A 144,179-nucleotide genomic window follows, 5' to 3' on the forward strand; every position below is an offset into this window, starting at 1 on the left:
TCGGAGCGCTAAGAGGGTAATAGTGGAAAAAGGAATATATTCAAATATAAACTACACAGTAGCATTCTGTGAAAATACTTTCTGTTCTGTGCATTCAACTAACAGTGTTGAACCTTACTTTTGATTGAGCCATTCTGAAACACTGTTTCTGTAGAAACTGCAATTGGACATGCTAAGCGCTAAGAGGCCTACATTGGGAAAAAGAATATCTTCAAATAAAAACTACACAGATGCATTCTGTGAAACATATTTCTGATCTGTAAATTCAGTTAACAGAGATAAAACATATTTTTGATTGAGCAGTTATGAAACACTCTTTTTGTAGAAAATGCAAGTGGAGTTTCGGAGCGCTAAGAGGGTAATAGTGGAAAAAGGAATGTCTTCAAATATAAACTACACAGAATCATTCGGTGAAACTTCTTTCTGATCTGTGCATTCAGCTAACAGAGTTAAACCATACTTTTGATTGAGCAGATCTGAACACTCTTTCTGTAGAAAATGCAACTGGACATTTGGAGCTCTAAGAGCGTAGTAGTGGAAAAAGGAATATATTCAAATATAAACTACACAGAAGCATTTTGTGAAACTTCTTTCTGATCTGAGCATACAGCTAACAGAGTTAAACCATACTTTTGTTTGAGCAGTTTTGAAACACTCTGTCTGTAGAAAATGCAACTGGACATTCGTAGCGCTAAGTGGGTAATAGTGGAAAAAAGAATATGTTCAAATATAAACTACACAGAAGCATTGTATGAAACTTCTTTCTGTTCTGTGCATTCAACTAACAGAGTTGAACCTTACTTTTGATTGAGCCGTTCTGAAACACTCTTTCTGTAGAAACTGCAATTGGACATTATGAGCGTTAAGAGGCCTATATTGCTAAAAAGAATGTCTACAAATAAAAACTACACAGAAGAATTGTGTGAAACTTCTTTCTGTTCTGTTTGTTCAACTAAAAGAGTTGAACCTTAGTTTTGATTGAGCCGTTCTGAAACACTCTTTCTGTACAAAATGCAAGTGGAGATTCGGAGCGCTAAGAGGGTAATAGTGGAAAAAGGAATGTCTCCAAATATAAACTACACAGAATCATTCTGTGAAACTTCTTTCTGATCTGTGCATTCAGCTAACAGAGTTAAACCATACATTTGATTGAGCAGATCTGAACACTCTTTCTGTAGAAAATGCAACTGGACATTTGGAGCGCTAAGAGAGTAGTAGTGGAAAAAGGAATATATTCAAATATAAACTACACAGAAGCATTCTGTGAAACTTCTTTCTGATCTGAGCATTCAGCTAAGAGAGTTAAACCATACTTTTGATTGAGCAGTTTTGAAACACTCTGTCTGTAGAAAATGCAACTGGACATTCGTAGCGCCAAGTGGGTAATAGTGGAAAAAAGAATATGTTCAAATATAAACTACACAGAAGCATTGTATGAAACTTCTTTCTGTTCTGTGCATTCAACTAACAGAGTTGAACCTTACTTTTGATTGAGCCTTTCTGAAACACTCTTTCTGTAGAAACTGCAATTGGACATTCTGAGCGCTAAGAGGCCTCTATTGGGAAAAAGAATATCTTCAAATAAAAACTACACAGATGCATTCTGTGAAACTTATTTCTGATCTGTAATTTCAGTTAACAGAGATAAAACATATTTTTGATTGAGCAGTTATGAAACACTCTTTTTGTAGAAAATGCAAGTGGAGATTCGGAGCGCTAAGAGGGTATTAGTGGAAAAAGGAATGTCTTCAAATATAAACTACACAGAATCATTCGGTGAAAATTCTTTCTGATCTGTGCATTCAGCTAACAGAGTTAAACCATACTTTTGATTGAGCAGATCTGAACACTCTTTCTGTAGAAAATGCAACTGGACATTTGGAGCGCTAAGAGCGTAGTAGTGGAAAAAGGAATATATTCAAATATAAACTACACAGAAGCATTCTGTGAAACTTCTTTCTGATCTGAGCATTCAGCTAACAGAGTTAAACCATACTTTTGATTGAGCAGTTTTGAAACACTCTGTCTGTAGAAAATGCAACTGGACATTCGTAGCGCTAAGTGGGTAATAGTGGAAAAAAGAATATGTTCAAATATAAACTACACAGAAGCATTGTATGAAACTTCTTTCTGTTCTGTGCATTCAACTAACAGAGTTGAACCTTACTTTTGATTCAGCCGTTCTGAAACACTCTTTCTGTAGAAACTGCAATTGGACATTCTGAGCGCTAAGAGGCCTATATTGGGAAAAAGAATATCTACAAATAAAAACTACACAGAAGAATTGTGTGAAACTTCTTTCTGTTCTGTTTGTTCAACTAAAAGAGTTGAACTTTAGTTTTGATTGAGCCGTTCTGAAACACTCTTTCTGTAGAAAATGCAAGTGGAGATTCGGAGCGCTTAGAGGGTAATAGTGGAAAAAGGAATGTCTCCAAATATAAACTATACAGAATCATTCTGTGAAACTTCTTTCTGATCTGTGCATTCAGCTAACAGAATTAAACCATACATTTGATTGAGCAGATCTGAACACTCTTTCTGTAGAAAATGCAACTGGACATTTGGAGCGCTAAGAGAGTAGTAGTGGAAAAAGGAATATATTCAAATATAAACTACACAGAAGCATTCTGTGAAACTTCTTTCTGATCTGAGCATTCAGCTAACAGAGTTAAACCATACTTTTGATTGAGCAGTTTTGAAACACTCTGTCTGTAGAAAATGCAACTGGACATTCATAGCGCTAAGTGGGTAATAGTGGAAAAAAGAATATGTTCAAATATAAACTACACAGAAGCATTGTATGAAACTACTTTCTGTTCTGTGCATTCAACTAACAGAGTTGAACCTTACTTTTGATTGAGCCTTTCTGAAACACTCTTTCTGTAGAAACTGCAATTGGACATTCTGAGCGCTAAGAGGCCTCTATTGGGAAAAATAATATCTTCAAATAAAAACTACACAGATGCATTCTGTGAAACTTATTTCTGATCTGTAATTTCAGTTAACAGAGATAAAACATATTTTTGATTGAGCAGTTATGAAACACTCTTTTTGTAGAAAATGCAAGTGGAGATTCGGAGCGCTAAGAGGGTAATAGTGGAAAAAGGAATGTCTTCAAATATAAACTACACAGAATCATTCGGTGAAAATTCTTTCTGATCTGTGCATTCAGCTAACAGAGTTAAACCATACTTTTGATTGAGCAGATCTGAACACTCTTTCTGTAGAAAATGCAACTGGAAATTTCGAGCGCTAAGAGCGTAGTAGTGGAAAAAGGAATATATTCAAATATAAACTACACAGAAGCATTCTGTGAAACTTCTTTCTGATCTGAGCATTCAGCTAACAGAGTTAAACCACACTTTTGATTGAGCAGTTTTGAAACACTCTGTCTGTAGAAAATGCAACTGGACATTCGTAGCACTAAGTGGGTAATAGTGGAAAAAAGAATATGTTCAAATATAAACTACACAGAAGCATTGTATGAAACTTCTTTCTGTTCTGTGCATTCAACTAACAGAGTTGAACCTTACTTTTGATTGAGCCGTTCTGAAACACTCTTTCTGTAGAAACTGCAATTGGACATTCTGAGCGCTAAGAGGCCTATATTGGGAAAAAGAATATCTACAAATAAAAACTACACAGAAGAATTGTGTGAAACCTCTTTCTGTTCTGTTTGTTCAACTAAAAGAGTTGAACTTTAGTTTTGATTGAGCCGTTCTGAAACACTCTTTCTGTAGAAAATGCAAGTGGAGATTCGGAGCGCTTAGAGGGTAATAGTGGAAAAAGGAATGTCTCCAAATATAAACTATACAGAATCATTCTGTGAAACTTCTTTCTGATCTGTGCATTCAGCTAACAGAGTTAAACCATACATTTGATTGAGCAGATCTGAACACTCTTTCTGTAGAAAATGCAACTGGACATTTGGAGCGCTAAGAGAGTAGTAGTGGAAAAAGGAATATATTCAAATATAAACTACACAGAAGCATTCTGTGAAACTTCTTTCTGATCTGAGCATTCAGCTAACAGAGTTAAACCATACTTTTGATTGAGCAGTTTTGAAACACTCTGTCTGTAGAAAATGCAACTGGACATTCATAGCGCTAAGTGGGTAATAGTGGAAAAAAGAATATGTTCAAATATAAACTACACAGAAGCATTGTATGAAACTTCTTTCTGTTCTGTGCATTCAACTAACAGAGTTGAACCTTACTTTTGATTGAGCCTTTCTGAAACACTCTTTCTGTAGAAACTGCAATTGGACATTCTGAGCGCTAAGAGGCCTCTATTGGGAAAAATAATATCTTCAAATAAAAACTACACAGATGCATTCTGTGAAACTTATTTCTGATCTGTAATTTCAGTTAACAGAGATAAAACATATTTTTGATTGAGCAGTTATGAAACACTCTTTTTGTAGAAAATGCAAGTGGAGATTCGGAGCGCTAAGAGGGTAATAGTGGAAAAAGGAATGTCTTCAAATATAAACTACACAGAATCATTCGGTGAAAATTCTTTCTGATCTGTGCATTCAGCTAACAGAGTTAAACCATACTTTTGATTGAGCAGATCTGAACACTCTTTCTGTAGAAAATGCAACTGGACATTTGGAGCGCTAAGAGCGTAGTAGTGGAAAAAGGAATATATTCAAATATAAACTACACAGAAGCATTCTGTGAAACTTCTTTCTGATCTGAGCATTCAGCTAACAGAGTTAAACCATACTTTTGATTGAGCAGTTTTGAAACACTCTGTCTGTAGAAAATGCAACTGGACATTCGTAGCGCTAAGTGGGTAATAGTGGAAAAAAGAATATGTTCAAATATAAACTACACAGAAGCATTGTATGAAACTTCTTTCTGTTCTGTGCATTCAACTAACAGAGTTGAACCTTACTTTTGATTGAGCCGTTCTGAAACACTCTTTCTGTAGAAACTGCAATTGGACATTCTGAGCGCTAAGAGGCCTATATTGGGAAAAAGAATATCTACAAATAAAAACTACACAGAAGAATTGTGTGAAACTTCTTTCTGTTCTGTTTGTTCAACTAAAAGAGTTGAACTTTAGTTTTGATTGAGCCGTTCTGAAACACTCTTTCTGTAGAAAATGCAAGTGGAGATTCGGAGCGCTTAGAGGGTAATACTGGAAAAAGGAATGTCTCCAAATATAAACTATACAGAATCATTCTGTGAAACTTCTTTCTGATCTGTGCATTCAGCTAACAGAGTTAAACCATACATTTGATTGAGCAGATCTGAACACTCTTTCTGTAGAAAATGCAACTGGACATTTGGAGCGCTAAGAGAGTAGTAGTGGAAAAAGGAATATATTCAAATATAAACTACACAGAAGCATTCTGTGAAACTTCTTTCTGATCTGAGCATTCAGCTAACAGAGTTAAACCATACTTTTGATTGAGCAGTTTTGAAACACTCTGTCTGTAGAAAATGCAACTGGACATTCATAGCGCTAAGTGGATAATAGTGGAAAAAAGAATATGTTCAAATATAAACTACACAGAAGCATTGTATGAAACTTCTTTCTGTTCTGTGCATTCAACTAACAGAGTTGAACCTTACTTTTGATTGAGCCTTTCTGAAACACTCCTTCTGTAGAAACTGCAATTGGACATTCTGAGCGCTAAGAGGCCTCTATTGGGAAAAATAATATCTTCAAATAAAAACTACACAGATGCATTCTGTGAAACTTATTTCTGATCTGTAATTTCAGTTAACAGAGATAAAACATATTTTTGATTGAGCAGTTATGAAACACTCTTTTTGTAGAAAATGCAAGTGGAGATTCGGAGCGCTAAGAGGGTAATAGTGGAAAAAGGAATGTCTTCAAATATAAACTACACAGAATCATTCGGTGAAAATTCTTTCTGATCTGTGCATTCAGCTAACAGAGTTAAACCATACTTTTGATTGAGCAGATCTGAACACTCTTTCTGTAGAAAATGCAACTGGACATTTGGAGCGCTAAGAGCGTAGTAGTGGAAAAAGGAATATATTCAAATATAAACTACACAGAAGCATTCTGTGAAACTTCTTTCTGATCTGAGCATTCAGCTAACCGAGTTAAACCATACTTTTGATTGAGCAGTTTTGAAACACTCTGTCTGTAGAAAATGCAACTGGACATTCGTAGCGCTAAGTGGGTAATAGTGGAAAAAAGAATATGTTCAAATATAAACTACACAGAAGCATTGTATGAAACTTCTTTCTGTTCTGTGCATTCAACTAACAGAGTTGAACCTTACTTTTGATTGAGCCGTTCTGAAACACTCTTTCTGTAGAAACTGCAATTGGACATTCTGAGCGCTAAGAGGCCTATATTGGGAAAAAGAATATCTACAAATAAAAACTACACAGAAGAATTGTGTGAAACTTCTTTCTGTTCTGTTTGTTCAACTAAAAGAGTTGAACTTTAGTTTTGATTGAGCCGTTCTGAAACACTCTTTCTGTAGAAAATGCAAGTGGAGATTCGGAGCGCTTAGAGGGTAATAGTGGAAAAAGGAATGTCTCCAAATATAAACTATACAGAATCATTCTGTGAAACTTCTTTCTGATCTGTGCATTCAGCTAACAGAGTTAAACCATACATTTGATTGAGCAGATCTGAACACTCTTTCTGTAGAAAATGCAACTGGACATTTGGAGCGCTAAGAGAGTAGTAGTGGAAAAAGGAATATATTCAAATATAAACTACACAGAAGCATTCTGTGAAACTTCTTTCTGATCTGAGCATTCAGCTAACAGAGTTAAACCATACTTTTGATTGAGCAGTTTTGAAACACTCTGTCTGTAGAAAATGCAACTGGACATTCATAGCGCTAAGTGGGTAATAGTGGAAAAAAGAATATGTTCAAATATAAACTACACAGAAGCATTGTATGAAACTTCTTTCTGTTCTGTGCATTCAACTAACAGAGTTGAACCTTACTTTTGATTGAGCCTTTCTGAAACACTCTTTCTGTAGAAACTGCAATTGGACATTCTGAGCGCTAAGAGGCCTCTATTGGGAAAAATAATATCTTCAAATAAAAACTACACAGATGCATTCTGTGAAACTTATTTCTGATCTGTAATTTCAGTTAACAGAGATAAAACATATTTTTGATTGAGCAGTTATGAAACACTCTTTTTGTAGAAAATGCAAGTGGAGATTCGGAGCGCTAAGAGGGTAATAGTGGAAAAAGGAATGTCTTCAAATATAAACTACACAGAATCATTCGGTGAAAATTCTTTCTGATCTGTGCATTCAGCTAACAGAGTTAAACCATACTTTTGATTGAGCAGATCTGAACACTCTTTCTGTAGAAAATGCAACTGGACATTTGGAGCGCTAAGAGCGTAGTAGTGGAAAAAGGAATATATTCAAATATAAACTACACAGAAGCATTCTGTGAAACTTCTTTCTGATCTGAGCATTCAGCTAACAGAGTTAAACCATACTTTTGATTGAGCAGTTTTGAAACACTCTGTCTGTAGAAAATGCAACTGGAAATTCGTAGCGCTAAGTGGGTAATAGTGGAAAAAAGAATATGTTCAAATATAAACTACACAGAAGCATTGTATGAAACTTCTTTCTGCTCTGTGCATTCAACTAACAGAGTTGAACCTTACTTTTGATTGAGCCGTTCTGAAACACTCTTTCTGTAGAAACTGCAATTGGACATGCTGAGCGCTAAGAGGCCTATATTGGGAAAAAGAATATCTACAAATAAAAACTACACAGAAGAATTGTGTGAAACTTCTTTCTGTTCTGTTTGTTCAACTAAAAGAGTTGAACTTTAGTTTTGATTGAGCCGTTCTGAAACACTCTTTCTGTAGAAAATGCAAGTGGAGATTCGGAGCGCTTAGAGGGTAATAGTGGAAAAAGGAATGTCTCCAAATATAAACTATACAGAATCATTCTGTGAAACTTCTTTCTGATCTGTGCATTCAGCTAACAGAGTTAAACCATACATTTGATTGAGCAGATCTGAACACTCTTTCTGTAGAAAATGCAACTGGACATTTGGAGCGCTAAGAGAGTAGTAGTGGAAAAAGGAATATATTCAAATATAAACTACACAGAAGCATTCTGTGAAACTTCTTTCTGATCTGAGCATTCAGCTAACAGAGTTAAACCATACTTTTGATTGAGCAGTTTTGAAACACTCTCTCTGTAGAAAATGCAACTGGACATTCATAGCGCTAAGTGGGTAATAGTGGAAAAAAGAATATGTTCAAATATAAACTACACAGAAGCATTGTATGAAACTTCTTTCTGTTCTGTGCATTCAACTAACAGAGTTGAACCTTACTTTTGATTGAGCCTTTCTGAAACACTCTTTCTGTAGAAACTGCAATTGGACATTCTGAGCGCTAAGAGGCCTCTATTGGGAAAAATAATATCTTCAAATAAAAACTACACAGATGCATTCTGTGAAACTTATTTCTGATCTGTAATTTCAGTTAACAGAGATAAAACATATTTTTGATTGAGCAGTTATGAAACACTCTTTTTGTAGAAAATGCAAGTGGAGATTCGGAGCGCTAAGAGGGTAATAGTGGAAAAAGGAATGTCTTCAAATATAAACTACACAGAATCATTCGGTGAAAATTCTTTCTGATCTGTGCATTCAGCTAACAGAGTTAAACCATACTTTTGATTGAGCAGATCTGAACACTCTTTCTGTAGAAAATGCAACTGGACATTTGGAGCGCTAAGAGCGTAGTAGTGGAAAAAGGAATATATTCAAATATAAACTACACAGAAGCATTCTGTGAAACTTCTTTCTGATCTGAGCATTCAGCTAACAGAGTTAAACCATACTTTTGATTGAGCAGTTTTGAAACACTCTGTCTGTAGAAAATGCAACTGGACATTCGTAGCGCTAAGTGGGTAATAGTGGAAAAAAGAATATGTTCAAATATAAACTACACAGAAGCATTGTATGAAACTTCTTTCTGCTCTGTGCATTCAACTAACAGAGTTGAACCTTACTTTTGATTGAGCCGTTCTGAAACACTCTTTCTGTAGAAACTGCAATTGGACATGCTGAGCGCTAAGAGGCCTATATTGGGAAAAAGAATATCTACAAATAAAAACTACACAGAAGAATTGTGTGAAACTTCTTTCTGTTCTGTTTGTTCAACTAAAAGAGTTGAACTTTAGTTTTGATTGAGCCGTTCTGAAACACTCTTTCTGTAGAAAATGCAAGTGGAGATTCGGAGCGCTTAGAGGGTAATAGTGGAAAAAGGAATGTCTCCAAATATAAACTATACAGAATCATTCTGTGAAACTTCTTTCTGATCTGTGCATTCAGCTAACAGAGTTAAACCATACATTTGATTGAGCAGATCTGAACACTCTTTCTGTAGAAAATGCAACTGGACATTTGGAGCGCTAAGAGAGTAGTAGTGGAAAAAGGAATATATTCAAATATAAACTACACAGAAGCATTCTGTGAAACTTCTTTCTGATCTGAGCATTCAGCTAACAGAGTTAAACCATACTTTTGATTGAGCAGTTTTGAAACACTCTGTCTGTAGAAAATGCAACTGGACATTCATAGCGCTAAGTGGGTAATAGTGGAAAAAAGAATATGTTCAAATATAAACTACACAGAAGCATTGTATGAAACTTCTTTCTGTTCTGTGCATTCAACTAACAGAGTTGAACCTTACTTTTGATTGAGCCTTTCTGAAACACTCTTTCTGTAGAAACTGCAATTGGACATTCTGAGCGCTAAGAGGCCTCTATTGGGAAAAATAATATCTTCAAATAAAAACTACACAGATGCATTCTGTGAAACTTATTTCTGATCTGTAATTTCAGTTAACAGAGATAAAACATATTTTTGATTGAGCAGTTATGAAACACTCTTTTTGTAGAAAATGCAAGTGGAGATTCGGAGCGCTAAGAGGGTAATAGTGGAAAAAGGAATGTCTTCAAATATAAACTACACAGAATCATTCGGTGAAAATTCTTTCTGATCTGTGCATTCAGCTAACAGAGTTAAACCATACTTTTGATTGAGCAGATCTGAACACTCTTTCTGTAGAAAATGCAACTGGACATTTGGAGCGCTAAGAGCGTAGTAGTGGAAAAAGGAATATATTCAAATATAAACTACACAGAAGCATTCTGTGAAACTTCTTTCTGATCTGAGCATTCAGCTAACAGAGTTAAACCATACTTTTGATTGAGCAGTTTTGAAACACTCTGTCTGTAGAAAATGCAACTGGACATTCGTAGCGCTAAGTGGGTAATAGTGGAAAAAAGAATATGTTCAAATATAAACTACACAGAAGCATTGTATGAAACTTCTTTCTGTTCTGTGCATTCAACTAACAGAGTTGAACCTTACTTTTGATTGAGCCGTTCTGAAACACTCTTTCTGTAGAAACTGCAATTGGACATTCTGAGCGCTAAGAGGCCTATATTGGGAAAAAGAATATCTACAAATAAAAACTACACAGAAGAATTGTGTGAAACTACTTTCTGTTCTGTTTGTTCAACTAAAACAGTTGAACTTTAGTTTTGATTGAGCCGTTCTGAAACACTCTTTCTGTAGAAAATGCAAGTGGAGATTCGGAGCGCTTAGAGGGTAATAGTGGAAAAAGGAATGTCTCCAAATATAAACTATACAGAATCATTCTGTGAAACTTCTTTCTGATCTGTGCATTCAGCTAACAGAGTTAAACCATACATTTGATTGAGCAGATCTGAACACTCTTTCTGTAGAAAATGCAACTGGACATTTGGAGCGCTAAGAGAGTAGTAGTGGAAAAAGGAATATATTCAAATATAAACTACACAGAAGCATTCTGTGAAACTTCTTTCTGATCTGAGCATTCAGCTAACAGAGTTAAACCATACTTTTGATTGAGCAGTTTTGAAACACTCTCTCTGTAGAAAATGCAACTGGACATTCATAGCGCTAAGTGGGTAATAGTGGAAAAAAGAATATGTTCAAATATAAACTACACAGAAGCATTGTATGAAACTTCTTTCTGTTCTGTGCATTCAACTAACAGAGTTGAACCTTACTTTTGATTGAGCCTTTCTGAAACACTCTTTCTGTAGAAACTGCAATTGGACATTCTGAGCGCTAAGAGGCCTCTATTGGGAAAAAGAATATCTTCAAATAAAAACTACACAGATGCATTCTGTGAAACTTATTTCTGATCTGTAATTTCAGTTAACAGAGATAAAACATATTTTTGATTGAGCAGTTATGAAACACTCTTTTTGTAGAAAATGCAAGTGGAGATTCGGAGCGCTAAGAGGGTAATAGTGGAAAAAGGAATGTCTTCAAATATAAACTACACAGAATCATTCGGTGAAAATTCTTTCTGATCTGTGCATTCAGCTAACAGAGTTAAACCATACTTTTGATTGAGCAGATCTGAACACTCTTTCTGTAGAAAATGCAACTGGACATTTGGAGCGCTAAGAGCGTAGTAGTGGAAAAAGGAATATATTCAAATATAAACTACACAGAAGCATTCTGTGAAACTTCTTTCTGATCTGAGCATTCAGCTAACAGAGTTAAACCATACTTTTGATTGAGCAGTTTTGAAACACTCTGTCTGTAGAAAATGCAACTGGACATTCGTAGCGCTAAGTGGGTAATAGTGGAAAAAAGAATATGTTCAAATATAAACTACACAGAAGCATTGTATGAAACTTCTTTCTGTTCTGTGCATTCAACTAACAGAGTTGAACCTTACTTTTGATTGAGCCGTTCTGAAACACTCTTTCTGTAGAAACTGCAATTGGACATTCTGAGCGCTAAGAGGCCTATATTGGGAAAAAGAATATCTACAAATAAAAACTACACAGAAGAATTGTGTGAAACTTCTTTCTGTTCTGTTTGTTCAACTAAAAGAGTTGAACTTTAGTTTTGATTGAGCCGTTCTGAAACACTCTTTCTGTAGAAAATGCAAGTGGAGATTCGGAGCGCTTAGAGGGTAATAGTGGAAAAAGGAATGTCTCCAAATATAAACTATACAGAATCATTCTGTGAAACTTCTTTCTGATCTGTGCATTCAGCTAACAGAGTTAAACCATACATTTGATTGAGCAGATCTGAACACTCTTTCTGTAGAAAATGCAACTGGACATTTGGAGCGCTAAGAGAGTAGTAGTGGAAAAAGGAATATATTCAAATATAAACTACACAGAAGCATTCTGTGAAACTTCTTTCTGATCTGAGCATTCAGCTAACAGAGTTAAACCATACTTTTGATTGAGCAGTTTTGAAACACTCTGTCTGTAGAAAATGCAACTGGACATTCATAGCGCTAAGTGGGTAATAGTGGAAAAAAGAATATGTTCAAATATAAACTACACAGAAGCATTGTATGAAACTTCTTTCTGTTCTGTGCATTCAACTAACAGAGTTGAACCTTACTTTTGATTGAGCCTTTCTGAAACACTCTTTCTGTAGAAACTGCAATTGGACATTCTGAGCGCTAAGAGGCCTCTATTTGGAAAAATAATATCTTCAAATAAAAACTACACAGAAGCATTGTGTGAAACTTATTTCTGATATGTTCATTAAGCTAACAGAGTTAAACCATACTTTTGATTGCGCAGTTCTGAACGCTCTTTCTGTAGAAAATGCAAGTGGACATTCGGAGCGCTAAGAGGGTAATAGTGGAAAAAGGAATATATTCAAATATAAACTACACAGTAGCATTCTGTGAAAATTCTTTCTGTTCTGTGCATTCAACTAACAGAGTTGAACCTTACTTTTGATTGAGCCGTTCTGAAACACTCTTTCTGTAGAAACTGCAATTGGACATGCTAAGCGCTAAGAGGCCTACATTGGGAAAAAGAATATCTTCAAATAAAAACTACACAGATGCATTCTGTGAAACTTATTTCTGATCTGTAATTTCAGTTAACAGAGATAAAACATATTTTTGATTGAGCAGTTATGAAACACTCTTTTTGTAGAAAATGCAAGTGGAGATTCGGAGCGCTAAGAGGGTAATTGTGGAAAAAGGAATGTCTTCAAATATAAACTACACAGAATCATTCGGTGAAAATTCTTTCTGATCTGTGCATTCAGCTAACAGAGTTAAACCATACTTTTGATTGAGCAGATCTGAACACTCTTTCTGTAGAAAATGCAACTGGACATTTGGAGCGCTAAGAGCGTAGTAGTGGAAAAAGGAATATATTCAAATATAAACTACACAGAAGCATTCTGTGAAACTTCTTTCTGATCTGAGCATTCAGCTAACAGAGTTAAACCATACTTTTGATTGAGCAGTTTTGAAACACTCTGTCTGTAGAAAATGCAACTGGACATTCGTAGCGCTAATTGGGAATAGTGGAAAAAAGAATATGTTCAAATATAAACTACACAGAAGCATTGTATGAAACTTCTTTCTGTTCAGTGCATTCAACTAACAGAGTTGAACCTTACTTTTGATTGAGTCGTTCTGAAACACTCTTTCTGTAGAAACTGCAATTGGACATTCTGAGCGCTAAGAGGCCTATATTGGGAAAAAGAATATCTACAAATAAAAACTACACAGAAGAATTGTGTGAAACTTCTTTCTGTTCTGTTTGTTCAACTAAAAGAGTTGAACTTTAGTTTTGATTGAGCCGTTCTGAAACACTCTTTCTGTAGAAAATGCAAGTGGAGATTCGGAGCGCTAAGAGGTTAATAGTGGAAAAAGGAATGTCTCCAAATATAAACTATACAGAATCATTCTGTGAAACTTCTTTCTGATCTGTGCATTCAGCTAACAGAGTTAAACCATACTTTTGATTGAGCAGATCTGAACACTCTTTCTGTAGAAAATGCAACTGGACATTTGGAGCGCTAAGAGCGTAGTAGTGGAAAAAGGAATATATTCAAATATAAACTACACAGAAGCATTCTGTGAAACTTCTTTCTGATCTGAGCATTCAGCTAACAGAGTTAAACCATACTTTTGATTGAGCAGTTTTGAAACACTCTGTCTGTAGAAAATGCAACTGGACATTCGTAGCGCTAAGTGGGTAATAGTGGAAAAAAGAATATGTTCAAATATAAACTACACAGAAGCATTGTATGAAACTTCTTTCTGTTCTGTGCATTCAACTAACAGAGTTGAACCTTACTTTTGATTGAGCCTTTCTGAAACACTCTTTCTGTAGAAACTGCAATTGGACATTCTGAGCGCTAAGAGGCCTCTATTGGGAAAAATAATATCTTCAAATAAAAACTACACAGAAGCATTGTGTGAAACTTATTTCTGATATGTTCATTAAGCTAACAGAGTTAAACCATACTTTTGATTGCGCTGTTCTGAACACTCTTTCTGTAGAAAATGCAAGTGGACATTCGGAGCGCTAAGAGGGTAATAGTGGAAAAAGGAATATATTCAAATATAAACTACACAGTAGCATTCTGTGAAAATTCCTTCTGTTCTGTGCATTCAACTAACAGAGTTGAACCTTACTTTTGATTGAGCCGTTCTGAAACACTCTTTCTGTAGAAACTGCAATTGGACATGCTAAGCGCTAAGAGGCCTACATTGGGAAAAAGAATATCTTCAAATAAAAACTACACAGATGCATTCTGTGAAACTTATTTCTGATGTGTAATTTCAGTTAACAGAGATAAAACATATTTTTGATTGAGCAGTTATGAAACACTCTTTTTGTAGAAAATGCAAGTGGAGATTCGGAGCGCTAAGAGGGTAATAGTGGAAAAAGGAATGTCTTCAAATATAAACTACACAGAATCATTCGGTGAAACTTCTTTCTGATCTGTGCATTCAGCTAACAGAGTTAAACCATACTTTTGATTGAGCAGATCTGAACACTCTTTCTGTTGAAAATGCAACTGGACATTTGGAGCGCTAAGAGCGTAGTAGTGGAAAAAGGAATATATTCAAATATAAACTACACAGAAGCATTCTGTGAAACTTCTTTCTGATCTGAGCATTCAGCTAACAGAGTTAAACCATACTTTTGATTGAGCAGTTTTGAAACACTCTGTCTGTAGAAAATGCAACTGGACATTCGTAGCGCTAAGTGGGTAATAGTGGAAAAAAGAATATGTTCAAATATAAACTACACAGAATCATTGTATGAAACTTCTTTCTGTTCTGTGCATTCAACTAACAGAGTTGAACCTTACTTTTGATTGAGCCGTTCTGAAACACTCTTTCTGTAGAAACTGCAATTGGACATTCTGAGCGCTAAGAGGCCTATATTGGGAAAAAGAATGTCTACAAATAAAAACTACACAGAAGAATTGTGTGAAACTTCTTTCTGTTCTGTTTGTTCAAATAAAAGAGTTGAACCTTAGTTTTGATTGAGCCGTTCTGAAACACTCTTTCTGTACAAAATGCAAGTGGAGATTCGGAGCGCTAAGAGGGTAATAGTGGAAAAAGGAATGTCTCCATATATAAACTACACAAAATCATTCTGTGAAACTTCTTTCTGATCTGTGCATTCAGTTAACAGAGTTAAACCATACTTTTGATTGAGCAGATCTGAACACTCTTTCTGTAGAAAATGCAACTGGACCTTTGGAGCGCTAAGAGAGTAGTAGTGGAAAAAGGAATATATTCAAATATAAACTACACAGAAGCATTCTGTGAAACTTCTTTCTTATCTGAGCATTCAGCTAACAGAGTTAAACCATACTTTTGATTGAGCAGTTTTGAAACACTCTGTCTGTAGAAAATGCAACTGGACATTCATAGCGCTAAGTGGGTAATAGTGGAAAAAAGAATATGTTCAAATATAAACTACACAGAAGCATTGTATGAAACTTCTTTCTGTTCTGTGCATTCAACTTACAGAGTTGAACCTTACTTTTGATTGAGCCTTTCTGAAACACTCTTTCTGTAGAAACTGCAATTGGACATTCTGAGCGCTAAGAGGCCTCTATTGGGAAAAATAATATCTTCAAATAAAAACTACACAGAAGCATTGTGTGAAACTTATTTCTGATATGTTCATTAAGCTAACAGAGTTAAACCATACTTTTGATTGCGCAGTTCTGAACCCTCTTTCTGTAGAAAATGCAAGTGGACATTCGGAGCGCTAAGAGGGTAATAGTGGAAAAAGGAATATACTCAAATATAAACTACACAGTAGCATTCTGTGAAAATTCTTTCTGTTCTGTGCATTCAACTAACAGAGTTGAACCTTACTTTTGATTGAGCCGTTCTGAAACACTCTTTCTTTAGTAACTGCAATTGGACATGCTAAGCGCTAAGAGGCCTACATTGGGAAAAAGAATATCTTCAAATAAAAACTCCACAGATGCATTCTGTGAAACTTATTTCTGATCTGTAAATTCAGTTAACAGATATAAAACATATTTTTGATTGAGCAGTTATGAAACACTCTTTTTGTAGAAAATGCAAGTGGAGATTCGGAGCGCTAAGTGGATAACAGTGGAAAAAAGAATGTCTTCAAATATAAACTACACAGAATCATTCGGTGAAACTTCTTTCTGATCTGTGCATTCAGCTAACAGAGTTAAACCATACTTTTGATTGAGCAGATCTGAACACTCTTTCTGTAGAAAATGCAACTGGACATTTGGAGCGCTAAGAGCGTAGTAGTGGAAAAAGGAATATATTCAAATATAAACTACACAGAAGCATTCTGTGAAACTTCTTTCTGATCTGAGCATTCAGCTAACAGAGTTAAACCATACTTTTGATTGAGCAGTTTTGAAACACTCTGTCTGTAGAAAATGCAACTGGACATTCGTAGCGCTAAGTGGGTAATAGTGGAAAAAAGAATATGTTCAAATATAAACTACACAGAAGCATTGTATGAAACTTATTTCTGTTCTGTGCATTCAACTAACAGAGTTGAACCTTACTTTTGATTGAGCCGTTCTGAAACACTCTTTCTGTAGAAACTGCAATTGGACATTCTGAGCGCTAAGAGGCCTATATTGGGAAAAAGAATGTCTACAAATAAAAACTACACAGAAGAATTGTGTGAAACTTCTTTCTGTTCTGTTTGTTCAACTAAAAGAGTTGAACCTTAGTTTTGATTGAGCCGTTCTGAAACACTCTTTCTGTAGAAAATGCAAGTGGAGATTCGGAGCGCTAAGAGGGTAATAGTGGAAAAAGAAATGTCTTCAAATATAAACTACACAGAATCATTCTGTGAAACTTCTTTCTGATCTGTGCATTCAGCTAACAGAGTTAAACCATACTTTTGATTGAGCAGATCTGAACACTCTTTCTGTAGAAAATGCAACTGGACATTTGGAGCGCTCAGAGCGTAGTAGTGGAAAAAGGAATATATTCAAATATAAACTACACAGAAGCATTCTGTGAAACTTCTTTCTGATCTGAGCATTCAGCTAACAGAGTTAAACCATACTTTTGATTGAGCAGTTTTGAAACACTCTGTCTGTAGAAAATGCAACTGGACATTCGTAGCGCTAATTGGGTAATAGTGGAAAAAAGAATATGTTCAAATATAAACTACACAGAAGCATTGTATGAAACTTCTTTCTGTTCTGTGCATTCAACTAACAGAGTTGAACCTTACTTTTGATTGAGCCTTTCTGAAACACTCTTTCTGTAGAAACTGCAATTGGACATTCTGAGCGCTAAGAGGCCTCTATTGGGAAAAATAATATCTTCAAATAAAAACTACACAGAAGCATTGTGTGAAACTTATTTCTGATATGTTCATTAAGCTAACAGAGTTAAACCATACTTTTGATTGCGCAGTTCTGAACACTATTTCTGTAGAAAATGCAAGTGGACATTCGGAGCGCTAAGAGGGTAATAGTGGAAAAAGGAATATATTCAAATATAAACTACACAGTAGCATTCTGTGAAAATTCCTTCTGTTCTGTGCATTCAACTAACAGAGTTGAACCTTACTTTTGATTGAGCCGTTCTGAAACACTCTTTCTGTAGAAACTGCAATTGGACATGCTAAGCGCTAAGAGGCCTACATTGGGAAAAAGAATATCTTCAAATAAAAACTACACAGATGCATTCTGTGAAACTTATTTCTGATGTGTAATTTCAGTTAACAGAGATAAAACATATTTTTGATTGAGCAGTTATGAAACACTCTTTTTGTAGAAAATGCAAGTGGAGATTCGGAGCGCTAAGAGGGTAATAGTGGAAAAAGGAATGTCTTCAAATATAAACTACACAGAATCATTCGGTGAAACTTCTTTCTGATCTGTGCATTCAGCTAACAGAGTTAAACCATACTTTTGATTGAGCAGATCTGAACACTCTTTCTGTTGAAAATGCAACTGGACATTTGGAGCGCTAAGAGCGTAGTAGTGGAAAAAGGAATATATTCAAATATAAACTACACAGAAGCATTCTGTGAAACTTCTTTCTGATCAGAGCATTCAGCTAACAGAGTTAAACCATACTTTTGATTGAGCAGTTTTGAAACACTCTGTCTGTAGAAAATGCAACTGGACATTCGTAGCGCTAAGTGGGTAATAGTGGAAAAAAGAATATGTTCAAATATAAACTACACAGAAGCATTGTATGAAACTTCTTTCTGTTCTGTGCATTCAACTAACAGAGTTGAACCTTACTTTTGATTGAGCCGTTCTGAAACACTCTTTCTGTAGAAACTGCAATTGGACATTCTGAGCGCTAAGAGGCCTATATTGGGAAAAAGAATGTCTACAAATAAAAACTACACAGAAGAATTGTGTGAAACTTCTTTCTGTTCTGTTTGTTCAACTAAAAGAGTTGAACCTTAGTTTTGATTGAGCCGTTCTGAAACACTCTTTCTGTAGAAAATGCAAGTGGAGATTCGGAGCGCTAAGAGGGTAATAGTGGAAAAAGGAATGTCTCCAAATATAAACTACACAGAATCATTCTGTGAAACTTCTTTCTGATCTGTGCATTCAGTTAACAGAGTTAAACCATACTTTTGATTGAGCAGATCTGAACACTCTTTCTGTAGAAAATGCAACTGGACATTTGGAGCGCTAAGAGAGTAGTAGTGGAAAAAGGAATATATTCAAATATAAACTACACAGAAGCATTCTGTGAAACTTCTTTCTGATCTGAGCATTCAGCTAACAGAGTTAAACCATACTTTTGATTGAGCAGTTTTGAAACACTCTGTCTGTAGAAAATGCAACTGGACATTCATAGCGCTAAGTGGGTAATAGTGGAAAAAAGAATATGTTCAAATATAAACTACACAGAAGCATTGTATGAAACTTCTTTCTGTTCTGTGCATTCAACTAACAGAGTTGAACCTTACTTTTGATTGAGCCTTTCTGAAACACTCTTTCTGTAGAAACTGCAATTGGACATTCTGAGCGCTAAGAGGCCTCTATTGGGAAAAATAATATCTTCAAATAAAAACTACAGAGAAGCATTGTGTGAAACTTATTTCTGATATGTTCATTAAGCTAACAGAGTTAAACCATACTTTTGATTGCGCAGTTCTGAACACTCTTTCTGTAGAAAATGCAAGTGGACATTCGGAGCGCTAAGAGGGTAATAGTGGAAAAAGGAATATACTCAAATATAAACTACACAGTAGCATTCTGTGAAAATTCTTTCTGTTCTGTGCATTCAACTAACAGAGTTGAACCTTACTTTTGATTGAGCCGTTCTGAAACACTCTTTCTTTAGTAACTGCAATTGGACATGCTAAGCGCTAAGAGGCCTACATTGGGAAAAAGAATATCTTCAAATAAAAACTACACAGATGCATTCTGTGAAACTTATTTCTGATCTGTAAATTCAGTTAACAGATATAAAACATATTTTTGATTGAGCAGTTATGAAACACTCTTTTTGTAGAAAATGCAAGTGGAGATTCGGAGCGCTAAGAGGATAACAGTGGAAAAAGGAATGTCTTCAAATATAAACTACACAGAATCATTCGGTGAAACTTCTTTCTGATCTGTGCATTCAGCTAACAGAGTTAAACCATACTTTTGATTGAGCAGATCTGAACACTCTTTCTGTAGAAAATGCAACTGGACATTTGGAGCGCTAAGAGCGTAGTAGTGGAAAAAGGAATATATTCAAATATAAACTACACAGAAGCATTCTGTGAAACTTCTTTCTGATCTGAGCATTCAGCTAACAGAGTTAAACCATACTTTTGATTGAGCAGTTTTGAAACACTCTGTCTGTAGAAAATGCAACTGGACATTCGTAGCGCTAAGTGGATAATAGTGGAAAAAAGAATATGTTCAAATATAAACTACACAGAAACATTGTATGAAACTTATTTCTGTTCTGAGCATTCAACTAACAGAGTTGAACCTTACTTTTGATTGAGCCGTTCTGAAACACTCTTTCTGTAGAAACTGCAATTGGACATTCTGAGCGCTAAGAGGCCTATATTGGGAAAAAGAATGTCTACAAATAAAAACTACACAGAAGAATTGTGTGAAACTTCTTTCTGTTCTGTTTGTTCAACTAAAAGAGTTGAACCTTACTTTTGATTGAGCCCCTCTGAAACACTCTTTCTGTAGAAAATGCAAGTGGAGATTCGGAGCGCTAAGAGGGTAATAGTGGAAAAAGTAATGTCTTCAAATATAAACTACACAGAATCATTCTGTGAAACTTCTTTCTGATCTGTGCATTCAGCTAACAGATTTAAACCATACTTTTGATTGAGCAGATCTGAACACTCTTTCTGTAGAAAATGCAACTGGACATTTGGAGCGCTAAGAGCGTAGTAGTGGAAAAAGGAATATATTCAAATATAAACTACACAGAAGCATTCTGTGAAACTTCTTTCTGATCTGAGCATTCAGCTAACAGAGTTAAACCATACTTTTGATTGAGCAGTTTTGAAACACTCTGTCTGTAGAAAATGCAACTGGACATTCGTAGCGCTAAGTGGGTAATAGTGGAAAAAAGAATATGTTCAAATATAAACTACACAGAAGCATTGTATGAAACTTCTTTCTGTTCTGTGCATTCAACTAACAGAGTTGAACCTTACATTTGATTGAGCCTTTCTGAAACACTCTTTCTGTAGAAACTGCAATTGGACATTCTGAGCGCTAAGAGGCCTCTATTGGGAAAAATAATATCTTCAAATAAAAACTACACAGAAGCATTTTGTGAAACTTATTTCTGATATGTTCATTAAGCTAACAGAGTTAAACCATACTTTTGATTGCGCAGTTCTGAACACTCTTTCTGTAGAAAATGCAAGTGGACATTCGGAGCGCTAAGAGGGTAATAGTGGAAAAAGGAATATATTCAAATATAAACTACACAGTAGCATTCTGTGAAAATTCCTTCTGTTCTGTGCATTCACCTAACAGAGTTGAACCTTACTTTTGATTGAGCCGTTCTGAAACACTCTTTCTGTAGAAACTGCAATTGGACATGCTAAGCGCTAAGAGGCCTACATTGGGAAAAAGAATATCTTCAAATAAAAACTACACAGATACATTCTGTGAAACTTATTTCTGATGTGTAATTTCAGTTAACAGAGATAAAACATATTTTTGATTGAGCAGTTATGAAACACTCTTTTTGTAGAAAATGCAAGTGGAGATTCGGAGCGCTAAGAGGGTAATAGTGGAAAAAGGAATGTCTTCAAATATAAACTACACAGAATCATTCGGTGAAACTTCTTTCTGATCTGTGCATTCAGCTAACAGAGTTAAACCATACTTTTGATTGAGCAGGTCTGAACACTCTTTCTGTTGAAAATGCAACTGGACATTTGGAGCGCTAAGAGCGTAGTAGTGGAAAAAGGAATATATTCAAATATAAACTACACAGAAGCATTCTGTGAAACTTCTTTCTGATCTGAGCATTCAGCTAACAGAGTTAAACCATACTTTTGATTGAGCAGTTTTGAAACACTCTGTCTGTAGAAAATGCAACTGGACATTCGTAGCGCCAAGTGGGTAATAGTGGAAAAAAGAATATGTTCAAATATAAACTACACAGAAGCATTGTATGAAACTTCTTTCTGTTCTGTGCATTCAACTAACAGAGTTGAACCTTACTTTTGATTGAGCCGTTCTGAAACACTCTTTCTGTAGAAACTGCAATTGGACATTCTGAGCGCTAAGAGGCCTATATTGGGAAAAAGAATGTCTACAAATAAAAACTACACAGAAGAATTGTGTGAAACTTCTTTCTGTTCTGTTTGTTCAACTAAAAGAGTTGAACCTTAGTTTTGATTGAGCCGTTCTGAAACACTCTTTCTGTAGAAAATGCAAGTGGAGATTCGGAGCGCTAAGAGGGTAATAGTGGAAAAAGGAATGTCTCCAAATATAAACTACACAGAATCATTCTGTGAAACTTCTTTCTGATCTGTGCATTCAGTTAACAGAGTTAAACCATACTTTTGATTGAGCAGATCTGAACACTCTTTCTGTAGAAAATGCAACTGGACATTTGGAGCGCTAAGAGAGTAGTAGTGGAAAAAGGAATATATTCAAATATAAACTACACAGAAGCATTCTGTGAAACTTCTTTCTGATCTGAGCATTCAGCTAACAGAGTTAAACCATACTTTTGATTGAGCAGTTTTGAAACACTCTGTCTGTAGAAAATGCAACTGGACATTCATAGCGCTAAGTGGGTAATAGTGGAAAAAAGAATATGTTCAAATATAAACTACACAGAAGCATTGTATGAAACTTCTTTCTGTTCTGTGCATTCAACTAACAGAGTTGAACCTTACATTTGATTGAGCCTTTCTGAAACACTCTTTCTGTAGAAACTGCAATTGGACATTCTGAGCGCTAAGAGGCCTCTATTGGGAAAAATAATATCTTCAAATAAAAACTACACAGAAGCATTGTGTGAAACTTATTTCTGATATGTTCATTAAGCTAACAGAGTTAAACCATACTTTTGATTGCGCAGTTCTGAACACTCTTTCTGTAGAAAATGCAAGTGGACATTCGGAGCGCTAAGAGGGTAATAGTGGAAAAAGGAATATACTCAAATATAAACTACACAGTAGCATTCTGTGAAAATTCTTTCTGTTCTGTGCATTCAACTAACAGAGTTGAACCTTACTTTTGATTGAGCCGTTCTGAAACACTCTTTCTTTAGTAACTGCAATTGGACATGCTAAGCGCTAAGAGGCCTACATTGGGAAAAAGAATATCTTCAAATAAAAACTACACAGATGCATTCTGTGAAACTTATTTCTGATCTGTAAATTCAGTTAACAGATATAAAACATATTTTTGATTGAGCAGTTATGAAACACTCTTTTTGTAGAAAATGCAAGTGGAGATTCGGAGCGCTAAGAGTGTAACAGTGGAAAAAGGAATGTCTTCAAGTATAAACTACACAGAATCATTCGGTGAAACTTCTTTCTGATCTGTGCATTCAGCTAACAGAGTTAAACCATACTTTTGATTGAGCAGATCTGAACACTCTTTCTGTAGAAAATGCAACTGGACATTTGGAGCGCTAAGAGCGTAGTTGTGGAAAAAGGAATATATTCAAATATAAACTACACAGAAGCATTCTGTGAAACTTCTTTCTGATCTGAGCATTCAGCTAACAGAGTTAAACCATACTTTTGATTGAATAGTTTTGAAACATTCTGTCTGTAGAAAATGCAACTGGACATTCGTAGCGCTAAGTGGGTAATAGTGGAAAAAAGAATATGTTCAAATATAAACTACACAGAAGCATTGTATGAAACTTCTTTCTGTTCTGTGCATTCAACTAACAGAGTTGAACCTTACTTTTGATTGAGCCGTTCTGAAACACTCTTTCTGTAGAAACTGGAATTGGACATTCTGAGCGCTAAGAGGCCTATATTGGGAAAAAGAATGTCTACAAATAAAAACTACACAGAAGAATTGTGTGAAACTTCTTTCTGTTCTGTTTGTTCAACTAAAAGAGTTGAACCTTAGTTTTGATTGAGCCGTTCTGACACACTCTTTCTGTAGAAAATGCAAGTGGAGATTCGGAGCGCTAAGAGGGTAATAGTGGAAAAAGGAATGTCTCCAAATATAAACTACACAGAATCATTCTGTGAAACTTTTTCTGATCTGTGCATTCAGCTAACAGAGTTAAACCATACTTTTGATTGAGCAGATCTGAACACTCTTTCTGTAGAAAATGCAACTGGACATTTGGAGCGCTAAGAGAGTACTAGTGGAAAAAGTAATATATTCAAATATAAACTACACAGAAGCATTCTGTGAAACTTCTTTCTGATCTGAGCATTCAGCTAACAGAGTTAAACCATACTTTTGATTGAGCAGTTTTGAAACACTCTGTCTGTAGAAAATGCAACTGGACATTCGTAGCGCTAAGTGGGTAATAGTGGAAAAAAGAATATGTTCAAATATAAACTACACAGAAGCATTGTATGAAACTTCTTTCTGTTCTGTGCATTCAACTAACAGAGTTGAACCTTACATTTGATTGAGCCTTTCTGAAACACTCTTTCTGTAGAAACTGCAATTGGACATTCTGACCGCTAAGAGGCCTCTATTGGGAAAAATAATATCTTCAAATAAAAACTACACAGAAGAATTGTGTGAAACTTCTTTCTGTTCTGTTTGTTCAACTAAAAGAGTTGAACCTTAGTTTTGATTGAGCCGTTCTGAAACACTCTTTCTGTATTAAATGCAAGTGGAGATTCGGAGCGCTAAGAGGGTAATAGTGGAAAAAGGAATGTCTCCAAATAAAACTACACAGAATCATTCTGTGAAACTTCTTTCTGATCTGTGCATTCAGCTAACAGAGTTAAACCATACTTTTGATTGAGCAGATCTGAACACTCTTTCTGTAGAAAATGCAACTGGACATTTGGAGCGCTAAGAGAGTAGTAGTGGAAAAAGGAATATAATCATATATAAACTACACAGAAGCATTCTGTGAAACTTCTTTCTGATCTGAGCATTCAGCTAACAGAGTTAAACCATACTTTTGATTGAGCAGTTTTGAAACTCTCTGTCTGTAGAAAATGCAACTGGACATTCGTAGCGCTAAGTGGGTAATAGTGGAAAAAGAATACGTTCAAATATAAACTACACAGAAGCATTGTATGAAACTTCTTTCTGTTCTGTGCATTCAACTAACAGAGTTGAACCTTACATTTGATTGAGCCTTTCTGAAACACTCTTTCTGTAGAAACTGCAATTGGACATTCTGAGCGCTAAGAGGCCTGTAATGGGAAAAATAATATCTTCAAATAAAAACAACACAGAAGCATTGTGTGAAACTTATTTCTGATATGTTCATTAAGCTAACAGAGTTAAACCATACTTTTGATTGCGCAGTTCTGAACACTCTTTCTGTAGGAAATGCAAGTGGACATTCGGAGCGCTAAGAGGGTAATATTGGAAAAAGGAATATATTCAAATATAAACTACACAGTAGCATTCTGTGAAAATTCTTTCTGTTCTGTGCATTCAACTAACAGAGTTGAACCTTACTTTTGATTGAGCCGTTCTGAAACACTCTTTCTGTAGAAACTGCAATTGGACATGCTAAGCGCTAAGAGGCCTACATTGGGAAAAAGAATATCTTCAATTAAAAACTACACAGATGCACTCTGTGAAACTTATTTCTGATCTGTAAATTCAGTTAACAGAGATAAAACATATTTTTGATTGAGCAGTTATGAAACACTCTTTTTGTAGAAAATGCAAGTGGAGATTCGGAGCGCTAAGAGGGTAATAGTGGAAAAAGGAATGTCTTCAAATATAAACTACACAGAATCATTCGGTGAAACTTCTTTCTGATCTGTGCATTCAGCTAACAGAGTTAAACCATACTTTTGATTGAGCAGATCTGAACACTCTTTCTGTAGAAAATGCAACTGGACATTTGGAGCGCTAAGAGCGTAGTAGTGGAAAAAGGAATATATTCAAATATAAACTACACAGAAGCATTCTGTGAAACTTCTTTCTGATCTGAGCATTCAGCTAACAGAGTTAAACCATACTTTTGATTGAGCAGTTTTGAAACACTCTGTCTGTAGAAAATGCAACTGGACATTCGTAGCGCTAAGTGGGTAATAGTGGAAAAAAGAATATGTTCAAATATAAACTTCACAGAAGCATTGTATGAAACTTCTTTCTGTTCTGTGCATTCAACTAACAGAGTTGAACCTTACTTTTGATTGAGCCGTTCTGAAACACTCTTTCTGTAGAAACTGCAATTGGACATTCTGAGCGCTAAGAGGCCTATATTGGGAAAAAGAATGTCTACAAATAAAAACTACACAGAAGAATTGTGTGAAACTTCTTTCTGTTCTGTTTGTTCAACTAAAAGAGTTGAACCTTAGTTTTGATTGAGCCGTTCTGAAACACTCTTTCTGTAGAAAATGCAAGTGGATATTCGGAGCGCTAAGAGGGTAATAGTGGAAAAAGGAATGTCTCCAAATATAAACTACACAGAATCATTCTGTGAAACTTCTTTCTGATCTGTGCATTCAGCTAACAGAGTTAAACCATACTTTTGATTGAGCAGATCTGAACACTCTTTCTGTAGATAATGCAACTGGACATTTGGAGCGCTAAGAGAGTAGTAGTGGAAAAAGGAATATATTCAAATATAAACTACACAGAAGCATTCTGTGAAACTTCTTTCTGATCTGAGCATTCAGCTAACAGAGTTAAACCATACTTTTGATTGAGCAGTTTTGAAACACTCTGTCTGTAGAAAATGCAACTGGACATTCGTAGCGCTAAGTGGGTAATAGTGGAAAAAAGAATATGTTCAAATATAAACTACACAGAAGCATTGTATGAAACTTCTTTCTGTTCTGTGCATTCAACTAACAGAGTTGAACCTTACTTTTGATTGAGCCTTTCTGAAACACTCTTTCTGTAGAAACTGCAATTGGACATTCTGAGCGCTAAGAGGCCTCTATTGGGAAAAATAATATCTTCAAATAAAAACTACACAGAAGCATTGTGTGAAACTTATTTCTGATATGTTCATTAAGCTAACAGAGTTAAACCATACTTTTGATTGCGCAGTTCTGAACACTCTTTCTGTAGAAAATGCAAGTGGACATTCGGAGCGCTAAGAGGGTAATAGTGGAAAAAGGAATATATTCAAATATAAACTACACAGTAGCATTCTGTGAAAATTCTTTCTGTTCTGTGCATTCAACTAACAGAGTTGAACCTTACTTTTGATTGAGCGGTTCTGAAACACTCTTTCTGTAGAAACTGCAATTGGACATGCTAAGCGTTAAGAGGCCTACATTGGGAAAAAGAATATCTTCAAATAAAAACTACACAGATGCATTCTGTGAAACTTATTTCTGATCTGTAAATTCAGTTAACAGAGATAAAACATATTTTTGATTGAGCAGTTATGAAATACTCTTCTTGTAGAAAATGCAAGTGGAGATTCGGAGCGCTAAGAGGGTAATAGTGGAAAAAGGATTGTCTCCAAATATAAACTACACAGAATCATTCGGTGAAACTTCTTTCTGATCTGTGCATTCAGCTAACAGAGTTAAACCATACTTTTGATTGAGCAGATCTGAACACTCTTTCTGTAGAAAATGCAACTGGACATTTGGAGCGCTAAGAGCATAGTAGTGGAAAAAGGAATATATTCAAATATAAACTACACAGAAGCATTCTGTGAAACTTCTTTCTGATCTGAGCATTCAGCTAACAGAGTTAAACCATACTTTTGATTGCGCAGTTTTGAAACACTCTGTCTGTAGAAAATGCAACTGGACATTCGTAGCGCTAAGTGGGTAATAGTGGAAAAAAGAATATGTTCAAATATAAACTACACAGAAGCATTGTATGAAACTTCTTTCTGTTCTGTGCATTCAACTAACAGAGTTGAACCTTACTTTTGATTGAGCCTTTCTGAAACACTCTTTCTGTAGAAACTGCAATTGGACATTCTGAGCGCTAAGACGCCTCTATTGGGAAAAACAATATCTTCAAATAAAAACTACACAGAAGCATTGTGTGAAACATATTTCTGATATGTTCATTAAGCTAACAGAGTTAAACCATACTTTTGATTGCGCAGTTCTGAACACTCTTTCTGTAGAAAATGCAAGTGGACATTCGGAGCCCTAAGAGGGTAATAGTGGAAAAAGGAATATATTCAAATATAAACTACACAGTAGCATTCTGTGAAAATTCTTTCTGTTCTGTGCATTCAACTAACAGAGTTGAACCTTACTTTTGATTGAGCCGTTCTGAAACACTCTTTCTGTAGAAACTGCAATTGGACATGCTGAGCGCTAAGAGGCCTACATTGGGAAAAAGAATATCTTCAAATAAAAACTACACAGATGCACGCTGTGAAACTTATTTCTGATCTGTAAATTCAGTTAACAGAGATAAAACATATTTTTGATTGAGCAGTTATGAAACACTCTTTTTGTAGAAAATGCAAGTGGAGATTCGGAGCGCTAAGAGGGTAATAGTGGAAAAAGGAATGTCTTCAAATATTAACTACACAGAATCATTCGGTGAAACTTCTTTCTGATCTGTGCATTCAGCTAACAGAGTTAAACCATACTTTTGATTGAGCAGATCTGAACACTCTTTCTGTAGAAAATGCAACTGGACATTTGGAGCGCTAAGAGTGTAGTAGTGGAAAAAGGAATATATTCAAATATAAACTACACAGAAGCATTCTGTGAAACTTCTTTCTGATCTGAGCATTCAGCTAACAGAGTTAAACCATACTTTTGATTGAGCAGTTTTGAAACACTCTGTCTGTAGAAAATGCAACTGGACATTCGTAGCGCTAAGTGGGTAATAGTGGAAAAAAGAATATGTTCAAATATAAACTACACAGAAGCATTGTATGAAACTTCTTTCTGTTCTGTGCATTCAACTAACAGAGTTGAACCTTACTTTTGATTGAGCCGTTCTGAAACACTCTTTCTGTAGAAACTGCAATTGGACATTCTGAGCGCTAAGAGGCCTATATTGGGAAAAAGAATGTCTACAAATAAAAACTACACAGAAGAATTGTGTGAAACTTCTTTCTCTTCTGTTTGTTCAACTAAAAGAGTTGAACCTTAGTTTTGATTGAGCCGTTCTGAAACACTCTTTCTGTAGAAAATGCAAGTGGAGATTCGGAGCGCTAAGAGGGTAATAGTGGAAAAAGGAATGTGTCCAAATATAAACTACACAGAATCATTCTGTGAAACTTCTTTCTGATCTGTGCATTCAGCTAACAGAGTTAAACCATACTTTTGATTGAGCAGATCTGAACACTCTTTCTGTAGAAAATGCAACCGGACATTTTGAGCGCTAAGAGAGTAGTAGTGGAAAAAGGAATATATTCAAATATAAACTACACAGAAGCATTCTGTGAAACTTCTTTCTGATCTGAGCATTCAGCTAACAGAGTTAAACCATACTTTTGATTGAGCAGTTTTGAAACACTCTGTCTGTAGAAAATGCAACTGGACATTCGTAGCCCTAAGTGGGTAATAGTGGAAAAATGTATATGTTCAAATATAAACTACACAGAAGCATTGTATGAAACTTTTTCTGTTCTGTGCATTCAACTAACAGAGTTGAACCTTACTTTTGATTGAGCCGTTCTGAAACACTCTTTCTGTAGAAACTGCAATTGGACATTCTGAGCGCTAAGAGGACTATATTGGGAAAAAGAATGTCTACAAATAAAAACTACACAGAAGAATTGTGTGAAACTTCTTTCTGTTCTGTTTGTTCAACTAAAAGAGTTGAACCTTAGTTTTGATTGAGCCGTTCTGAAACACTCTTTCTGTAGAAAATGCAAGTGGAGATTCGGAGCGCTAAGAGGGTAATAGTGGAAAAAGGAATGTCTCCAAATATAAACTACACAGAATCATTCTGTGAAACTTCTTTCTGATCTGAGCATTCAGCTAACAGAGTTAAATCATACTTTTGATTGAGAAGATCTGAACACTCTTTCTGTAGAAAATGCAACTGGACATTTGGAGCGCTAAGAGAGTAGTAGTGGAAAAAGGAATATATTCAAATATAAACTACACAGAAGCATTCTGTGAAACTTCTTTCTGATCTGAGCATTCAGCTAACAGAGTTAAACCATAGTTTTGATTGAGCAGTTTTGAAACACTCTGTCTGTAGAAAATGCAACTGGACATTCGTAGCGCTAAGTGGGTAATAGTGGAAAAAAGAATATGTTCAAATATAAACTACACAGAAGCATTGTATGAAACTTCTTTCTGTTCTGTGCATTCAACTAACAGAGTTGAACCTTACTTTTGATTGAGCCGTTCTGAAACACTCTTTCTGTAGAAACTGCAATTGGACATTCTGAGCGCTAAGAGGCCTATATTGGGAAAAAGAATGTCTACAAATAAAAACTACACAGAAGAATTGTGTGAAACTTCTTTCTGTTCTGTTTGTTCAACTAAAAGAGTTGAACCTTAGTTTTGATTGAGCCGTTCTGAAACACTCTTTCTGTAGAAAATGCAATAGAGATTCGGAGCGCTAAGAGGGTAATAGTGGAAAAAGGAATATATTCATATATAAACTACACAGTAGCATTCTGTGAAAATTCTTTCTGTTCTGTGCATTCAGCTAACAGAGTTGAACCTTACTTTTGATTGAGCCGTTCTGAAACACTCTTTCTGTAGAAACTGCAATTGGACATGCTAAGCGCTAAGAGGCCTACATTGGGAAAAAGAATATCTTCAAATAAAAACTACACAGATGCATTCTGTGAAACTTATTTCTGATCTGTAAATTCAGTTAACAGAGATAAAACATATTTTTGATTGAGCAGTTATGAAACACGCTTTTTGTAGAAAATGCAAGTGGAGATTCGGAGCGCTAAGAGGGTAATAGTGGAAAAAGGAATGTCTTCAAATATAAACTACACAGAATCATTCGGTGAAACTTCTTTCTGATCTGTGCATTCAGCTAACAGAGTTAAACCATACTTTTGATTGAGCAGATCTGAACACTCTTTCTGTAGAAAATGCAACTGGACATTTGGAGCGCTAAGAGCGTAGTAGTGGAAAAAGGAATATATTCAAATATAAACTACACAGAAGCATTCTGTGAAACTTCTTTCTGATCTGAGCATTCAGCTAACAGAGTTAAACCATACTTTTGATTGAGCAGTTTTGAAACACTCTGTCTGTAGAAAATGCAACTGGACATTCGTAGCGCTAAGTGGGTAATAGTGGAAAAAAGAATATGTTCAAATATAAACTACACAGAAGCATTGTATGAAACTTCTTTCTGTTCTGTGCATTCAACTAACAGAGTTGAACCTTACTTTTGATTGAGCCTTTCTGAAACACTCTTTCTGTAGAAACTGCAATTGGACATTCTGAGCGCTAAGAGGCCTATAATGGGAAAAATAATATCTTCAAATAAAAACTACACAGAAGCATTGTGTGAAACTTATTTCTGATATGTTCATTAAGCTAACAGAGTTAAACCATACTTTTGATTGCGCAGTTCTGAACACTCTTTCTGTAGAAAATGCAAGTGGACATTCGGAGCGCTAAGAGGGTAATAGTGGAAAAAGGAATATATTCAAATATAAACTACACAGTAGCATTCTGTGAAAATTCTTTCTGTTCTGTGCATTCAACTAACAGAGTTGAACCTTGATTTGATTGAGCCGTTCTGAGACACTCTTTCTGTAGAAACTGCAATTGGACATGCTAAGCGCTAAGAGGCCTACATTGGGAAAAAGGATATCTTCAAATAAAAACTACACAGATGCATTCTGTGAAACTTATTTCTGATCTGTAAATTCAATTAACAGAGATAAAACATATTTTTGATTGAGCAGTTATGAAACACTCTTTTTGTAGAGAATGCAAGTGGAGATTCGGAGCGTTAAGAGGGTAATAGTGGAAAAAGGAATGTCTTCAAATATAAACTACACAGAATCATTCGGTGAAACTTCTTTCTGATCTGTGCATTCAGCTAACAGAGTTAAACCATACTTTTGATTGAGCAGATCTGAACACTCTTTCTGTAGAAAATGCAACTGGACATTTGGAGCGCTAAGAGCGTAGTAGTGGAAAAAGGAATATATTCAAATATAAACTACACAGAAGCATTCTGTGAAACTTCTTTCTGATCCGAGCATTCAGCTAACAGTTAAACCATACTTTTGATTGAGCAGATTTGAAACACTCTGTCTGTAGAAAATGCAACTGGACATTCGTAGCGCTAAGTGGGTAATAGTGGAAAAAAGAATATGTTCAAATATAAACTACAAAGAAGCATTGTATGAAACTTCTTTCTGTTCTGTGCATTCAACTAACAGAGTTGAACCTTATTTTTGATTGAGCCGTTCTGAAACACTCTTTCTGTAGAAACTGCAATTGGACATTCTGAGCGCTAAGAGGCCTATATTGGGAAAAAGAATGTCTACAAATAAAAACTACACAGAAGAATTGTGTGAAACTTCTTTCTGTTCTGTTTGTTCAACTAAAAGAGTTGAACCTTAGTTTTCATTGAGCCGTTCTGAAACACTATTTCTGTACAAAATGCAATGGAGATTCGGAGCGCTAAGAGGGTAATAGTGGAAAAAGGAATATATTCAAATATAAACTACACAGTAGCATTCTGTGAAAATTCTTTCTGTTCTGTGCATTCAGCTAACAGTGTTGAACCTTACTTTTGATTGAGCCGTTCTGAAACACTCTTTCTGTAGAAACTGCAATTGGACATGCTAAGCGCTAAGAGGCCTACATTGGGAAAAAGAATATCTTCAAATAAAAACTACACAGATGCACTCTGTGAAACTTATTTCTGATCTGTAAATTCAGTTAACAGAGATAAAACATATTTTTGATTGAGCAGTTATGAAACACGCTTTTTGTAGAAAATGCAAGTGGAGATTCGGAGCGCTAAGAGGGTAATAGTGGAAAAAGTAATGTCTTCAAATATAAACTACACAGAATCATTCGGTGAAACTTCTTTCTGATCTGTGCATTCAGCTAACAGAGTTAAACCATACTTTTGATTGAGCAGATCTGAACACTCTTTCTGTAGAAAATGCAACTGGACATTTGGAGCGCTAAGAGCGTAGTAGTGGAAAAAGGAATATATTCAAATATAAACTACACAGAAGCATTCTGTGAAACTTCTTTCTGATCTGAGCATTCAGCTAACAGAGTTAAACCATACTTTTGATTGAGCAGTTTTGAAACACTCTGTCTGTAGAAAATGCAACTGGACATTCGTAGCGCTAAGTGGGTAATAGTGGAAAAAAGAATATGTTCAAATATAAACTACACAGAAGCATTGTATGAAACTACTTTCTGTTCTGTGCATTCAACTAACAGAGTTGAACCTTACTTTTGATTGAGCCTTTCTGAAACACTCTTTCTGTAGAAATTGCAATTGGACATTCTGAGCGCTAAGAGGCCTATATTGGGAAAAATAATATCTTCAAATAAAAACTAAACAGAAGCATTTTGTGAAACTTATTTCTGATATGTTCATTAAGCTAACAGAGTTAAACCATACTTTTGATTGCGCAGTTCTGAACACTCTTTCTGTAGAAAATGCAAGTGGACATTCGGAGCGCTAAGAGGGTAATAGTGGAAAAAGGAATATATTCAAATATAAACTACACAGTAGCATTCTGTGAAAATTCTTTCTGTTCTGTGCATTCAACTAACAGAGTTGAACCTTACTTTTGATTGAGCCGTTCTGAAACACTCTTTCTGTAGAAACTGCAATTGGACACGCTAAGCGCTAAGAGGCCTACATTGGGAAAAAGAATATCTTCAAATAAAAACTACACAGATGCATTCTGTTAAAATTATTTCTGATCTGTAAATTCAGTTAAGAGAGATAAAACATATTTTTGATTGAGCAGTTATGAAACACTCTTTTGTAGAAAATGCAAGTGGAGATTCGGAGCGCTAAGAGGGTAATAGTGGAAAAAGGAATGTCTTCAAATATAAACTACACAGAATCATTCAGTGAAACTTCTTTCTGATCTGTGCATTCAGCTAACAGAGTTAAACCATACTTTTGATTGAGCAGATCTGAACACTCTTTCTGTTGAAAATGCAACTGGACATTTGGAGCGCTAAGAGTGTAGTAGTGGAAAAAGGAATATATTCAAATATAAACTACACAGAAGCATTCTGTGAAACTTCTTTCTGATCTGAGCATTCAGCTAACAGAGTTAAACCATACTTTTGATTGAGCAGTTTTGAAACACTCTGTCTGTAGTAAATGCAACTGGACATTCGTAGCGCTAAGTGGGTAATAGTGGAAAAAAGAATATGTTCAAATATAAACTACACAGAAGCATTGTATGAAACTTCTTTCTGTTCAGTGCATTGAACTAACAGAGTTGAACCTTACTTTTGATTGAGCCGTTCTGAAACACTCTTTCTGTAGAAACTGCAATTGGACATTCTGAGTGCTAAGAGGCCTATATTGGGAAAAAGAATGTCTACAAATAAAAACTACACAGAAGAATTGTGTGAAACTTCTTTCTGTTCTGTTTGTTCAACTAAAAGAGTTGAACCTTAGTTTTGATTGAGCCGTTCTGAAACACTCTTTCTGTAGAAAATGCAATGGAGATTCGGAGCGCTAAGAGGGTAATAGTGGAAAAAGGAATATATTCAAATATAAACTACACAGTAGCATTCCGTGAAAATTCTTTCTGTTCTGTGTATTCAACTAACAGAGTTGAACCTTACTTTTGATTGAGCCGTTCTGAAACACTCTTTCTGTAGAAACTGCAATTGGACATGCTAAGCGCTAAGAGGCCTACATTGGGAAAAAGAATATCTTCAAATAAAAACTACACAGATGCATTCTGTGAAACTTATTTCTGATCTGTAAATTCAGTTAACAGAGATAAAACATATTTTTGATTGAGCAGTTATGAAACACGCATTTGTAGAAAATGCAAGTGGAGATTCGGAGCGCTAAGAGGGTAATAGTGGAAAAAGGAATGTCTTCAAATATAAACTACACAGAATCATTCGGTGAAACTTCTTTCTGATCTGTGCATTCAGCTAACAGAGTTAAACCATACTTTTGATTGAGCAGATCTGAACACTCTTTCTGTAGAAAATGCAACTGGACATTTGGAGCGCTAAGAGCGTAGTAGTGGAAAAAGGAATATATTCAAATATAAACTACACAGAAGCATTCTGTGAAACTTCTTTCTGATCTGAGCATTCAGCTAACAGAGTTAAACCATACTTTTGATTGAGCAGTTTTGAAACACTCTGTCTGTAGAAAATGCAACTGGACATTCGTAGCGCTAAGTGGGTAATAGTGGAAAAAAGAATATGTTCAAATATAAACTACACAGAAGCATTGTATGAAACTTCTTTCTGTTCTGTGCATTCAACTAACAGAGTTGAACCTTACTTTTGATTGAGCCTTTCTGAAACACTCTTTCTGTAGAAACTGCAATTGGACATTCTGAGCGCTAAGAGGCCTATAATGGGAAAAATAATATCTTCAAATAAAAACTACACAGAAGCATTGTGTGAAACTTATTTCTGATATGTTCATTAAGCTAACAGAGTTAAACCATACTTTTGATTGCGCAGTTCTGAACACTCTTTCTGTAGAAAATGCAAGTGGACATTCGGAGCGCTAAGAGGGTAATAGTGGAAAAAGGAATATATTCAAATATAAACTACACAGTAGCATTCTGTGAAAATTCTTTCTGTTCTGTGCATTCAACTAACAGAGTTGAACCTTGATTTGATTGAGCCGTTCTGAGACACTCTTTCTGTAGAAACTGCAATTGGACATGCTAAGCGCTAAGAGGCCTACATTGGGAAAAAGGATATCTTCAAATAAAAACTACACAGATGCATTCTGTGAAACTTATTTCTGATCTGTAAATTCAATTAACAGAGATAAAACATATTTTTGATTGAGCAGTTATGAAACACTCTTTTTGTAGAGAATGCAAGTGGAGATTCGGAGCGTTAAGAGGGTAATAGTGGAAAAAGGAATGTCTTCAAATATAAACTACACAGAATCATTCGGTGAAACTTCTTTCTGATCTGTGCATTCAGCTAACAGAGTTAAACCATACTTTTGATTGAGCAGATCTGAACACTCTTTCTGTAGAAAATGCAACTGGACATTTGGAGCGCTAAGAGCGTAGTAGTGGAAAAAGGAATATATTCAAATATAAACTACACAGAAGCATTCTGTGAAACTTCTTTCTGATCTGAGCATTCAGCTAACAGTTAAACCATACTTTTGATTGAGCAGATTTGAAACACTCTGTCTGTAGAAAATGCAACTGGACATTCGTAGCGCTAAGTGGGTAATAGTGGAAAAAAGAATATGTTCAAATATAAACTACAAAGAAGCATTGTATGAAACTTCTTTCTGTTCTGTGCATTCAACTAACAGAGTTGAACCTTATTTTTGATTGAGCCGTTCTGAAACACTCTTTCTGTAGAAACTGCAATTGGACATTCTGAGCGCTAAGAGGCCTATATTGGGAAAAAGAATGTCTACAAATAAAAACTACACAGAAGAATTGTGTGAAACTTCTTTCTGTTCTGTTTGTTCAACTAAAAGAGTTGAACCTTAGTTTTCATTGAGCCGTTCTGAAACACTATTTCTGTACAAAATGCAATGGAGATTCGGAGCGCTAAGAGGGTAATAGTGGAAAAAGGAATATATTCAAATATAAACTACACAGTAGCATTCTGTGAAAATTCTTTCTGTTCTGTGCATTCAGCTAACAGTGTTGAACCTTACTTTTGATTGAGCCGTTCTGAAACACTCTTTCTGTAGAAACTGCAATTGGACATGCTAAGCGCTAAGAGGCCTACATTGGGAAAAAGAATATCTTCAAATAAAAACTACACAGATGCACTCTGTGAAACTTATTTCTGATCTGTAAATTCAGTTAACAGAGATAAAACATATTTTTGATTGAGCAGTTATGAAACACGCTTTTTGTAGAAAATGCAAGTGGAGATTCGGAGCGCTAAGAGGGTAATAGTGGAAAAAGTAATGTCTTCAAATATAAACTACACAGAATCATTCGGTGAAACTTCTTTCTGATCTGTGCATTCAGCTAACAGAGTTAAACCATACTTTTGATTGAGCAGATCTGAACACTCTTTCTGTAGAAAATGCAACTGGACATTTGGAGCGCTAAGAGCGTAGTAGTGGAAAAAGGAATATATTCAAATATAAACTACACAGAAGCATTCTGTGAAACTTCTTTCTGATCTGAGCATTCAGCTAACAGAGTTAAACCATACTTTTGATTGAGCAGTTTTGAAACACTCTGTCTGTAGAAAATGCAACTGGACATTCGTAGCGCTAAGTGGGTAATAGTGGAAAAAAGAATATGTTCAAATATAAACTACACAGAAGCATTGTATGAAACTACTTTCTGTTCTGTGCATTCAACTAACAGAGTTGAACCTTACTTTTGATTGAGCCTTTCTGAAACACTCTTTCTGTAGAAATTGCAATTGGACATTCTGAGCGCTAAGAGGCCTATATTGGGAAAAATAATATCTTCAAATAAAAACTAAACAGAAGCATTTTGTGAAACTTATTTCTGATATGTTCATTAAGCTAACAGAGTTAAACCATACTTTTGATTGCGCAGTTCTGAACACTCTTTCTGTAGAAAATGCAAGTGGACATTCGGAGCGCTAAGAGGGTAATAGTGGAAAAAGGAATATATTCAAATATAAACTACACAGTAGCATTCTGTGAAAATTCTTTCTGTTCTGTGCATTCAACTAACAGAGTTGAACCTTACTTTTGATTGAGCCGTTCTGAAACACTCTTTCTGTAGAAACTGCAATTGGACACGCTAAGCGCTAAGAGGCCTACATTGGGAAAAAGAATATCTTCAAATAAAAACTACACAGATGCATTCTGTTAAAATTATTTCTGATCTGTAAATTCAGTTAAGAGAGATAAAACATATTTTTGATTGAGCAGTTATGAAACACTCTTTTGTAGAAAATGCAAGTGGAGATTCGGAGCGCTAAGAGGGTAATAGTGGAAAAAGGAATGTCTTCAAATATAAACTACACAGAATCATTCAGTGAAACTTCTTTCTGATCTGTGCATTCAGCTAACAGAGTTAAACCATACTTTTGATTGAGCAGATCTGAACACTCTTTCTGTTGAAAATGCAACTGGACATTTGGAGCGCTAAGAGTGTAGTAGTGGAAAAAGGAATATATTCAAATATAAACTACACAGAAGAATTCTGTGAAACTTCTTTCTGATCTGAGCATTCAGCTAACAGAGTTAAACCATACTTTTGATTGAGCAGTTTTGAAACACTCTGTCTGTAGTAAATGCAACTGGACATTCGTAGCGCTAAGTGGGTAATAGTGGAAAAAAGAATATGTTCAAATATAAACTACACAGAAGCATTGTATGAAACTTCTTTCTGTTCAGTGCATTGAACTAACAGAGTTGAACCTTACTTTTGATTGAGCCGTTCTGAAACACTCTTTCTGTAGAAACTGCAATTGGACATTCTGAGTGCTAAGAGGCCTATATTGGGAAAAAGAATGTCTACAAATAAAAACTACACAGAAGAATTGTGTGAAACTTCTTTCTGTTCTGTTTGTTCAACTAAAAGAGTTGAACCTTAGTTTTGATTGAGCCGTTCTGAAACACTCTTTCTGTAGAAAATGCAATGGAGATTCGGAGCGCTAAGAGGGTAATAGTGGAAAAAGGAATATATTCAAATATAAACTACACAGTAGCATTCCGTGAAAATTCTTTCTGTTCTGTGTATTCAACTAACAGAGTTGAACCTTACTTTTGATTGAGCCGTTCTGAAACACTCTTTCTGTAGAAACTGCAATTGGACATGCTAAGCGCTAAGAGGCCTACATTGGGAAAAAGAATATCTTCAAATAAAAACTACACAGATGCATTCTGTGAAACTTATTTCTGATCTGTAAATTCAGTTAACAGAGATAAAACATATTTTTGATTGAGCAGTTATGAAACACGCATTTGTAGAAAATGCAAGTGGAGATTCCGAGCGCTAAGAGGGTAATAGTGGAAAAAGGAATGTCTTCAAATATAAACTACACAGAATCATTCGGTGAAACTTCTTTCTGATCTGTGCATTCAGCTAACAGAGTTAAACCATACTTTTGATTGAGCAGATCTGAACACTCTTTCTGTAGAAAATGCAACTGGACATTTGGAGCGCTAAGAGCGTAGTAGTGGAAAAAGGAATATATTCAAATATAAACTACACAGAAGCATTCTGTGAAACTTCTTTCTGATCTGAGCATTCAGCTAACAGAGTTAAACCATACTTTTGATTGAGCAGTTTTGAAACACTCTGTCTGTAGAAAATGCAACTGGACATTCGTAGCGCTAGGTGGGTAATAGTGGAAAAAAGAATATGTTCAAATATAAACTACACAGAAGCATTGTATGAAACTTCTTTCTGTTCTGTGCATTCAACTAACAGAGTTGAAACTTACTTTTGATTGAGCCTTTCTGAAACACTCTTTCTGTAGAAACTGCAATTGGACATTCTGAGCGCTAAGAGGCCTATAATGGGAAAAATAATATCTTCAAATAAAAACTACACAGAAGCATTGTGTGAAACTTATTTCTGATATGTTCATTAAGCTAACAGAGTTAAACCATACTTTTGATTGCGCAGTTCTGAACACTCTTTCTGTAGAAAATTCAAGTGGACATTCGGAACGCTAAGAGGGTAATAGTGGAAAAAGGAATATATTCAAATATAAACTACACAGTATCATTCTGTGAAAATTCTTTCTGTTCTGTGCATTCAACTAACAGAGTTGAACCTTACTTTTGATTGAGCCGTTCTGAAACACTCTTTCTGTAGAAACTGCAATTGGACATGCTAAGCGCTAAGAGGCCTACATTGGGAAAAAGAATATCTTCAAATAAAAACTACACAGATGCATTCTGTGAAACTTATTTCTGATCTGTAAATTCAGTTAACAGAGATAAAACATATTTTTGATTGAGCAGTTATGAAACACTCTTTTTGTAGAAAATGCAAGTGGAGATTCGGAGCGCTAAGAGGGTAATAGTGGAAAAAGGAATGTCTTCAAATATAAACTACACAGAATCATTTGGTGAAACTTCTTTCTGATCTGTGCATTCAGCTAACAGAGTTAAACCATACTTTTGATTGAGCAGATCTGAACACTCTTTCTGTAGAAAATGCAACTGGACATTTGGAGCGCTAAGAGCGTAGTAGTGGAAAAAGGAATATATTCAAATATAAACTACACAGAAGCATTCTGTGAAACTTCTTTCTGATCTGAGCATTCAGCTAACAGAGTTAAACCATACTTTTGATTGAGCAGTTTGAAACACTCTGTCTGTAGAAAATGCAACTGGACATTCGTAGCGCTAAGTGGGTAATAGTGGAAAAAAGAATATGTTCAAATATAAACTACACAGAAGCATTGTATGAAACTTCTTTCTGTTCTGTGCATTCAACTAACAGAGTTGAACCTTACTTTTGATTGAGCCGTTCTGAAACACTCTTTCTGTAGAAACTGCAATTGGACATTCTGAGCGCTAAGAGGCCTATATTGGGAAAAAGAATGTCTACAAATAAAAACTACACAGAAGAATTGTGTGAAACTTCTTTCTGTTCTGTTTGTTCAACTAAAAGAGTTGAACCTTAGTTTTCATTGAGCCGTTCTGAAACACTCTTTCTGTAGAAAATGCAATAGAGATTCGGAGCGCTAAGAGGGTAATAGTGGAAAAAGGAATATATTCATATATAAACTACACAGTAGCATTCTGTGAAAATTCTTTCTGTTCTGTGCATTCAGCTAACAGAGTTGAACCTTACTTTTGATTGAGCCGTTCTGAAACACTCTTTCTGTAGAAACTGCAATTGGACATTCTGAGCGCTAAGAGGCCTATATTGGGAAAAAGAATGTCTACAAATAAAAACTACACAGAAGAATTGTGTGAAACTTCTTTCTGTTCTGTTTGTTCAACTAAAAGAGTTGAACCTTAGTTTTCATTGAGCCGTTCTGAAACACTATTTCTGTACAAAATGCAATGGAGATTCGGAGCGCTAAGAGGGTAATAGTGGAAAAAGGAATGTCTTCAAATATAAACTACACAGAATCATTTGGTGAAACTTCTTTCTGATCTGTGCATTCAGCTAACAGAGTTAAACCATACTTTTGATTGAGCAGATCTGAACACTCTTTCTGTAGAAAATGCAACTGGACATTTGGAGCGCTAAGAGCGTAGTAGTGGAAAAAGGAATATATTCAAATATAAACTACACAGAAGCATTCTGTGAAACTTCTTTCTGATCTGAGCATTCAGCTAACAGAGTTAAACCATACTTTTGATTGAGCAGTTTTGAAACACTCTGTCTGTAGAAAATGCAACTGGACATTCGTAGCGCTAAGTGGGTAATAGTGGAAAAAAGAATATGTTCAAATATAAACTACACAGAAGCATTGTATGAAACTTCTTTCTGTTCTGTGCATTCAACTAACAGAGTTGAACCTTACTTTTGATTGAGCCGTTCTGAAACACTCTTTCTGTAGAAACTGCAATTGGACATTCTGAGCGCTAAGAGGCCTATATTGGGAAAAAGAATGTCTACAAATAAAAACTACACAGAAGAATTGTGTGAAACTTCTTTCTGTTCTGTTTGTTCAACTAAAAGAGTTGAACCTTAGTTTTGATTGAGCCGTTCTGAAACACTCTTTCTGTAGAAAATGCAATAGAGATTCGGAGCGCTAAGAGGGTAATAGTGGAAAAAGGAATATATTCAAATATAAACTACACAGTAGCATTCTGTGAAAATTCTTTCTGTTCTGTGCATTCAGCTAACAGAGTTGAACCTTACTTTTGATTGAGCCGTTCTGAAACACTCTTTCTGTAGAAACTGCAATTGGACATGCTAAGCGCTAAGAGGCCTACATTGGGAAAAAGAATATCTTCAAATAAAAACTACACAGATGCATTCTGTGAAACTTATTTCTGATCTGTAAATTCAGTTAACAGAGATAAAACATATTTTTGATTGAGCAGTTATGAAACACGCTTTTTGTAGAAAATGCAAGTGGAGATTCGGAGCGCTTAGAGGGTAATAGTGGAAAAAGGAATGTCTTCAAATATAAACTACACAGAATCATTCGGTGAAACTTCTTTCTGATCTGTGCATTCAGCTAACAGAGTTAAACCATACTTTTGATAGAGCAGATCTGAACACTCTTTCTGTAGAAAATGCAACTGGACATTTGGAGCGCTAAGAGCGTAGTAGTGGAAAAAGGAATATATTCAAATATAAACTACACAGAAGCATTCTGTGAAACTTCTTTCTGATCTGAGCATTCAGCTAACAGAGTTAAACCATACTTTTGATTGAGCAGTTTTGAAACACTCTGTCTGTAGAAAATGCAACTGGACATTCGTAGCGCTAAGTGGGTAATAGTGGAAAAAAGAATATGTTCAAATATAAACTACACAGAAGCATTGTATGAAACTTCTTTCTGTTCTGTGCATTCAACTAACAGAGTTGAACCTTACTTTTGATTGAGCCTTTCTGAAACACTCTTTCTGTAGAAACTGCAATTGGACATTCTGAGCGCTAAGAGGCCTATAATGGGAAAAATAATATCTTCAAATAAAAACTACACAGAAGCATTGTGTGAAACTTATTTCTGATATGTTCATTAAGCTAACAGAGTTAAACCATACTTTTGATTGCGCAGTTCTGAACACTCTTTCTGTAGAAAATGCAAGTGGACATTCGGAGCGCTAAGAGGGTAATAGTGGAAAAAGGAATATATTCAAATATAAACTACACAGTAGCATTCTGTGAAAATTCTTTCTGTTCTGTGCATTCAACTAACAGAGTTGAACCTTGCTTTTGATTGAGCCGTTCTGAAACACTCTTTCTGTAGAAAGTGCAATTGGACATGCTAAGCGCTAAGAGGCCTACATTGGGAAAAGTATATCTTCAAATAAAAACTACACAGATGCATTCTGTGAAACTTATTTCTGATCTGTAAATTCAGTTAACAGAGATAAAACATATTTTTGATTGAGCAGTTATGAAACACTCTTTTTGTAGAAAATGCAAGTGGAGATTCGGAGCACTAAGATGGTAATAGTGGAAAAAGGAATGTCTTCAAATATAAACTACACAGAATCATTCGGTGAAACTTCTTTCTGATCTGTGCATTCAGCTAACAGAGTTAAACCATACTTTTGATTGAGCAGATCTGAACACTCTTTCTGTAGAAAATGCAACTGGACATTTGGAGCGCTAAGAGCGTAGTAGTGGAAAAAGGAATATATTCAAATATAAACTACACAGAAGCATTCTGTGAAACTTCTTTCTGATCTGAGCATTCAGCTAACAGTTAAACCATACTTTTGATTGAGCAGATTTGAAACACTCTGTCTGTAGAAAATGCAACTGGACATTCGTAGCGCTAAGTGGGTAATAGTGGAAAAAAGAATATGTTCAAATATAAACTACAAAGAAGCATTGTATGAAACTTCTTTCTGTTCTGTGCATTCAACTAACAGAGTTGAACCTTATTTTTGATTGAGCCGTTCTGAAACACTCTTTCTGTAGAAACTGCAATTGGACATTCTGAGCGCTAAGAGGCCTATATTGGGAAAAAGAATGTCTACAAATAAAAACTACACAGAAGAATTGTGTGAAACTTCTTTCTGTTCTGTTTGTTCAACTAAAAGAGTTGAAACTTAGTTTTCATTGAGCCGTTCTGAAACACTCTTTCTGTAGAAAATGCAATGGAGATTCGGAGCGCTAAGAGGGTAATAGTGGAAAAAGGAATATATTCAAATATAAACTACACAGTAGCATTCCGTGAAAATTCTTTCTGTTCTGTGCATTCAACTAACAGAGTTGAACCTTACTTTTGATTGAGCCGTTCTGAAACACTCTTTCTGTAGAAACTGCAATTGGACATGCTAAGCGCTAAGAGGCCTACATTGGGAAAAAGAATATCTTCAAATAAAAACTACACAGATGCATTCTGTGAAACTTATTTCTGATCTGTAAATTCAGTTAACAGAGATAAAACATATTTTTGATTGAGCAGTTATCAAACACGCTTTTTGTAGAAAATGCAAGTGGAGATTCGGAGCGCTAAGAGGGTAATAGTGGAAAAAGGAATGTCTTCAAATATAAACTACACAGAATCATTCGGTGAAACTTCTTTCTGATCTGTGCATTCAGCTAACAGAGTTAAACCATACTTTTGATTGAGCAGATCTGAACACTCTTTCTGTAGAAAATGCAACTGGACATTTGGAGCGCTAAGAGCGTAGTAGTGGAAAAAGGAATATATTCAAATATAAACTACACAGAAGCATTCTGTGAAACTTCTTTCTGATCTGAGCGTTCAGCTAACAGAGTTAAACCATACTTTTGATTGAGCAGTTTTGAAACACTCTGTCTGTAGAAAATGCAACTGGACATTCGTAGCGCTAGGTGGGTAATAGTGGAAAAAAGAATATGTTCAAATATAAACTACACAGAAGCATTGTATGAAACTTCTTTCTGTTCTGTGCATTCAACTAACAGAGTTGAAACTTACTTTTGATTGAGCCTTTCTGAAACACTCTTTCTGTAGAAACTGCAATTGGACATTCTGAGCGCTAAGAGGCCTATAATGGGAAAAATAATATCTTCAAATAAAAACTACACAGAAGCATTGTGTGAAACTTATTTCTGATATGTTCATTAAGCTAACAGAGTTAAACCATACTTTTGATTGCGCAGTTCTGAACACTCTTTCTGTAGAAAATTCAAGTGGACATTCGGAACGCTAAGAGGGTAATAGTGGAAAAAGGAATATATTCAAATATAAACTACACAGTATCATTCTGTGAAAATTCTTTCTGTTCTGTGCATTCAACTAACAGAGTTGAACCTTACTTTTGATTGAGCCGTTCTGAAACACTCTTTCTGTAGAAACTGCAATTGGACATGCTAAGCGCTAAGAGGCCTACATTGGGAAAAAGAATATCTTCAAATAAAAACTACACAGATGCATTCTGTGAAACTTATTTCTGATCTGTAAATTCAGTTAACAGAGATAAAACATATTTTTGATTGAGCAGTTATGAAACACTCTTTTTGTAGAAAATGCAAGTGGAGATTCGGAGCGCTAAGAGGGTAATAGTGGAAAAAGGAATGTCTTCAAATATAAACTACACAGAATCATTTGGTGAAACTTCTTACTGATCTGTGCATTCAGCTAACAGAGTTAAACCATACTTTTGATTGAGCAGATCTGAACACTCTTTCTGTAGAAAATGCAACTGGACATTTGGAGCGCTAAGAGCGTAGTAGTGGAAAAAGGAATATATTCAAATATAAACTACACAGAAGCATTCTGTGAAACTTCTTTCTGATCTGAGCATTCAGCTAACAGAGTTAAACCATACTTTTGATTGAGCAGTTTTGAAACACTCTGTCTGTAGAAAATGCAACTGGACATTCGTAGCGCTAATTGGGTAATAGTGGAAAAAAGAATATGTTCAAATATAAACTACACAGAAGCATTGTATGAAACTTCTTTCTGTTCTGTGCATTCAACTAACAGAGTTGAACCTTACTTTTGATTGAGCCGTTCTGAAACACTCTTTCTGTGGAAACTGCAATTGGACATTCTGAGCGCTAAGAGGACTATATTGGGAAAAAGAATGTCTACAAATAAAAACTACACAGAAGAATTGTGTGAAACTTCTTTCTGTTCTGTTTGTTCAACTAAAAGAGTTGAACCTTAGTTTTGATTGAGCCGTTCTGAAACACTCTTTCTGTAGAAAATGCAATAGAGATTCGGAGCGCTAAGAGGGTAATAGTGGAAAAAGGAATATATACAAATATAAACTACACAGTAGCATTCTGTGAAAATTCTTTCTGTTCTGTGCATTCAGCTAACAGAGTTGAACCTTACTTTTGATTGAGCCGTTCTGAAACACTCTTTCTGTAGAAACTGCAATTGGACATGCTAAGCGCTAAGAGGCCTACATTGGGAAAAAGAATATCTTCAAATAAAAACTACACAGATGCATTCTGTGAAACTTATTTCTGATCTGTAAATTCAGTTAACAGAGATAAAACATATTTTTGATTGAGCAGTTATGAAACACGCTTTTTGTAGAAAATGCAAGTGGAGATTCGGAGCGCTAAGAGGGTAATAGTGGAAAAAGGAATGTCTTCAAATATAAACTACACAGAATCATTCGGTGAAACTTCTTTCTGATCTGTGCATTCAGCTAACAGAGTTAAACCATACTTTTGATTGAGCAGATCTGAACACTCTTTCTGTAGAAAATACAACTGGACATTTGGAGCGCTAAGAGCGTAGTAGTGGAAAAAAGAATATATTCAAATATAAACTACACAGAAGCATTCTGTGAAACTTCTTTCTGATCTGAGCATTCAGCTAACAGAGTTAAACCATACTTTTGATTGAGCAGTTTTGAAACAGTCTGTCTGTAGAAAATGAAACTGGACATTCGTAGCGCTAAGTGGGTAATAGTGGAAAAAAGAATATGTTCAAATATAAACTACACAGAAGCATTGTATGAAACTTCTTTCTGTTCTGTGCATTCAACTAACAGAGTTGAACCTTACTTTTGATTGAGCCTTTCTGAAACACTCTTTCTGTAGAAACTGCAATTGGACATTCTGAGCGCTAAGAGGCCTATAATGGGAAAAATAATATCTTCAAATAAAAACTACACAGAAGCATTGTGTGAAACTTATTTCTGATATGTTCATTAAGCTAACAGAGGTAAACCATACTTTTGATTGCGCAGTTCTGAACACTCTTTCTGTAGAAAATGCAAGTGGACATTCGGAGCGCTAAGAGGGTAATAGTGGAAAAAGGAATATATTCAAATATAAACTACACAGTAGCATTCTGTGAAAATTCTTTCTGTTCTGTGCATTCAACTAACAGAGTTGAACCTTGCTTTTGATTGAGCCGTCCTGAAACACTCTTTCTGTAGAAAGTGCAATTGGACATGCTAAGCGCTAAGAGGCCTACATTGGGAAAAAGGATATCTTCAAATAAAAACTACACAGATGCATTCTGTGAAACTTATTTCTGATCTGTAAATTCAGTTAACAGAGATAAAACATATTTTTGATTGAGCAGTTATGAAACACTCTTTTTGTAGAAAATGCAAGTGGAGATTCGGAGCACTAAGAGGGTAATAGTGGAAAAAGGAATGTCTTCAAATATAAACTACACAGAATCATTCGGTGAAACTTCTTTCTGATCTGTGCATTCAGCTAACAGAGTTAAACCATACTTTTGATTGAGCAGATCTGAACACTCTTTCTGTAGAAAATGCAACTGGACATTTGGAGCGCTAAGAGCGTAGTAGTGGAAAAAGGAATATATTCAAATATAAACTACACAGAAGCATTCTGTGAAATTTCTTTCTGATCTGAGCATTCAGCTAACAGTTAAACCATACTTTTGATTGAGCAGTTTTGAAACACTCTGTCTGTAAAAATGCAACTGGACATTCGTAGCGCTAAGTGGGTAATAGTGGAAAAAAGAATATGTTCAAATATAAACTACAAAGAAGCATTGTATGAAACTTCTTTCTGTTCTGTGCATTCAACTAACAGAGTTGAACCTTATTTTTGATTGAGCCGTTCTGAAACACTCTTTCTGTAGAAACTGCAATTGGACATTCTGAGCGCTAAGAGGCCTATATTGGGAAAAAGAATGTCTACAAATAAAAACTACACAGAAGAATTGTGTGAAACTTCTTTCTGTTCTGTTTGTTCAACTAAAAGAGTTGAACCTTAGTTTTCACTGAGCCGTTCTGAAACACTATTTCTGTACAAAATGCAATGGAGATTCGGAGCGCTAAGAGGGTAATAGTGGAAAAAGGAATATATTCAAATATAAACTACACAGTAGCATTCTGTGAAAATTCTTTCTGTTCTGTGCATTCAGCTAACAGTGTTGAACCTTACCTTTGATTGAGCCGTTCTGAAACACTCTTTCTGTAGAAACTGCAATTGGACATGCTAAGCGCTAAGAGGCCTACATTGGGAAAAAGAATATCTTCAAATAAAAACTACACAGATGCATTCTGTGAAACTTATTTCTGAACTGTAAATTCAGTTAACAGAGATAAAACATATTTTTGGTTGAGCAGTTATGAAACACGCTTTTTGTAGAAAATGCAAGTGGAGATTCGGAGCGCTAAGAGGGTAATAGTGGAAAAAGGAATGTCTTCAAATATAAACTACACAGAATCATTCGGTGAAACTTCTTTCTGATCTGTGCATTCAGCTAACAGAGTTAAACCATACTTTTGATTGAGCAGATCTGAACACTCTTTCTGTAGAAAATGCAACTGGACATTTGGAGCGCTAAGAGCGTAGTAGTGGAAAAAGGAATATATTCAAATATAAACTACACAGAAGCATTCTGTGAAACTTCTTTCTGATCTGAGCATTCAGCTAACAGAGTTAAACCATACTTTTGATTGAGCAGTTTTGAAACACTCTGTCTGTAGAAAATGCAACTGGCCATTCGTAGCGCTAAGTGGGTAATAGTGGAAAAAAGAATATGTTCAAATATAAACTACACAGAAGCATTGTATGAAACTTCTTTCTGTTCTGTGCATTCAACTAACAGAGTTGAACCTTACTTTTGATTGAGCCTTTCTGAAACACTCTTTCTGTAGAAACTGCAATTGGACATTCTGAGCGCTAAGAGGCCTATATTGGGAAAAATAATATCTTCAAATAAAAACTAAACAGAATCATTTTGTGAAACTTATTTCTGATATGTTCATTAAGCTAACAGAGTTAAACCATACTTTTGATTGCGCAGTTCTGAACACTCTTTCTGTAGAAAATGCAAGTGGACATTCGGAGCGCTAAGAGGGTAATAGTGGAAAAAGGAATATATTCAAATATAAACTACACAGTAGCATTCTGTGAAAATTCTTTCTGTTCTGTGCATTCAACTAACAGAGTTGAACCTTACTTTTGATTGAGCCGTTCTGAAACACTCTTTCTGTAGAAACTGCAATTGGACACGCTAAGCGCTAAGAGGCCTACATTGGGAAAAAGAATATCTTCAAATAAAAACTACACAGATGCATTCTGTGAAACTTATTTCTGATCTGTAAATTCAGTTAAGAGAGATAAAACATATTTTTCATTGAGCAGTTATGAAACACTCTCTTGTAGAAAATGCAAGTGGAGATTCGGAGCGCTAAGAGGGTAATAGTGGAAAAAGGAATGTCTTCAAATATAAACTACACAGAATCATTCGGTGAAACTTCTTTCTGATCTGTGCATTCAGCTAACAGAGTTAAACCATACTTTTGATTGAGCAGATCTGAACACTGTTTCTGTTGAAAATGCAACTGCACATTTGGAGCGCTAAGAGTGTAGTAGTGGAAAAAGGAATATATTCAAATATAAACTACACAGAAGCATTCTGTGAAACTTCTTTCTGATCTGAGCATTCAGCTAACAGAGTTAAACCATACTTTTGATTGAGCAGTTTTGAAACACTCTGTCTGTAGTAAATGCAACTGGACATTCGTAGCGCTAAGTGGGTAATAGTGGAAAAAAGAATATGTTCAAATATAAACTACACAGAAGCATTGTATGAAACTTCTTTCTGTTCTGTGCATTGAACTAACAGAGTTGAACCTTACTTTTGATTGAGCCGTTCTGAAACACTCTTTCTGTAGAAACTGCAATTGGACATTCTGAGTGCTAAGAGGCCTATATTGGGAAAAAGAATGTCTACAAATAAAAACTACACAGAAGAATTGTGTGAAACTTCTTTCTGTTCTGTTTGTTCAACTAAAAGAGTTGAACCTTAGTTTTGATTGAGCCGTTCTGAAACACTCTTTCTGTAGAAAATGCAATGGAGATTCGGAGCGCTAAGAGGGTAATAGTGGAAAAAGGAATATATTCAAATATAAACTACACAGTAGCATTCCGTGAAAATTCTTTCTGTTCTGTGCATTCAACTAACAGAGTTGCACCTTACTTTTGATTGAGCCGTTCTGAAACACTCTTTCTGTAGAAACTGCAATTGGACATGCTAAGCGCTAAGAGGCCTACATTGGGAAAAAGAATATCTTAAAATAAAAACTACACAGATGCATTCTGTGAAACTTATTTCTGATCTGTAAATTCAGTTAACAGAGATAAAACATATTTTTGATTGAGCAGTTATGAAACACTCTTTTTGTTGAAAATGCAAGTGGAGATTCGGAGCGCTAAGAGGGTAATAGTGGAAAAAGGAATGTCTTCAAATATAAACTACACAGAATCATTCGGTGAAACTTCTTTCTGATCTGTGCATTCAGCTAACAGAGTTAAACCATACTTTTGATTGAGCAGATCTGAAAACTCTTTCTGTAGAAAATGCAACTGGACATTTGGAGCGCTAAGAGAGTAATACTGGAAAAAGGAATATATTCAAATATAAACTACACAGAAGCATTCTGTGAAACTTCTTTCTGATCTGTGCATTCAGCTAACAGAGTTAAACGATACTTTTGATTGAGCAGTTTTGAAACCCTCTGTCTGTAGAAAATGCAACTGGACATTCGTAGCGCTAAGTGGGTAATAGTGGAAAAAAGAATATGTTCAAATATAAACTACACAGAAGCATTGTATGAAACTACTTTCTGTTCTCTGCATTCAACTAACAGAGTTGAACCTTACTTTTGATTGAGCCTTTCTGAAACACTCTTTCTGTAGAAACTGCAATTGGACATTCTGAGCGCTAAGAGGCCTCTATTGGGAAAAATAATATCTTCAAATAAAAACTACACAGAAGCATTGTGTGAAACTTATTTCTGATATGTTCATTAAGCTAACAGAGTTAAACCATACTTTTGATTGCGCAGTTCTGAACTCTCTTTCTGTAGAAAATGCAAGTGGACATTCGGAGCGCTAAGAGGGTAATAGTGGAAAAAGGAATATATTCAAATATAAACTACACAGTAGCATTCTGTGAAAATACTTTCTGTTCTGTGCATTCAACTAACAGAGTTGAACCTTACTTTTGATTGAGCCGTTCTGAAACACTCTTTCTGTAGAAACTGCAATTGGACATGCTAAGCGCTAAGAGGCCTACATTTTGAAAAAGAATATCTTCAAATAAAAACTACACAGATGCATTCTGTGAAACTTATTTCTGATCTGTAAATTCAGTTAACAGAGATAAAACATATTTTTGATTGAGCAGTTATGAAACACTCTTTTTGTAGAAAATGCAAGTGGAGATTCGGAGCGCTAAGTGGGTAATAGTGGAAAAAGGAATGTCTTCAAATATAAACTACACAGAATCATTCGGTGAAACTTCTTTCTGATCTGTGCATTCAGCTAACAGAGTTAAACCATACTTTTGATTGAGCAGATCTGAACACTCTTTCTGTAGAAAATGCAACTGGACATTTGGAGCGCTAAGAGCGTAGTAGTGGAAAAAGGAATATATTCAAATATAAACTACACAGAAGCATTCTGTGAAACTTCTTTCTGATCTGAGCATTCAGCTAACAGAGTTAAACCATACTTTTGATTGAGCAGTTTTGAAACACTCTGTCTGTAGAAAATGCAACTGGACATTCGTAGCGCTAAGTGGGTAATAGTGGAAAAAAGAATATGTTCAAATATAAACTACACAGAAGCATTGTATGAAACTTCTTTCTGTTCTGTGCATTCAACTAACAGAGTTGAACCTTACTTTTGATTGAGCCTTTCTGAAACACTCTTTCTGTAGAAACTGCAATTGGACATTCTGAGCGCTAAGAGGCCTATATTGGGAAAAAGAATGTCTACAAATAAAAACTACACAGAAGAATTGTGTGAAACTTCTTTCTGTTCTGTTTGTTCAACTAAAAGAGTTGAACCTTAGTTTTGATTGAGCCGTTCTGAAACACACTTTCTGTAGAAAATGCAAGTGGAGATTCGGAGCGCTAAGAGGGTAATAGTGGAAAAAGGAATGTCTAAAAATATAAACTACAAAGAATCATTCTGTGAAACTTCTTTCTGATCTGTGCATTCAGCTAACAGAGTTAAACCATACTTTTGATTGAGCAGATCTGAACACTCTTTCTGTAGAAAATGCAACTGGACATTTGGAGCACTAAGAGAGTAGTAGTGGAAAAAGGAATATATTCAAATATAAACTACACAGAATCATTCTGTGAAACTTCTTTCTGATCTGTGCATTCAGCTAACAGAGTTAAACCATACTTTTGATTGAGCAGTTTTGAAACACTCTGTCTGTAGAAAATGCAACTGGACATTCGTAGCGCTAAGTGGGTAATAGTGGAAAAAAGAATATGTTCAAATATAAACTACACAGAAGCATTGTATGAAACTTCTTTCTGTTCTCTGCATTCAACTAACAGAGTTGAACCTTACTTTTGATTGAGCCTTTCTGAAACACTCTTTCTGTAGAAACTGCAATTGGACATTCTGAGCGCTAAGAGGCCTATATTGGGAAAAATAATATCTTCAAATAAAAACTACACAGAAGCATTGTGTGAAACTTATTTCTGATATGTTCATTAAGCTAACAGAGTTAAACCATACTTTTGATTGCGCAGTTCTGAACTCTCTTTCTGTAGAAAATGCAAGTGGACATTCGGAGCGCTAAGAGGGTAATAGTGGAAAAAGGAATATATTCAATTATAAACTACACAGTAGCATTCTGTGAAAATTCTTTCTGTTCTGTGCATTCAACTAACAGAGTTGAACCTTACTTTTGATTGAGCCATTCTGAAACACTCTTTCTGTAGAAACTGCAATTGGACATGCTAAGCGCTAAGAGGCCTACATTTTGAAAAAGAATATCTTCAAATAAAAACTACACAGATGCATTCTGTGAAACTTATTTCTGATCTGTAAATTCAGTTAACAGAGATAAAACATATTTTTGATTGAGCAGTTATGAAACACTCTTTTTGTAGAAAATGCAAGTGGAGATTCGGAGCGCTAAGTGGGTAATAGTGGAAAAAGGAATGTCTTCAAATATAAACTACACAGAATCATTCGTTGAAACATCTTTCTGATCTGTGCATTCAGCTAACAGAGTTAAACCATACTTTTGATTGAGCAGATCTGAACACTCTTTCTGTAGAAAATGCAACTGGACATTTGGAGCGCTAAGAGCGTAGTAGTAAAAAAAGGAATATATTCAAATATAAACTACACAGAAGCATTCTGTGAAACTTCTTTCTGATCTGAGCATTCAGCTAACAGAGTTAAACCATACTTTTGATTGGGCAGTTTTGAAACACTCTGTCTGTAGAAAATGCAACTGGACATTCGTAGCGCTAACTGGGTAATAGTGGAAAAAAGAATATGTTCAAATATAAACTACACAGAAGCATTGTATGAAACTTCTTTCTGTTCTGTGCATTCAACTAACAGAGTTGAACCTTACTTTTGATTGAGCCGTTCTGAAACACTCTTTCTGTAGAAACTGCAATTGGACATTCTGAGCGCTAAGAGGCCTATATTGGGAAAAAGAATGTCTACAAATAAAAACTACACAGAAAATTGTGTGAAACAACTTTCTGTTCTGTTTGTTCAACTAAAAGAGTTGAACCTTAGTTTTGATTGAGCCGTTCTGAAACACACTTTCTGTAGAAAATGCAAGTGTAGATTCGGAGCGCTAAGAGGGTAATAGTGGAAAAAGGAATGTCTCCAAATATAAACTACACAGAATCATTCGGTGAAACTTCTTTCTGATCTGTGCATTCAGCTAACAGAGTTAAACCATACTTTTGATTGAGCAGATCTGAACTCTCTTTCTGTAGAAAATGCAACTGGACATTTGGAGCGCTAAGAGAGTAGTAGTGGAAAAAGGAATATATTCAAATATAAACTACACAGAAGCATTCTGTGAAACTTCTTTCTGATCTGAGCATTCAGCTAACAGAGTTAAACCATACTTTTGATTGAGCAGTTTTGAAACACTCTGTCTGTAGAAAATGCAACTGGACATTCGTAGCGCTAAGTGGGTAATAGTGGAAAAAAGAATATGTTCAAATATAAACTACACAGAAGCATTGTATGAAACTTCTTTCTGTTCTGTGCATTCAACTAACAGAGTTGAACCTTACTTTTGATTGAGGCTTTCTGAAACACTCTTTCTGTAGAAACTGCAATTGGACATTCTGAGCGCTAAGAGGCCTCTATTGGGAAAAATAATATCTTCAAATAAAAACTACACAGAAGCATTGTGTGAAACTTATTCCTGATATGTTCATTAAGCTAACAGAGTTAAACCATACTTTTGATTGCGCAGTTCTGAACACTCTTTCTGTAGAAAATGCAAGTGGACATTCGGAGCGCTAAGAGGGTAATAGTGGAAAAAGGAATATATTCAAATATAAACTACACAGTAGCATTCTGTGAAAATTCTTTCTGTTCTGTGCATTCAACTAACAGAGTTGAACCTTACTTTTGATTGAGCCGTTCTGAAACACTCTTTCTGTAGAAACTGCAATTGGACATGCTAAGCGCTAAGAGGCCTACATTGGGAAAAAGAATATCTTCAAATAAAAACTACACAGATGCATTCTGTGAAACTTATTTCTGATCTGTAAATTCAGTTAACAGACATAAAACATATTTTTGATTGAGCAGTTATGAAACACTCTTTTTGTAGAAAATGCAAGTGGAGATTCGGAGCGCTAAGAGGGTAATAGTGGAAAAAGGAATGTCTTCAAATATAAACTACACAGAATCATTCGGTGAAACTTCTTTCTGAACTGTGCATTCTGCTAACAGAGTTAAACCATACTTTTGATTGAGCAGATCTGAACACTCTTTCTGTAGAAAATGCAACTGGACATTTGGAGCGCTAAGAGAGTAGTAGTGGAAAAAGGAATATATTCAAATATAAACTACACAGAATCATTCTGTGAAACTTCTTTCTGATCTGAGCATTCAGCTAACAGAGTTAAACCATACTTTTGATTGAGCAGTTTTGAAACACTCTGTCTGTAGAAAATGCAACTGGACATTCGTAGCGCTAAGTGGGTAATAGTGGAAAAAAGAATATGTTCAAATATAAACTACACAGAAGCATTGTATGAAACTTCTTTCTGTTCTCTGCATTCAACTAACAGAGTTGAACCTTACTTTTTATTGAGCCTTTCTGAAACACTCTTTCTGTAGAAACTGCAATTGGACATTCTGAGCGCTAAGAGGCCTATTTTGGGAAAAATAATATCTTCAAATAAAAACTACACAGAAGCATTGTGTGAAACTTATTTCTGATATGTTCATTAAGCTAACAGAGTTAAACCATACTTTTGATTGCGCAGTTCTGAACTCTCTTTCTGTAGAAAATGCAAGTGGACATTCGGAGCGCTAAGAGGGTAATAGTGGAAAAAGGAATATATTCAAATATAAACTACACAGTAGCATTCTGTGAAAATTCTTTCTGTTCTGTGCATTCAACTAACAGAGTTGAACCTTACTTTTGATTGAGCCGTTCTGAAACACTCTTTCTGTAGAAACTGCAATTGGACATGCTAGGCGCTAAGAGGCCTACATTGGGAAAAAGAATATCTTCAAATAAAAACTACACAGATGCATTCTGTGAAACTTATTTCTGATCTGTAAATTCAGTTAACAGACATAAAACATATTTTTGATTGAGCAGTTATGAAACACTCTTTTTGTAGAAAATGCAAGTGGAGATTCGGAGCGCTAAGAGGGTAATAGTGGAAAAAGGAATGTCTTCAAATATAAACTAGACAGAATCATTCGGTGAAACTTCTTTCTGATCTGTGCATTCAGCTAACAGAGTTAAACCATACTTTTGATTGAGCAGATCTGAACACTCTTTCTGTAGAAAATGCAACTGGACATTTGGAGCGCTAAGAGCGTAGTAGTGGAAAAAGGAATATATTCAAATATAAACTACACAGAAGCATTCTGTGAAACTTCTTTCTGATCTGAGCATTCAGCTAACAGAGTTAAACCATACTTTTGATTGAGCAGTTTTGAAACACTCTGTCTGTAGAAAATGCAACTGGACATTCGTAGCGCTAAGTGGGTAATAGTGGAAAAAAGAATATGTTCAAATATAAACTACACAGAAGCATTGTATGAAACTTCTTTCTGTTCTGTGCATTCAACTAAAAGAGTTGAACCTTACTTTTGATTGAGCCGTTCTGAAACACTCTTTCTGTAGAAACTGCAATTGGACATTCTGAGCGCTAAGAGGCCTATATTGGGAAAAAGAATGTCTACAAATAAAAACTACACAGAAAATTGTGTGAAACAACTTTCTGTTCTGTTTGTTCAACTAAAAGAGTTGAACCTTAGTTTTGATTGAGCCGTTCTGAAACACACTTTCTGTAGAAAATGCAAGTGTAGATTCGGAGCGCTAAGAGGGTAATAGTGGAAAAAGGAATGTCTCCAAATATAAACTACACAGAATCATTCGGTGAAACTTCTTTCTGATCTGTGCATTCAGCTAACAGAGTTAAACCATACTTTTGATTGAGCAGATCTGAACTCTCTTTCTGTAGAAAATGCAACTGGACATTTGGAGCGCTAAGAGAGTAGTAGTGGAAAAAGGAATATATTCAAATATAAACTACACAGAAGCATTCTGTGAAACTTCTTTCTGATCTGAGCATTCAGCTAACAGAGTTAAACCATACTTTTGATTGAGCAGTTTTGAAACACTCTGTCTGTAGAAAATGCAACTGGACATTCGTAGCGCTAAGTGGGTAATAGTGGAAAAAAGAATATGTTCAAATATAAACTACACAGAAGCATTGTATGAAACTTCTTTCTGTTCTGTGCATTCAACTAACAGAGTTGAACCTTACTTTTGATTGAGGCTTTCTGAAACACTCTTTCTGTAGAAACTGCAATTGGACATTCTGAGCGCTAAGAGGCCTCTATTGGGAAAAATAATATCTTCAAATAAAAACTACACAGAAGCATTGTGTGAAACTTATTCCTGATATGTTCATTAAGCTAACAGAGTTAAACCATACTTTTGATTACGCAGTTCTGAACACTCTTTCTGTAGAAAATGCAAGTGGACATTCGGAGCGCTAAGAGGGTAATAGTGGAAAAAGGAATATATTCAAATATAAACTACACAGTAGCATTCTGTGAAAATTCTTTCTGTTCTGTGCATTCAACTAACAGAGTTGAACCTTACTTTTGATTGAGCCGTTCTGAAACACTCTTTCTGTAGAAACTGCAATTGGACATGCTAAGCGCTAAGAGGCCTACATTGGGAAAAAGAATATCTTCAAATAAAAACTACACAGATGCATTCTGTGAAACTTATTTCTGATCTGTAAATTCAGTTAACAGACATAAAACATATTTTTGATTGAGCAGTTATGAAACACTCTTTTTGTAGAAAATGCAAGTGGAGATTCGGAGCGCTAAGAGGGTAATAGTGGAAAAAGGAATGTCTTCAAATATAAACTACACAGAATCATTCGGTGAAACTTCTTTCTGATCTGTGCATTCTGCTAACAGAGTTAAACCATACTTTTGATTGAGCAGATCTGAACACTCTTTCTGTAGAAAATGCAACTGGACATTTGGAGCGCTAAGAGAGTAGTAGTGGAAAAAGGAATATATTCAAATATAAACTACACAGAATCATTCTGTGAAACTTCTTTCTGATCTGAGCATTCAGCTAACAGAGTTAAACCATACTTTTGATTGAGCAGTTTTGAAACACTCTGTCTGTAGAAAATGCAACTGGACATTCGTAGCGCTAAGTGGGTAATAGTGGAAAAAAGAATATGTTCAAATATAAACTACACAGAAGCATTGTATGAAACTTCTTTCTGTTCTCTGCATTCAACTAACAGAGTTGAACCTTACTTTTTATTGAGCCTTTCTGAAACACTCTTTCTGTAGAAACTGCAATTGGACATTCTGAGCGCTAAGAGGCCTATTTTGGGAAAAATAATATCTTCAAATAAAAACTACACAGAAGCATTGTGTGAAACTTATTTCTGATATGTTCATTAAGCTAACAGAGTTAAACCATACTTTTGATTGCGCAGTTCTGAACTCTCTTTCTGTAGAAAATGCAAGTGGACATTCGGAGCGCTAAGAGGGTAATAGTGGAAAAAGGAATATATTCAAATATAAACTACACAGTAGCATTCTGTGAAAATTCTTTCTGTTCTGTGCATTCAACTAAGAGAGTTGAACCTTACTTTTGATTGAGCCGTTCTGAAACACTCTTTCTGTAGAAACTGCAATTGGACATGCTAGGCGCTAAGAGGCCTACATTGGGAAAAAGAATATCTTCAAATAAAAACTACACAGATGCATTCTGTGAAACTTATTTCTGATCTGTAAATTCAGTTAACAGACATAAAACATATTTTTGATTGAGCAGTTATGAAACACTCTTTTTGTAGAAAATGCAAGTGGAGATTCGGAGCGCTAAGAGGGTAATAGTGGAAAAAGGAATGTCTTCAAATATAAACTAGACAGAATCATTCGGTGAAACTTCTTTCTGATCTGTGCATTCAGCTAACAGAGTTAAACCATACTTTTGATTGAGCAGATCTGAACACTCTTTCTGTAGAAAATGCAACTGGACATTTGGAGCGCTAAGAGCGTAGTAGTGGAAAAAGGAATATATTCAAATATAAACTACACAGAAGCATTCTGTGAAACTTCTTTCTGATCTGAGCATTCAGCTAACAGAGTTAAACCATACTTTTGATTGGGCAGTTTTGAAACACTCTGTCTGTAGAAAATGCAACTGGACATTCGTAGCGCTAAGTGGGTAATAGTGGAAAAAAGAATATGTTCAAATATAAACTACACAGAAGCATTGTATGAAACTTCTTTCTGTTCTGTGCATTCAACTAACAGAGTTGAACCTTACTTTTGATTGAGCCGTTCTGAAACACTCTTTCTGTAGAAACTGCAATTGGACATTCTGAGCGCTAAGAGGCCTATATTGGGAAAAAGAATGTCTACAAATAAAAACTACACAGAAAATTGTGTGAAACAACTTTCTGTTCTGTTTGTTCAACTAAAAGAGTTGAACCTTAGTTTTGATTGAGCCGTTCTGAAACACACTTTCTGTAGAAAATGCAAGTGTAGATTCGGAGCGCTAAGAGGGTAATAGTGGAAAAAGGAATGTCTCCAAATATAAACTACACAGAATCATTCGGTGAAACTTCTTTCTGATCTGTGCATTCAGCTAACAGAGTTAAACCATACTTTTGATTGAGCAGATCTGAACTCTCTTTCTGTAGAAAATGCAACTGGACATTTGGAGCGCTAAGAGAGTAGTAGTGGAAAAAGGAATATATTCAAATATAAACTACACAGAAGCATTCTGTGAAACTTCTTTCTGATCTGAGCATTCAGCTAACAGAGTTAAACCATACTTTTGATTGAGCAGTTTTGAAACACTCTGTCTGTAGAAAATGCAACTGGACATTCGTAGCGCTAAGTGGGTAATAGTGGAAAAAAGAATATGTTCAAATATAAACTACACAGAAGCATTGTATGAAACTTCTTTCTGTTCTGTGCATTCAACTAACAGAGTTGAACCTTACTTTTGATTGAGGCTTTCTGAAACACTCTTTCTGTAGAAACTGCAATTGGACATTCTGAGCGCTAAGAGGCCTCTATTGGGAAAAATAATATCTTCAAATAAAAACTACACAGAAGCATTGTGTGAAACTTATTCCTGATATGTTCATTAAGCTAACAGAGTTAAACCATACTTTTGATTGCGCAGTTCTGAACACTCTTTCTGTAGAAAATGCAAGTGGACATTCGGAGCGCTAAGAGGGTAATAGTGGAAAAAGGAATATATTCAAATATAAACTACACAGTAGCATTCTGTGAAAATTCTTTCTGTTCTGTGCATTCAACTAACAGAGTTGAACCTTACTTTTGATTGAGCCGTTCTGAAACACTCTTTCTGTAGAAACTGCAATTGGACATGCTAAGCGCTAAGAGGCCTACATTGGGAAAAAGAATATCTTCAAATAAAAACTACACAGATGCATTCTGTGAAACTTATTTCTGATCTGTAAATTCAGTTAACAGACATAAAACATATTTTTGATTGAGCAGTTATGAAACACTCTTTTTGTAGAAAATGCAAGTGGAGATTCGGAGCGCTAAGAGGGTAATAGTGGAAAAAGGAATGTCTTCAAATATAAACTACACAGAATCATTCGGTGAAACTTCTTTCTGATCTGTGCATTCTGCTAACAGAGTTAAACCATACTTTTGATTGAGCAGATCTGAACAGTCTTTCTGTAGAAAATGCAACTGGACATTTGGAGCGCTAAGAGAGTAGTAGTGGAAAAAGGAATATATTCAAATATAAACTACACAGAATCATTCTGTGAAACTTCTTTCTGATCTGAGCATTCAGCTAACAGAGTTAAACCATACTTTTGATTGAGCAGTTTTGAAACACTCTGTCTGTAGAAAATGCAACTGGACATTCGTAGCGCTAAGTGGGTAATAGTGGAAAAAAGAATATGTTCAAATATAAACTACACAGAAGCATTGTATGAAACTTCTTTCTGTTCTCTGCATTCAACTAACAGAGTTGAACCTTACTTTTGATTGAGCCTTTCTGAAACACTCTTTCTGTAGAAACTGCAATTGGACATTCTGAGCGCTAAGAGGCCTATTTTGGGAAAAATAATATCTTCAAATAAAAACTACACAGAAGCATTGTGTGAAACTTATTTCTGATATGTTCATTAAGCTAACAGAGTTAAACCATACTTTTGATTGCGCAGTTCTGAACTCTCTTTCTGTAGAAAATGCAAGTGTACATTCGGAGCGCTAAGAGGGTAATAGTGGAAAAAGGAATATATTCAAATATAAACTACACAGTAGCATTCTGTGAAAATTCTTTCTGTTCTGTGCATTCAACTAACAGAGTTGAACCTTACTTTTGATTGAGCCGTTCTGAAACACTCTTTCTGTAGAAACTGCAATTGGACATGCTAGGCGCTAAGAGGCCTACATTGGGAAAAAGAATATCTTCAAATAAAAACTACACAGATGCATTCTGTGAAACTTATTTCTGATCTGTAAATTCAGTTAACAGACATAAAACATATTTTTGATTGAGCAGTTATGAAACACTCTTTTTGTAGAAAATGCAAGTGGAGATTCGGAGCGCTAAGAGGGTAATAGTGGAAAAAGGAATGTCTTCAAATATAAACTAGACAGAATCATTCGGTGAAACTTCTTTCTGATCTGTGCATTCAGCTAACAGAGTTAAACCATACTTTTGATTGAGCAGATCTGAACACTCTTTCTGTAGAAAATGCAACTGGACATTTGGAGCGCTAAGAGCGTAGTAGTGGAAAAAGGAATATATTCAAATATAAACTACACAGAAGCATTCTGTGAAACTTCTTTCTGATCTGAGCATTCAGCTAACAGAGTTAAACCATACTTTTGATTGAGCAGTTTTGAAACACTCTGTCTGTAGAAAATGCAACTGGACATTCGTAGCGCTAAGTGGGTAATAGTGGAAAAAAGAATATGTTCAAATATAAACTACACAGAAGCATTGTATGAAACTTCTTTCTGTTCTGTGCATTCAACTAACAGAGTTGAACCTTACTTTTGATTGAGCCGTTCTGAAACACTCTTTCTGTAGAAACTGCAATTGGACATTCTGAGCGCTAAGAGGCCTATATTGGGAAAAAGAATGTCTACAAATAAAAACTACACAGAAAATTGTGTGAAACAACTTTCTGTTCTGTTTGTTCAACTAAAAGAGTTGAACCTTAGTTTTGATTGAGCCGTTCTGAAACACACTTTCTGTAGAAAATGCAAGTGTAGATTCGGAGCGCTAAGAGGGTAATAGTGGAAAAAGGAATGTCTCCAAATATAAACTACACAGAATCATTCGGTGAAACTTCTTTCTGATCTGTGCATTCAGCTAACAGAGTTAAACCATACTTTTGATTGAGCAGATCTGAACTCTCTTTCTGTAGAAAATGCAACTGGACATTTGGAGCGCTAAGAGAGTAGTAGTGGAAAAAGGAATATATTCAAATATAAACTACACAGAAGCATTCTGTGAAACTTCTTTCTGATCTGAGCATTCAGCTAACAGAGTTAAACCATACTTTTGATTGAGCAGTTTTGAAACACTCTGTCTGTAGAAAATGCAACTGGACATTCGTAGCGCTAAGTGGGTAATAGTGGAAAAAAGAATATGTTCAAATATAAACTACACAGAAGCATTGTATGAAACTTCTTTCTGTTCTGTGCATTCAACTAACAGAGTTGAACCTTACTTTTGATTGAGGCTTTCTGAAACACTCTTTCTGTAGAAACTGCAATTGGACATTCTGAGCGCTAAGAGGCCTCTATTGGGAAAAATAATATCTTCAAATAAAAACTACACAGAAGCATTGTGTGAAACTTATTCCTGATATGTTCATTAAGCTAACAGAGTTAAACCATACTTTTGATTGCGCAGTTCTGAACACTCTTTCTGTAGAAAATGCAAGTGGACATTCGGAGCGCTAAGAGGGTAATAGTGGAAAAAGGAATATATTCAAATATAAACTACACAGTAGCATTCTGTGAAAATTCTTTCTGTTCTGTGCATTCAACTAACAGAGTTGAACCTTACTTTTGATTGAGCCGTTCTGAAACACTCTTTCTGTAGAAACTGCAATTGGACATGCTGAGCGCTAAGAGGCCTACATTGGGAAAAAGAATATCTTCAAATAAAAACTACACAGATGCATTCTGTGAAACTTATTTCTGATCTGTAAATTCAGTTAACAGACATAAAACATATTTTTGATTGAGCAGTTATGAAACACTCTTTTTGTAGAAAATGCAAGTGGAGATTCGGAGCGCTAAGAGGGTAATAGTGGAAAAAGGAATGTCTTCAAATATAAACTACACAGAATCATTCGGTGAAACTTCTTTCTGATCTGTGCATTCTGCTAACAGAGTTAAACCATACTTTTGATTGAGCAGATCTGAACACTCTTTCTGTAGAAAATGCAACTGGACATTTGGAGCGCTAAGAGAGTAGTAGTGGAAAAAGGAATATATTCAAATATAAACTACACAGAATCATTCTGTGAAACTTCTTTCTGATCTGAGCATTCAGCTAACAGAGTTAAACCATACTTTTGATTGAGCAGTTTTGAAACACTCTGTCTGTAGAAAATGCAACTGGACATTCGTAGCGCTAAGTGGGTAATAGTGGAAAAAAGAATATGTTCAAATATAAACTACACAGAAGCATTGTATGAAACTTCTTTCTGTTCTCTGCATTCAACTAACAGAGTTGAACCTTACTTTTTATTGAGCCTTTCTGAAACACTCTTTCTGTAGAAACTGCAATTGGACATTCTGAGCGCTAAGAGGCCTATTTTGGGAAAAATAATATCTTCAAATAAAAACTACACAGAAGCATTGTGTGAAACTTATTTCTGATATGTTCATTAAGCTAACAGAGTTAAACCATACTTTTGATTGCGCAGTTCTGAACTCTCTTTCTGTAGAAAATGCAAGTGGACATTCGGAGCGCTAAGAGGGTAATAGTGGAAAAAGGAATATATTCAAATATAAACTACACAGTAGCATTCTGTGAAAATTCTTTCTGTTCTGTGCATTCAACTAACAGAGTTGAACCTTACTTTTGATTGAGCCGTTCTGAAACACTCTTTCTGTAGAAACTGCAATTGGACATGCTAGGCGCTAAGAGGCCTACATTGGGAAAAAGAATATCTTCAAATAAAAACTACACAGATGCATTCTGTGAAACTTATTTCTGATCTGTAAATTCAGTTAACAGACATAAAACTTATTTTTGTTTGAGCAGTTATGAAACACTCTTTTTGTAGAAAATGCAAGTGGAGATTCGGAGCGCTAAGAGGGTAATAGTGGAAAAAGGAATGTCTTCAAATATAAACTACACAGAATCATTCGGTGAAACTTCTTTCTGATCTGTGCATTCAGCTAACAGAGTTAAACCATACTTTTGATTGAGCAGATCTGAACACTCTTTCTGTAGAAAATGCAACTGGACATTTGGAGCGCTAAGAGCGTAGTAGTGGAAAAAGGAATATATTCAAATATAAACTACACAGAAGCATTCTGTGAAACTTCTTTCTGATCTGAGAATTCAGCTAACAGAGTTAAACCATACTTTTGATTGAGCAGTTTTGAAACATTCTGTCTGTAGAAAATGCAACTGGACATTCGTAGCGCTAAGTGGGTAATAGTGGAAAAAAGAATATGTTCAAATATAAACTACACAGAAGCATTGTATGAAACTTCTTTCTGTTCTGTGCATTCAACTAACAGAGTTGAACCTTACTTTTGATTGAGCCGTTCTGAAACACTCTTTCTGTAGAAACTGCAATTGGACATTCTGAGCGCTAAGAGGCCTATATTGGGAAAAAGAATGTCTACAAATAAAAACTACACAGAAGAATTGTGTGAAACTTCTTTCTGTTCTGTTTGTTCAACTAAAAGATTTGAACCTTAGTTTTGATTGAGCCGTTCTGAAACACACTTTCTGTAGAAAATGCAAGTGGAGATTCGGAGCGCTAAGAGGGTAATAGTGGAAAAAGGAATGTCTCCAAATATAAACTACACAAAAGTGTCAATCTACTAATTTATCTTCTAATAACTTTCCACCCAGGAGCATTCGTCCCTCTCATTAGACAGTTGTTCTATGCTTCTTTTTTTCGCATTCTAATTGCCTCACCTGAACCAAAAAAAGAATGTGGATCTAGGATAAATACCTTTTGAAAAGTCATTTATTTCATTGTATTATTTTTTCATATATCTGCATTATTTCATAGAATACCTGATTGGTCTTATGCTAAGTTTTTTATGTAACATTACCTCTGCAAGATGTTAATAATTATCCTTCCAAAAATGTTTGAAAAATCTTGGGTAAAACATATTACGTAAGTTCCTGTTTTATAGTTTTCCAAGAGTTTTACTATCCTTGGCCAATGACAAAATTCAAAGCATAGATACAGTACACAACTTTTGTAAAACTTACCTATTTTTCTTATAAGACTGTGGCTTTGTTTTGTTTTGTTTTGAACTTCTTTTCTGTGATGTGACATGAGACTGTGTGTTGAGTTAGGGGTGGGGACATACATTAACAGAGGTTTAGGAACTGCTTTGCTAAAGCAAGTTTGAGGAGAAAATGGGGAGACTAATACAAGATTTTCCTTTAAGCAGTGGGAGTTGAAGGGGTAGGTGGTTTTTGGAGAAAGAAGAGACCCATTCATGGCACAGGCTTCTTTATGTTTCTGCTCTGTGTGATACTTAATGAGGATACAGACATTCACTTCCTCTATTTCCCACCCCTGGCCGGGGGTAACCCAAAGGTACCTGATAAAGACACAGCCTTATAGCTGTATCAAGTATCCCTGAGTGTGTTAGGACTGGAGAGGCCTAAGGAATAAAAAACATACATGCATTAAATGGAACAAATACAGAGAAGAAGAAAACTCAGACATGGTACATTAATTGTGTACCTTTCCTTACAACCCAGCACATCACAGGGTACATGACCTGCTTCCTTTTGACCTGCTTCCTTTATGTTCACTGCATGAACAGGGAAGGGGGTTGGGGTACACGTGGGAGATAATTGTGTTTACTATGTACCTGGTATTAATACATCTATAGAGACAATTGGAATGACTATACTGGAGAAACAGCAAGAGAAGAACTGAAAAGGCTAAAACAAATACTTGGTTCTCTAAAAAATACTCCAAAGGATTTCTCATGTCTGACAAATTACATTTTAGTCTAATAGTAATAAGTGACCAAAACTAAGGTGATTTGATAAATATCATAAGGTATTTTACTGTGAAATTGATATCTATACGTATTGCTTATAAAGCTCAGTAATCTGTTCTTGAATTGAGAAATTACTGAGACAACATCAAAAGCTGTCATTTTTGTTTCTATGTTGTCGTTGTTATTGTTTGTGAGGTCAGAGCTTCTAAACTTTATGACTGTTTGAAAGGGGCCTATATAGACCTTGCCTGAATATTAAGTCATGTGAAATGATAAAAAGCTTTCTGATTTATTGGGTTAGACAAAGAAAAAATTGAGAAATTGAGCATCATTAAAATTAAAGACTTTTGTTATTAAAACTGTGCTTAGAATGAAAACAAAAGCCACAGGTTGGGAGAAAATTTTTTCAAAACATATTCAAAACATTTTCAAAACATATCAGATACATTACTGGTATTTAAAGTATACAGAGAACTCGAAAATAAGAAAGAAAACAACTCATTTAAAAAATAGTCCAAAGGTCTAAATACAGCTGTCAAATGGGGATTTTGAAGTTACTAGTCATGTATCATTAGGGAACTGCAAGTCACAGCAACCGTGAGATATTATTACATGACTATTAAAATGACCAATATCCAAAAGTCTGATGATACCAAAAGCTGGCAAATGTGAGGAGAAACAGGAACTTTTATTCATTGCTTGTGAGAATGCAGAATAGTACAGCTACTTTGGCAGTCAGTTTGGCAGTTTCTTATAAAACTAAACATACTCCTACCACACAACCCAGCAATTACATTCCCGGTATTTACTTAAAGGATTTGAAAACTTACATGCACACAAAAGCCTTCTTCCCATGAATGTTACAGGAGCCTTATTCATGATCACTAAAATCGAAATGTCCTTCAGGAAGTGAATGGAAAAATAAACTGTGGTATATCCAGGCAATGGAATAGTATTCTGTCAAGCTACAGAAGACACACAGGAACCTTTAAATGCATATTGCCAAGTGAAAGAAGCCAGTCTGAAAAGTCTACATACCGTATGATTCAACTACATGACCTTCTGGAGAAAGCAAAACTATGGAGACAGTAAAGAGATCAGTGGCTATTAGGGATTTGGAGGAGATTTGTGCAGTCTAAACATGTCATGTGCCAACAATGACGTAAAGATATGTGAGATAAAGTATGACGAATTCTATTGACAAACACACGCAATGGCTTCCATTTAACTGAGAAGAAACCATATACCTAGCACAAGTCTTTTTCTGTGCATTAACTTTTTGTAATACAACTATATGAAGTTATAGCCTATTTTATATATGAATAAAAGCATTTCCAAAGGTTAAGAAAGGGCACAGTGAGAGTGAGAAGCACAGTCTGGGTAGGCAGGTCAATCTAGTTTTCTATCTGTGCTTTAAACTGCTATAACCATCAACTCAATCTACTAATTTATCTTCTACATAAATTAGTAGAGGAAACGATGAACGGATGGAGCAAGGAAGAATTTTAGGAGAGTGAATCCATTATTCTGTATGACACTGTAATGAGGATTATTTGTCATTACACATTTGACAAAACCTATAGAATTCATAAGACAAGGAGTAAACTCTAATACAAACTACATACTTTAGTCAATAGTAATGTACCAATATTGACTCATCAACTATAACAAATGTACCACACTATTGCAAGATGTTAAAAATCGGGGAAATTGGGGTAGAGGCTGAGGATGACGTGTGAATGCTTATTCACTTCTTTCTACAAACCTAAAATTGCTTTTAAAGAGTCAATAAAAATTAAAACAAGGCAGGGTTTTCATGCAATGGAAAAAAACACACAACTTTAGTAAGTGACTCATAATTATGCTTATGCCACTTTGCTAGATTACACTTCATTAATAAATATAGTTTCATTCTTTATGTTATAAAGCAGAATAAAGTCAGATATCTAGAGAAATTGATTTTAATGATTAGAGTAAAAGCATTTTCACCTCCAACGTCAGAATGAGTTCTTCAGAATCAGTCCATTTTATAGTTAAATCAATCATTGATTTTAAAAAAATATTGAGAAAAACTTTAACTTCACTTTTTCCATCAAACTCAATGTCATGACAGCATTGTCATTTCAATCTAGGATTAAAACCTATTTCTGGACCCAGTGGACTTACTGTGATAGATTCTGAAAATGTCAGACGTTAAAGTCCAGTCTTTGATCTGCTGTCCTCTGCAGTTATCAAAAGGTCAGTTTATCCTGCTTCTTTTCTCTCTTTTTCATATATCTTGCACTTCAGCTTAATATTAGTATTAAGCTAAATTTCTTATTTTATTTTGATTGATAAAGGAAAACAGATTGTTTCAATACAGTTACTGAGAATAAGCAGCAAAACGTACTTATAAAGTACACAAGAGAGCTATAAGATAAAAATTTGTTCAAAAAAAGATTTGGAAATTTTTATTGCATGAATGTTCAAATGGAAAGGAAAACTTTCTGGATTCTTTTTCCACCACACAGGAGTAGCAGCACTAAAGTAGTGAATAATGTCCGTTCAATTGGTAGTTTTCATGTATTTCTGATATCAGAAATGGACTGTTAGTAACTAGTTTTAAAAGCAGAGCATTTTTGTGCATGGCATTCCCCTGAATTCCAAAGCCCAAACTTAACTTAGGCTAATTTCTCTCTGCTGGGAGCCCCATTAATTTCTCATAGATAACATTTCATATATATGCGGCATTCTGATGATGTAAAGGAATTCACACCTTATGGGCCTACAAGCCAAATTTAATCAATGGCTTGCTTCATATGGCTGAGAGCTAAAAATTGTTTTGGCATTTTGGAAGTGTTTAAAGAAGGAGAAGGAAGGGGAGAAGAAGAATGAGTAGATGAAGGAGAGACAGAGACTACATATGGCCAGCAAAGCCTATAATATTTACTGTCTAGTTCTTTACACAAAGAACTTTTCCAATCTTGAACAAAACACACACATTTTCGTTATGCCAAAAAAGGACTACAATAAGTCTTCACTTAACATCATTGACAGGTGCTTGAAAACTGGTCATAGGTATATATATTTATGGTCACGTGATGTTTTGATACACGCATACGGAGGGATAAATTGGGGATGGTTAATTGGTACAAAAATACAGTCAGCGAAACCCATTTTACCATAGGTTGACATCAAAAGAGTTCAGCTTCTATGGCTTTTGGTAACTAAAACGTCAACAAACTTGTAAATAAAGATCAAAACACTTCTAATATTAAATGCTGAAATAAATTTCAGCTATTCATACGTTTAAGATTAATAAAAGCTAGTAAAATCATTATTTACCTACTTATTTCAGTTTAGGGTTGCAGTTGACCGCAGCCTATCCTGTCAGCTCAGGACGCAATGTGGGAACCAGCCCTGGACAGGGCGCCGTCGCATTGCAGGTGCACTCACACATACCCACAGTTACTCAGACTGGGACCACATAGACACGTCAATCAACCTCACATGCACAGCCTTGGGAAGTGAGAGGAAACTGGAGCATCCAGAGAATATCAATGCAGACATGGGGAGAATACATAAGCTCTACACAGACAGTGAACCCCAATTGGAATCAATTTGTTTTTTCTCATCAACATCATAATGAAATGACATTGAATGAAACGTCGTTATTCAAAGACCTGTTGTACTCAGTTCTAAACATTTCAGAATTAAGAGATCTACACACATCCTCTTCTATATAATGGAGTGGGTCTCTTAAAATTTCCTGGCAACATACTCTTAGCCTGCCTAGGAAACACTTTAGAATACAACTGCATTATAATAAATTTTCATATTCTATTCATATCTTCATATTTCTCCCTCTACTTATTAAGGTATAGTCTTGTATATGTAATCCTTCAGTTCCTGAACAAGGTGAACATATGATCTCATGATGTGTGTTTTAATTTCTTAACTTTGTTGAGATTTGGGAATGTGAGGATGATGGAAAGGAAAGAAAGGAATTCAGCAGCTATAAAAGAAATCTGACCTTTAATTTTTTTATTGAATTTGTTTCTTGTTTTATTTTTCCTTCCTTTGCACAAATGAGAACTTCTAGTTTTACAAAGGGTACCATCAACTTTAGGACAAAAATTTGTATTTGTGGCATAACACAAGTTGGAGACACAATGATTTAGAGATTGCATATCAATTTTATCAAATAAATGTGATAAAGTAGGTGATATGCACACACACACACATTTGTAGTGACAAAACCATTGACACAGATACCCAGATGGCACTTAATGTACTTTCAGCCTTAAATTCTTTCTCAAGGACAAGCCATTTGTTTGCAAATGATTTAGCATTCAAAAATGATTAAACACGGGAAAAAATGCATTGCACATAAAGTTCAGATTACAAGTGAATTAAAGTCACACTAATATAACTATAATTTATAATGAATTCAAATGGCTTTCAGAAGGGTCATCTGTGGAAGGTGAAGAGCAATCTGAATTTATTTTTCTGGTAACTGGTCACAGCAATGTTTTCTAGACTAGTGAGTGAGTGCTCATACAGCACCATGTGTGTTCAACAACACATAAAGTTGGATGACAAAATCTACTTTAGTGAGAAGGTAGCTATTTCCAGGGGCACCAATAGTAATGTCAGTTTTGAGTCTTGGGTTTGCTTTTGTTTGTTTACAAGGCGATGAAATGTTTAAGGAAAAAATAAATTCTACCAATCCATGTTGAGTGAACATTTCAATCCTTGTAAAGACCAAAGTCAGCTGCCACCATGCCATGCAAACCTTATAGTACATGACATGTTAAATCGGTAACCTCGAAAGGGACTTCTGAGAAGCTATGAGTAAAAGGCACATACAAAATGCCTCTGAGATGAATTCACAAATGAAATGGAAAAGGATAACTGTGTACATCCAAGAAGAATAGTAATTAACAGAAAACAAGAACACTTCTAAATTGAAAGAATCCCTAAAGTAAAAGAAGACCAAAGAAAAAGAAATAAAGATGAGAAGTGAAATGAGGCGGAAATGGTGAGCGACAAGGAGATACACTGAGAAAAAAAGTAGCTAAAGTTAGTGTGTTATTATTTCAGCAAAATTAAGTATATCAATACTGAGAAATATGACTTGAAATAGATTCAGTACCTCAAGCAGAAACATAAACAAATAACATCTGGGTTTTTCTTTTGATAACCAGTATTTTAAATACAAAAATCTAAAAATTTTGTCTTTGTGTAAGAGTTACACATTTATCATACCAATCAATAACAAAAAGGCGCTATAAATACTGTATGGAAATAAATGTCCTAACAGATGTTAACCAGACATCAGTCTTCACCGGTAAGGATTAGATTTGAAGGTGTTTGCAGATAATTAAAACTTGTTTTTATAACATAACTTAGCAGCTAAGTAGTATAATGAAAATGGGATATTCAAATTATAAGATATAAAATATTAAAGATAGAAGAACATGTTTATTTTTTCAATATAAATATTGTTACAGCTCAGAGAAACAGTATGAAATCTCAGGGCTCATGAAAGGCCACATTCTAGAGATAGTGATTGACAGGTATGGTAATTCCCCTACAGCGTGGTGCCTGTTGTCATGGAGTAGCATGTCTCCTACAGGGTACTACCAGCAGGTTCATGTAGGAAGAGCCAATAGTCCATGTGAGAAACCCCGGAAGGCTAAAGATAGAAGGAAATATTTGTGCCACGTTGAAGAGCAAGTTCACCAGGTGAATTGGCATGTGGCTAGGGTACAACTTCCCATACATATATAAATAATGAAACACACAAAAAATTATCAGAAAAGTATTTTATTATTATTAGAGTCACGATTAGCACTCTCCTCATCAGGAGAGCTTTAGGTTTTTTTCTAGCCCTACTCTATACTTTTTAAACACAGTCTCCAAGTTTCAAAATAAAAGTTTCTTATTTTTAATTCAAATCTCAATTACAATAAAACAAAAACCGAAAATGTAGAAGTTCCTTATTTTGACCATCTATATATCATACACAACAAAAAGACTGATAAAATTCCACTAAACACAACAGCTAGATCCGTATTCCCGTTACTGCTTAAGCCCATTCCAATAAGGATTTTATACCAAATCTGCCCTTGCCAAGGCTACCTGGGGCCTTCATTTTATTATTTGCAATGGACAATTTTAACTTCACATCCATGTTGGCTTCCTTACATCCTAGATGCACATACAGCCAGATTTTTTTCCATCAGATGTGATTTGATCCTCCAAATTCGGAATGCCTTGATGACCTCCTCTTTATCTAAAGATCACTTTAAAAAGCCTGAAGTATTTGGCTCTTCCCTAAATCTTTGGCCAGATGTAATGTCATCCTCCCATTGGCTTTCTTTGTCCAAACTACATTAGCCTTATCTCAGATCTTCAAACAAGTTATATTTCCTGCCTAAGATCTTTCTATGAGTGAGTGAAAGGTGTGACGAAGATAGTTCCTCTTTGCCCCCAAAGGTTTCATTGATCACGCTGATAATGAATTTACTGTTATTTTAATCTCTTACTGTTATACTCAGGCTTAAATTCTCTACCCTACACACTTCAGTTGACATAATTTTAATTTCCACTGTGATGCTTCTCTCTCTTCTGTCAACACTCTCTCCTCACAGGGTTTCATCCAGATCAGGAGTCAGTAACATTTTTGACAAAGAGCCAGATAGTAAATATTGCAGGCTTTGTGTTGCCAAGAGGCAAATTTATGGAACTATCCCTGCTGAAAAATTTCCCTGTATTTTACATTTTAGACTTATAAATGCCACACGTACTTATAACTCATGAGCCATACAAAAATAGGTGGCAGACCAGATCTGGCTCATGGGCTATAATAGTTTTCCAACCCCTCACCTAGATTCATGACTTTAGGCATGCTCTATAGGCTACGATGATCTAACTCACATCTCTAGCCAAGTCAACTTGTCAGTGCCTACTTGATGTCTCCACTTGGATTCTAACTAGCGTCTTAATTTAAGATTAAAAAATGTAAAATCAATCACACATACGCACCTACCCACACCTCTGTCACTTGCAAACTGCCTCATGTCATCAAGACTTTGCCATATCACTAAAAGTGACCATAATCCCCCATGTCCCTAAATCCAAATACCTTGATATAATTCTTGCTCAGTAAATTCAATCATCTTCAAATCAACTTCCAATCTCAACTGATTTTCTCCAACTTTATTGCTACACTCATAATCCCAACTACCGTCATCCTTCAACTGGACAGGTGCAATAGTCAGCTAAATGAACCCCCTTCCTTCACTAGTGTACCCTTCCACAATAGTACACCCTCCTAAGAGCTAACCTCATCGTATCACACATCCATCATACACTTTTCAATGTAGTTAATTTATATTCACATTTTGATATAAGATCTAGATTTGGTCCCTGAGAACACTCATGTAATCTCTCTCCATGCTCTTCCTTCATGGACATTCCAGCCAAACCGGCCTTCTTTTCTTTGTAAGAAACTATCAAGCTCTCTTTTTAAATTACAGAATCTTTATATCTGCCCTTCTTTCTGCTCAGAGCACCCCAGATCTTCAAAGTACCTTCCTCTTTGTCTTCACTCAACTCTCAAATGAAATATTACCTCCTCAGAGAGAAAAATGCTCTGAAATACCTACAGCCAGATCAGTGCCTTCCTCCTTGACAGTTTTACTCAGCCATGTTATCACATGTAATCTTCTTCGTAGTAGTGTACTTTATAGCCCTTCACACCATTGCTTTTTTAAGGTATTTGTATGTCTTCCTCCTCTTTCCCTCCTCACTACAGTATAGCCAATTGTGTCTTTGCCTTCTTCACTGCTATATCCCCTAGTGCCTGGTAGGCTTTCTATAAACAGCCATTTATTGACTTATTGACTACATGTATATGCTAATCCTTTTTACTAATTGTTGTTACACTATAAATTTCTCTTCTCCCTCTCTTCGCTTCCCTCTTCTCATGTCCCTTGATGCTTCCTACTCAATATTAACATGGACATCATTTTGTGTCTTCAGCATTTCTCTTTTCATTATATTATGATAGGTTAATTTTCCTAAGAAAACACTATTTTGACAAAAGCAAAGCATTAAAGTAAAGCAGCATAGGATCAATTTTTTCCTATTGAAAAGGAAACACCATCTTTCCGAGAAGACAATTCCACCAGGAAACAAAAAAAACACACACATTTCCGGTAAGTCCTAGTTCCCAAGACTTGAAGCCAGTATGTTTTTCCACTTTCAAGTATCCTTGACTGTAGAGATAAAAGGTATCCACTTAGAGATATTAACTCATTACCACTGCCTAAATTTGGTTTCCAGAAACACAACTTAATATGACATCAATGGATGTGATAATCATTTGAAAGTAGCTTTATCAGAATCATCCAACAGAACAAGTTACTTTCCTAATTAGCATCCTCGGTTAAATACCTAAATCTGATGAATAATAAGTTATGCATTATGCTAAATTGCATTGGCTCACTATCTTAGAATGCTTTCAAACTAATTAAAAATGAGATATTCAGTGATGAGAAACATAAAAAGATAAAAACCTATTTCAATCAGTTTAAATTAGAATTTAACATTTCTTCAATACGCTCTTTTGTAGTCAATTGCAAGAGTAATAAAGCAAAATTATTGAGTCTATAATAGTGACCGTTCAAAATTCATAGTGAATTATTAAAAAGAAAACTAAGGTCCCTGCCAACTTTCCACCTCACTTCAAAGCATAGCCAAGGTCATTACAACAGCAAGTAAAAGACTCCACACAATTCCCACTTCTTCGCCTCTATACTGTTACTTCTGGAATCTTCTACTGCTCCAAATTGTGTGTTTGCTCCAGACTCAGCAGTTCTCACCACCTTGTTCTTCCAATTGCCATCTTCTCTGTGCGGCCTTTCTTGACTACCCAGTTAAAAATTATCCTATCAAAATTATCTGATCCCCATCCAGGATTACTTTTCACCATCTAACTTACGATACTTTGCATATTTATGTGGCTCATTGTCTGTTATCTGTCTCCCTAAGTTAGAATGCGAGCTTCATGATGGCAGAGTTTTGGTCAATTTCCTTCACTCAATAATTCCTGACCCAAAGTAAACACTTCATAAGTATTTTTTGAATATACTAATATATAGTCCGAATTATCAAGGAACTTATAAATAAATAAAGACACAACCCAGCATATAGTGCAGCTTGAGAAATGTTGATAGTGTGGTACAGGAGGAGGTATGTAAACTATGAGAAGCAACAGTTAAATAAGAAGCAATCCAGAAAGACACACAGTGTGGGTGACATCTGAGTTAAAGGACAGAAGGTAAGAAGATAACCAGATGGAGAAAAGAGAGGAAGATCTTACAAACAAGCATCAGAAGTTACCATAAGAAAAGCAAGTACAAAATCATCAGAAGAAAAACAATTGCATCCCAGTTATTACCACAAACATAATTAACTATGAAAACCCAGAACAGTTCATGCTTTGATAATGCTAAAGTTGATACGTAGATTAAGATGTGATATAACAATCTGCAAATCTTAGTTTTCAGAAAACCTTTTTTAGGCAAGATATGATGATTTAAGGAAGAAAAGTTGCTGATGGATGAGGCATGTTGTCCCTTAAAGACAAACACTATGAAGACTGCGTACAGCCTTTATAATGGAAAGGTGCCACGTTTTTTCTTTTTTAAGTCCTTGGAATCTCAGTTGGCAACTTTGAAATTCATGTGTAATTCATGAGTTTTTTAAAAGAAATGTAATAAGTAACACAAGTGATTCTAGAGCTTGTCTTTAGGCTGAGGTAGATATTGGCATTATAAATTGAAGTGCTAGAAAGGAACAATAAGAATTAAGAATAAGCAGTAATTTCTGCCAAGATCTGTGGCACCCAGTCTCACACATAAGGCTTTTTGGAATCTCTTGGTTTCCAAGGTTCAGGCTCTCATACTTTAGTTTGTACATAAAGGACTTAAGTTATTCTTAAAGCACAGTTTTAGCACTTCACACCAGGAGATGGTTATGAGACTGATCACAGGATAAAGTGAAATAGGATGTGTGCCTACTTGTAGAAGGAACCTCGTTCCTTTTGCCATTCTATTCCTACTTTTCTGGCAGGAAAGTCCTAGAAAAAATTTCATATACAGATTAATTTTAAACAATTTACATTATATTTTACTATTAATAGCTTCTAGAATATCTTAGCTTAGGCTGGCCCTGGTGGCTCACACTTGAAATCCCAGAATTTTGGGAGGCTGAAGTGGGCGGATCAACTGAAGTCAGGAGTTTGAGACTAGCCTAGCCAACATGGTCAAACCTAGTCTCTACTAAAAATCCAAAAATTAGCCGGGTGTGGTGATGCGTACCTGTAATCCCAGCTACACAGGAGGCTGAGGCAGGAGAACCATTGAGCCTGGGAGGTGGAGGCCGCAGTGAGCCAAGATTGTGTCACTGCACTCCAGCCTGGGCAACAGAGCAAGACTCTGTCTCACAAAAACAAAAAACAAACAAACAAAAAAAGAGTATCTTAGCTTATATATTTCTCACATCTGATCCTACCACTTTACTTCTTTTTTCCTGTTTATACCAATTATTTCTATTCCTCTTTACATATAGGCAGAAAGATAAGACTAAAATGTGTCATAGACAATGACATCTAGTAAATTGACGTATTCTTCATGTTTAATTCCACAACAGATTTCAAATACAACCAAAATCTCCAAATAAAATCTTAATTCTAAACTGAGTGCTTGTACAGTCTTCAAATATGTTCAAATAGAACATCAAAGCTCAATAAAAATAGTTATATCACTTGGGATGGTGTTTAAAATATTTTTTCCTAAATAAATTCAGCTTCAGAGGATGAGAAAACCTTCGTTAGGAGATGTTTTAAAGAACAAATTAAGTTAAATGTGAAGGAAATCATACTTTATTTTGTTGAATAGTAAGATTTTTTTGTTGCTATTGTGAATTAATGCCATCCAAATATTGAGTGATGTAATTCAATTTAGTAAAAGAAAAAAGTCTAAATTATCAACTTCTTTCCTTATAAAAATGAAATATGCTATAACTTGCATTTTTTCCATGGCAATGACCCTGATGATCAGAGAGGTTAAAACCTAAAAACATTTAAAATCATCTAATCTAAATTATAAAAAAGAAATCCCTTTCTTCAGAAAAAATAATTTTTTAAGGAAGCACTCATAAACAAATCTCTACTAGTAGATATACAGCATACACATCTCTTACTATCTCCCATGCAGACTGCATAAAAAGGCGTGCTGGCTACTTTTAAGAAAACAACATTCAGATGTCTGGAAAGTATCTGAAATGCATGATTAATCTACACAGATAATTTTCTCAAGAAACCAAATTTTGAAGACAAGTAATTCAAAAGTCTATTGTCTATAAAGTAAATCCGCTGGTATACTTAAACTGCTGTAATCCTTTCTCTGTTTACCTTATAGTGTGCACCTCTCAAGCTATGGGAATGCATGTCTTCTCTAAGAAGAGCTGACTTCTTTTGTAGGAAAAAGCTGTTGGAAATGACTGTTAGGATTTCAAATGTTTGGGAGTGTGTATTCATGTGGGTTTTACGTGTTGAATATTTGCATTTGTAATTTTAAGATGCTTAAATCAAAAACTAAAATGACCTATGCAACATAATTCTGCCATAGGATAAATTAAATTCAATTAAATGTTCCCATACAAATTATTATCTACCACAATGTAAAAATATTTATATATCACAAAGATGTAAGAAACACTGACTTCTATTATACAGCAGAGTTCAATTTCACTACTACTTAGCTTGATGATATTTTAAGGTCATGTCTCTTGGAATACACATTCAATATTCATTGCCAAACGTCTGAGCTCACCTCTCTTGAAGCAATATTCAATTATCAAAGGAAAATAATTTACCAAGCAACCTCACAAAACACAAACTCTAGGTAGCATCAAGGTTTTTCAAAGTGATTATTCCTTACTGGTCGAGATCCTAAGATATTAAAACTCATAGATCACATGATCTGAGATTTTCTAATTGAAAAGCTGTAGCTGTAAACCTTTCATTCAAAGTCGGATACTACTTTCAGCTGTCAAAAGAATTATGCAATCACTTAAACTTCTGGAATGAAAGAGAAAATGAAGGGAACAATAAAAGTAACTGAAATGCACTGAGAAATGAACATAAGGAACCAAATGGAGGCAAAGACAGAGAGAGAGAGAGAGAGGGCTGTTTATCTAACCTTCCCTTCTTGAGTGGGTTTTCTCTGATATCTCTAGAGAACAATTGGATGTGTAACAATGAAATACAAAACACAAGATACTGTCTTCGTATAATTACTTGTAATGATTCCAAGATGGCATAATTTGAGAACTTGCTAAATAGGACAACAAAGTGATCTGCTTTTCCAAAATTTTGCCCCTTAGCTTATATATTATTTCATGGTGAAGATCAATAAAACTGAAAATTGGAATTGCCAGATATTATCAGATTTTATTTTTTGAATGCTTAACAGCTGACCCAAAATCTGGTCATAAAAATGGAAGTTAAATTAAATTGTCCTCAAAATTTAAGTTTGCTACATTTGTAAGAACCACTTGCTTCTTCAAAATCTCAAACTTTCTCATATCTAGCAGCAAATTGAAATTAGGAATTTAAGCTTGTAAATTCATCATGGAAACCAAATTGATTAAAATTTTCTGTGTATTCATGATAATGTTTAAAATTTTTGCTACATTTAAACCCTAAGTTAGTTACAAAAACCCTAAAATTATGCTTGTTTAAAAACTTGGGCTAACTTGCTTTTGAAAACATACTGACATATTCGTTCCATTCTTCTTATAATTATTTTTTTGTCACTCCCAAGCAGCACACCATTGTATATATCCCCAAAACGGCACTTCTTTGTTAAAGCCATTAGGACAGAAATATTTTTGAGCCAGATGCAATGGCTCATGCCTGTAATGTCAGTACTTTGGGAGGCCTAGGTTAGAGGACTGCTTGAGGATAGGAGTTTGTGACCTGCCTGGGCAACATAGCAAGACCCAGTCTTTACAAATGAAATGAAAATAAAATATAAAATAAACTGGCTGGACAAAGTAGTGCACACCTGTGGTCATAGCTACCAGGAGGCTGAGATGAGAGGACCATATGAACCCAGGAGTTTGGGGCTGAGAATGAGCTATGACTGCACCACTGCACTTCAGCCAGAACTATGGGTTGGTGAGTTAGAAATAAGTTCTCAGTTCTGAATATAATAACTGCTCCTGGCACTCCCCAGAATGAGCTGGGTTTTCTTTTGCCTCTCTATAGTCCCTCTTCCTCAGGAAATACCCCCATGGTTCTGCCCGCTGTGCTATTAATTACACCAATGCTTATTATATGTCAGTTCAGTTTTATCTAGATTCTCCCAAAGTCAGTGCTGAACTTAGTTGTTTGAAAATGTATATATTGTAATAGTTACCAAAAAGACCAAATACAGCTAGATATTTATGCTATTTGTTTTATTTCCATCGTAGGTATATTTCCTTTTAAAATTCATATATATCTTTCTCTAAGGATTGTCTCCGTTTTCAGATGTTAAGCACTTTCTCATGCACACACCACCTAAGCAGCAAAGACAGAGTCCACGTCAGGGAATGTCACATTCAGGATAAGTACCTATTATTCTGTAACTCAGAAGTAGGAAAATGGATGTCCTCAAGCAGATGCTTTTCTTGACAGATACAAAAATTTGACAAGGATCACTGACTGACTTCCAACCCACCATTCATCACTTTTATCTTATTTTGACCCTAAGGGTCCCAGAGGGATAATGGCACTACATTCCTATTTAGAATTCAGATTTCAGATTGCATTTCTTATATCATTGTTTATAAGTAGTGGTTGCACACAGTCGCGATAATACTATGACATTAATCTACATTCCTCGTTAAATCGATTTTTGTCTTCCGTTTTTGAGCTTAGCTACAATTTCTCACACGGTTTCTCTAGGATGATTCCTCAATGACTGAAACATTTAGAACATGGTCGATTCATAAATACGACACTGGGATTCCCCAATGACTGAAACATTTTGAACATGGTCCATTCATAAATACGACACTGGGATTCCCCAATGACTGAAACATTTAGAACATGGTCCACTCATAAATACGACACTGGGATTCCCCAATGACTGAAACATTTAGAACATGGTCCATTCATAAATACGACACTGGGATTCCCCAATGACTGAAACTTTTAGAACATGGTCCATTCATAAATATGACATTGGGATTCCCCAATGACTGAAACATTTAGAACATGGTCCATTCATAAATATGACATTGGGATTCCCCAATGATTGAAAAATTTAGAACATGGTCTATTCATAAATATGAAGAGCTTGTGTAGAAAGTATAATTTACTTATCCTATTATGCTTAAGAAATTATGTGAAATAATGTGAAAATAATCTTAAAACATTTGCATGCATATTTGCTGCAAGAGTCATCTTTCATTGATACTTAATCATAATCATGGACATGGTGGGTCCCAATAACCAATATTTAATGCAAGACTGTAAATTTAATAGAGAGAAAACCTTATTTATAAATTTTCATGTGTTCTTTTCTTGACAATAAGGAGCTGTGAGATTTGTATTTTAAAAGATACTTAGTAATAAAAACTTTAATTTTTAAAACTTTTATTTTTAAATTCTGCTTAATTGCATAAAAGTTAAAAGGTAATATTTAATATTTACTGAGGCTTATTGAGCTAAATGATGATATGCAGCTTGGGTTATACTTGCAATTATAAGATTTGCTCATTATACCTAAGCAATCTCCTTCACTCAATCTAGCTACCACTAAGGAAGCAAAATTCCCTGAATCATAGTATCAAAGCATTCCATTATGTTTTCTATTAAGTTGTTCTGTTCTTTGAATCATTGTCTATTTTAATTTATCCTTTTAGAAAGAAAACAAATTACTTAACTTGCATTTCCCACTAGAAGCTTCACTACAGCTAGACTTGGAATTGATTTCAGGCCATTTTTTAATAAATGATGGTCCCTAGTGAAAGATAGAATACTTGAGCCATCAATATTGAGTAAATAAAAGGGTTTGGGTAAATAAGAGAGAAGATACCTATTTTTCTCAAATATTTTAAATATCTAATAACCTATTCCTCATCTAAAACAAGCCACAATTACTGGAAATGATGGTCAGAGGAAGGTATTAGCAACCCTGTGTAATACTACATGTCATGTTGGATCACTATTACAGAGAAACAGTTGTCATGCTGCATTTTAGTAATTCTACACATCACCAGAGAAATAGACAACTCTTATAGCCAAAGAAATCCAACGTAGCTACTGTCTACATATTCTTGTTTTAGACCTTTGGTGAAAAAAACTACTATGTGTATTGAATATATTTTACATTAGTTTTATCACAAAAGAAAAATGAGAATTCTATTAGATGCAAATACAAATTCTGAATGACAGGAAAGAAAAATTAAAATCAAAGCTGATCTTAATTAACAAAATGTATTATCTGCTTACATGTATATACAACTGTTCATATACAAAGGCACAGATGCATTTGTGGTTTTGAAAAAATATCTATTTCATTTCAAATCTTCATTGAACAATATTACATATGGCAAGAAAGCTGATCTTTTTGAAGGATCTTTTAAAAAGTGTTAAACTTTATTAGATACTCCAAACTAGCAAAGCTCAACTTCATCACAATTATATAATAACACTGCACACTTTCAATTTTATCTGGAGAAATATATCTATCCCTTGAAATAACTCTGTAAACTTCCTGCTCACAGATTTCATTTCAAGCCTTGAAAATGCAGAAAATCAATGCTGAATATACTTGCCCCGAAAGGAAAAGAAAATTTCAGGGGTGTCAGGATGTTTTATCACATAAAGTACAGAATTGCAATTTGTATCTGAGCAGGCAACACACCTCCAAAAATAATACAATACTTATCACAAAATACATTCACAGATACTAGATTTGGCACAAACCACTCCATACAGCTATTGATGAAATCAGTATTGAAAGCCTTATTCCAAAATCTATGGCCCTTTTCTACTCTCCAACTGACATTTCAGGATGCCACAACCTTGCAGCTCCACTCTCTCATTAATTTCCCCTAAATACCCTTGGCAGAAGAACGAGAAACGTCACATTTTTCATTTAATTTCTAAAGAACATCACATCCTTTAAGAATAGGTTCTTGAAATTTTAAAATGTTAAACATAAAAACCCTAAAGAGACAAACATCCAAAAACATAAAAACCCTAAACAGACAAACGTCCAAAAACTTTTCTTCAAAATCACAACAACTTTATATGCTACGTGTTCCTGTAAAATACCACATACACAAACTCACAGGCACACCCACCCACCCAAAACCCACACACTCGAATTTATATGGCCTCGTAATACCTCACATATATATACATGTCACCAAATGCAACAGAGACACACGCATATATATGGCCTCATAATACCTCACATATATATACATATCATCAATTACAACAGAGAAAAGCCAATTTCAGAAACATGGCTTCAATTTTGATGCATTTACTCACACTTAATTCTATTTCAATTTAACTGCAGAGATATTACAATACCCTGTAACAAAAACCTGACGGAAGATTGTAACAAATTGCTTAAACATCAAACCAAACACTAAACATAATTTCATCACAAAGTGAAATTCGCATCCAACTCGCAAAGAATTAGAAAATCCTTGCACTTACCTTGGCTTTGTCCATTCCCCAGATGACCCCAAAACACCACCGTCATCATCAACAGCCCCGGAGCCCACGTCCACATCCTTCTAGTGACACGCTCGTGTCTTCTGGCCATTGCATCTTAAACTCTGCATATTCAGTGGGGTGGATGTGAAAGTACAATAAATTACATTCTTAGAGAAATACACTACGACTCAAATCCCATATCTAATATGCACTGTGCATTTCTGAATTATCCTGCCTACAAGGAGGTACATTTGAAAATCATGCTTCCCTTTAGGGTTGTCATATTGATGATTAATACGAAAGCTCATTCATTTTTAATCTTTAAGCATTCATCTGAATTCCATTTTTAATATCATTTTCCAAAACAGGCCACTTAACCTATGAATGTTAAAAAGTACTCCCGATATACATATTGGAGTTCAGTCAAGCAAAAGCATGGTGTATGGACACTACTTAAGTATAACTTGATATTTAGGCAAATTGATGAATTTAACATACCATGTAATCTCTACATATATACAAAAGGACTTTTCAACACATTTATGTAAGTTTTGCATAAATACCCTTGAAAATATTCTCAAGTTTTAAGTGGTATTCTAATTATGTCAGTAATTTTAACTGAATAAAGAGATGCATCATGTGCAAAAACTAATCTTGTTTACTTAAAATTGAGAGTAAAATTAATTATAGAAGGTACAAAACACTTGTAATTTTGATTTCAGATATATGACCCACAGGAACCTTCATATATACAAATATTATACACATATATGACAATGTATATTTGAGTGTTCATTTTGAAACTGCTTTTCATACTGATACATGAAAATACTTAAATGTCCACCAAAGCAAGGTTATTTATTCATACATTTGAATGATATACAGTAGCTCAAAAGAATAAACTTGAGTTGCATGTACTAATATGGATAAGTGTCCAAAATGAATAGTGAAGCAAAACTAGCAAATTTAATAATGATAAGTTCAAAATTACACCTTTCATATGTAAACATGTGCAATAGTTAAAACTATAAATTTTATGTTGCATAAATATATAATACAGTATAATAACGCATAAGAATGAGAAACACCTTCAAGACTAAAGTTAGGAAATTACAAGACTACAATTTAAATGGTTAGTAGGTGGAATTTTAAATCAGAGGTTACTCCTAAATCCCAATTTTTCCACAGTTGACAAAATAACGGAGTTAAGAAAAATAAACTTAATGATTTCCAGAATGAATGCTTTATTCAAAATGCTACGTAATTACAATTCTAATAAACTTGCAAGGGAATCCAGTCACCCAGAAATTTTTTATGCCTTTCTCCTACATCACGAAAGGGGAAGATTTAATTACCAACTTTGCATTACTTAACGTCAGACTCATAGTATCAGAGCTAAAGAGAAATTTAAGAAACACCTAACTCAACCTCTCCATTTTAAATGACCAAATGAGTTGAGAAGGTTACAATGACATTTCTAAGTTCATATGTAAAAACAGAATTTTGATGACAATGACAGTTTAAGTACTAATAAACACTCCTGGAAAAGTTACTGTAATCCAGGTTATTTTACTGTGCTAAATGCCTTACATTCTTTACCCAATTCAGTTTTCACAGAAATCCTATGAACAAAGCACTTCCAAAATTTACCACTTCACAGCTAAGAAAACAAGGCTTAGAGAAATGCTACACGATCCCCTAGTCATGAGGTTAGTAGGTACCACTGTGGAGACTGAGGCAAAACAGGACGATTTCAAAGCCTATGCTCTGAACAAGTAAACACTAAGCAGGAATTTAGTTCTAGATCTCCCAGTTGTAGTCCAATAATCAGCCAAAAAATGGTGCTGAGAAGAGGGGAAAGAAAGATGTCTTGTATGTGGAGCCTCATGTATTTGATCCCAAATACATCTTCATATTGAAAATCATTAGAGCACAAGGCAAAAGAATTATTAGTTTGTTTCTAAAATCATCAACCTTTCCCAAGTTGAACATACAAATATATTTTATCATATATATACTATATGTGTGTATAGCGTGTGTTTATCTAAGTATTCCTGTGGTTTATATATCTGGATGTGGAATTACAAGTGTTTTGTGGTTTATTATTTATTTATTATTATACTTTGAATTTTGGGGTACATGTGCACAATGTGCAGGTTTGTTACATATGTATCCATGTGCCATGTTGATGTGCTGCACCCATTAACTCGTCATATAGCATTAGGTGTATCTCCTAATGCTGTCCCTGCCCCCTCCCCCCACCCCACCACAGTCCCCAGAGTGTGATGTTCCCCTTCCTGTGTCCACGTGTTCTCATTGTCTCCCTCTGTTGCTCTGGCTGGAGTCAGTGGTGTGATCATAGCTCACTTCAGACTCCAAGTCCTAGGCTCAAGCGATACTTTTGCCTCGGCCTCTCAAGTAGCTCGGACTACAGGCACGCACCACCATCCCCGGCTAACTTTTTTACAGAGATGGGTCCCACCGTGTTGCTTGACTGGTCTCAGCCTCCTTAAGTCAAGGGATCCTCCCACCTGGACTTCCGAAAGCACTGAGATTACAGGTGTCAGCCACCGTGCGTTTTTTGATTTCTTCAATTAATTTTACTTATACACTTGATTACACAAGATTAATTTTGTGTACATAATGAATCTCTTTTGAGGTTTAAGTTACTGATTAATTAGAGAACCACTTAACAAGCGTGTCATCCCAGCACTTTGGGAGGCTGAAGTGGGCGGCTCACCTGAGGTCAGGCATGAGCCACCGTGCCCGGCTTACACACATTCTTTTCACTCCTGCTTGCAGATCTCTGTTCCCTTCTAATTCCAGTGGAACCACTTTCACTTAGTATCAAAATATCCAGATCCACTCATCAAAGTGTAAATAATCCTCCAGCAAATTACCTTTGCAAATCTATTTTTATGTAATATTTCCTTAACTTCTTCTTACCTACATCCAGTAGTCATTTTACAAGGCAGAATTTTTTCTATTTTATATAGAACTGAGGCAGTATTTGAAAAAAATCTCAAAACACTCTTCAGGAAGGACTGGCATCTAAAACACCAGTTCCAATATATATTTCAGTAACATTTTAAAGGACAGATGCTTTTCAAAATGTTATTATAATTTAAAAAAATGTAACCTTCCTCTCTGAGTTCATGTTTATGGAAAACTAATATTTCATAAATGCCAAGTTACTATGATGTATTATCTAAATGCTGCCCCTGCCATTCTATAAATACAAAAATCATAACCTTCTAACTAACTTTGGTATTAGTCAACAACTGTGCTGATGAAAAGTAAAATCAATTCATTTAAAATAATTTTCCATGAACAAAATCAAGTAACTTGTAAGTAGTATGGTAGATGAACCAAAAAATAAAGTAACATTAACCAGAAAGACATGCCATGGACTTCTCTAATCTTTTTTTGGAACACCCTTTTCACGCATATGAAAATAAAAATTAAATATAAAATACCTACTTTATGTATGTACTTTTACTTGTGTCTATTGTTCTTTAAAGATTAAAATAACTCCTAAAGCCTGGATAGCTGAGCCCATTGTGCTCTTCTGCCCATAAAATAGATCGGATGTGCAGTGAAAGAGGTAAAACTTAGGCTTTCAGGTTAGTTATGACGATGGAAACACAATTCTATTCAATAGTGTTCATCTTGGTCTTTCAAATGTTTAAGGTCACAAGGCAAAAGAGAACAGACTTTAAGAATGTTCGTGTATTACTTCTCGTCTTACCCAATAGCTACATTAGTTCAATTAGGCCAGTGTTTTGGAGTAAACAGCACTGTGAAATGTGTCGTGGAGTCCGGAGGCTCCACCACCTACCTCCATGTAGTTGTTCTGTCCGATGGAGCCTAGAGTAATACCTTAGGAGATGCATTACATCTACAGGTACCAACCAGGAAGGGTAGTCTTGAATTAAATGGCTTTAGAACACGTTATAAGAGCAAATCGAAGCTTCTAGGTATTAGAACCACTTCAATCACAGAGCGTCTCTGAGTTCTATCTGTGGCCAGCATCAAGTATCTGTCTGCCCTCCCCGAATGCTTTCTCTCATCATGTGGATCTTCTAGATGGTCTTATTCTTCCCCAGCCAGCCAACTTGATCAACAAGCCTAGGTATATTAGATATGTATAAAGTTGGTTCTTAAATAAAGTCCATTTCTGTATCTAGGTAAGTAATGTCTTCAGACTTACAATTTCATTGATATCTAGAAAGAGTGACTCTAGTTAGCTTCTAGTGTCAGTTTTTCTAGCAGCTTCTTTAAAAACAAAAATCCTCTCTGGAACAAAGCTTCCTTGCAAGTATTGCTGTTGGCAATAGTCCTCTTTACTGAAATGCTTATCCGGTGAAACTTGCGCTGTGCCAGTGAGCCTGCAGGTTGATGGTCCTTTTGTTCAACTTCTCCATTATAAAGCAACCTCTCTGATCACCCTTTTAAAACTAAAGACCAAAGAATCAAATGAGATCAGGAAGTGACCAGAGCTCACAGGTCATCAACTCCTCTTCTTAGCATATTATAGCACACAGTCTAAGCCCGAAAAACACAGCAGAACCCATTACAGCTCTCGAGTTCCAGTTATTAACATTGATTTTTTCCAATGGGAAATTTTCATTAGAAGCTATCACAGGACTCACATTCAGTAATAACTTAGATTAGGATACATACTGGAGCCTTTGTCCTTAGAGTAGGTGCCACTGAGTCACTATTAAAAGGAGTCTTTTTGATCTTAGTAAATTCTCACAGGGCTTATCTCAGTCTAAACTGTAACTGGCCTTTACTAGTGATGTCATGTGTAGTTCAAATTAATATTGTAATGTATATAAATTGTATATATAGGTATAATACATGCATGTATTTACAATTATTTATTTTATTTTATTTTTTAATAAGATAAAAGTTAGAGGTTAAAATATGACTCTAGGCCATTGTGCTTTAGAATGAAGAGCACAGACATGGGTTGGAAATGTAAATTTTGGCCCAATTTAATTTCTGTGACAAATTCATTAATGTCTTCAAGGTTCAGGCTCTATGTATGAGACAAATGAAAACAGCTCTAAGATTCCTGAAAACCCTAAAATATTAAAATTCCACTCTGCCATTAGTTCAGATAAATCATTTGCCAATTTGCCCCACAAGAACCAGGCATCTTTAAATGGTAACACAACATGCACTTCTCTCTCCCAAAGTGTGGTGCATAAACGTTCTGCTTCTCAATAACACAGGATGCCTGCTAAAATGTGCTGTCAGGGGGATTAGTAAGGAAATGTTGTATCAAAACTTCTGCAGATGTGGCCCTGAAATACACATTGTAATAAATCCTCCAGGCCTCTCAAGTTAGGAATAACTGGTTTATAAAATTGTACTTACTTAAAAATTATAGATAAACAGATTTCACCGTAACCCATTCTTTCTGTTCTGAATGAAATAAGGCTCTATATTCAGACTGAATTTTCAGTGAAAAACAACTTAAAATAGTGACAAATCATCTATAAGTTTAAATGAATATAACTAGGAGACCTGAAAACTCAGGTTTAGCAGTCATCTTCCAACAGTTTGAGAGCCCACAGGAGCCACAGAGCCCTCATGTCTCTCCAGAGAAGCAGGGTGATTCTTCCCCCTAAACACCATGCAATTCTTGAAGTGAGTGAAAGCATCCCTGCTCACACTGATACCCTCTCAAGTGAACTCAAAGTTAAGCCATCTCCAGCCAGACCAGATATCCTGGCCCATATCTCATTCATTAATATATGTTGAGAAGCCTTTGTTTCTTGGAAACTACATGAAGTGAATAGGCTGTGGACTCCACTGGACATAGTGGTCTATATTTAACCAATTCCCTTCACACATATGTATCAGATGCTCTCTTAGTTACGGAGCTGCAGTGGTGAATAAGAAAGCCACAGTCCTGTACTCCCAGGGTTTCAATTCTGAAGACGAAGACAGGCACAGAAACCCAACTGAGCAAAGAGAAGAGATTATTACAAAATGTGTTCACATGCAAAGTGAAGCAAGGGACTGAATATACAACAAGGGTTTTGGGGCGAACATTAGATACAATCTTAATTCAGATTATATAAGATTCATACATATAATTTTTATATATAGATATATTAATTTGGGCCGGGCGTGGTGGCTTATGCCTGTAATCCCAGCATTTTGGGAGGCCAAGGCGGATGGATCACTTCAGTCCAGGAGTTTCAGACCAGTCTGATCAACATGGCAAAACCCCATCTCTACTAAAAATAAAAAAGTTAGCCGGGTGTAGTGGTGTGCGCTTGTAGTCCCAGCTACTCAGGAGGCTGAGAAAGGAAAACTGCTTGAACCCAGGAGGCAGAGGTTTCAGTGAGCCAAGATTGTGCCACTGCACTCCAGCCTGGGTGACACAGCAAGACCCTGTCTCAAAAGAAAAAGAAAAAAAGAAATATTAATTTGGATTATACAGATTCTAACCACTTCTTTCAAGTGAGAATATTTAAGGTAAGACCTGAGAATAAAAAGAGTTAGCTTTTCATACACTACAGAAAGATTCGTCTTTTAGGAAAAACCCCCAGTGTTCATGGACCCTAATATATGAGCAAGATCTTGGCATGTAGAAGAAACCTGTGAATTGGATGAAATGAAAAACTGAAAAGTAGGAATCTGGATGAAGTACAGAAGGGAGAAAGACTAATGTGAGACGTGGCTGAAAGAGAAGGATATGTGAAACAGTACAGGTCTTCATTAGTAATGATGAGGAACATAAATGTTAGTCCAAGTACACCAGAAAAGTGGGAGAGTTGGAAACTGAAAGACATGTTAAGAGATCACTTTGGTTTCTCTGTAGCTAACAGGGTGTAGGAGATTAAGAATTAAAGTAGGTTGACTAAGGATGACCTAAGAAAATAAGCATAGGTAAGAAAATATGTGGCTCTGGCTAGGCTGGGGACATTGGAAATCAAAAGAGGTGGAGGAAATTACAGATGTATTTGGAACCAAAATATTTTTTAAATGAATGTTGAATTGGATATTGTCAGAATATTGAGGAAGGGCCAAAAATGACTTATAAGCGTCTAGCATGGCTGGCAGTGCCACTTACTGACATGTGGGAAACCAGGACATGTTACCTCTGAATTATTCGAGTGCTATTGTCATGTAAATCATCAACTCCCAGAATAAAGGTCTGGGCCAAACTCTAAGACTGGAAATTATGAGCTGTTTAGTAGTGTTTAGAGCTTAGAGAGAGTATGTGTGTGGAGAGAAAAGAAGAGCAATTAGGACAGAACCCTTAGAAACATCAATATTTAAAATTTGGGAAGAGAAACAGAAACAAATAAATTGTGGGAAAATGAAGCTCAGGGTAGTTGCAAGGGAATGCTAAAAATGAACTATGGCATTTGAGGAGGAAAAGGTGGAAACTGAAAGCAAGAGAGTACGGATGGATCGTGAGGGAGCAGCAGCAGCTGTGTCCTAAGAAGAGTCTCAGTGAAAATGAAGGGTTGTAGGAATGAGGACATCTGGGCCAACGAGCTGGCAAGGAGTGATGTCCAGGAGGCAGAATATTTGCATCTAGATCCTGGTGGTATATACCCTTATAGAAAATGTTTCAGATTTGATGACAATAAAGTGGAGGAAAGAAAAAAAGTAATGGAAATAAAGATGTCAAAAAACGGGGAACCGAGGTTTGTACTGGTCCTTTCACGTGAAAGCTGAGCCACTAAAATGATGGCTGAACTTGCCTGAAGATGATATTGAGCAAAAGATCTACAGCCTTAAATAAATGACAAGAGGCCAGGTGCAGTGGATCATGCCTGTAATCCCAGAACTTTGGGGGGCTGAGGCAGGCATATCACCTGAGGTCAGGAGTTCGAGACCAGCCTGGCCAACATGGCGAAACCCCGTCTCTACCAAAAATACAAAAATTAGCTGGGTGTGGTGGTATGCACCTGTAATCCCAGTTACTCAGGAACCTGAGGCAGGAGAATCACTTGAAACCGGGAGGAGGAGGTTGCAGTGAGCCGAGATCACACCATTACACTCCAGCATGGGTGACAGAGCAAGACTCCATCTCAAAAAAAAAAAAAAAATAAGACCAGAGTGCCCAGGAGAGAGGTCTGTTGATGATGGTAATACCAAAGGGGCATGGCCGATATTTCCAAGGGGTTTGAGTTTCAAAGGAACAGTCTAATTTGCAAGGAGCAGAGAAATTAACAGTCTAGAAGTTGTAACGGGAACCAAGAACAACCACCTCGGCTTCCAGCCATAGGTATGTGGAGGGTGAGAAAAAGACCTGTCTCAATTTATGAAAGCTAGAGGAAAAACTGCACTTTAGTATCAACCAACTTTTGTTTTAAGATAATTACAAACCAATATGGAACTTAGCAAGAGTCAATTTTGACAGTTTCCTGCAGCTTAGTAAATTCTGCACAAAATTAAGATTTAACACAAAAGTAGAGAAAAATTTTAATGGCATAGCACATTTCTTCACAATTCCTTAAACCAAATAATTCCCTGTTCTTCTAACTCTCACCTTACACTATCAACTAGGCTTCTTATTCAATGAACGGTTTAAGTCTACTAAGACACACACACACACACACACACACGTCTTATCCAGCTGCAGATCTCATTTTTGAAGGTACACTGAAAGTACATAGATCATTCTATAATCATCAACTATGAAGATTGTGAGCAACTGGAACAAGTATTCTTGGAAAAGAAGTTTCCTGTGTATAAGAAAAAAAAGAGTCCAACTCTGGGAACTGACTTGGCTGAGTCATCATTATATGCCACTGGCAAGAAATCAAGAAGTAACTCAGGACTGATAAACTTTGTTAAAGGAAATGGAAACAGCCTATCTGTGAGGCTTAATTCTTGATAATCTGGCCAAGATATAGCATCTGGATAAGAGTTCACTGACTCAACTAAATTTTGTGAAGGTGAAGTACTTGTTAAAATGAAAGATCTATTTAGAGAGAAATAAGTAGACATAATGTCTGCACTATGGATAGGTGTATACCTGTTTTTTGCAAAAACAGTTTGTATCTTTGAAATGCTGGTTTGCCCTGGACAGAGCTAACTTAAATAGAGACCTGGCGCGGTGGTTCATGCCTGTAATCCCAGCACTTTGGGAGGCCGAGGAGGGTGGATCATGAGGTCAGGAGATCGAGACCATCCTGGCTAACACGGTGAAACCCCGTCTGTACTAAAAATGCAAAAAATTAGCCGGGCATGGTGGCGGGCACCTGTAGTCCCAGCTACTCTGGAGGCTGAGGCAGGAGAATGGTGTGAACCCGGGAGGCGGAGCTTGCAGTGAGCCGAGATCGTGCCACTGCACTCCAGCCGGGTGACAGAGAGAAACTCCGTCCCCAAAATATATATATATAGTTTTTATATATATATATGTATATATACCCAAAGGATTATAAGTCATGCTGCTATAAAGACACATGCACACGTATGTTTATTGTGGCACTATTCACAATAGCAAAGACTTGGAACCAACCCAAACGTCCAACGATGATAGACTGGATTAAGAAAATGTGGCTGGATACATATGTAACAAACCTGCACATTGTGCATATGTACCCTAAAACCTAAAGTATAATAAAAAAAAAAGAAAATGTGGCACATATACACCATGGAATACTATGCAGCCATAAAAAAGGATGAGTTCATGTCCTTTGTAGACACATGGATGAAGCTGGAAACCATAATTCTCAGCAAACTATCACAAGGACAAAAAAAACCAAACGCTGCATGTTCTCACTCATAGGTGTGAATTGAACAATGAGAACACATGGACCCAGAAAGGGGAACATCACACTCCGGGGCCTGTCATGGGGTGGGGTGAGGGGGAGGGACAGCATTTGGAGATATACCTAATGTAAATGATGAGTTACTGGGTGCAGCACACCAACATGGCACATGTATACATATGTAACAAACCTGCACGTTGTGCACATGTGTCCTAGAACTTAAAGTATATATATATATATATATATATATATATATATATATATATATATATAAATATAAAGAGAAAACCATTAAAGAAAGGCTATAATACACAGGAACACACAGACATACATACACCTGTGTGTCTATATCTTCAGTTATCACACTTTTTCTATACAGACTCCACACGAGACAAACATGTTACATTTTATGAGAAACTATAAGTGGAAAGAGGAGAATTTGTGAAATCAATATAGAATGTTCCTTGTTTAGCATAATTCTAACTGTTTCTCATTAGAGGTCTGAGTATCAATCTGTATTATATGTGGCCATGCTGGCATTTGGGAAATTCCACAAGAAACTTTTTAAATATGAATTTGGAAAAGGGAAAAGGATTTTTAAAGTGTCTTTTTTTGTTCTGCATTCTATGTGGAACATCTATTTTGTGCTAACTGCTCGTGTTAGCTTGTGATTGCCTGTGACTATGTGGAAGATATACTTTACGTGACTATGTGAGCAATAGTCTTAAAGTTAAGAAATCTAAAATTTGGTTGGTTTAGTTGCTAATTAGGTAAATTACCTTGTAATGGTTACTTAACCTCTCAAAGATTAATTATCTTCAGTGGTACATTGAAGGTTCCATTCATATTGATTTTAGTAGACTTATCCTACTAAAAAGTAAATTTAACAGAAATTATTCTAGACCTCATTATTTCAGGAGACCCCACCCCAGCTTTTATTCCTAACTTCAAGAAATGCAGAGAAATTTAAAAATTCGATGTTCTCCCAATTCAACAGAATATAACTGAACTAAATCGATTTATGTATAATTCACTATTTCAACCTTTAACGCTATATCCGAGCGGTTTGTTTTCACCATAAAGTTATAGCTGTTTAGGCCAATAATTAAAGAGGACCTTGATAGAGAATGACAAGAGAGGATGATCACCCTATTGTCTATCTTCCAGCTGTTTTCAATGCCCTGAAGTTTTATTCACACCCAAATATTAGAATCTTATCTGAGAGAGCGTACTCAAATGATGAATCATGCTAATTTCTCAAGAAAAGTGTTACAGAATAATAAATGCCTTTCTGGTCAAAGCACTGATGCTCTGGAAATAATCTTTATCCAAATGAGGTACAGGAATTGTTAGGACTATTAAAAGTTTGTATATGATATCTGCCAGGTTCGACTGAGCTTCACTTAAAATCTACCATATTAGGGCCAAGTGTAATGACTCAAATTAGTGAACTTAAAAATTGTTTTAAAATGTTTCCTGGAGACATTTCAAATATTGCTCTCTGATTTATCACTGTTACTTTTGCTGAATTCAATTTGATGCCAAGATTTATTCAGATTAATCAAATGCCATAAACTCTGATACCTAATGTTCCTTAACACCTTAAGAACTTTTAAACAGATCAAATGTTGAAGATACGCTTTTAGTGAAACTGTACCTAAGCACATGAATTCTATTGAATATAGCTTTTTAGAAGACTAACAAAGAAAGAAGACTTAGGAAATTCGGAAACATTTTTTAAACCTTCTAGAGGGAATTAAACTACTGAAAAATAATTTCAATTGGTGAATCTAATGGCATTAATCAGAAGATAAGAAAAAAGTAACCATAAAACTTTATGGGGGTCATATTTGCTATGAGGATCAGGAAAAACAACTAATGGATATTAGGCTTAATATCTGGGTGATGAAATAAACTGTACAACCAATCCCATGGCATAAGCTTACCTCTGTAACAAACCTACACTTGTACCCCTGAACTTAAAAGTTAAAATTTAAATAAATAACGTTGTGCTATTAATTTCAACCAGAGCCTTTCCAAGGTGCAGGGAACTTTTGAGAATTTTATTTCTTGCAAAAGGAAACTTGATTCCTTGCTTAGGGCCTTCCTAGGAAAACCTCTATTCTTTGGAGAAGCATCATACTCCTACAAGATTTAAGGACCATCATATTTGTCAGACTTTTTTTCTGTTTTACTGTGAGCAGTTTACAGAACATAAAGAAAAATCAAATCCGAAGGTGCACTACACGTGTTTTATCAAAAGGAACATTTTTGTGTACTTTTAAGAAAATACGACAAATTGAGTTTTCTGACCTATTACCAAGTTAGACATCTTGAGTGAATTGAATCTGTTGTAATCCTGTTTGGTTTTCATCCCATGGCTCTGGAAAACTGACATTTATCTCCAATTTTTCAACTCTGCTTCTTTCCAGTACCTCATCTATACGACTATGATAGTACTTTTCATCTGCTTCTACCACTACACTATGGCTGCATTACTTTTAACACAGTGTCCCACATGTTACCCATTTCTACCTTATATAAAGAGTAGAAATTGAATTGTAATTGAGTATCCAGTTGCCTCATATTCAGGTCTTCAACTGAAATAACTCCAGCTATCTCAAAACTTCAACCCTCTCTGGAAGTATTGGACCAAATTATCCCAGATTATAGCACTCTCAGGCTAAAATTACTAATGCTTCTATAGTTTCAGAGACTGTATCAGGTTATTCAACACAACATTCCATGCACCATTCCAGCCTCATATAATCAGAGGACACTTAGACGACTTTAATAGCCTTCAAAAGACACCCTCCTCTTTTACTTATATATCTATTTATTTATCTATTTATTTAATGGAGACAAGGTCTCACTCTGTCACCCAGACTGGAGCGCAGTGGCATAATCACGGTCCACCGCAGCCTGCACCTGCCGGGCTCCGATCCTTCCACCGCAGCCTCCTGAGTGGCTGGGACCACAGGCGCCGCCACCACGTCTGCCTGGTTTTTGTATTTTTGTGGAGATGGGGTTTCACATGTTGCCCAGGCTGATCTGAGACTCCTGGGCTCAAGAGATCCACCTGCCCCGGCCTCCCAAAGTGCTGGGATTACATGAACGAGCCATTGTGCCCAGCCGGTCCCGCCCGGTTTTTAACCTTCGTACTGTTTATATAATCATCCTTCACAAAATAGAACACTTCATTACTCGATGGTTCTCATTATTCTAATATGAAGAACTATATTAAGAAAATAAATTCCTGGCCGGGCGCGGTGGCTCACACTTGTAATCCCAGCACTTTGGGAGGCCGAGGCGGGCGGATCACGAGGTCAGGAGATCGAGACCACGGTGAAACCCCGTCTCTACTAAAAATACAGAAAATTAGCCGGCGTGGTGGCGGCGCCTGTAGTCCCAGCTACTCGGGAGGCTGAGGCAGGAGAATGGCGGGAACCCGGGAGGCAGAGCATGCAGTGAGCCGAGATCGCGCCACTGCACTCCAGCCTGGGCGACAGAGCCAGACTCCAGCTCAGACAAAAAAATAAATCAATAAATTTCCAATATTTCCTAGCATATCCAATTTAATTCTATACATCACATAAAAATAAAAGCCATCTTACTGTGTTAGTTTCTTACTGCTGTTACAGTAAATTAACATAAACTCAGAGGCTTAAAACAACACATTTTTTTTCTTTATACTTCTGGGGGTCAGAAGTCCAAAATGGGTCTTAGTGTGCTAAAATCAAGGTATCATCAAGTGTATATTTTGTCTAGAGATTCCAGGAGAGAATTCACCAGGTTTGAGGGGTCACATGTATCCCTGAGCTCTTGGCCTCTGCACATCTTGGACACAGCACATCACTTCAGCCTCGGCTCCAGTTTACCCAAGCTCTTCTGCTCACTCTGGTCTCTCCGCCTTCCTGTCTGAAGGTTCTTTGTGACTACAGTGGGCCCACCTAGATAATTCAGGATAATCGCTCCAGTTTAAGGTGAGGTGATTAGCAATCTTAATTCCACCTCTAACCATAATGCTTCCATGCTGCCTAACAACACATTCAAAAGGTCATCCTGCTAAGGGTCATTATTCTACCTACACACTAAGTGACTGAGAAAAAGTAAAGTTATCTATCATGCCTTACCTATGGCGAGGAAATAATAACTTATAATGATTTATCTACGAAAACCTGTTTTTAAAAGCTTTGGTCCTAGTCTATTGATTAAAGTTTTGGTATATTCCAGATAAATTTCATGTCCTTGATGCTAACACATTGTGCACAGTAGATGGCCTTTTTAAAATAGTACTGCATAAAGGAATATTTAAGGTTGTCTGGACAATAGAAAAGGAACTTTAGTTGCTATGCCACAAAAGGCCGGATTTCTGCACATTACACCTCCTACCAGTGCACACATGTGCCAAACTCCTTCCTGAAAGCCTGGTTTATGTTTCCTATGTGCTTAGCAATAGTTTTACTCTCACGACTGTTTATATTAAGTCCTATTTTTTAAAGCATATCCTCATTTGTTTGTTTTCCTGAGCCTCTGAACTGGATTTCATCTGGTATGTATTGCACAGGTTTGCACACTTGATTGTACGCTACCTAAAAGCATCCTCTTGTGTTCTGGACACGGTTATTTTTCTCCATGGTAAGGTGATAAGTGACTTCTCTGAGGACTTGCCACCTTAGAATGCAGTGGTGACATCACCTGCTCAGGCTCTGTCTGCAATGTGGAATTTAGTATTTTCCAACTTCTGGTCTAACTTGAACTTCATAATTAAGCAGAGCCGCCTTTTGAGGGAACAGTAGGGTGTCTGCCCCTAAACGTCTGTGTAAATGCAGAGACACATTTGGGAACATAACTGACTTTTACGTACAGAAGCCAGATGCATTTCATGACCATGCATGCTTAGGGAAGCAAGTTCATCTCATCTATCACAATAAGCATCTGTGCCACTAAATTCCACTGCAGGATACTTTTCACACTTAGACAACAAAACATTTAAGGAAATAAAAGCTCTTTCCAATAAAAATGTGCATCAAATACTGTGTGTATGTTTAAAAAAAAACCTTCCTCTATAAGATAAGGCCACAGGAACTACTAAAAAAGCATTCTTGAAATACATTTTCTGATAGGAATCTAGGCCCTTGCCTTATATAAGATTTAAGGAAAGTGATGTGTGTGTCTTTATACTTGAAAGGCTGTTTTCAACAGCAAAGGGTATGCTTTGAGGTATCAATATAGTTTTGAGAATGCAAAAGTTTAAAAGAAATGGAATGCATATTCTCCAGGTATGAATATGCAATTGTCATTATTTTCCTACCATCTACTAGATTAGAAACAGAAGAAAAATTATGGAAATGTCTGTTTTCCCTCAATAGGAGTACCTATTTATTAAAGTTAATTAATTACTATTCTTTAAACATTTTCAAAATAGACTCATAAGTGAAAACTTTCAGAGAAAACAAGGGTTTTTGGATGTAAATATTTACTTATAACATGGATAAAATAATTTTGTTAAATATTAACTCCATATTCATAATGTTCTCTATTGTTTTTGCATTTTGTTTAACAATAGAGAATCTAAGACATTTAGTGTTCATGAGTTTCATACAGTTTCCTGTCAATGTACTTTGTCTTTTTTTTATTGGACTACTAATCATTTATTTATGATTTGTTGGAACTACTCATATTTTAAATATGTCAAGTGAACTGCAAGCACTTGTTGCTGATTTGATATTTGCTTTTTACACATATTCATTGTATCCTCTGAAAAAGAAAAGTTTTATATTTTAACAAATTCCAATCCATAAATTTTTTTTTAAATTTTCTGTTATTGGTTAGGGCTATGTTTGGATATTTAATTTTAACCGTAATGTTGCAAGTGATATTTGTCTATGGTATTTTTTCTTTATATTTTGGAAAAGTGTATTTGACATCCACTATGGAATTAATATTTATTAATGACATATTATACCTTTGTGCAACTATAAAATACATATAGCCAATTATCTGAACACCATTTTATGAACTGTTTATCACTTATCCACTGATTTGAAACACTATCTTTATCATATATTGGATTTTAGGTTTATCGAGATTATGTAACATGAAATTATTTAATTATGAAATTATGTGAATTCAAGCATGACAGTCAGCTCTTCTTCCCCACCACTACCCTGTAAAAGGATGGATGGAATAATTGCTTCCCTATGGCTTAAGTGTATGAGAGGTATACAACATGGTCTTGATGAAGTGGGAACTACACAGAAACTGTTTTTGGTCCTGAAATGTACTCCAGCTTTACCAATTTGTTCTACACATATACCATTGAGGGTAGAAGCTGAATTTTGCTAATGATTATATTTACACTACTTAACATTGTGCCAGATACTGAGTAGATGCTTAGAAACATGTTTAATGACTTGTTTTATTGATAGAGACCTGATTATCTGCTGTAGTGGTGCTATCTCATTCAGAATCATTTTGACCAGCCTTTCTCCATCATGAATAAAACACTTATTTACACACTTGTGTACATGCATATGTGCATAGAAACACACACACCCTTTGCAGAGACAAACTGCATCGAAAGCATGTACAAACATTATAGTATTTTTGTTGATTCTGACCTGATTCTGATTCTATTGTATACATTTTCATTCTGATCACAATAACAATAAAAATAGAAAACTATAAGTTGTGAAGCTGGAAGATGCAGAACATGAAAGATCGAATTACCAATTTTTTTTTCTATTTTCTTTAGTTGGCTGCTGACAAAATCAGAAAAGAAATGGACACAAAAATGAAAGTATGCAATGTGTGTGCGTGTCTGTGTGTGTGTGTATCACATGCACTCGTTTCCATGATGTACATATGGAATTTCATAACCAGCCAAACTAAGCTTCATAAGTGAATGAGAAATAAAATCCTTTACAGACAAGCAGATGCTGACAGATTTAGTCACCATCAGACCTGCCTTCCAAGAGCTCCTAAAGGAAGCACTAAACATGGAAAGGAAAAACCAGTACCAGCCACTGCAAAAACACACCAAAATATATAAACCAATGAAACTAGGAAGAAACTGCTTCAACTAATGTGCAGAATAACCAGCTAACATCATGATGACAGGACCAAATTCACACATAACAATATTAACGGTAAATATAAATGAGCTAAATGCCCCAATTAAAAGACATACACTGGCAAATTGGATAAAGAGTCAATACCCACAGGTGTGCTGTATTCAGGAGACACATCTCACTTGCAAGGTCACACATAGGCTCAAAATAAAGGGATGGAGGAATATTTACCAAGCAAATGGAAAGAAAGAAAAAAAAAGCAGGAGTTGCAATCCTAGTCTCTAATAAAACAGACTTTAAACCAACAAGGATAAAAAAGGACAAAGAAGGGCATTACATAGTAGTAAAGGGATCAATGCAACAAGAAGAGCTAAGTATCCTAAATATATATATATGCCAAATACAGGAGCACCAGGATTCATAAAACGAGTTCCTAGAGACCTACAAGGAGACTTAGACTCCCACACAATAATAGTGGGAAACTTTAACAACCCACTATCAATATTAGACAGATCAACAAGAAAGGAAATTAACAAGGATATTCAGACTTGAACTCAGCTCTGGTCCAAGTGGACCTAATAGATACCTACAGAACTCTCCACCCCAAATCAACAGAATATACATTCTTCTCAGCACCACATAGCACTTATTCTAAAATCAACCACATAATTGGAAGTAAAACACTCCTCAGCAAATGCAAAAGAATGAAAATCATAACAAACAATCTCTCACACCACAGTGTAATCAAATTAGAACTCAGAATTAAGAAGCTCACTCAAAACTGCACAACTACATGGAAACTGAACAACCTGCTTATGAATGACTACTGGGTAAATAGCAAAATTAAGGCAGAAATAAATAAGTTCTTTGAAACCAATGAGAACAAAGACACAACATATCAGAATTTCTGGGATACAGTTAAAACAGTGTTTAGAGGGAAATTTACAGCATTAAATGTCCACATTAGAAAGTGGGAAAGATCTAAAATAGACACCCTAACATCACAATCAAAAGAAGCAATGGAAAACACATTAAAAACCTAGTATAAAACAAGAAATAACTAAGATCACAGCAGAACCGAATGGGAGAGAAACACAAAAAAACCTTCAAAAAAAAATCAATGAATCTAGGAGTGGGTTTTTTGAAAAGATTAACAAAATAGATAGACCGGTAGCCAGACTAACAAGGAAGAAAAGAGAGAAAGATCAAATAGACACATTAAAAAACGATAAAGGGGATATCACCACTGATCCCACAGAAATACAAACTATTATTAGAGAATACTGTAAACACCTCTACACAAATAAACTAGAAAATCTAGAAGAAATGGATAAAGTCCTGGACACATACACCCTCCCAAGACTAAAGCAGGAAGAAGTCAAATCCCTGAATAGACCAATAACAAGTTCTGAAATTGACTCAGTAATTACTAGCCTACCAACCAAAAAAAGCCCAGGACCAGATGTCTTCACAGCCGAGTTCTACCAGAGGTACAAAGAGGAGCTGGTACCATTCCTTCTGAAACTATTCTGAACAATAGAAAAAGAAAGACTCCTCCCTAAATCATTTTATGAGGCCAGCATCACTCTGATTCCAAAACCTGGCGGAGACCCAATAGAAAAAGAAAATTTCAGGCCAATATCACTGATGAACATCGATGCGAAAATCCTGAATAAAATACTGGCAAGAGAATCCAGCAGCACATCGAAAACTTATCCACCACGATCAAGTTGGCTTCATGCCTGGCATGAAAGGCTGGTTCAACATATGCAAATCAATAAACATAATCCATCACATAAACAGAACCAATGACAAAAACCACATGATTATCTCAATAGATGCAGAAAAGGCCTTCAATAAAATTCAACACCCCTCATACTAAAAACTCTCAATAAACTAGGTATTGATGGAACATATCTCACAAAAATAAGAGCTATTTATGACAAATGCATAGCTAATATCATGCTAAATGGCCGAAAGCTGGAAGCATTACCTTTGAAAACTGGCCCAAGAGTAGGATGCCCTCTCTCCCCACTCTTATCAACATAGTATTGGAAGTTCTGGCCAGGGCAATCGAGTAAGAGAAAGAAATAAAAGCATGCAAATAGGAAGAGAGGAAATCAAATTGTCTCTGTCTGCAGATGACATGATTGTATATTTACAAAACGCCACCACCTCAGCCCAAAAATTCCTTAACCTGATAAGCAACTTTGGCAAAGTCTCAGGATATAAAATTAATGTGCAAAAATCACAATCATTCTTATATACCAATAACAGACAAGCAGAGAGCCAAATCATTAGTAAACTCCCATTCACAATTGCTATAAAGAAAACAAAATACCTAGGAATACAACCTACAAGGGATGTGAAGGACCTCTTCAAAGAAAACTACAAACCAGAGCTCAAGGAAATGACAGGACACAAACATATAGAGAAACACTCCATCCTTATGGATAGGAAGACTCAATATCATGAAAATGGCCATATTGCCCAAAGTAATTTATAGATTCAATGCTATTCCCATCAAGCTACCATTGACTTTCTTCACAGAACTAGAAAAAAACTATGTTAAATTTCATATGGAAGCAAAAAAGAGCCTGTGGAGCCAAGGCTAACCTAAGCAAAAAGAACAAAGCTGGAGGCATGACGCTGCCTGACTTCAAACTATATTACAAAGCTAAAGTAACCAAAACAGCATGGTGCTAATACCAAAACAGATATATAGACCAATGAAACAGAATAGAGGCCTCAGAAATAACACCACACATCTACAACAATCTGATCTTCAACAAACCTGACAAAAGCAAGCAATGGGGAAAGGATTCCCTATGTAATTAATGGCGCTGGGAAAACTGGGTAGCCATATGCAGAAAAGAGAAACTAGACCCCTTCATTATACCTTATAAAAGAATTAACTCAAGGTGGATTAAAAACATAAATGTAAAACCTAAAACTATAAAAACCCTAGAAGAAAACCTAGGCAATATGATTCAGGACATAGGTGTGGGCAAAGACTTCATGACTAAATCACCAACAGCACTTGAAACAACAGCCAAAATTGACAGATGGAATCTAATCAAACTAAAGAGCTTCTGCTCAGTAAAATAAACTATCACAAGAGTGAACAGGCAACCTACAAAATATGAGAAAATTTTTGCAATCTATCCATCTGACAAAGGTCTAATATCCAGAATCTAGAAGGAACTTAAACAAATTTACAAGAAAAAAAAAACAAACAACCCCATCAAAAAGTGGGCAAAGGATATGAACAGACACTCCTCAAAAGAAGATATGTATATGGCCAATAAACATATGAAAAAAGCTCATTATCACTGTTCATTAGAGAAATGCAAATCAAAACCACAATGACATACCATCTCACACCAGTTAGAATGGTGATCATTAAAAATTCTGGAAACAGCAGATGCTGGAGAAGATGCAGAGAAATAGGAACACTTTTACACTGTTGGTGGGCTTGTAAAATAGTTCAACCATTGTGGAATACAATGTGGTGATTCCTCAAGGATATAAAACCAGAAATACCATTTGACCCAGCAATCCCATTACTGGGTATATACCAAAGGATTATACATCATTCTACTCTAAAGACACATGTACATATATGTTTATCATGGGACTATTTACAATAGCAAAGACTTGGAACCAACATAATGCCCATCAATGATAGACTGGATGAAGAAAATGTGGCACATATTCACCATGGAATACTACACAGCCATAAAAAAGGATGAGTTCACGTCCTTTGCGGGGATATGGATGAAGCTGGAAACCATCATCCTCAGCAAACTAACACAGGAACGGAAAACCAAACACTGCATGTTCTCACTCATAAGTGGGTGCTGAACAATGAGAACATGTTGACACAGGGAGAGGAACATCACACACTGGGGTCTGTAGGTGGGTGTGGGGAAAGGGGAGGGAGAGCATTAGGACAAATAGCTAATGCATGTGGAGCTTAAAACCTAGATGACGGGTTGATGGGTGCAGCAAATTACCATGGCACAAGTATACCTATGTAACAAACCTGCATGTTCAGCACATGTATCCCAGAACTTAAAGTAAAATTTTAAAAAATGAAAGTATGCAATATGTGTATGTGTGTGTATACATACATATAAAACAAGCACTCATTTTCATTTTGTACATATATGCACATTATGAGTGTGAATATATGTTAAATAATATCCTATCAGTTTTGTATTTGTAACACATATATGTACATGCATATACAACAAATAGAGGTGTTTTGCATAATAATTTCATTTATATTCATTTCATCAGCTAAGAACTAAAAAGAATTTAAATCAAAATCAATTATTCATTTACAGGTGTTTTTAACCATCATCTCCCCCTTTATCTTCAGTTTTATGCCTCCTTGTATTGCCATTTTGTGACTTTTTTGCCATAAATTATACATATTTGGAACAGTCACTTTAAGAAATTCAATCTTTGGATAAGAGCTCTAAGATTGATTTAGTATGAATACGTGTGTGGGCACACACTTGACAAAGAAAGGTCAGTTATAAATATATGTGTACACTTATCAAAATAATTCACATAAAATCTCTGAATAAAATTATCTGTATGCTTTTTCTGTCAATAAAAGCAATATAGTATAATTCTTGGTAGTAAACCTGTTTGTTTTCATTCTGTTGCCTACCATGTGAGCTGCCATGTTGGTATAAAACATCGATCATTTGATATTTTACTACAGCAAATAATAGTGATCCCCACGAAATAATAAATAAATCAGTGAGTTTCACGGAAATAAGTTTTTGGATGGATCAGATAATTTGAAGTTGTTAGTTTATTCTCCAGCAAGGTGAAAGAAAAAAGCTGTTAGTTTGTTCTCTATCAGGTGATCGAAGATGAAAACTAAAGTTCTCAAGGCCAGTGCATAGTAATGGTGCCGTATTCTGTGCATCAATCACCATTACCAAATACCTATATTGCCAAATATTTCATGTACCGCTTTAGTGGTGATTAATCAATGTGCCATGGCACTGAAACTGAAACGAGACTTTGTAGTACAAGTGATATTCAAAGGGTTTTGAAAATTTATCAGCTCTATAGATATAGATGAAAATTTATCATCATCTATCTAGAAATCCTGTTTTTATAAATGTTACCTAGCCAAATATTGGTTTTATTTACTTAATATTTAGAAAACATGAGTTTAGTAAAAATTGTTCAGATTTTCTTAATGTAGTGTGTGAAATTACTATGTAATTATACAAGAAATATGCTACACAGCTGAATACACAAAGAGGTCAGCAGAGGGAGCAAAAGGTGCCTTTCCCCTATAATCCACAGCAACATCACCCGCTCTTCTCTCTACATCATCGATGTATGTTATCTAAAGTCCTGTGCAAATGCCACCTCAACACGAGTCCTCTAGCCTTGCCTTCTTATCAGAAGCAGCTCGAAAGCCCCGATAATTCTAGAACCACTGAAAAATACACACTTGTTGCAAGGATTGAAAAGCCTCATATTGCAAATTCAGAATTCACAGTACTGAAAAAATTCATAATTTTTTAAAGTTACAATACTGTGAACTATACAAAATGAATTATGCTGGGATCCGATGACTCTCTTCATTCCAGCCTATCTTATATTTTCTCATTCATTTCTCCACATAGTCACAACAACAGACTCACTATTACATTTCATTAATGGCTATTTTATAATAAATGATCTCAATAGCATTTCTGAAACCTCTGCTGTTCTGGTTTTACAGAACTCTTGAATTTTTGAATGAGTTAGTTTTTGATTGAAAAAGACCTGACTCTTATGCTTAGAAAAGCCATCATTTCTTTCTGTAAGCTTTCCGTCTTCTATAAGCTTTACATGTTCCATAAGCAAACATTCGCTGGTTTTGTGATCAAACTAGAGAGGCAAATTCAGTTAATAATAACAACGTCATTTATCATCCTCAAATCTAGTGTTATGGATAATACGATCTCCACAAGGAGACGGTTGCACGAGCGACAAGAGAAAGACAATCAACAGTCTTTTACTCATACCAAGATATGTCCACACACACTTGTTTCAACAGTCAAAGTAACGCCATATGTCCCCAGTGATGTGGGTGGGCAAAAGGAACAGTTGGCCTGCTAATGAGGGCCATATGTACACGCAGCCTATCGTACCATCCTTCTTACTTATGGTTGCTGAAAACTCAGTGGAAGAGCTTGCTCTGAGGAATGGCATGGCTGGAGGAGGAGAGGCTTCCTTAAGAGCAGGAAAGGACCATTTGTTGTACAACTACTGTATCTCTGAAACTGGGAGCTAAAGATATGCATGTACGTTACTCATTCTTATTAAGAGTTACTTACGCATCCGTAGAGTTCTTTACTCCAGTTTCACCTTCTTTCACTAAATTCTTTTGCATTTATGTGCAAAGGGATTTTGGGCCCTTTTCAAAAATTACTTTTCCTAATCAATCTTGTTAATTTGATGTTCATTTACATCGGCTTCTCTTTATTTTTAGCTTGATTTCCAGAAAAATTATACTTTCTTTGACATTGTTAAATGTTACAATATTAAAAGAAATGAAAAAGACTTAAAAACTTAGAATATTTGAATGAGGGTTTCTGGAAGGCAGAGAGAACAATAAGGCAAAAGTACTTACTGCACTACTGTTCCAAAGTAAAAGAAAAACAAAGATTTTAAAAATGATTATAGCAGCTTTGTATCTCAACCAGGGTTTCCTTTGAAATTTCTACAACTGCAAACACTATTCAGCAATTTGCACTGATTATAAAATTTATTGTTTTAAGGTCAATTGTGATACTATGATCAGATAATATAATTTACTTTACTCTTAATGGCTTCATTTTGACAACTGAGGGAGCTTTCAGGAAGGACAACGCTTCCTGCACAACAACCAGTAAAGCAGGTCACATCCATTTTCAATCTAATTTTAAGAAAAATGAAGGACAAACTACTTGTGAGGCAGCAAGAATTCATTTGCATTAAATTAATTTGAACAGGGCATTTCAAGTTCTCTCTGGCAACAATGGAATAAAGGGGAAAATGAATCTATCTTATGCAATGATCCTCTTCTAGGTTACAGAAAGATTTGAAAGGCTGACATGACCATTGCTAAATTTCTTCTAGAAGTCTATGATTAGTGTCATAGATATAACTCATGAGATAAAATATTCACAAAGAATGTCTGTGAACTGCATCAATTGTGATGGAACTACTGTCTAACATCCCTTTGAAAAGTTATATTCTGCAAAGGTTAAAAAACACCAACCTTTCGATGCTTTCTTATATGGATGAGCTTTTGTCAACAAGAACTAAGCTTCACAATTAAGCACTATGGAAGATAATGTTCTAGGTTAATTTAAACCTAACTAATCCAGGACTTGGCCTTGATAAATAATGGGTTTAATTAATATTTTTGACCCTAGCAGTGCAAATACTTTTACTTATATTTTACTAAAGCTAGTTTTGACAAATCTAAGGGTATTTAATTTATCAGTATCTGTTGTCAGATGAAAACTTCCCCATCAATACCTTCTAATGGTTCAAAAATAAACTGTTACCCCCACAGATACATTGTTTTTCCATGCGTAAGCAAGTACATTAATTTCAGGGTCTCAAGGCATAAAAGTGATATTACCACTTGTGATAGGCTGCATAATAGTCCCAAAAGATGTTCTTCACCTAATCTCCCGGCCCTGGGAATGTGCTGCCTTACACAGCCAAAGGACTTGTAGATACGATTCATTTAAGGATCTGGAGACAAGGTGATTATCCCAGATCATCCATGAGTCCAAAGTAATCACAGGAGTCCTTAGATGAAGTGGAGAGAAGGACTCAAAGTTAAAGGAGGAGACAGCGCGGAGACAGAAACAGAAATAAAAGCAACGCACCTTGAAAATGGAGGAATGGGGAAAAGACAATGAAGACAGGTGCCACCAGAAGCAGAAAATGCAAGAGAATGGATTCTCCCCTCAGCACCTCCAGAAGGAACCCACACTGCAGACACATTGACTTAGCCATATTAAAGTGATTTTGGACTTCTGACCTTTGAAACTGCAAGACAATAAATATGTGTTAAGTTATGTAAATGTGTCGTAATTTGTTATAGCAGCAGTAATACAACTAATACACCACTACAATAAGCAAAGGAAATAAAGTGCAATAGTGACAAACTTAAGGGTTTCCAGGAAAGAGAAACGAAGTGGTAAACTCAATCACAGGATTATATTAGTAACTGTAGTATATGTTACTTGCTTACCCTTTCAATCACATTATTGCTGTAATTATCATTATCATCCAATCAATATGATTACACCAGTATGTATAACTTAGACATGAAAATTTTTTTCTATTTCACTCTTCCCATAATTCCATGCAGCTACCTCTAAGCAACTATGTATCTGATGAAGCTAATATTTTCAGGGAAAATCTTCCATGTTAAGCAGAAAATTTACATCTAAAATTAAATTCTTTTAAGCCAGTCTGGGGACAATACCTAGAAAATTCAAACATTACTTCTCAAGAATACCACTAGCAGTGAATTTGTGACGCTATCTTCCACCAACTGAATCAAAATTAATTTTAAATATTTTCAAAGCAATATTTTAAAAAATCGTGTACACATTTTTTCCTCTTGGTAAAAATAAACCACTTCTCAACCATCCATTATATTTATGTTAGTTACATGAAGTCCATACATGAATTATCATACCACAAATAGAAAACTATTTAAATAGAAAAATCTCACTTGGTGCTGACAGAATGACAGCATAAAACTGTTAAGCATGAGGAGAAAGTTGTTTGCAGTGTAAATATTTCCCTTTTCCTATCAAAGTGTGTCCTGTGATCTAGCGCTCTTCTCTCCACATGCTTAAGTACAGCAAAAGTTATAAAAACACTCATTCTAGTTTTCTATACTTTAATGGTTGTAGAACATCAGAAGAGAATTGGGAGATGGGAATGTTTTGTGCTTGACATTGCATTTGAGGGGAAAATAAAAACTTGGACATAATATGTGGGATGTCTCCACAGTAATACATGGGAGGGCAAGAAAAAAATGCTATCAAATTTCTACCATGCGCTGAGCCCCTTATATCAACAAATATCCAGCCTTTCTAATGTACTAACAACCACTCTTCATAGCAAGTATTCTATTCCCAGCTTGTAGGTAAGAAACAAAGCTTCAGAAAGGGATCTTCACCAATTTCACACAGTCAATAAAAGGCAGAACTAGGGCAAATATCAATAATAAAAATAGCAATCTAATCCTAATTGGACCTGGCACTGTTCTAAGAAGAAAATCATTAACAAAGGATTTTGAGTTACCACACTCTTAGTCTCCCCGTTTTACAAAAGAAGCAACTGGGGTAAAGTGAAGCTATGCCGTTTCTTTTGAAGCTCATATACCTAACAAGATACCACTTTAATCATGGGTCTCTGATAGATCGTGTACCTCATTTCTAGCGTTTGCTGAGATTTTTCTTATTAACCCTAAGCAAGTATTTGATCCCTGGTAAGTATGCTGTAATTTTTTCACCGCTCATTCTTATCACGGTTCTTCAAGAAAAGTACAGTTCAACACATTTGTCCTATTTGGTTACAAATTTTGAAATTCAAAATATGTATCACACTAAGCTGTTAGCTCCATTTGGAATTTTAAAAAACTAAATTTTTCACTCAGTTAAAAAAAATTGCATTGTTGACTCCCATATCTACAATATAGCTTATAAGTGTATATTTGTATTGAAAACATAATTTTCTACAACTTTTATAATATTTAAATATTATTTAAGGTTTTAATAATATTTAAATATTTAAATAATACATTTAAAAACATAGTTCAACAAGTCCGAATAATCCATCACTTACTTATGACAGAATATTTGTTCAGTATCTTCTGTTTGTTCACTCTTGTGTAATATATCCTATTTTAAGAATCAAAAACTTCTCTTAATGTCAACACTACAGCCTCTTCACAATTCCTACTTATTCCTAATTACCCTTCAGGAGCAAATAAAATGAATTTATCCCAAATTTCTTTGCTTTGAAACAACTTCAGTGAAAATGGTGGTTGTCAACCATATCTACCATTCATATATCCCATTGTTTTCTGCATTAAATTTCATCTAATACTCCTTATGCCATCAGTGTCACTACAAAGGGGGACAGGGGATGAATCTCATCATGAACAAAGGTATATACACTAGATCTTAGGATGTTCAATCATTTCCTTACTCTATTATGTCCCATCTGAACTACTCATATTAAAATGAGCAACTATATGAACATGGTACTTTTAAGAAAGGATGTTCAAAAATTAATTCATATCTTGTACAAATTGGTATCCAAGAAATCATGACCTAATAGGCATCACATATGTGAATGAAAAAATTCACTTTCAGCAATGAATGTTGATGACACTCCTTTAGCAAGAGTTGTACCGAGCTACCCACAACTCCTCAGCACTCACTATTCTCATACATGCGGTCGGACAATGTCCAAGGGTGCAGTGATTCTGTCCAGAGGCTTTTCTGGGCCGTTAGAGCTGTCTCAGCCTGTGTACAGGGTTATACAGACACTCTAGGGCATTCATGACTCTGATCACTGGAGCAGCCCTGTACTAACTGCAAATTTATGGAGGAAACTTTCAAGTCCTCTTGCCCCCCAGTTGGGGTAACTCTGTTACCTATTTCATGTGGTCTCAGTTCTCCAACAAAAATGATCTCGGCCTGCTCATCTTACTTCCGTTTCACTACATGGCACAACTAGAAGTTGACTAGGTATTCTGCTTTAATGTATATGCAAAGCCCTCTTGTTCAGGAATGTTTGTAGAATAATATTTCTAAATTAGGAATACAATTGGTCTTGTTCTTTCCTGAGGGATAAAATGTCATCTCTCTTCTTCTCTCCCTCTCTCCTTTCTTCCTAACTCAGCTAACCCTCTATCTGAAAGAATTACAAAGGAAGAAATCTAGGGCATTGTTTAGCATTCTCAGGAGGATTGGAAATGTTGGAATGACAGCGAGTATCACACATACACTGCTTGAAGTATTTTGTAGGATCCAAGGGAAGAGAAAATTTTGACATTCCAGAAAATTTAAGTCATCCTTTTAATATCAGGACCAGAAAGAAACAGGTCACACGGGCAAGAGCCATAAAACTAATTATCTTGACTCTTTCCAGAATACCTGAGCTATAAATGTACAGGGAATCCTGTAATCAGATGCAAAGTTGTGTATAATATACTTAGTTCCCAAATGTAACTAGGAATTTTATGTATATAATGTGAAAAATCGTTCCAAAGTATTTGAGACTCCAAAAACTTTCCTAGCTAGCATTCAATATTCTTGCTTAACTTCTCCTTATACCCCTAACTGTATTGAGCATGCATAGACACACAAAAGCTAGGATCAACTATTACCGCTTAAGAAAGAAAAGGAGGAAAAGGGCTGTATTATAGGGATTTAGTTTTCTTCCTCAACTCTTGAAGAAGCCTATTTGTATCAGCCCGTGTCAGACAACAAAGTACTTATCAATAAAGTTTTATGAATGTGGTCACATATGAAATATAAGAGCATTCAGTTTCTACCTCTCCTTTTCTCATAAATCCTACATCAGATAGACATTAGCTATATCTGCCAATGTTTCCACGGAATCTTAAAGACTATTCACTGCAAAGCTGGCAGTGTAGCCTGAAAGCAAGTTATGTCTGCGTTGCAACTTCACACTAAGTGGTTTAAAAATACAACTAAATGTGGCCTGTCTTTATCTTGATTATAAGACATAAATTATCCCAAGAATATTCTTAGTAAAAATTGGGTCTCCCGGTCAAGCCACTTCTATTAAGAAGGACACAGGTCAGTTTTTAGGAGTTTAGGTGTTATTTGGAAGTTAGGAGCATCTAAATATGGAATATAACTCCATTAAATTATAGTATATTTTATATCAAAGAGAAACGACAAAAATAAGAAATGTTTTAAGTATTTTTTCGTATAGCGTGTTCATATATAATTACTTCAGTAGTCTCAATGTAGTCATGCAATTGTTTGGGTAAAGAACTAAACTTGAAGTTAAATAGCATAGGTCTGAATTCTTATGGTTTATAACATTCATATATTTTATATGTTCCAGAATAATATGTAATTTCTAAGTTTATAACATAATAATTACAGAAATCTAGGTAAAGTAATACTTCTGTGACACAGTCTCTTCATCTACAAAATGGAATATTGCTTTTCTCCTTAAATTTATATTAAAAATTGGAGAAGTAATATATGTGAAAGAACCTTACATTAAATATGCAAGTTTTATTTGTTGAATTCAAACAGTCATTAAAGAACAAAATAAAACATTACATTTGGATTAACAAAGTAGATACATATATCTCAATCTGAGAAACCTTTAAGCTCTCTTGACCATAAAATGACATTGGATCCTATAAGAGAGTTTGGTAAATATTTGAAAGATATTTCAATTTCACACCTAAATGTTGATTCTGACATTTATTTCCTAAACTTATCATTTGTATACTTACCTGCTATTAAATCCACAGGGGTCATGTCACTAACTGTATGCCCACCGATTTTATTGAGAGGTATTCAGCAAGGCCCACAAAGTAAGTATTGAATTTTTTTAAAAAACAGACCCAAAACACCTAAAAGCAAAACACTTAGTAAATTCTTATAATCATGAAGATCACAAATTAGTGCTATTAGTAAGAAAGAAACTTCTAAACCAAATAAAGTCCTAATACCTCCAACGAATTTTGTCTCTCTGATACACACACACACGATTAAAAAAAAAATGAAGGAAATGTAAAAAAATAAATAAATGAAGGAAGTTCTGTGGGAAATGTCCATAATTTCATGCCCAGAATTTCCCTATCAATCTCTTTCCCCAAAGTTCTTCCGAGAAAATAAAGTTGCCTTTCTCTCAACGTTAACTCATCACTTTTCTCATAGCATTTTCAAAAGAAATATTTCCTGTCAGCCGGCCACTTAAACTTTGTGCTGTTAAAGAAATCCAAAAAGGTATCAATTTTGCAACAAAGGATAAAGAGGAGACGAAGTGAACCAACATGGCTTTTAAGCTAAATTGCCGTCACCTGTCACAGGTTGTCTAGCGAGCCTCAAGTTCCCTCTAATAAGCTTATGGAGGGTGCGGAGCAAAGGCACCTCAAGGTGCTCTGCGGGTTTTCCCCTGGTAAATTAGGCTGAAAGGAAAAGAGTCCCACCCCCCACCCCCAAACTTGGAGACCAGGGCTGCCCTGCCGAATGCTGTGCCCAGACCTCCTACTTCCACGCCCTTCCAGTCCTTTCCTCGGCTTGGAAAATTGGGCATGAGGCAAGCAAAAGGAAGGACAGAAGGCCAAAACGGGCATCCGGGAAGCCAAATTTCTGTCTCAAAAGCTCGTCTAGAAACGCGTACATAGCGCGTGCCTTGCGGACATCTCCTAAAACCCCGTTCACTGAAGCTAATTCCTCCCGAACGCCCCCACGCCGGCTGAGGATCGCAACCGCCCATCCGCCCCTCCAGCCTGTGCAGCCGCCCCCAAAACCTCCCGTGAATCGGGAAATGTCAAGGCAGCAGCGCTTGGGGAGCCGAGCAGCCTCGCCAGTTCCAAGTCTCTGGTTCGAGACCCCTCGCTTCGCCTCTTTGGGGAACTCACCTGGAGTCAGGTTTAGATGGCAGCCTCCACCCAGGGGACCGGGAAGCGGCCCCGGGAAGCGCCGCCGCGTCCTGTGAATAACGAGCGCAGCGCAGCGGAGCAGCTCCCCCTGGACTGGCCGCTCCCCGATTCCTCCCGCTCTGTCCGGGAACCGTCCCTCCGTTCTTTCCTCTCCCTCCCCTGCCTGCAGCCGCCGCGCTCCCTCCTCCTGCTGGCGGCTCAGGGCTGTGCTTCCGCCTCCCTCCTGCGGGCGCACGAGCTGCCCGCGCTGCTAATGAGCAGGCTCCAGGCTCCGCCCGGCCAGGGGTGCGCACACACCCCACGCCGGAGACGAGCTCCCGGGAGCGGAGCTATGGATACGCCTGGTGCGGCGGCTGGAGAAATGAACTGGAGGAGGCATCCAGCATCTCACACTTTCTGGCCACTCAGCTTAACTAAGCCATAACCCCAGACTTCTTCCTAAATCTCCAGTAATTTACAGGTGCTGAAAAGTCAATGAGGGGTTTGAGCACAATCTGTGTTAACAGTATTGCCAGTATAGAGATGCTAATCTGGCTAGATTCTAGGGATGAAATGTTCAAGGGACGGTATATGATTCTTTCTGGTGGTTATTTTGACATATTTTGGCTATACTTACAGATCTGTAAAATAAACCAGCAATCTTCTAATCATGACAACACAGATTCCTAATTGAAGGCAGCTGATACTTATTAAATACCAGGCTCTGTTTAATAGGCTCTTCTTTCCCAGCTGATCTTTACTACAATTCTGTGAGCACTACTAGCACCCCTATTCTATATTTTAAGAATTTGGGTTTAACTTTTAAAACAAGACGGTCTTAAAACAAGACTAAGGATCATGTCCAACCTTGCAGAGATTCTAAGTTTCTGAGCCTAAATAATAACTGAAATCTGTAGCTCCCACAACCCATAGCCTGTGTATAATGTGTTGCAGCATCTTGGATGGTACTGTGTAACTGAACCAACAAAGATAATAGGACCATCAGCAAATACACACCACGAGACTAATGAATACCTAGAATCCTAGTGAGACTTGTAAATAGTCAAGCACCCTAAGTAACAATAGTTCAAGTGCATGCTAAACATGGTGATTACTTATAAAAGAACAGCAACCAGTATGAGTGAAGACAGGCAAATAATGTTCAAAATGTTCAGAATCAATGTCCAGCCACTTATGAGTTGAATTCCCCACTCTAAAAAGGAGGCCAGATGTGATGTATTCTAAGAAGTCTACAATGGGCGTGGTCTTTTCGCAACCAAAAAGGGCTTTTTAAACACTTATTTCCCATTAAGAATATGCAATAGCTAATTAATATTAAATCTGAAAATCAGTGATAATTTATTTCAACTAACCTTACATGAAAAAATCATTACTCATTCAAGCTTTTAGAATTAGATTAAATAGCATTGAGTATCAAATTTACTTCAACCCATAGAAATAATAGACAGTTAATTAATAAAGTAAGTAATTTAATTAACTTTACTTTTGTGTCATGATGTATTTTTCCTTAGGAAAAGGATAAGACATTTTTTCCATGGTATAAAATACTAGAATATGACTTTTATATTTTTCTTCATGAAGATTAAAGAATTAATAAAATAAGTACAGACATATTGTCAACAACTCTATCCAGATCATTCATTCTCCACTCAAGAAATTATGCTAGGCAAGCTTTATTTCTCCATATGTACAAGGCAATTCAGAGGTCAAAAATTTGAAAACACTTCAATGAACATCAACCATTAATTAACTAAGAGTAGATTTTATTTATAAACAACTTTAAAAGACTATAAAAAAGGTATAACAAACTTCTACTTTATCAGTACTGCTACTCCTGTTGAACACAAAGATATATAATTATAGTTTTCTCCCTATTTAAAATATTTATTGATTCTGGCATAATAATGTCATACTCATCCCTCAATAATCAGTGTACATGGAACCAGAAATCTTTTCTTTCACCTAGTCAATTGAAGTATTTCTGTGTTTTGCATGTTAACACTCTATTTATTCTGTGTTTCTAGTGCTTATCCTCAAAATTTTTCTAGTTCCGTTCACATATGAATTCTACCAATCAGCACTATATATAAATAATGCAACGTATAAAATGTGTTAAATAAATGGATGTAAGATTTATGCTAAATTTTTCACATAGTAAGTACTTCAAAACCCTTATTATTTTTCCTTAAGCTTTTATGTGCATATATTTTATCTCTCCAACTAAAGAATAAACTTCTAAATAAGAAGAGTTTTGTCTATAAATTTTACGCATTTTAATACATTATTAATCTAAAACCTTGGACTAGAGTTTGGAATTCTTTTATGTATTCATTTATTGATTCAAAAAATAGGTGTCCATGCCATTTTTTCTAAACCTTGTGCAAGATGTAGGGTATACAATGATGTCCAGACTTTAGAGTCCTTGACCTCATGGCGTTTAAAGTGCAGTAATGTACAGTAATTTTAAAATCTATTTATTATTATTTAAAACAATCAATGAATACATTCTTGTCGAAAATAACTGAAAAGTCTGTCTGAATTCCCTGGCCAAGGCCAAAACATGAAAGCAAAAGAGCTGCCTGAAAACAGTGCAAGCCACTCTCCAGAGGGTTTCTCTGTTGAAACAGCACATCGCATTATGGAAATAATGAGAAAAATTAGTAACTGTGCAAACGACAACACATATGCATCTTTGTGGTTTCTGACCTTTTAGCATCGTCGAAGCAAGACCACAAACCTTTCAACACCAGGCGTGGTATTAATCTTGCACAGAATATAATGTTTTCACATATTTTATTCTGATTTCCTACAAAGTAATTTCAATTTCTAGCTAAAGCTAATGGATTTTTCTAGTGAAAACATTGTGTACCGAATGACTTTCCAGTGAGATCCGCGTACCATGCGCCATTTTCATGTTCGTGCTCATTTCTCTGAAGTCTGTTTGCCTTTAATTCACCATAATGAAATTCCTTGTGTACTTTTATTGGCAACCATTGCATAGTGACACTTGCATCAAAATGTAATTCCATTTGAGTTTGGCAGTGTTTGCTTTTTTATCAGAAGAGGAAAGTTAGAGGGAACAAGGGGCAAAGATGTGTGTAAGAATATCTGAGGGACCATCACAGCATCACAAATTCAAGATTTTTTTGAAACATTAGACAAGGGACTCACAGCCATGCCCTGGGATGGCTGAAACACTTCACAACCTGCTCATGTTTATGACCAAAATCATCACCTAAAATGAATTCAATGTGTCAATATCATAATATTGTTTGTGTATAAGTAATCATGAAGCAGTTAGGGAAGGGAGTATAATCTAGTAAGAAATTGGAACAAAAAGTGTTAGACAAAATTCAAGAAGATTTAAAAGAAGAAAATTAACCTGTCTGATCTGAACAGAATTGGAAAAGCACATCAATCATAGCTCTATACATTGACCATAGACTTAAAGCATAACATAAAAATAAAGAAGGCAGATAACTCAGGAAAACATTTCTATTAAATCTACTCCGTAAAGTTTTCCCATACTTTTATTTTACTAACAGGAGCATACATTTAAATCTGACAAAATCATATATATTTTGTTGATTCAATTTGTAGCAGATAGAGGAGCATGTCCCAGTGCTATGACAGTGAGTTGTCACTATAACATACCACTGCTTTACATCTTACCCACAGGCTAAAATGTTTACCCCTAGAGTCGTGACTTTGTATATGACAGGAGATTGCTACTAAAAGTAAATATATTTGGCTGAAGGGTAGATACAACTTTAGGCCATTATATCATTCACTAAAATTTAGCTGGCATTTACATATTTACCTGCTTAGTTCATATGACAAATATGTTTGAGAGACTGCCATATACAAAAAAAAAGATGGAACCATCTTACAAATTTAGAGATTACTTAAAGAAATGGAACTGAAGGGTTAACTGTGATGGCAAGAATGAAGAGAGCAAAACCAGAGGGTACTTCAAGGAGAACAGGCATGAGAGAGGCATTATAATTTGGAGGGTGCTATGATTTGAACCTATGTGCCCATCCAAAGTTTGTATGTTGAAACTAAAATCCCAGGACAATGACATCAAGAGATGGGGCTTTTGGTTAAGTGATTAAATGAAGAAGGATCCACCCTCATGAATGAGATAAACGTCCTCGTAAAAGATGCTTTAGAGGAATGCCGGGCTCCTCAGTCTCTTCTGCCATGTCGTTACATTGTCCGTTTTTGCCCACTTTTGTCACGTGAAGACGAAGCAAGAAGGTGCCACCTCGGGACCAACTGCCAAATCTCCACTGCCTTGATTTCGGACTTCTCAGCCCCAGAACTGTGAGAAATACATTTCTGTTTTTTATGAATTACTCAATCTGTGGCATTTTGTTATAGCAGCATACAGACAAAAACAGGGTAAACAGCCTGGTGAGAGTGGATATTTTAGAAACTTGAGATGATTCAATGTCGCTGATTCTCCATTTTCTCATATGTAAAATGAAGGAAATAATGCTGATTACTTCATAGTTCATTGTACAAATTAAATTAACTATGTAAATAAAGCAATATAGTTCCTTTTATCTAGTATACATTGTTTAAGTGTTGTTGTCATTACATGAGGAAAACAAGAACTTCCCCAAACAGAAGGATGTGGGAACCAAAACTAAGATATAAGAAAGGACCAAAGTTCACTGTGACAATCTGGTCAAGCGCTGGTTAGGGAAGATAGCATAATGTTACGCATAGATATTATTATAGGATAATTTTCCTCCACCTCGAACTCCTCTAGCACTTTCCCTACGTCTTTCATTGCACTTCTTCATTTGTCTCTTTAATTATGGTTATTTATATAAATCTTTTAGCTTCCTACAAAAAGAAGCTTGTAGTGGGACAGATTCTTGAGGATCTATGTCAAAGCAATTTTTCTATTTCCTACAGCAAGTAACCCAGTAGTAATCACACAGAATTTGTTAAAAGAATAAACATAGGAAGATTAATTTCCATTTTTTTCTTTGCTAATTTTTAATCAGAATTATACCATTGTTAGGGAGGGAGAAATTATAAATTGAGGACATGAGTATTAACATTTAAATCTGTTATTCTGCTTTATTTTAGAGCTTGCCATGTTTTGTGATTAAAAAAAGAAACAGGACATTCTATATAGCTGTTGCAAAACGTGTGGTCTGTTGGTGAACTAGCAGCACCAGCATTATCAAGATTTCCTTAGTTTGCAGGGCTACTGAGTCAGAATTCGCATTTTGACAAAACTCCAGGTGATTCATGCTCTGCATTTAAGTTGGAGAAGCACTGTTCTATAGTTCTCCTTATGTCCTAAATGCATTGTCAGTGAAAGAAAATACTATACGTATGATAATAATAACGGTAATATTAACAAAAATGTAACTATTAGTAATTTTCTATGCTCTCCCAGATACTAAGTCCTTTATTTAATACTTGTGATATTTCTGCGAAGTTGCAATTGATATCACCTACTAAACTGATACTCAGAAATCTGAAGTAATTCTCCAAGGTCACAAAGCTAGTGAATCACAAACCAGATTTTTAAACTCTTGCTGCTTCATTCCAAAGACTAAACCGTTTCTAACTCACGGTTAATACATTTGCTTCTGCCTTCCATTTCCTAAATATGGTTTCCTTTCTATTTCATTAGCTTTACTTATACATGACTGATTTTTAACCCTCTCTAACATTTGCAGAATATGGTGTACTATGGTTAATAAGGACAATACCAAGTAATATCATGTTGAGAAAGCGTGCAGAAGTAGCATCAAAAAACAGACTTTTTCCAAAATGTTTACTAAAAACTTTCAATAAAAACAAGATTTTCTACTTAGAATTTCTACCTTGCATAACTCAAATGGAGCATGATTATTAAAATGACAAAAAGATTCCGTAATTGCCTAAGAGCTAAGAATAAGAATTGCTATATAAAAAAGCATAAATATGCCATATGAATGACATGTATAAGAATCATGGGAGTGCTATTTGGTATTTAGTATTTAGTTCCATTCTGCAGCATGATCAAAAAGAAGCATCTGTATAGTTCACTGTGCATTATAGCACAATAAATCACCTCATTAGGCTCAGATATATGTAAAGATTTACAGTCTGGGAAAGTCCACTAGATATTCTTAATCACTTCTTAGACTGTACTGTCCCCCATATTTCTCTTTTTCTATAGAAAGGTTGCACATGGAAAGGCTTTATTTGAAATCCAGCAATGAATGGAATGTCTGTGAAGCAAGAAATAGATGGAAATTGACATTTTAAAAGAAAGTTTGGCTTCTGAAGAGATACAGCTGTGACCTTGGTCTTTTTGTTGGAGAGAAGTATTCCCTAGCCTTACTGTACTATTTTTCCCAAAGCACCCTCTCTATTGTTCTCCCTTCATCTCTGGCTCGTATCATATGGCCCCTCCCTCATTCTATCTGGTGAGTTCTGAGAAAAATGCTTAAATTCTGCAGAGAAGATTGAGAACAATGCTAAATATTCCTCAGAGAAGCAAAATATTATGTTAACAGTTTATATTTTCACATGAAATTGTCTATCTCTTCTCTCTGTCTCATGTGTGTATGTGTGTATGTGTGTATGTGTATATATATATATATACATATAATATACAGTAGATATGTATATATAGAGTATAATATTCAGTATATATGTATATATAGTATAATATACCGTATATATGTATATATATACAGTGTGTGTGTGTATATATATATACATATATATATATATATGTATATATATACTACCATTTACCTCCCAGGCTATACGTCCTGACATCTTAAAAGTAGAAAGCCCTCACAGGCCGCGGTTGCTCATGCCTGTAATCCCAGCACTTTGAGAGGCCGAGGCGTGCAGATCACCTGAGGTCGGGAGTTCAAGACCAGCCTGACCAACATGGTGAAACCCCATCTCTACTAAAAATACAAAAAATTAGCTGGGCGTTGTGTTGCGCACCTGTAATCCCAGCTACTCAGGAGGTGGAGGCAGGAGAATCACATGAACCCGGGAGTCGGAGGTTGTGTGAGCCGAGACCATGACATTGCACTGCAGCCTGGGCAATGAGAGCAAAACTCCATCTGAAAAATAAAGGTGGATAGGCCTTAAAAGACTTTTGAAAATGAGATTTGTCAAATATTTATTAGAGATGAAGAAAATAAGTGCGGACCCACACGTAACTTGTCTGAGGTCACAGAAGTAGGGACCCACACGTAACTTGTATGAGGTCACAGAGGTAGTCATGCTGCAGCAGCCTTATTGGTTTTCCTCTATGACATGCATTATTATTGTTTTTGATCATTTCAAGAGGTTTCTAGTCGATAGTGGGACAAAATTTCTAATTTGGGAACCTAATTTTCTCTGCAAATCTTCTTTACATCTCTAGCTTATTAATACACCTCAGAAGTGTTACAGGAATTAATTCGCAGGATTTTGAAGAATATTTTGAGGTATGCTGGGAAAAATCATGTCAAGTATCAATGATTAGAAACTAAACAATCAATATTAGATATTGTAAAATTATATTTAATCTTCCATATGGCATAAATAAGTTATTTTAATGTACAGTCGTTGTACTTTGTAAATTTGCATATAAAATATTTGAAAAAATAACTTTCAATATGTAAAATGTAAATATACAAAGGAAAGGATCGGAAAAAATAGATAAAAATAATCAGGCTAAGAAAACACTACAGTGTCACCCTCAGAAGACTATAGAAGGATTCTCACCCTCGAGAAACAGAGGAACTTGAACATGGAAATGACCCTCTGCTGGCCATACTGATTATGGTACATAATTTTAAAAGGCTTTTAGAGAGAAGGGAAATGTTTTATTATGCATTCAGCACAGTGTTATGGTGATGTTTCTTAACTATCAGCTATTTTTAAAATTCTTATAATCTTTCTATAGATGACAAAGTTACATAAATATGAAGGATAAGAAGGGCCCCTGCAAACCTGATAATACAATACTCTTTTCAATGATAACGTATTTCTAAGCGCGCATCTCCTAATCATATTGATGTGCATTAAGTGTTCTTTTACCTACACCTGTCAAAGTGGCTAAAGTAATATTTCATGAGGAGATAATTTTTTCCTTTAGGTGATTTTTTCCGCATAATACTCTAACATTTCCAATTCCATCTTTCTCGAAAAAGTTTACATGATATACATATACAATTACTAAAATTTTGGCGGCATAAATAATTTAAATGGACTTTACTTCAAAGATAATATTTACTTTTAAAGTTGTAAACCTTGGAATCATCAATTAATTAGAATTATCTTTTTCTTTATAAATAAAGTTTTTTGTCCCTACATATTTATGATTTGGAAATTTTCACCTGGAAAATTTCATTTTCAGTTGTATGCCTTGTCTTTAGTATAAAATTCAGTATTTCAATTTCAATATAATTTTTTGATTGATTTTAATGCAGAGAACAGAAAGGAATATCTTCAAATATAAACTACACAGAATCATTCTGTGAAACATCTTTCTGATCTGTGCATTCAGCTAACAGAGTTAAACCGTACTTTTGATTGAGCAGTTCTGAACACTCTTTCTGTAGAAAATGCAACTGGACATTTGCAGCGCTAAGAGGGTAGTAGTGGAAAAAGGAATATATTCAAATATAAAGTAAACAGAAGCATTCTGTGAAATTTCTTTCTGTTCTCTGCAACTTCTTTCTGTTCTCTGCATTCAACTAACAGAGTTGAGCCTTACTTTTGAAGGAGCAGTTCCGAAACACTCTTTGTGTAGAAACTGAAATTGGACATTCGGAGAGCTAAGAGGATAAAAGTCGAAAAAGGAATATCTTCAGCTAAATACTACACAGAAGCATTCTGTGAAACTTATTTCTGATATGTGCATTCAACTAACAGAGTAAAACCATACTTTTGATTGAGCCATTATGAACACTCTTTCTGAAGAAAATGCAAGTGGACATTCGGAGCACTAAGAAGGTAATACAGGAAAAAGGAATATATTCAAATATAAACTACACAGAAGAATTCTGTGAAACTTCTTTCTGTTCTGTGCATTCAACTAACAGAGTTGAACCTTACTTTTGATTGAGCCGTCCTGAAACACTCATTCTGTAGAAATCGCAATTGGACATTCTGAGCACTAAGTGGCCTATATTGGGAAAAAGAATATCTCCAAATAAAAACTACTCAGAAGAATTCTGTGAAACTTATTTCTGATCTGTGCATTCAGCTAACAGAGATAAACCATACTTTTGATTGAGCAGTTATTAAACACTGTTTCTGTAGGAAATGCAAGTGGACATTAGGAGCGCTAAGATTGTAATAGTGGAAAAAGGAATATCCCTAAATAAAAACTACACAGAAGCATTCTCTGAAACTCCTTTCTGTTCTCTGCATTAAACTAACAGAGTTGAGCCTTACTTTTGAAGGAGGTGTTCTGAAACACTCTTTGAGTAGAAACTGCCAGTGGACATTCGGAACGCTAAGAGGGTAATAGTCGAAAAAGGAATATCTTCAACTAAATACTAAACAGAAGCATTCTGTGAAACTTCTTTCTTTTCTGTGCATTCAACTAAAAGAGTTGAACCTTACTTTTCATTGAGCCGTTCTGAAACACTCTTTCTGTAGAAAATGCAAGTGGTGATTCGGAGCGCTAAGAGGGTAATAGAGGAAAAAGGAATATCTTCAAATATAAACTACACAGAAGCATTCTGTAGAACTTCTTTCTGTTCCTTGCATTCAACTAACAATATTGAACCTTACTTTTGATTGACCAGTTCTGAAACTCTCTTTCTGTAGATACTGCAATTGGAAATTCTGAACGCTAAGAGTCCTATATTGGAAAAAGGAATATCTTCAAATAAAAACTACACAGAAGAATTCTGTGAAACTTCTTTCTGATCTGTGCATTCAACTAACAGAGTTAAACCATACTTTTGATTGAGCAGTTCTGAACACTCTTTCTGTAGAAAATGCAAGTGGACATTCGGAGCTCTAAGAGGGTAATAGTGGAAAAAGTAATATCGTCAAATAAGAACTACAGACAAGCATTCTGTGAAACTACTTTCTGTTCTGTGCATTCAAATAACAGAGTTGAACCTTACTTTTGATAGAGCCATTCTGAAACACTCTTTCTGTAGAAAATTCAATTGGACAATCTGAGCGATAAGAGGCCTATATTGGGAAAAAGAATATCTTCAAATAAAAACTACACAGAAGCATTCTGTGACACTTTTTCTGATCTGTGCATTCAGCTAACAGAGTTAAATCATACATTTGATTGATCAGTTCTGAACACTCTTTCTGTAGAAAATACAACAGGACATTTGGAGCGCTAAGAGGGTAGTAGTGCAAAAAGGAATATATTCAAATATAAACTACACAGAAGCATTCTGTGAAACTTGTTTCTGTTCTGTGCATTCAACTAACATAGTTGAACCTTACTTTTGATTGAGCCTTTCTGAAACACTCTTTCTGTAGAAAATGCAATTGGACATTCTGAGCGCTAAGAGGCCTATATTGGTAAAAAGAATATCTTCATATAAACACTACACAGCAGCATTCTGTGAAACTTCTTTCTGATCTGTGCATTCAGCTAACAGAGTTAAACCATACTTTTGATTGAGCAGTTCTGAAACACTCTTTCTGTAGAAAATGCAACTGGACATTCAGAGCGCTAAGTGGGTAATAGTGGAAAATGGAATATCTTCAAATATAAACTACACAGAAGAATTCTGTGAAACTTATTTCTGATCTGTGCATTCACCTAACACAGTTAAACCATACTTTTGATAGAGCAGTTCTGAACACACTTTCTGTAGAAAATGCAAGTGGACATTCGGAGATCTAAGAGGCCTATATTGGTAAAAAGAATATCTTCATATAAACACTACACAGCAGCATTCTGTGAAGCTTCTTTCTGATCTCTGCATTCAGCTAACAGAGTTAAACCATACTTTTGATTGAGCAGTTCTGAAACACTCTTTCTGTAGAAAATGCAACTGGACATTTGGAGCGCTAAGAGAGTAGTAGTGGAAAAAGGAATATATTCAAATATAAACTACACAGAAGCATTCTGTGAAACTACATTCTGTTCTGTGCATTCAACTAACAGAGTTGAACCTTAATTTTGATTGAGCAGTTCTGAAACACACTTTCTGTACAAAGTGTAATTGGATTTCTGAACGCTAAGAGTCCTATATTGAGAAAAATAATATCTTCAAATAAAAACTACAGAGATGCATTCTCTGAAACTACTTTCTGATCTGTGCATTCAGCTAACAGAATTAAATGATACATTTGATTTAGCAGTTCTGAAACACTCTTTCTGTAGAAAATGCAAGTGGACATTCGGTGCGCTAAGTTGGTAATTGTGGAAAAAGTAATATCTTCAAATAAAAACTACACAGAGGCATTCTCTGAAACTTCTTTCTGTTCTCTGCATTCAACTAACAGAGTTGAGCCTTATTTTTGAAGGAGCAGCCCTGAAACACACTTTCTGTAGAAACTGCAAGTGGACATTCCGAGCGCTACTAGGGTAATAGTGGAAAAAGGAATACCTTCAAATAAATACTACACAGAAGCAATCTGTGAAACTACTTTCTGTTCTGTGAATTCAACTAAAAGTGTTGAATCCTACTTTTCATTTTGCCGTTCTGAAACACTCTTTCTGTAGAAACTGCAATTGGATATTCGGAGCGCTAAGAGGCCTATATTTGAAAAAGGACTATCTTCAAATAAAAACTACACAGAAGCATTCTGTGAAACTTCGTACTGATATGTGCATTCAGCTAACAGAGATAAACCATACTTTTGATTGAGCAGTTCTGAACACTCTTTTTGTAGAAAATGCAGGTGGACATTCGGAGCGCTAAGAGGGTAATACTGAAAAAAGGAATATATTCAAATATAAACTACACAGAAGCATTCTGTGAAACTTCTTTCTGTTCTCTGCATTCAACTTACAGTGTTGAGCATTACTTTTGAAGGAGCAGTTCTGAAAAACTCTTTGTGTAGAAACTGCCAGTGGACATTCGGAGCGCTAAGAGGTTAATATTCAAAAAAGGAATATCTTCAACTAAATACTACACAGAAGCCTCCTCTGAAACTTATTTCTGATATGTGCATTTAACTAACAGAGTAAAACCATATTTTTGATTGAGCCGTTCTGAACACTCTTTATGTAGAAAATGCAAGTGGACATTCGGAGCGCTAAGAGGGTAATAGTGGAAAAAGGAATATATTCAAATATAAACTACTGAGAAGCATTCTGTGAAACTTCTTTTTGTTCTGTGCATTCAACTAACAGAGTTGAACCTTACTTTTGATTGAGCCGTTCTGAAACACTCTTTCTGTAGAAACTGCAATTTAACATACTGAGCGCTATGATGCCTATATTGGGATAAAGAATATCTTAAAATAAAAACTAAACAGATGCATTCTGTGAAACTTCTTTCTTATCTGTGCATTCAGCTAACAGAGTTAAACGATACTTTTGATTTAGCAGTTCTGAAACACTCTTTCTGTAGAAAATGCAAGTGGTCATTCGGTGCGCTAAGATGGTAATTGTGGAAAAAGGAATATCTTCAAATAAAAACTACACAGAGGCATTCTCTGAAACTTGCTTCTGTTCTCTGCTTTCAACTAACAGGGTTGAGCCTTATTTTTGAAGGAGCAGTCCTGAAACACTCTTTCTGTAGAAACTGCAAGTGGACATTCGGGGCGCTAAGAGGGTAATAGTGGAAAAAGGAATATATTCAAATAAATACTACACAGAAGCATTCTGTGAAACTACTTTCTGTTCTGTGCATTCAACTAAAAGAGTTGAACCCTACTTTTGATTGAGCCATTCTGAAACACTCTTTCTGTAGAAACTGCAATTGGATATTCGGAGCGCTAAGAGGCCTATATTGGGAAAAAGAATATCTCCAAATAAAAACTACTCAGAAGCATTCTGTGAAACTTATTTCTGATCTGTGCATTCAGCTAACAGAGTTAAACGATACTTTTGATTGAGAATTTATGAGAAACTCTTTCTGTAGAAAATGCAAGTGGACATTCGGAGCGCTAAGATTGTATTAGTGGAAAAAGGAATATCCCCAAATTAAAACTACACAGAAGCATTCTCTGAAACTCTTTTCTGTTCTCTGCATTCAACTAACAGATTTGAGCCTTACTTTGAAGGAGCTGTTCTGAAACACTCATTGTGTAGAAACTGCCAGTGGACATTCGGAACGCTAAGAGGGTAATAGTTGAAAAAGGAATATCTATAACTAAATACTACACAGAAGCATTCTGTGAAACTTCTTTCTGTTCTGTTCATTCAACTAAAAGAGTTGAACCTTACTTTTGATTGAGCCGTTCTGAAACACTCTTTCTGTAGAAAATGCAAGTGGTGATTCGGAGTGCTAAGAGGGTGATAGTGAAAAAAGGAATATCTTCAAATATAAACTACACAGAAGCATTCTCTGAAACTTCTTTCTGTTCCGTGCATTCAACTAACAGTATTGAACCTTGCTTTTGATGGAGCAGTTCTGAAACTCTCTTTCTGCAGATACTGCAATTGGACATTCTGAGCGCTAAGAGACCTATATTGGAAAAAGGAATATCTTCAAATAAAAACTACACAGAATAATTCTGTGAAACTTCTTTCTGATCTGTGCATTCAACTAACAGAGTTAAACCATACTTTTGATGGAGCAGTTCTGAACACTCTTTCTGTAGAAAATGCAAGTGGACATTCGGAGCTCTAAGTGGGTAATAGTGGAAAAAGTAATATCGTCAAATATGAATTACAGAGAAGCATTCTGTGAAACTACTTTCTGTTCTGTGCATTCAAATAACAGAGTTGAGCCCTACTTTTGAAGGAGCAGTTCTGAAACACTCTTTGTGTAGAAACTGCAATTAGACAATCTGAGCGCTAGAGGCCTATATTGGGAAAAAGTATATCTTCAAATAAAAACTACACAGAAGCATCCTGTGCAACTTCTTTCTAATCTGTGCATTCAGCTAAGAGAGTTAAATCATACATTTGATTGAGCAGTTCTGAACACTCTTTCTGTAGAAAATGCAACTGGACATTTGGAGCGCTAAGAGGGTAGTATTGGAAAAAGCAATATATTCAAATATAAACTACACAGAAGCATTCTGTGAAACTTCTTTTTGTTCTGTGCATTCAACTAACATAGTTGAACCTTACTTTTGATTGAGCTTTTCTGAAACACCCTTTCTGTAGAAACTGCAATTGGACATTCTGAGCGCTAAGAGGCCTATATTGGTAAAACGAATATCTTCATATAAACATTACACCACAGCATTCTGTGAAACTTCTTTCTGTTCTGTGCATTCAGCTAACAGAGTTAAACCATTCTTTTGATTGAGCAGTTCTGAAACAATCTTTCTGTAGATAATGCAACTGGAGATTCAGAGCGCTAAGTGGGTAATAGTGAAAAATGGAATATCTTCAAATATAAACTACCCAGAAGAATTCTGTGAAACTTCTTTCTGATCTGTGCAGTCACCTAACAGGGTTAAACCACACTTATGTTTGAGCAGTTCTGAACACTCATTCTGTAGAAAATGCAACTGGACATTTGGAGCGCTAAGAGGTTAATAGTGGAAAAAGGAATACCTTCAAATAAATACTACACAGAAGCATTCTGTGAAACTTCCTTCTGTTCTGTGAATTCAACTAAAAGAGTTGAACCCTACTTTTCATTGAGCCGTTCTGAAACACTCTTTCTGTAGAAACTGCAATTGGATATTCGGAGCGCTAAGAGGCCTATATATGAGAAAGTACTATCTTCAAATGAAAACTACACAGAAACATTCTGTGAAACTTCGTACTGATCTGTGCATTCAGCTAACAGAGTTAAACCATACTTTTGATTGAGCAGTTCGGAAACACGCTTTCTGTAGAAAATGCAAGTGGACATTCGGAGCGCTTAGAAGGTAATAGTGGAAAAAGGAATATCTTCAAATATAAACTACACAGAATCATTCTCTGAAACTTCTTTCTGTTCTGTTCATTCAACTAACAGAGTTGATCCTTACTTTTGATTGAGCCTTTCTGAAACACTCTTTCTGTAGAAACTGCAATTGGACATTCTGTGCGCTAAGAGGCCTATATTGGTAAAAAGAATATCTCCATATAAACACTACACAGCAGCATTCTGTGAAACATCTTTCTGATCTGTGCATTCAGCTAACAGAGCTAAACCATACTTTTGATTGAGCAGATCTGAAACACTCTTTCTGTAGAAAATGCAACTGGACATTCAGAGAGATAAGTGGGTAATAGTGGAAAATGGAATATCTTCATATATAAACTACACAGAAGAATTCTGTGAAACTTATTTCTGATCTGTGCATTCACCTAACAGAGTTAAATCATACTTTTGATAGAGCAGTTCTGAACACACTTTCTGTAGAAAATGCAAGTGGACATTCTGAGCTCTAAGAGGGTAACAGTGGAAAAAGGAATATCTTCAATTACAAACTACACAGAAGCAATCTGTGAAACTACATTCTCTTCTGTGCATTCAACTAACAGATTTGAACCTTAGATTTGATTGAGCCGTTCTGAAACACTCTTTCTGTAGAAAATGCAAGTGGAGATTTGGAGCGCTAAGAGGGTAATAGTGGAAAATGGAATGTCTTCAAATATAAACTGCACAGAATGATTCTGTGAAACTTCTTTCTGATCTGTGCATTAAGCTAACATAGTTAAACCATACTTTTGATTCAGCAGATCTGAACACTCTTTCTGTAGAAAATGCAACTGGACATTTGGAGCGCTAAGAGGGTAGTAGTGGAAAAAGGAATATATTCAAATATAAACTACACAGAAGCATTCTGTGAAACTTCTTTCTGATCTGAGCATTCAGCTAACAGAGTTAAACCATACTTTTGATTGAGCAGTTTTGAAACACTCTGTCTGTAGAACATGCAACTGGTCATTCGTAGCGCTAAGTGGGTAATATTGGAAAAAAGAATATGTTCAAATATAAACTACACAGAAGCATTGTATGAAACTTCTTTCTGTTCTGTGCATTCAACTAAAAGAGTTGAACCTTACTTTTGATTGAGCCGTTCTGAAACACTCTTTCTGTAGAAACTGCAATTGGACATTCTAAGCGCTAAGAGGCCTACATTGGGAAAAATAATATCTTCAAATAAAAACTACACAGATGCATTCTGTGAAACTTATTTCTGATCTGTAAATTCAGATTACAGAGCTAAACCATATTTTTGATTGAGCAGTTATGAAACACTCTTTGTGTAGAAATTGCCAGTGGATATTCGGAGCGCTAAGTGGGTAATAGTCCAAAAAGGAGTATCTTCAACTAAATACTACACAGAAGCATTCTGTGAAACTACTTTCTGTTCTGTGCATTCAACTAAGAGAGTTGAACCTTACATTTGATTGAGCCGTTCTGAAACACTCTTTCTGTAGAAACTGGAATTGGACATTCTGAGTGCTAAGAGGCCTATATTGGGAAAAATAATATCTTCAAATAAAAACTACACAGAAGCATTGTTTGAAACTTATTTCTGATATGTGCATTCAGCTAACAGAGTGAAACCATACTTTTGATTGCGCAGTTCAGAACACTCTTTCTGTGGAAAATGCAAGTGGACATTCGGAGCGCTATGAGGGTAAGATTGGAAAAAGGAATATATTCAAATATAAACTACACAGTAGCATTCTGTGAAACTTCTTTCTGTTCTGTTCATTCAACTAAAAGTGTTCAACCTTAGTTTTGATTGAGCCGTTCTGAAACACTCTTTCTGTAGAAACTGCAATTGGACATTCTGAGCGCTAAGAGGCCTATATTGGGAAAGAGAATATCTACAAATAAAAACTACACAGAAGCATTCTGTGAAACTACTTTCTGTTCTGGTCATTCAACTAAAAGTGTTGAACCTTAGTTTTGATTGAGCCGTTCTGAAACACTCTTTCTATAGAAAATGCAAGTGGAGATTCGGAGCGCTAAGAGGGTAATAGTGGAAAAAGGAATGTCTTCAAATATAAACTACACAGAATCATTCGGTGAAACTTCTTTCTGATCTGTGCATTCAGCTAACAGAGTTAAACCATACTTTTGATTGAGCAGATCTGAACACTCTTTCTGTAGAAAATGCAACTGGATATTTGGAGCGCTAAGAGGGTAGTAGTGGAAAAGGAATATATTCAAATATAAACTACACAGAAGCATTCTGTGAAACTTCTTTCTGATCTGAGCATTCAGCTAACAGAGTTAAACCATACTTTTGATTGAGCAGTTTTGAAACACTGTCTGTAGAAAATGCAACTGGACATTTGTAGCGCTAAGTGGGTAATAGTGGAAAAAAGAATATGTTCAAATATAAACTACACAGAAGCATTGTATGAAACTTCTTTCTGTTCTGTGCATTCAACTAACAGAGTTGAACCTTACTTTTGATTGAGCCATTCTGAAACACTCTTTCTGTAGAAATTGCAATTGGACATTCTGAGCGCTAAGAGGCCTATATTGGGAAAAATAATATCTTCAAATAAAAACTACACAGAAGCATTGTGTGAGACTTATTTCTGATATGTGCATTCACCTAACAGAGTTAAACCATACTTTTGATTGCGCAGTTCCGAACACTCTTTCTGTAGAAAATGCAAGTGGACATTCGGAGCGCTAAGAGGGTAATAGTGGAAAAAGGAATATATTCAAATATAAACTACACAGTAGCATTCTGTGAAAATTCTTTCTGTTCTGTGCATTCAACTAACAGAGTTGAACCTTACTTTTGATTGAGCCGTTCTGAAACACTCTTTCTGTAGAAACTGCAATTTTACATTCTAAGGGCTAAGAGGCCTACATTGGGAAAAAGAATATCTTCAAATAAAAACTACACAGATGCATTCTGTGAAACTTATTTCTGATCTGTAAATTCAGTTAAAAGAGCTAAACCATATTTTTGATTGAGCAGTTATGAAGCACTCTTTTTGTAGAAAATGCAAGTGGACATTCGGAGCGCTAAGATTGTAATAGAGGAAAAAGGAATATCTCCAATTAAAAACTACACAGAAGCATTCTCTGAAACCCCTTTCTGTTCTCCGCATTCAACTAACAGAGTTGAGCCTTACTTTTGAAGGAGCAGTTCTGAAACACTCTTTGTGTAGAAACTGCCAGTGGATATTCGGAACGCTAAGTGGGTAATAGTCCAAAAAGGAGTATTTTCAACTAAATACTACACAGAAGCATTCTGTGAAACTTCTTTCTGTTCTGTGCATTCAACTACCAGGGTTGAACCTTACATTTGATTGAGCCGTTCTGAAACACTCTTTCTGTAGAAACTGCAATTGGACATTCTGAGCGCTAAGAGGCCTATATTGGGAATAATAATATCTACAAATAAAAAATACACAGAAGCATTGTTTGAAAATTATTTCTGATATGTGCATTCAGCTAACAGAGTTAAACCATACTTTTGATTGCGCAGTTCAGAACACTCTTTCTGTAAAAAATGCAAGTGGACATTCGGAGCGCTAGGAGGGTAATAGTGGAAAAAGGAATATATTCAAATATAAACTACACAGAAGCATTCTGTGAAATTTCTTTCTGTTCTGTGCATTCAAATACCAGGTTTGAACCTTAATTTTGATTGAGCCGTTCTGAAACACTCTTTCTGTAGAAACTGCAATTGGACATTCTGAGCGCCAAGAGGCCTATATTGGGAAAAAGAATATCTACAAATAAAACTACACAGAAGCATTTTGTGAAACTTCTTTCTGTTCTGTTCATTCAACTAAAAGAGTTGAACCTTAGTTTTGATTGAGCCGTTCTGAAACACTCTTTCTGTAGAAAATGCAAGTGGAGATTCGGAGCGCTAAGAGGGTAATAGTGGAAAAAGGAATGTCTTCAAATATAAACTACACAGAATCATTCTGTGAAACTTCTTTCTGACCTGTGCATTCAGGTAACAGAGTTAAACCATACTTTTGATTGAGCAGATCTGAACACTCTTTCTGTAGAAAATGCAACTGGACATTTGGAGCGCTAAGAGGGTAGTAGTGGAAAAAGGAATATATTCAAATATAAACTACACAGAAGCATTCTGTGAAACTTTTTCTGATCTGAGCATTCAGCTAACAGAGTTAAACCATACTTTTGATTGAGCAGTTTTGCAACAGTCTGTCTGTAGAAAATGCAACTGGACATTCGTAGCGCTAAGTGGGTAATAGTGGAAAAAATAATATGTTCAAATATAAACTACACAGAAGCATTGTATGAAACTTCTTTCTGTTCTGTGCATTTAAATAACAGAGTTGAACCTTACTTTTGATTGAGCCGTTCTGAAACACTCTTTCCGTAGAAACTGCAATTGGACATTCTGAGCGCTAAGAGGCCTATATTAGGAAAAATAATATCTTCAAATAAAAACTACACAAAAGCATTGTGTGAAACTTATTTCTGATATGTGCATTCAGCTAACAGAGTTAAACCATACTTTTGATTGCGCAGTTCCGAACACTCTTTCTGTAGAAAATGCAAGTGGACATTCGGAGCGCTAAGAGGGTAATAGTGGAAAAAGGAATATATTCAAATATAAATTACACAGAAGCATTCTGTGAAACTTCTTTCTGTTCTGTGCATTCAACTACCAGGGTTGAACCTTACTTTTGATTGAGCCGTTCTGAAACACTCTTTCTGTAGAAACTGCAATTGGACATTCTGAGCGCTAAGAGGCCTATATTGGGAAAAAGAATATCTACAAATAAAAACTACACAGAAGCATTCTGTGAAACTTCTTTCTGTTCTGTTCATTCAACTAAAAGAGTTGAACCTTAGGTTTGATTGATCTGTTCTGAAACACTCTTTCTGTAGAAAATGCAAGTGGAGATTCGGAGCGCTAAGAGGGTAATAGTGGAAAAAGGAATGTCTTCAAATATAAACTACACAGAATCATTCTGTGAAACTTCTTTCTGATCTGTGCATTCAGCTAACAGAGTTAAACTATACTTTTGATTGAGCAGATCTGAACACTCTTTCTGTAGAAAATGCAACTGGACATTTGGAGCGCTAAGAGGGTAGTAGTGGAAAAAGGAATATATTCAAATATAAACTACACAGAAGCATTCAGTGAAACTTCTTTCTGATCTTAGCACTCAGCTAACAGAGTTAAACCATACTTTTGATTGAGCAGTTTTGAAACACTCTGTCTGTAGAAAATGCAACTGGACATTCGTAGCGCTAAGTGGGTAATAGTGGAAAAAATAATATGTTCAAATATAAACTACACAGAATCATTGTATGAAACTTCTTTCTGTTCTGTGCATTCAACTAACAGAGTTGAACCTTACCTTTGATTGAGCCGTTCTGAAACACTCTTTCCGTAGAAACTGCAATTGGACATTCTGAGCGCTAAGAGGCCTATATTGGGAAAAATAATATCTTCAAATAAAAACTACACAGAAGCATTGTGTGAAACTTATTTCTGATATGTGCATTCAGCTAACAGAGTTAAACCATACTTTTGATTGCGCAGTTCCGAACACTCTTTCTGTAGAAAATGCAAGTGGACATTCGATGCGCTAAGAAGGTAATGGTGGAACAAGGAATATATTCAAATATAAACTACACAGTAGCATTCGGCGAAACTTTTTTCTGTTCTGTGCATGCAACTAACAGAGTTGAACCTTACTTTTGATTGAGCCGTTCTGAAACACTCTTTCTGTAGAAACTGCAATTGGACATTCTAAGCGCTAAGAGGCCTACATTGGGAAAAAGAATATCTTCAAATAAAAACTACACAGATACATTCTCTGAAACTTATTTCTGATATGTAAATTCAGTTAACAGAGCTAAACCATATTTTTGATTGAGCAGTTATGAAACACTCTTTTTGTAGAAAATGCAAATGGACATTCGGAACGCTAAGATTGTAAGAGAGGAAAAAGGAATATCTCCAATTAAAAACTACACAGAAGCATTCTCTGAAACCCCTTTCTGTTCTCCGCATTCAACTAACAGAGTTGAGCCTTACTTTCGAAGGAGCAGTTCTGAAACACACTTTGTGTAGAAACTGCCAGTGGATATTCGGAGCGCTAAGTGGGTAATAGTCCAAAAAGGAGTATCTTCAAATAAATACTACACAGAAGCATTCTGTGAAACTTCTTTCTGTTCTGTGCATTCAACTAAGAGAGCTGAACCTGACATTTGATTGAGGCGTTCTGAAACACTCTTTCTGTAGAAACTGCAATTGGACATTCTGAGCGCTGAGAGGCCTATATTGGGAATAATAATATCTTCAAATAAAAACTACACAGAAGCATTGTTTGAAACTTATTTCTGATATGTGCATTCAGCTAACAGAGTTAAACCATACTTTTGATTGCTCAGTTCAGAACACTCTTTCTGTAGAAAATGTAAGTGGACATTCGGAGCGCTAAGAGGGTAATAGTGGAAAAAGGAATATATTCAAATATAAACTACACAGAAGCATTCTGTGAAACTTCTTTCTGTTCTGTGCATTCAACTACCAGGATTGAACCTTAATTTTGATTGAGCCGTTCTGAAACACTCTTTCTGTAGAAACTGCAATTGGACATTCTGAGCGCTAAGAGGCCTATATTGGGAAAAAGAATATCTACAAATAAAAACTACACAGAAGCATTCTGTGAAACTTCTTTCTGTTCTGTTCATTCATCTAAGAGAGTTGAACCTTAGTTTTGATTGAGCTGTTCTGAAACACTCTTTCTGTAGAAAATGCAAGTGGAGATTCGTAGCGCTAAGAGGGTAATAGTGGAAAAAGGAATATCTTCAAATATAAACTACACAGAATCATTCTGTGAAACTTCTTTCTGATCTGTGCATTAAGCTAACAGAGTTAAACTATACTTTTGATTGAGCAGATCTGAACACTCTTTCTGTAGAAAATGCAACTGGACATTTGGAGCGCTAAGAGGGTAGTAGTGGAAAAAGGAATATATTCAAATATAAACTACACAGAAGCATTCTGTGAAACTTCTTTCTGATCTGAGCATTCAGCTAACAGAGTTAAACCATACTTTTGATTGAGCAGTTTTGAAACACTCTGTCTGTAGAAAATGCAACTGGACATTCGTAGCGCTAAGTGGGTAATAGTGGAAAAAAGAATATGTTCAAATATAAACTACACAGAAATATTGTATGAAACTTCTTTCTGTTCTGTGCATTCAACTAACAGAGTTGAACCTTACTTTTGATTGAGCCGTTCTGAAACACTCTTTCCGTAGAAACTGCAATTGGACATTCTGAGCGCTAAGAGGCCTATATTGGGAAAAATAATATCTTCAAATAAAAACTACACAGAAGCATTGTGTGAAACTTATTTCTGATATGTGCATTCAGCTAACAGAGTTAAACCATACTTTTGATTGCGCAGTTCCGAACACTCTTTCTGTAGAAAATGCAAGTGGACATTCGATGCGCTAAGAAGGTAATGGTGGAACAAGGAATATATTCAAATATAAACTACACAGTAGCATTCGGCGAAACTTTTTTCTGTTCTGTGCATGCAACTAACAGAGTTGAACCTTACTTTTGATTGAGCCGTTCTGAAACACTCTTTCTGTAGAAACTGCAATTGGACATTCTAAGCGCTAAGAGGCCTACATTGGGAAAAAGAATATCTTCAAATAAAAACTACACAGATACATTCTCTGAAACTTATTTCTGATATGTAAATTCAGTTAACAGAGCTAAACCATATTTTTGATTGAGCAGTTATGAAACACTCTTTTTGTAGAAAATGCAAATGGACATTCGGAACGCTAAGATTGTAAGAGAGGAAAAAGGAATATCTCCAATTAAAAACTACACAGAAGCATTCTCTGAAACCCCTTTCTGTTCTCCGCATTCAACTAACAGAGTTGAGCCTTACTTTCGAAGGAGCAGTTCTGAAACACACTTTGTGTAGAAACTGCCAGTGGATATTCGGAGCGCTAAGTGGGTAATAGTCCAAAAAGGAGTATCTTCAAATAAATACTACACAGAAGCATTCTGTGAAACTTCTTTCTGTTCTGTGCATTCAACTAAGAGAGCTGAACCTGACATTTGATTGAGGCGTTCTGAAACACTCTTTCTGTAGAAACTGCAATTGGACATTCTGAGCGCTGAGAGGCCTATATTGGGAATAATAATATCTTCAAATAAAAACTACACAGAAGCATTGTTTGAAACTTATTTCTGATATGTGCATTCAGCTAACAGAGTTAAACCATACTTTTGATTGCTCAGTTCAGAACACTCTTTCTGTAGAAAATGTAAGTGGACATTCGGAGCGCTAAGAGGGTAATAGTGGAAAAAGGAATATATTCAAATATAAACTACACAGAAGCATTCTGTGAAACTTCTTTCTGTTCTGTGCATTCAACTACCAGGATTGAACCTTAATTTTGATTGAGCCGTTCTGAAACACTCTTTCTGTAGAAACTGCAATTGGACATTCTGAGCGCTAAGAGGCCTATATTGGGAAAAAGAATATCTACAAATAAAAACTACACAGAAGCATTCTGTGAAACTTCTTTCTGTTCTGTTCATTCATCTAAGAGAGTTGAACCTTAGTTTTGATTGAGCTGTTCTGAAACACTCTTTCTGTAGAAAATGCAAGTGGAGATTCGTAGCGCTAAGAGGGTAATAGTGGAAAAAGGAATATCTTCAAATATAAACTACACAGAATCATTCTGTGAAACTTCTTTCTGATCTGTGCATTAAGCTAACAGAGTTAAACTATACTTTTGATTGAGCAGATCTGAACACTCTTTCTGTAGAAAATGCAACTGGACATTTGGAGCGCTAAGAGGGTAGTAGTGGAAAAAGGAATATATTCAAATATAAACTACACAGAAGCATTCTGTGAAACTTCTTTCTGATCTGAGCATTCAGCTAACAGAGTTAAACCATACTTTTGATTGAGCAGTTTTGAAACACTCTGTCTGTAGAAAATGCAACTGGACATTCGTAGCGCTAAGTGGGTAATAGTGGAAAAAAGAATATGTTCAAATATAAACTACACAGAAATATTGTATGAAACTTCTTTCTGTTCTGTGCATTCAACTAACAGAGTTGAACCTTACTTTTGATTGAGCCGTTCTGAAACACTCTTTCCGTAGAAACTGCAATTGGACATTCTGAGCGCTAAGAGGCCTATATTGGGAAAAATAATATCTTCAAATAAAAACTACACAGAAGCATTGTGTGAAACTTATTTCTGATATGTGCATTCAGCGAACAGAGTTAAACCATACTTTTGATTGCGCAGTTCCGAACAATCTTTCTGTAGAAAATGCAAGTGGACATTCGGAGCGCTAAGAGTGTAATAGTGGAAAAAGGAATATATTCAAATATAAACTACACAGTAGCATTCTGTGAAACTTCTTTCTGTTCTGTGCATTCAACTAACAGAGTTGAACCTTACTTTTGATTGAGCCGTTCTGAAACACTCTTTCTGTAGAAACTGCAATAGGACATTCTAAGCGCTAAGAGGCCTACATTGGGAAAAAGAATATCTTCAAATAAAAACTACACAGATACATTCTCTGAAACTTATTTCTGATCTGTAAATTCAGTTAACAGAGCTAAACCATATTTTTGATTGAGCAGTTATGAAACACTCTTTTTGTAGAAAATGCAAGTGGACATTGGGAGCGCTAAGATTGTAATAGAGGAAAAAGGAATATCTCCAATTAAAAACTACACAGAAGCATTCTCTGAAACCCCTTTCTGTTCTCCGCATACAACTAACAGAGTTGAGCCTTACTTTCGAAGGAGCAGTTCTGAAACACTCTTTGTGTAGATACTGCCAGACGATATTCGGAACGCTAAGTGGGTAATAGTCCAAAAAGGAGTATCTTCAACTATATACTACACAGAAGCATTCTGTGAAACTTCTTTCTGTTCTGTGCATTCAACTAAGACAGTTGAACCTGACATTTGATTGAGGCGTTCTGAAACACTCTTTCTGTAGAAAATGCAATTGGACATTCTGAGCGCTAAGAGGCTTATATTGGGAATAAAAATATCTTCAAATAAAAACTACACAGAAGCATTGTTTGAAACTTATTTCCGATATGTGCATTCAGCTAACAGAGTTAAACGATACTTTTGATTGCGCAGTTCAGAACACTCTTTCTGTAGAAAATGCAAGTGGACATTCGGAGCGCTAAGAGGGTAATAGTGGAAAAAGGAATATATTCAAATATAAACTACACAGAAGCATTCTGTGAAACTTCTTTCTGTTCTGTGCACTCAACTGCCAGGGTTGAACCTTAATTTTGATTGAGCCGTTCTGAAACACTCTTTCTGTAGAAACTGCAATTGGACATTCTGAGCGCTAAGAGGCCTATATTGGGAAAAAGAATATCTACAAATAAAAACTACACAGAAGCATTCTGTGAAACTTCTTTCTGTTCTGTTCATTCAACTAAAAGAGTTGAACCTTAGTTTTGATTGAGCCATTCTGAAACACTCTTTCTGTAGAAAATGCAAGTGGAGATTCGGAGCGCTAAGAGGGTATTAGTGGAAAAAGGAATGTCTTCAAATATAAACTACACAAAATCATTCTGTGAAACTTGTTTCTGATCTGTGCATTCAGCTAACAGTGTTAAACCATACTTTTGATTGAGCAGATCTGAACACTCTTTCTGTAGAAAATGCAACTGGACATTTGGAGCGCTAAGAGGGTAGTAGTGGAAAAAGGAATATATTCAAATATAAACTACACAGAAGCATTCTGTGAAACTTCTTTCTGATCTGAGCATTCAGCTAACAGAGTTAACACATACTTTTGATTGAGCAGTTTTGAAACATTCTGTCTGTAGAAAACGCAACTGGACATTCGTAGCGCTAAGTGGGTAATAGTGGAAAAAAGAATATGTGCAAATATAAACTACACAGAAGCATTGTATGAAACTTCTTTCTGTTCTGTGCATTCAACTAACAGAGTTGAACCTTACTTTTGATTGAGCCGTTCTGAAACACTCTTTCTGTAGAAACTGCAATTGGACATTCTGAGCGCTAAGAGGCCTCTATTGGGAAAAATAATATCTTCAAATAAAAACTACACAGAAGCATTGTGTGAAACTTATTTCTGATATGTGCATTCAGCTAACAGAGTTAAACCATACTTTTGATTGCGCAGTTCTGAACACTCTTTCTGTAGAAAATGCACGTGGACATTCGGAGCGCTAAGAGGGTAATAGTGGAAAAAGGAATATATTCAAATATAAACTACACAGTAGCATTCTGTGAAAATTCTTTCTGTTCTGTGCATTCAACTAACAGAGTTGAACCTTACTTTTGATTGAGCCGTTCTGAAACACTCTTTCTGTAGAAACTGCAATTGGACATGCTAAGCGCTAAGAGGCCTACATTGGGAAAAAGAATATCTTCAAATAAAAACTACACAGATGCATTCTGTGAAACTTATTTCTGATCTGTAAATTCAGTTAACAGAGATAAAATATATTTTTGATTGAGCAGTTATGAAACACTTTCTGTAGAAAATGCAACTGGACATTTGGAGCGCTAACAGTGTAGTAGTGGAAAAAGGAATATATTCAAATATAAACTACACAGAAGCATTCTGTGAAACTTCTTTCTGATCTGAGCATTCAGCTAACAGAGTTAAACCATACTTTTGATTGAGCAGTTTTGAAACACTCTGTCTGTAGAAAATGCAACTGGACATTCGTAGCGCTAAGTGGGTAATAGTGGAAAAAAGAATATGTTCAAATATAAACTACACAGAAGCATTGTATGAAACTTCTTTCTGTTCTGTGCATTCAACTAACAGAGTTGAACCTTACATTTGATTGAGCCGTTCTGAAACACTCTTTCTGTAGAAACTGCAATTGGACATTCTGAGCGCTAGGAGGCCTATATTGGGAGAAAGAATGTCTACAAATAAAAACTACACAGAAGAATTGTGTGAAACTTCTTTCTGTTCTGTTTGTTCAACTAAAAGAGTTGAACCTTAGTTTTGATTGAGCCGTTCTGAAACCCTCTTTCTGTAGAAACTGCAATTGGACATTCTGAGAGCTAAGAGGCCTCTATTGGGAAAAATAATATCTTCAAATAAAAACTACAGAGAAGCATTGTGTGAAACTTATTTCTGATATGTTCAGTAAGCTAACAGATTTAAACCATACTTTTGATTGCGCTGTTCTGAACACTCTTTCTGTAGAAAATGCAAGTGGACATTCGGAGCGCTAAGAGGGTAATAGTGGAAAAAGGAATATATTCAAATATAAACTACACAGTTGCATTCTGTGAAAATTCTTTCTGTTCTGTGCATTCAACTAACAGAGTTGAACCTTACTTTTGATTGAGCCGTTCTGAAACACTCTTTCTGTACAAACTGCAATTGGACATGCTAAGCGCTAAGAGGCCTACATTGGGAAAAAGCATATCTTCAAATAAAAACTACACAGATGCATTCTGTGAAACTTATTTCTGATCTGTAAATTCAGTTATCAGAGATAAAACATATTTTTGATTGAGCAGTTATGAAACACTCTTTTTGTAGAAAATGCAAGTGGAGATTCGGAGCGCTAAGAGGGTAATAGTGGAAAAAGGAATGTCTTCAAATATAAACTACACAGAATCATTCGGTGAAACTTCTTTCTGATCTGTGCATTCAGCTAACAGAGTTAAACCATACTTTTGATTGAGCAGATCTGAACTCTCTTTCTGTAGAAAATGCAACTGGACATTTGGAGCGCTAAGAGCGTAGTAGTGGAAAAAGGAATATATTCAAATATAAACTACACAGAAGCATTCTGTGAAACTTCTTTCTGATCTGAGCATTCAGCTAACAGAGGTAAACCATACTTTTGATTGAGCAGTTTTGAAACACTCTGTCTGTAGAAAATGCAACTGGACATTCGTAGCGCTAAGTGGGTAATAGTGGAAAAAAGAATATGTTCAAATATAAACTACACAGAAGCATTGTATGAAACTTATTTCTGTTCTGTGCATTCAACTAACAGAGTTGAACCTTACTTTTGATTGAGACGTTCTCAAACACTCTTTCTGTAGAAACCGCAATTGGACATTCTGAGCGCTAGGAGGCCTATATTGGGAATAAAAATATCTTCAAATAAAAACTACACAGAAGCATTGTTTGAAACTTATTTCCGATATGTGCATTCAGCTAACAGTGTTAAACGATACTTTTGATTGCGCAGTTCAGAACACACTTTCTGTAGAAAATGCAAGTGGACATTCGGAGCGCTAAGAGGGTAATAGTGGAAAAAGGAATATATTCAAATATAAACTACACAGAAGCATTCTGTGAAACTTCTTTCTGTTCTGTGCACTCAACTGCCAGGGTTGAACCTTAATTTTGATTGAGCCGTTCTGAAACACTCTTTCTGTAGAAACTGCAATTGGACATTCTGAGCGCTAAGAGGCCTATATTGGGAAAAAGAATATCTACAAATAAAAACTACACAGAAGCATTCTGTGAAACTTCTTTCTGTTCTGTTCATTCAACTAAAAGAGTTGAACCTTAGTTTTGATTGAGCCATTCTGAAACACTCTTTCTGTAGAAAATGCAAGTGGAGATTCGGAGCGCTAAGAGGGTAATAGTGGAAAAAGGAATGTCTTCAAATATAAACTACACAAAATCATTCTGTGAAACTTGTTTCTGATCTGTGCATTCAGCTAACAGTGTTAAACCATACTTTTGATTGAGCAGATCTGAACACTCTTTCTGTAGAAAATGCAACTGGACATTTGAAGCGCTAAGAGGGTAGTAGTGGAAAAAGGAATATATTCAAATATAAACTACACAGAAGCATTCTGTGAAACTTATTTCTGATCTGAGCATTCAGCTAACAGAGTTAACACATACTTTTGATTGAGCAGTTTTGAAAAACTCTGTCTGTAGAAAACGCAACTGGACATTCGTAGCGCTAAGTGGGTAATAGTGGAAAAAAGAATATGTGCAAATATAAACTACACAGAAGCATTGTATGAAACTTCTTTCTGTTCTGTGCATTCAACTAACAGAGTTGAACCTTACTTTTGATTGAGCCGTTCTGAAACACTCTTTCTGTAGAAACTGCAATTGGACATTCTGAGCGCTAAGAGGCCTCTATTGGGAAAAATAATATCTTCAAATAAAAACTACACAGAAGCATTGTGTGAAACTTATTTCTGATATGTGCATTCAACTAACAGAGTTAAACCATACTTTTGATTGCGCAGTTCTGAACACTCTTTCTGTAGAAAATGCACGTGGACATTCGGAGCGCTAAGAGGGTAATAGTGGAAAAAGGAATATATTCAAATATAAACTACACAGTAGCATTCTGTGAAAATTCTTTCTGTTCTGTGCATTCAACTAACAGAGTTGAACCTTACTTTTGATTGAGCCGTTCTGAAACACTCTTTCTGTAGAAACTGCAATTGGACATGCTAAGCGCTAAGAGGCCTACATTGGGAAAAAGAATATCTTCAAATAAAAACTACACAGATGCATTCTGTGAAACTTATTTCTGATCTGTAAATTCAGTTAACAGAGATAAAATATATTTTTGATTGAGCAGTTATGAAACACTCTTTCTGTAGAAAATGCAACTGGACATTTGGAGCGCTAACAGTGTAGTAGTGGAAAAAGGAATATATTCAAATATAAACTACACAGAAGCATTCTGTGAAACTTCTTTCGGATCTGAGCATTCAGCTAACAGAGTTAAACCATACTTTTGATTGAGCAGTTTTGAAACACTCAGTCTGTATAAAATGCAACTGGACATTCGTAGCGCTAAGTGGGTAATAGTGGAAAAAAGAATATGTTCAAACATAAAATACACAGAAGCATTGTATGAAACTTCTTTCTGTTCTGTGCATTCAACTAACAGACTTGAACCTTACTTTTGATTGAGCCGTTCTGAAACACTCTTTCTGTAGAAACTGCAATTGGACATTCTGAGCGCTAGGAGGCCTATATTGGGAGAAAGAATGTCTACAAATAAAAACTACACAGAAGAATTGTGTGAAACTTCTTTCTGTTCTGTTTGTTCAACTAAAAGAGTTGAACCTTAGTTTTGATTGAGCCGTTCTGAAACACTCTTTCTGTAGAAACTGCAATTGGACATTCTGAGCGCTAAGAGGCCTCTATTGGGAAAAATAATATCTTCAAATAAAAACTACAGAGAAGCATTGTGTGAAACTTATTTCTGATATGTTCAGTAAGCTAACAGAGTTAAACCATACTTTTGATTGCGCAGTTCTGAACACTCTTTCTGTAGAAAATGCAAGTGGACATTCGGAGCGCTAAGAGGGTAATAGTGGAAAAAGGAATATATTCAAATATAAACTACACAGTTGCATTCTGTGCAAATTCTTTCTGTTCTGTGCATTCAACTAACAGAGTTGAACCTTACTTTTGATTGAGCCGTTCTGAAACACTCTTTCTGTACAAACTGCAATTGGACATGCTAAGCGCTAAGAGGCCTACATTGGGAAAAAGCATATCTTCAAATAAAAACTACACAGATGCATTCTGTGAAACTTATTTCTGATCTGTAAATTCAGTTAACAGAGATAAAACATATTTTTGATTGAGCAGTTATGAAACACTCTTTTTGTAGAAAATGCAAGTGGAGATTCGGAGCGCTAAGAGGGTAATAGTGGAAAAAGGAATGTCTTCAAATATAAACTACACAGAATCATTCGGTGAAACTTCTTTCTGATCTGTGTATTCAGCTAACAGAGTTAAACCATACTTTTGATTGAGCAGATCTGAACTCTCTTTCTGTAGAAAATGCAACTGGACATTTGGAGCGCTAAGAGCGTAGTAGTGGAAAAAGGAATATATTCAAATATAAACTACACAGAAGCATTCTGTGAAACTTCTTTCTGATCTAAGCATTCAGCTAACAGAGTTAAACCATACTTTTGATTGAGCAGTTTTGAAACACTCTGTCTGTAGAAAATGCAACTGGACATTCGTAGCGCTAAGTGGGTAATAGTGGAAAAAAGAGTATGTTCAAATATAAACTACACAGAAGCATTGTATGAAACTTCTTTCTGTTCTGTGCATTCAACTAACAGAGTTGAACCTTACTTTTGATTGAGACGTTCTGAAACACTCTTTCTGTAGAAACTGCAATTGGACATTCTGAGCGCT

The sequence above is a fragment of the Symphalangus syndactylus genome, chromosome 21 (assembly GCF_028878055.3).
Source record: "Symphalangus syndactylus isolate Jambi chromosome 21, NHGRI_mSymSyn1-v2.1_pri, whole genome shotgun sequence".
NCBI lineage: Eukaryota > Metazoa > Chordata > Mammalia > Primates > Hylobatidae > Symphalangus > Symphalangus syndactylus.